Source organism: Melanotaenia boesemani, chromosome 15 (assembly GCF_017639745.1).
Source record: "Melanotaenia boesemani isolate fMelBoe1 chromosome 15, fMelBoe1.pri, whole genome shotgun sequence".
NCBI classification, from domain to species: Eukaryota; Metazoa; Chordata; class Actinopteri; order Atheriniformes; family Melanotaeniidae; genus Melanotaenia; species Melanotaenia boesemani.
This window is the reverse complement of record NC_055696.1, coordinates 32,070,348-32,213,887: the sequence shown is the minus strand read 5'-3', so window position 1 is coordinate 32,213,887 and position 143,540 is coordinate 32,070,348. Positions and strand designations below refer to the sequence as shown.

At 40.5% G+C, this 143,540-nt stretch overlaps 7 protein-coding genes across 11 annotated transcripts in view; 4 read left to right on the top strand and 3 right to left on the bottom strand.

The window, feature by feature from the left end:
- ppm1e (protein phosphatase, Mg2+/Mn2+ dependent, 1E) overlaps positions 1–45,304 on the bottom strand; it is a 64,876-nt gene extending 19,572 nt beyond the window's left edge. Inside the window, exons 1-2 of one of the 3 annotated variants that reach the window (XM_042008937.1) lie at positions 45,173–45,304; positions 44,866–45,059 (exon numbers count right to left, since the gene is read on the bottom strand). In XM_042008937.1, the coding sequence (XP_041864871.1) occupies positions 44,866–45,050 (185 nt within the window). In that variant the 5' untranslated portion in view covers positions 45,051–45,059; positions 45,173–45,304. Of the gene's footprint in view, positions 1–44,865; positions 45,060–45,136 lie in introns of all 3 variants that reach the window. The other 2 variants (XM_042008938.1, XM_042008936.1) reach the window with 2 other exon arrangements.
- Positions 45,305–51,192: 5,888 nt separating this feature from the next.
- smg8 (SMG8 nonsense mediated mRNA decay factor) lies at positions 51,193–58,008 on the top strand. The gene is made up of 5 exons (XM_042008960.1): positions 51,193–51,870; positions 53,439–54,339; positions 54,434–54,579; positions 54,805–55,683; positions 56,895–58,008. The coding sequence occupies exons 1-5, from the start codon at positions 51,247–51,249 to the stop codon at positions 57,105–57,107; spliced, it is 2,763 nt and encodes a 920-aa protein (XP_041864894.1). The 5' UTR covers positions 51,193–51,246; the 3' UTR covers positions 57,108–58,008.
- A 6,247-nt stretch (positions 58,009–64,255) lies between these two features.
- Positions 64,256–69,747, top strand: kcnj15 (potassium inwardly rectifying channel subfamily J member 15). Its single transcript, XM_042007865.1, has 2 exons — positions 64,256–64,436; positions 68,181–69,747. Exon 2 carries the CDS (start codon positions 68,249–68,251, stop codon positions 69,269–69,271), a length of 1,023 nt encoding a protein of 340 aa, XP_041863799.1. The 5' UTR covers positions 64,256–64,436; positions 68,181–68,248; the 3' UTR covers positions 69,272–69,747.
- Positions 69,748–77,152: 7,405 nt separating this feature from the next.
- vps26c (VPS26 endosomal protein sorting factor C) lies at positions 77,153–81,367 on the top strand. Its single transcript, XM_042007866.1, has 8 exons — positions 77,153–77,341; positions 78,384–78,527; positions 78,668–78,817; positions 79,993–80,073; positions 80,221–80,295; positions 80,368–80,518; positions 80,596–80,748; positions 80,847–81,367. Exons 1-8 carry the CDS (start codon positions 77,285–77,287, stop codon positions 80,927–80,929), a joined length of 894 nt encoding a protein of 297 aa, XP_041863800.1. The 5' UTR covers positions 77,153–77,284; the 3' UTR covers positions 80,930–81,367.
- Positions 81,368–81,712: 345 nt separating this feature from the next.
- On the bottom strand, positions 81,713–118,823 carry ttc3 (tetratricopeptide repeat domain 3). 2 transcript variants are annotated; one of them, XM_042007863.1, is made up of 46 exons: positions 118,714–118,823; positions 111,301–111,371; positions 111,173–111,206; positions 110,146–110,302; positions 109,980–110,061; positions 109,756–109,809; positions 109,128–109,260; positions 108,852–108,937; positions 106,407–106,501; positions 106,211–106,273; positions 105,999–106,053; positions 104,116–104,278; positions 103,841–103,865; positions 103,595–103,679; positions 101,520–101,550; positions 100,731–100,791; positions 100,381–100,450; positions 100,153–100,302; positions 99,910–99,990; positions 98,994–99,103; positions 98,775–98,901; positions 95,898–96,020; positions 95,722–95,823; positions 95,509–95,601; positions 95,364–95,428; positions 93,888–94,024; positions 93,482–93,802; positions 93,116–93,391; positions 92,997–93,040; positions 91,355–91,411; positions 91,188–91,267; positions 90,955–91,110; positions 88,546–89,122; positions 87,736–87,804; positions 86,593–86,742; positions 86,351–86,490; positions 86,196–86,264; positions 86,019–86,115; positions 85,816–85,919; positions 85,123–85,207; positions 83,861–83,971; positions 83,390–83,610; positions 83,127–83,241; positions 82,873–83,004; positions 82,039–82,131; positions 81,713–81,962 (listed from the first exon to the last, which is right to left on the bottom strand). In XM_042007863.1, the coding sequence occupies exons 2-46, from the start codon at positions 111,358–111,360 to the stop codon at positions 81,852–81,854; spliced, it is 5,250 nt and encodes a 1,749-aa protein (XP_041863797.1). In that variant the 5' UTR covers positions 111,361–111,371; positions 118,714–118,823; the 3' UTR covers positions 81,713–81,851. The 2 variants fall into 2 exon arrangements, with proteins under 2 accessions (XP_041863797.1, XP_041863798.1); XM_042007864.1 differs by having other exon boundaries at positions 83,870–83,971.
- A 1,553-nt stretch (positions 118,824–120,376) lies between these two features.
- Positions 120,377–125,366, bottom strand: LOC121654773. Its single transcript, XM_042009051.1, has 3 exons — positions 124,827–125,366; positions 123,506–123,808; positions 120,377–121,071 (listed from the first exon to the last, which is right to left on the bottom strand). The coding sequence occupies exons 1-3, from the start codon at positions 125,136–125,138 to the stop codon at positions 120,478–120,480; spliced, it is 1,209 nt and encodes a 402-aa protein (XP_041864985.1). The 5' UTR covers positions 125,139–125,366; the 3' UTR covers positions 120,377–120,477.
- A 3,056-nt stretch (positions 125,367–128,422) lies between these two features.
- rabgef1 (RAB guanine nucleotide exchange factor (GEF) 1) lies at positions 128,423–139,915 on the top strand. Of its 2 annotated transcripts, none has more exons than XM_042008464.1 (9): positions 128,423–128,541; positions 130,409–130,600; positions 131,012–131,211; positions 132,190–132,356; positions 132,443–132,524; positions 132,960–133,092; positions 133,459–133,550; positions 133,819–134,075; positions 137,365–139,915. In XM_042008464.1, exons 2-9 carry the CDS (start codon positions 130,422–130,424, stop codon positions 137,782–137,784), a joined length of 1,530 nt encoding a protein of 509 aa, XP_041864398.1. In that variant the 5' UTR covers positions 128,423–128,541; positions 130,409–130,421; the 3' UTR covers positions 137,785–139,915. The 2 variants fall into 2 exon arrangements, with proteins under 2 accessions (XP_041864398.1, XP_041864397.1); XM_042008463.1 differs by having other exon boundaries at positions 128,424–128,541; positions 132,440–132,524.
- Positions 139,916–143,540: the final 3,625 nt, after the last annotated feature.

Below are 143,540 nucleotides of genomic sequence, written 5' to 3'. Positions count from 1 at the left end.
CTACAGATGCAGGTAACCAATGGTAACAAAAAGTCTCAGTTGCTCCACATCACACCTAACAATTAAGTAGAAAATTGAACTGAGCTTAACAACCACTTAATTAAGGGACAAAGGGTTCCACTAGCCGCAGCCCTGTTAAACAGCAATTACAAGAACTGTTAGATTATTTACTGTATTTCTGATGTCTGTTGAGGACAAATATAATATAATCTGCAACTGATCATATAGCTAATCCCATCTACTTGATGCAAGTGCAAAAGAGCAAACTTCAGGCTCATTATGGCAGAGGACGTGCAAAAAATAAGATAATCTAGCCAACATTTCAGTCTGGATATCAGTACTAGTCAACTGATACTGCTGACCACTTCCATAACTAACTAGAATAATTGAAAAGAATGTTAAATGCTTCTTGTCTCTTATTAACTGTTCAAAATGCTCAATGATGATTTAAAAATGTAGATGTTTGCCCACATTTTTCCTGGCAATTATGCTCATTTTCTCCTGTTTTCTTAATCAGTAAACGTCTTTCGTCCATACTGCCTCAAATTAATTTAAAGTGTAGCAGCAGACCAGCTGAATTCCCAGAGGCTGCATTGCATTTAATTTCCCCCTACTAAGTGAGCTGGGGGCTGGCTGAGTACAACACTGGGACATGGTGTACAATTAAATACTGCGTTCAGTGTGACAGGGCCTCTGTGGCTCGTGTATCAAACAACATGGGTTTAATCAATGAAACCCAGACAGCCTCAACATCTTTAATAGATTCCGGCCAGCATGCTTTTTACGAGACGATTAAATGAGTTCATTTTCATGTAGAATCTAACAGCTGGTACCAGTGTGGGGAAGACTGAAGACTTTTACAGTATATGATAGAAGGTTTTGCTTTACATTAAAAAATGTATGAACTAAAGACACCATGTTTGCCATGAGGTGATAAATGAGGAAGCAGGTGAATTCATGACAAAGCAAATTTAGTTTCAAAAGGAGGATGTTACTTGTTTACAACCAAACAGCCAATTTGATCTTATTTTCTAGATGTTTGACAGTTTTATCTTTCTCAAAATAAAGAAAATGACCTCTATTATATTAATCTCTTTATCCATCTTTTAGGGCGTGATTGATAAATGGGGACAAAATGGAAACAGCTGCAGTGTTTCTAAATGGTGACGTCGTATCCGCCGTATTTAGCGCTGTTTCCCTGGTCAGGTTTAGGTATAATAATGTAAACGTGTGCACGTGCGGTGATCCTCTTATTTATCTCAGAAAAAAAGTCCATTGTGTTGTCATTGTTTTTGGCTGTTCCATTCGTTAACACGTGAAACTGACCGAGTTTATTTGGGCTTCTTTGTGCTGCCATACAGAAAGTGAGCCAAAGAATTTACAAAAAGATGTCGAGTAAATAAAGGCTTGCAAACTTTTCGTTGGGATCAAAAGGAGCTGAGTCACTGGAGCTGGACCCTGATAACTCTGTTAAAGGTTCGTAAACCTCTTTATTTTGTTTGTAGGAGTCTGTTAGTTTCTGCTGTCCCAACCAGACAGTAATGCAGCTCACCTTGTACACTTTTCAGGTATTAAGCAAACACCCATTCGAAGAATAGAGATCCCGAAGTTAGCTTCTGATTGGAATAGGCAAAAAGGGTGATTCCGCTGCTTTTTTGGGGTCCTTTGATCATTTTAAACCGTGTCCTGCCTGTTACAAAACTGCAACACTTTAGACAGTGGTTCTCAATCCAGGTCCTCGGGACCCACTGCCCTGCATGTCTAAAGCCTGGTACACATAACGATTTTTTGGCTGTTTTTGTCCTGATTTTGCCTCTTCCCGACCTCGGACGGCAAACGCCGATCATCGTGAGATTTCCCTGTACAATTATCATTTGGTCTGCGGTGTGTTACAAGCCGATTTGTCCGAATAATCCACTCTGAAACAGGTCGTAACCATTTTTTAAAACCGATACGATAACTAATAACCGATAACAAACACACTTAAGATCAGCGAAAAACTTTTAGAATAGAATAGAATAGAATAGAATAGAAATACTTTATTAATCCCTTCAGAGAGCCCTCAGGGAAATTTGGAAATTTTAACATGCCTCTCAAACAGTTTCTAAAGATATCAAACAGAACTATTTGATATAATGTGTGAATACATTTGGCGATAGCTTCATACTTGGATGGAAGGCACACATCAGCAAAGTAGCGGCGGCTCAGCATCGTAAACCGTGGCTCCAAGTGATGAATCAGACGAGAAAAGCTTCTGTCATCAACGAGGGTAAATGGCTGGTCGTCAGGCGCCATCATTTCCATGATTAGATCTTCAGTAGCGTTAGCCCGTGGTCATGTCTGGGAAATTTCTTGATATATCTCAAACACCTCACGGATGCCTGTATGTCCCGGTGGCTTCTTTGTGGTTGGCTTTAAGTTTTTTGCGTCTTTAGCAGCCGGGCGTCCTCATACGCTTTCAAAACTGTTGAAATGATGGTTATGTTTCAGGTGACTGATCAGGTTTGTAGTAGTGAAGCTCGTTCTACTTTTCCCTCCTTGTGGAACTTGTTTAAAACCGTTATTACAAATAACCAGCGAACTGTCTTCTTCGGAAACTTTGAAGAATTCCCACGCTACCGACGCCATGTTCTCCGTTGTCAAACGTAAGCACGCTGTGCTGCATGTTTATGATGGAAGATTACAACAACAAAGCAAGAGAGGACTCAGCTATGATGCTGTGATGCAGCTGGTCAACACAAAACTTCTGGGCTCTGGATATAAACCGTTTTTAGAAGATTTTTACACAAGTCCAACACTTTTCTGTGACCTGCTTCAGCAAGAGATCTGGGCTTGTGGGACCATCCGACCCAGCCATAGTGGCTTTCCCAGAGTGAAAATAAACAGCCTGAACTTCAAATCACCACGGCGGAGTGTAGGATCATAGGGGTCTTCAAATGGCACAGTTTTGGCATGCCTGGTCCTATCTTTAGAAAAGGCCGTGTAAAACACTAATTTTCTGTTGAATTGTAGTCAAATTTGAAGTAGGCATATGTGAGTGGTTTCCCCTAACCAAAACTGTGGTACCATTATGTTTTCCAGTGTATAACTCCAAGCTACAGTCATTTTGAAGGCAGTCTCAATGTGGCAAGTCATCTTGATTATGCTAGTTATTTCTAAATGGACTAAGAGACAAGGGGCTCAGAGTAAATTGCTAATTTGGGAGATATTGTGAAATGTTTCTAAGCGTAGACTCTAGTTCTAACCCCAGATTATTTTAAAAGCGTAAAATTTGCATCATACGTTTTGTGAGAACGTGACACATTCAAGTTCAAGTTTATTTATATAGCGAATTTTCTGCAGTTGCTCAAAGTGCTGAACAATAGAACAACAAACATTCTGCTGCTACTTTATGGGGCTGTGATCATGCTGATGTTGGACACTTAAACTGGACATGTTGGTAACTTTATTTTACTGTGGTTCATATCAATATTTTATTCTAGTTTTTAGAGGACAGCCATGAAATTGGCGTCACCCCTGGTACACGCTCGAGTAATACCCGCATGCATGAACTGTTTCACTGTGTGCAGGCAGGCAGGGGACTTAATGAGTTACTCATTTCTGTCCCACATTGCTGCAGCATTTACAACAATCAATCAAATTTATTAGGATTATTGGTCTGCGATGATTGACCAAAAATAAATTATCTAGATAGTACAGTAACGTATTACAGTACCGCAATGGAGATTATTGTGGAGTGAACTTTCTTTCCCCGTTTGTCCTTTCTTTCTTCTAGTTATTGCCTAACTAACAAAAACTAAATAACAAGATTCATTTAATTTTCTACACCACTTAGTTCAATTCTGGTCACAGGGAAGCTGAAATAAGCTCCATGTAATAAATTACATGGGGAGAACATGCAAACTCCACAAAGAAAGGCCACTGTTCAAACCTCCCCCCCCAACCGAGGCTTGTACCAGTAAACATCTTGCTGAGAGGCCGCAGTGCTAACCACCACACCGCCATACACACCAACTTCAAGAACGACTGATAAAATACCTTTATCAGTAACTGTGGGCCACTGCTTAACGTCATCAGTCCAGATATTCATTCTGCTGTCTGTGTCGGCAGACGGCAGCAGATACTAGGTTTCCACCGCAACAATGGCTCCACTGCAAGATGGCACAACACACAAACTGGCTGTTGGATTTGTCTTTATATTCCAAATGGTTCAAGAACCAAATTTACTTTGGATAAATCTTTTATAGGATTTTTAGGCAATTATTACAGGAATTTTTAAGGGTTAATTATTTTGTTTTGTTCACCAGGATGTCCTCATAATCTGTAAGATGTTGACTGGGCTCCTGCAAGAATCTAGGCCATGACAGTGAAACAGCTGGTCGTGGTTTGTTTATGTCATGTAGCAGTAATGCTATAAATAAAGCAGCAATATGCATAAAAGAACAAGTAAAAACAATACAGGCTTTGTCTTGAAGGATCTTAATCCAAACTGTTTTTAGTCAACCACACACTGAGAGGTTACAGGCTTCGGAGCTTTTCCAGATCCAGATATCAGGCAACTGAACTGACGGCTTCTTCTTTAGTCATAGAGCCCCCTGGTGGTGAAGGACTACAGATTTATATACAGTACCCAGTATAGAAGTACATCACTGGAATTAAAGTGTCTATAAATGCAACAAATGTATTTTATAACAACATGGCTGATCAATAATGACATTTAAATGCAGGCTGAGTTGGTTGGTGAAAGCAGATTTAAAAATAACACTGCCAGAAAAAAATGTCTGCAGACAAAGAAAAAGATTTTTCCTCAGCTTCACCTTCATGTTAGCCGCCTCTGCTTCTGCTGCCTGCAGGGTTCATCAATCAATACTCCAAAAAGCCAAACTCACATAAAAACGCAGGAATTTTTCTTCCTCTTATCAATGTGCGACTGCAAATTTGCAGCATTACACCATTTTCCTTTCAGGTTAATATTGGTGTTTAAAAAAACAAACAAAAAAAAAAACTATATATACATATATATATATATATATATATATATATATATATACTCCCAATGGCAGGGTAATACCACATGCACTAACCCACCAAGGCTGGAGACTGAACAATACTGGAAAAACATATGGGAGACGGAGGCATCACATAACAGTGAAGCACAGTGATTAAAAAAACTAAGAGTGGACCACAGCACCCTCCCTCCCTCCCTAATCGAGGCCCAGTTACCATTACAGTGGCAGATATCTAGCAAAGAATCTCAAGTATGAAGAATTGGTCAGCACCTGGCCCGGACATGATCCATGCCGGTTAAAGACACTAACTTCATTCCATGAGCGCCTAGTGGCACAAATGAACCACTTGCTGAGGGATGGGACCCAGCCTGAATGGCTGACACGGGATGGACAGTCCTGATACTGAAAGATCCCTAAAAGGGAACAGCTGCATCCAACTATTGGGCGATAAACTGTCTCACCACAACATGGAAGCTCATGTCAGGCATCATAGGGCCTGAGAAAAGTGGTCACGTGGACCAATACATGACAGAAACACAGAAAGTCATTGGTAAAGGTACCAGCGGAGCCAAACACCAGCTGCTGGTTGATAGAACTGCTGCAGAGACTGCAAAACCAGACACAGACCTGTGCACTGCCTGGATTGATTACCAGAAAGCCGATGACTCAATGCCAAATACATGGATCCTGGAATGCCTGAACCTGTACAAGATCAACAACACTGTAATAGCCTTCAATACAAACTCAATGAGGCTGTGGCAGATCACCCTTAAAGCCAACGTAGCGCCAATTGCACAAGTCTCCATCAAATGTGGTATATACCAAGCAGATGTTCTGTCCTCGCTGCTGTTCTGCATTGAACCCCCTCAGCCAATTAGTCAACAAGACTGGCTATAGGTACGACTCAGGAATGGGGCCACCATTGCCTCCTACTCTACATGGATGACATCAAGCTGTACGCTAAAGCCGGATTTATGCTTGCGCGACGTCTGAGTGCGGTCGTTTACACCGTAACTGATGCTGGTGAGTTTGCTTTCGCACTCGAGTGTAGGGGGTGTCATTGCAGTTTCACCTCCTAACCTGAAGGTGGCAGCAGGGGTGGTATCGGCAGGCAAACTCACCAAGTCCTTTTGATGGCCCACTTCAGTTCGGTAGGTATTTTCTGTTTTAAAACAACAGTGAAGTCCAGTATGGGTCAGTGTCTTTATTAGCTTGTGGAAGAAAATGAAGAAATAATTCGATCAGCCTCTCATCAACTTGATCCACTGGTTATTGTTTTTAAAAACGGTGTTACCACACAAATTCAGTGAGAAGATCCAGATATCCTGCAACACGTGATCCCAAACTGACCAATCACAAGGGAGAACCTCCGCGTAACCGTCTGCGAAGCAGGGGTGCATGTCAGGTCTGGGAGAGGTGCGCGGCGAGCCTCTGCAGAGCTACGCCGAGCCTACGCCGGTTACGCAGTCGCAAACGCCGCACAACTATAAATCCGCCTTAAGAGTGAGTGAGATATTGACCCACCGATTCACACCAGGATCTACAGCAGGGACATCAGAATGTCATTAGGACTGGAGAAATAGGGCCAAATGGTAACAAAGAAAGGAGGAAGTAGTCCACAGAGAGGGCATTAAATACACACACACACACACACACACACACACACACACACACACACAAAATCTAATAAATTTGATAAATTTTATGTATTAATGCAAAGACATTGTGGAATTAACACGTCACAGTTGAGGACCGAATCTACGAAAAACCGCTTAATCCTCCTTATTTATCTAGATTCTTACAGTTTTCAAGCCGGTCTGAGTAATACAAACACCAACGTATGCTATCTTGGGGTTTGTGGCTGAAAATGGTTGAGAATCACTGGCCTAAACCAACCTTCGCCTGGAGTCAGACTGGGCTCTGCAGAGTCTTCATAATAATACAACCCACTCAAAATCCCGGTGAAGCAGCTCAATACTTTCTGATGCACCCTGACATATCGAGGCCTTGGTTGGTGTGGTCACCAGGGCCGGCTCGAGCCTTAATGGGACCCTATGCAGAATTTGATTTGGGCCCCTCCAGATGAGTGATGTTTGTGTGTGGCATACTGCAATTACCAATGCACTGCATGGCAGAGGCAGCAGCCTGGAGAAGGAATTGATTTAACCAGTATTATATTTTCATGGCTGGCACACAAGCATGTAAATAGTATAAAGAGAAAACTGTTTTTCTGTATATTACAAATTTTAATATTTTATTCAATAATATTTTTGTCTTTTTAATAATTTTTTTTTTTTAAAATTAAGATATCAGCATTTCAGTCTCTCTTGTGGGCTGCCTGGTAGTTTGGGGGCTCAAAGAAGCTGCTTGCCTTGATCCGGCTCTGGTGGTCACATGATTTTTGTTATGTTGAAGCATTGTATAGAAACAGTGCTCTGAACCCTTCCGATTTATAAAATCAATACAGAGTCAGTCCAACGAGCTTGAACAGAACATTGTTACTCATGTCACGCAATTATTTCTTTCCTTACATTATTGGTTTTTTTGGCATCCTATTTAGTGAATGTTTTTCAGTTTATTTAGATATTAAGCTGACACACATTCAAGTTGAGCTAAAGATTTTACAGCTTTTCTCTTTCAAAGCCTGAAGTCAGAGAAACAGTTTTTCCTTGTTCACATTCCTGAAGTTATTTAATGGTTTTATTTCCTTTTTTAATTTTTTTAAGTCATGCCTGCAGTGATGTTCTGCCTCCCCTTATGTCTTCCATGTGCATTATTCTCTAAACATATCAAAGTGTTTGAAAAAGTTTGACAACAAAGCTGAAACGCAACAGGAAACATTCTTCTCTATGGTAACCACAGCAACTACAAAAAACCTTGCTGATGATCATCTCACAGAAATAGTTACATGTATTAATAACCATGTTAGACACTTCTGGCCTGACAATGAACAGAATATATAATAATCTACTTTAAATATGTCTTTACGTGACAGTGGTCTTCATCACTCAACAAGAAGCACGACTCATACCTGTAATTATCACGAAAGCCCAGCATCCATCAGCACAGCAGCTAAAGTGACTTTTATGGCCAAGTGGATGTTTGGGTTTATGAGCATGTGGTTGATTTAATTGTAGGAGACCACAGTTTGCTCCTTGTCACAGATATGCTATTAACACTTGCTTTTAAATTAATTCATTAAAAAATTGATCTTCCCCAAACCTCAGCTAGCTGCTCTAGGAGCTTAATCCAAATCATAATTAATTCCCCAAACATTTACAGCAGAACATAAATCTGTGTGCAGGTATCTTCTGGGGGTTTGAATCAGTTAGACCTCAGATTTATTTCACCATTTCCTTTACAGATTAACTTTGACATGTTTTAAAATCAAATAGCATTCATATAAACTTTGCACAAGCAAGTCAGAGTCCTGCAGACCTTAAAAAAAGGTGCTGTGCTGTATGGAACTGTAGAGCTGTCACCCAAATTAAAAAAATATTGTGACCTATTCACATTATAACATGATACTTGTACTGCAAAAACGCGAAACATATCGCGTTATAATGTGATTAGTTTTACTGTAAGAAGGTAAGCCAAGTTTAGACAAGTTTATTTGTAAAGCACATTTGATATACAAGACAATTCAAAGTTCTATACATAAAACATTAAAGGCATCACAGTGAGGTGCTGAAAGCAATAAAAGTGCATTAAAAACAAATTATAACTTTTTTTAGTTAAATAAAAACAGAAAAAAATGCTAAAAATAAAATAGATAAAATGCAAGAAATAAAAGTTCCAGGGTGAGACATTAACAGTTGTTTTGATTAAAGGCAACAAATAGAAAAGTTTTGACCCTGATGTAAAACTGCTGAGTCACCAGACCTGCAGTTTTCTGGGTGTTTGTTCCAAAAGTGAGGAGCATTAAAGCTGAACACTGCCTCTCCACGTTTAGTTCTGACTCTGGGAACAGAAAGTAGACCTGACCCTGATGACCTGAGGGATCTGGTTGCTTCATAACCAACCAGAAGATCCTGAATGGATTCTGGTCCTAAACCATTCAGGTCTTTGTAAACTAACAGCAAGATTTTGAAGTCAGTTCTTTTACAGACAGGAAGCCAGTGTAAAGATCTGAGGACTGGAGGTCTAGGATCTACTTTCTTGGTCTTAGTGAGGACTAGAGTTCTAGGATTTACTTTTTTGGTCTTAGTGGGGACTGGAGTTCTAGGATCTACTTTCCTGGTCTTAGTGAGGACTGGAGTTCTAGGATCTACTTTCCTGGTCTTAGTGAGGACTGGAGTTCTAGGATCTACTTTCTTGGTCTTAATGATAACTGGAGTTCTAGGATCTACTTTCTTGGTCTTAGTGAGAACTCGAGCGGAAGCATTCTGGACTAACTGCAGCTGTCTGTTTTCAGTTGCAACTTTTTAGGGAGATCTGTGAGGACAGCATTACAGTAGTCCAGTCTACTAAAGAGAAATGGATGGACAGGTTTTTCTAAATCCTGCTTTAATCCTTGATATGTTCTTTAAGTGATAATAGGCCGACTTAAAAACTATCTAAATATAACTGCGAAAATCCAGGTCTGAGTCCAAGACTTCTCCTAGATTTCTGGCTTGGTTGTTAGTTTTGAACTTTGCTGTTTGAAGCTGAGAACTGACTTTTAATCTTTCTTCCTTTGGCTCCAACAACTATTATTTCAGTTTTGTCTTCATTTAACTGAAGTTCTGGCCCATCCAATCTTTAATCTGATCGATGCAGTTGATCAGACTCTGGATCGGATTGTAGTGTCCTGGTGAGATGGTTATGTAGATGTGGGTGTCATCAGCATAACTGTGGTAACATGTTTAGTTGTTTCAATAATGTGAGCGAGTGGCAGCATGTAGATGTTGAACAGCAGTGGCCCCAGGACGGAGCCTTGGGGAACTCCACTGGTTATTTTAGTTTACTCAGATTTATAGTTACCTATAGACACAAAGTAGTTCCTGTCTTTTAAATAGGACTCAAACCAATTAATTGTGGTACCAGAAAGTCCCACCCAGTTTTCCAGCCGGTCTAGTAAGATGTTCTGGTCGACCGCATCAAATGCAGCACTGAGATCCAGCAGTACCAGGACTGAAATGTTCCCGCTATCTGTGCTCAGGAGGATGTCATTAAAGACCTGAACTAGAGCATCTCAGTGCTGTGGTGTGGCCCAAAAACCTGACTGGTAGACATCGGAACAGGTATTTAGTGTCAGGACGTTGTGTAGCTGCTGAAAGACAGGTTTTTCTAGAACCTGACTAAGAAAGGGGAGGTTTGATATCAGCCTGTAGCTGCTCATGAATGACGAGTCTAAGGTTTTTCTTTTTCAGTAGTGGCTTTATGACAGCTGTTTTTAGGGTCTGAGGGAAGACACCTGGTAGTTGGGGGCTCAAAGCAGCTTTCTTTGAGCTTTCTTTGATATTGCCCATCCCTACTGGTTATATCCCCCACTTGGAGAATTAAGTTGCCAACACAACACAAAGAAGATAATTCCCAAAGACCCGTCTGGATAAAGGGTGCAACATCAATGACAAGTGGAAAGTCCCAGTGTCCTCCAAGCTTCACCATTTTCCAATCTCTCCTTGTCTCAGCCAAGTATGAAGTACAACTTAATCCCATTTGGTAAATTAGACATTTCTCTAATCTACTACATGCACAGTTTCCTTATTAAAAGACAGACATGGTTTATCCTCCAAACATGTTTTCACCACAAAACACATAACGTTATAATATGATATGGTCCTAACTTTTTTTTTTTTTGGGGGGGGGGGGGGTGACAGCTCTACACTTCCGCACTGTTGAAAAGGCTTGTTATACTACACAACTGCCTCATATTTGCTGTTATCTACGTTCAGCCTAATAGTTATACAGAAACATCTCTTTTGTCAGGTCATTGATTTCAGCCTCAAACTGGGTCAAGGACTAGAAGCATGAGGAACAGAGGAGTTAAAATATTCCTTCATAAAGCAGTAACCATAGTAACCTCCTGGGTAAACTTCTCCTTGAACATGTGAATGTAAAATATCTAGTCCTTATTCTTAAAGTAAACATCAGAGAATATAACGAGGCCATCAAAACGAGTCATGACAAGAATGACGTGATTATCTAAGACTGGTATCAACAATAAAGGCAACATTTTTACACAAGGAGACCAAAATGTGCCTGGTTTGGCTTTGACACATTCAGGACCAGTGGGCTTGTTTAATGCTAAACAAATACAGTTATTCTGAACAAGAGTGACATCAGAGAAGTCACAATCATACAAAATCTGAATTATACAAAAACATCAAAGCTATTTGGTGCTTAGATTTGCCCAAAAAAGGATAGCTTTTCATCACCCTTCTCTTCTTTACTGTCCCAAGTTGCACCACGTCTACAAACTGTACGGAGGATCTCCTCTGCATCCACTGTTTCAACCATTTGTTAGCTTTAAAGATATATTTATTTGGCATTTTTTGGTCAGTGTGATTTTAGCCCTCAGCTCACCATTATTACATTTTACTGTTTAAAAAAGAAAACATTTTGGGGAGACATTTTTTTACCATTAGACATCAGAGAATTAATGTGTAACACATCTGCTGGTTTTATATTGCCTTAAAGTTCAGATGTCGGATATTCTAAATCTTAACAGCTAACATCTATTTCCTGCTCATGAGTCTGGCGTTGCCATCATTCGTGCACATTAGTGGATGTTAATCTTAGTGGATGTTAATAAGTTCCCTAAATAAAGGCATATTAAACAGAGCTGGAGTCATAATACATATTTTATTAACCGTTTCTCCAGCAAAACTCTTACTCTTTGAGGCTTTACACTGCATACTGTCTAAAATAAACAGAAAATAGGATGGAGGTGAAGACCTGAGGGGTGGAGTTGCTTGAACTGTCGCTATTTGTGTTCCTTCATCACCAGCATCTTCTCCTTGTTTCCATTCATAGAAACTCACTACATTTCCCTCCCTGTCCCTCTGCTCTCCTGTCCTCCCTCGCTCCACCACTGGCAGCCCAGTGGGGGTGGATGCTGAGAAGACGAGCTCTGATTGGATGCAGGTCACACAGGAGAAGACACGACGCACCAATGACGCTTCCCAGTGGCTCATGCATCACAGTGAGGTCATGTGGAGCGGAGGAGGATTAAAGGAGAGCTTAATCTCAGTTCACACTATCACACTGCAGCAGCACGACGACGAATCCATGATGCATGACAAACACTGGTTCAACGGGAAAATAACATTCCATACAATATTATTAGTGATGCTTTTTCTTTATAATGTTCATTGTAAGCCATATTTCAGTGGGAATATTTCACAATAACAGATATGCAGAGGGCACGTTCACACACACACACACATACACAACTCATCAGCCAGTTCAATTTCAGCAATACAGTCTTGATTACAAGATTAGGATAAATTATATATATACTGGTGTATCTGTGTTCCTGTCTTTACTGGTGAATTCAAGGCTACACCTGAACACATGAATCTGTACATATTATGTTGCAAAAGCAGTAAGACATGTAGTTTGTGCGTACATTTTGTGGACTAGAAAAGTGTATTATCTTTTGCAGAGGGCTTGTGCGTCACTGTGTCCTCTGAGCAGGGGCCTCTTAAACAAATTTAGGTTTCTCAAATAAACTGCTGGGCTTTAAAAGCAAAGGCCAAAAGAAAACAACAGTGGAAGCAGCAGTTTTGTGCTCTCTGTAAAATATCAGTGAGCTCTGAAAGATGCTTTTATAGCTCTAAGCGGAGCTACAGTTAAATGTGAGAGGCGAGCCATTAACTACTTTTCTACATCTGAAATCAAACAGAACACAGCAATGGGAAATATAACTCTAATGTGAAGGCAACAGTATCTGAACAGAGGTCAGACTTTGACACCACACTGGTTAACCTTTGGTTTACTGATAGTCTGAGACGTATGGGCACTGTGTGTTCGGATAATGGTGATATCCAGAGATGCTGGATGGTTAGAGTAGTAAAATAAACAGACATAATGCAGCTTTGATTAAAGTTGTCATGTCATGTCAAATTCAACAGATAAAGATGCTTGGGCTTTTCCATCTGCTTTCAATGCGTATGGTACCCAGAACTCTGCTCTGCTGTGGAAAAAAAAAACAGCAGTCAAAGTGAAAAAAGTGGCATAGTGATGAAATTAAATTGAGTGCCAAAAATAATAAAAATTGGTTAGTTTACTCCTGCTTCTTTGTTAGCTAGCTGACTTTAGCCCCTTTTGGCTTGAGCTAACTTTCAACTGATCAATATTTGACTTAGAGTCATCTCTGTTGGCAACATACTTTTACGTTTTTGGAGGAAGGAAAAATAATGAAAATCTTTCGCTCTGTAGGGGCTGAGAAAGACACCTACATGCTACCATAAACAACCTCTTATCCTTCTGTAGTGACAATAAATGCAATGGCTGCACCAATAAATGCTGACAGGAAAACGTCATCCTACACTGCTGGCTCATCAACAAGTTAGACTGTTGCAGAGATCAGTGGGGATAGATATTCAACTTTTTGGTCTTTCTTTGGTCTTCTTTCAGTCTGACACTGTACTTCATCCCATTATGGATTAAACATACTTGTTTAAGTTTAGGAAAACATCATAGCTAGGCACTAAAATACACAATGAAATACTTTTTATTTCACTAAGCTTTACCCACATTTTTGTGTATCAGAGGAAACCCTGCACTTCTAAAAATGACAGTCTGATGGTATTCTGTATATTTAAAACGGATGCAGTGGGCTCCTGACCAAGCAAGAGTATGAGATCAGTGAAAAGACAAACACGCTGGTTGAGGTTAGAAAGTACACTCATGTTAAACTTGTGTGGCTTCTTGCTTAGAAGCTGCAATCTGGACAAGTAAAAGAAGAAAGCAGCTATGACTTTACCTGCTCAATGAGCTTTAATTAACCCACAAATAGCAGAAGCTAACAGAGAGGGACCCTAACCAGATTTACAAACCTTTAACTAAATAATCAGTGCAAACTGCAGCATGGTTTGACTCCTTTTGATCACGAGAGATTCTCAAGACGTTTTTCTCTTGAAGAGAGACGAGTTCACTCTCCCATTTTTATGACTTCACAAGACACCCTGAAGTAACCTTGACCAGTTTCATGATTTAAACGATTGGATCACCCAAAAACATTGCAAACATTATGGCATGTTCCAGTGACTGAGAACATGTCACATCCCATTATGGGATTTCTGCAATACTGGAGGTGTTACTGGAGGTGTTTTTTTTTTTTTTTTCCGTGTGCCGAGTTTATACCTTTTTAACTTGAGTCGTGCCATTTCATGTGGTTAAGCCTTGCATATAAGTAAAGGGCCGGTCTGTACATACCATGAGCTCTTTATTATTTTGAGGCCATAATTTTTTTTTTTCTGATGTGATCTCTGACCTGATCAAAATAATTATCTCTCTGGTGCGTTTTCAACTTTCCAGCCTTGTTATACTGACTATGTTATTTACACCTCATCTTTTCAGGCCCAGTTTTAACTCTCTGTCACCCTAATACATCTATCTTCATATTTCTAATCCTAATCAACAAATATTCAGTTTACAGTGAAATACTGTAAAACAGCAACACCGACTGGGGAACATGTTATCATTTTCTCGCTTCACATCTCCATCCTCATGACTTCTGGTGGACCTCAATTAGAACTCAGAGGAATTTACTGTTGGCAAAAATTAGCAGCTAGATATGGCGGTACGCTTGCCTTCACCCGTTGTTCTCACCAGAGTCTGCGTTTGCTTTTGCTTCCTCAAGTGGTCTCTGCGGTGGCTGTTAAGCTACAGTAACACGGGGAGCTATGGCAGGCTGCTTGTAGAGATAAATCTGGAGCTCTGGATGTATGTGTTAGCAGATGACTCATGCATGCAGCCATCTTTTTTTCTTCTTCTTCTTCTTCATCGCATTCTACAAGCTTTTCTCTTCTACAGAATTAGCTTCTGAGTGGTGCAACAAGGTTGTTACCATAGCAACACAGAAGCAAGTGACTGACAGTCAGGATTGTCAGTCGTTCTGCTGCCAAACCAACAGAACAAGCTCCCACTTCATTATTCCAAATATTGAGTTTTGTCAGTGTGAAGTGGAGGTGAGAGTGGATCTCCACGGGAACTCATTCGGCTCCATCGACATCTTCTGTTTGGGAAGCATTCCCTGTTAGCAGACATTCCTCACATCAAACCTAGAAGACTGCAGAGCCTATTCAATCATCATAGAGAAAGGCCTCAGGCTATTACCACTCACTCTGGCTTCTTTTTTTCATCCACATTTCAAATGAAATGTTGAATTAGTGTGTTCCTAACGACACTGTTATGTGAACACAGTATTCTCAAGAGGGCATAAAAGGATTATGTAACAGTAAGTGTGCCAGGAACCCTTAAATCATGGTATTTTACTGCTGCTTCTCCCATAAGATGGCTCTCAACTGACTTTGATGAATTAATTTGTGTCCTTGGTTCACACACACACCATGTGGCGCGCTAGGCTGTTACTGGGTTTTCTGGCATTTTTAATGGTGAGCAGCAGGAATCAAGTGATGCTGAAACCGAAAGGCCGGAAACCAATAAATAAGCCTGTGTTACATTTCTTCCTACTCAACTGAGGGTAAAACCCCTTGTTTTTCCATTCAGGGCTGCACACACATTCAAATAAACCATAGTAGATATAAAAAAAAACAAAAAAAACACAACTATATTAGATGTCAGTCATGTTGATCATCTTCATTTTTTACCCAAATATTCAGCTTGAGCTGTCTGTAAATCATGAGCAAAAATTGGTCAAAAATCTTAATTTTTTTGTTTAGAAATGCAAGATAATATGCTTTTAAAAAAGTAGGTGCTCTAGTTTTGATCAAACAATACTATACAAATTACAATCCACATTTGCTGTGGAATACATTCATGAATTCAGGAGCATTTGGTTATTGGGTGGGAATTTACTGTAAAGCAGAGATCAGATCTATGAAAGCGACGTTTCCCTCGCATGCAGTACAAAAATCACACATACATCAGAGCAGGTGATATGAAGTATTGCCTGAACAAGTTCCTGTTGTTTGGGTTTGGGTCCAGTTTTGTTTCCATGGGTACAAGAATAAGCATGTGGTTAATGTCCAGTCGGTTAGAGGTGGACTCACTCAGTTAGCTGATTGATTGTAGCTTAATGCTAGCATTAGCTCCAGTGCTAACAGGGACCTACAGTTTAGCTGCTAAATGCTTGGCACTGAGGTGATATTTCAGACTAGAGGTACTTTGATAGTACAAAACTTCCTTACTATAGAACTTGCAAAGAACAACACACCTGTTCAAAGCTTCATCTGGGTGTTAACTGCACAGGAACAAGATGATTAAGTCATGAACACGTGAAAGCGATGCGTGGGAAGTGATAACAAAACTGTGGTCAGAAGATAACAAGCAAGCTCCTTAATGGCTAAATGTAATTTGGATGATTTTGAATTAATTTAATTTCATTTCAACCTTAGAATGAAATACAGTAATATACTGCAATCTCTTGAGATTAGTATCATTCATAGTAAGAAACATTTAATTCGGGTCAAAGTTTGAATAACGCAGTGTTAATGCACGGCCTAATTTGACTTAAGTGAGAATATACTTAAGGATATACTTTAATCATGTGTACAGGTGTGTATCATGGCTGCTTTGCACATTTTGCATTGAAAGTGTTTTTGTGAATGTTCTCAGAAATAATGCAAGTTGCAAAATGCAAATAACTGGTGACTTAACTATGTTATTCCCACTCATTAGTAACTCATGGCCATACCATTACATATTGTTCCCACGCATAAGTAATCTGTGGCCACACAATAAATATGTTTTCTTCCTATGACAGGTGGGCTCTGTAGGTTTGAGACGACAGGCTGCCTCTGGTTTTTAAAGTGTCATTTGTGTCTGCTATATTTTGACCTTCATCCTTATTAATCTAATGGAAACTTGCAGCAGCAGTGTGTTAATTGATATGGGTTCAATTAAAAATTAACTACAATTCATGTAATCAAAGAAGATGCCAACAACAGGGGCGCTCTCAATCAGAGACGCACCAGAAAGTCCTCGTTAGACCATCAACTGTTATCAGCACAAATCATTTTTTATAATTACAGTGCATCCACCAACAAATAAAGACTAAAACATCACACATGGGGATAAAATTAATCACAACCATGATGGCTTAAAGAGCATCACTGTGGAGGGGAAGTGGCGTTTTCTGTCATTCTGTGGTAAACAGCCTAACCTGAGCAGCGTGACTTGCTGATGCCTCACGACAAGCAGATGCCTACAAAGAGTGCGTGCAGTGGCGTCTTACAACCTGAGCTCCCACCTCTGGATGTTTTCAGAGCTCTGCTGATGTAACACTGCGCATGAAGCAGCATGGAAATGATGGAGCAACTGTAACTGCAGACGTCAGAGTGCTGCTGCACGCATTTGCAACCGTGTTCCACTTACAATGAAGTGCACAATGTTGGCTGCAGAGAGGCGTGTCTAATCCGTCATAAATTTAGAAAAACCTTAAGAGACACAAAACTCCTCTAACAGCCTGCAGAACATCCAGGGACTGCTGTGTAGGCAGAGGGTTTCCCATTTCATCAAGACAGTCAGTGAAGGCTTAAAGGTGACACTCTGCAACGGAACATGAGGCACACAGCTCTGCTTGTGTTGTGTATTTGAAATGGTTGTAGTTAGTCAGTTCCCTGATAAGCCTCCAGCTTCTGCTCAGTCTCCACAAGTCTGAGGAGAATACATGTAATTCCCAGTGAGGTTTTCAAACAGCCAGCCTTGTGCTGCACAAAGCCTTGAGGCAGTATTATGTAATCTACCAGCTGGATCATTGGTGGATTGGTGGGAGCCTGGAGGCGAGGGTACATCATGCCCCGACCTGAACCATCTCTGGAAACTCCTTTAAATTAACCAGTTTCTCAAGAACAATGTCTGTGTGAGTAAAGAGAAGAATCAAGTGTAACAAAAAGTCAAATGTCATTTAATTTTCCAAATTAAGGTTTCACAGTTCCAGGGAAACTCCCATGATGACGTCATTGCAATAACAAGATCAAAACAAATTTTCTTTTGTGTTCTTCTTGTGTAGCTAATTAAAGCCTGCACGGTAAATTAGTTTAGTTGAGGAAAAAAAGAGAGAAAAAAAAGCTTGGCTCAGGAGGAAACATCTGGCCCAGCTGTGTCCTCCTCTGTGATAACAACGTGAAAACTAAGGGCTAAAGGTTGCTGCCATTTTGTTTTGTTTTTTTATTTAATTTGGCCCTGAGAATAACATCACCATTGTTACGTAGCACAGAAACACGGGAATTCTTGCACATAATGCAATAATCGTAAAGGTTTATGTAATAAACACTAATGTGCTTTATTGCCTCCATCAAGAAGGTTGTTGGCAAGTTTAGTTTTATTAGCAGGATTTCCCAAAAGGTTACAGCTTATCTACATGATAATTCACCAATAGTTGGGGCATTTTTAGAGGTAGAGTGTTTGGCCCAGGTCTGATCCCTACCCCTCCTTTTGCTGAGTTAATCTACCTTATTTTCTTTCAGGAATTAAGGTGTAGTGGTTATCAGCTGCCAGACGGCACCTTAGAGTGCTGCTAGTACTACTTAATCCCTAAAAGGAGCTCCTTACTTTAGCAAAACAGATGGTTGGTGATTTAACTTTATTTCTGAAAGTTCATGATCTGAATCTGCATTTTAAACTGCTGCTAAAGAGAAATGAGTAAAAACAAAGAGTAAAAACATTTGTGAACTGACAGCTGCATCATGAGGTTTTTATTGTTGTGATGTTTAGCTTTGAGCTTACGATCGGTTGATGCTTTTCGCTGTAAAATCTAGAAGGTTTCACAGTGCAGTAGTCTCCGTTCAGGAGGTCTATCCCGTTCGTCTTAATTTAAGTCCTTATTTGTTTCGTAAACAGACCTGAACATATTTTAGATTTTCAATTTAATTTACATAACATGAAATGCACATACTGGCATCTTTAACCCGCACCAGTATGGCCCAGGTGCTCATCCATATTCACGTGATGAACTTATCAACGTGATCTTCAGCTTCCAGGCATCAGCAGCTCCATAACTAATTTTTTACTTTTCTAAGCTCTGTAATCCCATTACATAATGAAGTATACCACTACCTCAGCCTTTTCTGTTCAAATACATAGATCTTTATCAAGCAATATGTTTGCTTTGGCAACTGAATTGATCATTGTCACCCAGCTCATGCCACTTCATGAACCATGAGCAAAATTCATATAGGAGGTCTCAGACAAGCTTAAAATAATTTTTTATTTTCCAATTAAAGTCATACAAGCCAGATTCTAGCAGAAGGCCTTTCATACCTTTTTAACACACAAAAATCTGTCTTGAAATGTGTTGAAAAGCAGGAAAAGACATGTAGTAGACATTTGGATTATTCTTATATTTTCACTGTGGGACGTATTTTGTGAAAATGTCATTTTTAATGCAGAAACATGGAAAAATCTTTGTTTATCTAAATACCTGTGTATGTCTGGACGTGAAGAGACTTCTGCAAAGTCAAACCTTTTGGATTTTACAACTGATGCTGAACTCAATAACAATTATTTTTCTCCTGTTTATAAATGTGAACTATGAAACACGTTTTGTTTTTGAATCCGTCATCTTTTTTTTTCCTGCTTCTATTACGTTTACTTAGATGTTGTCATTTTCTTGTCTGCAGACCAGTGAGCTTATACTTTATTTTACTTATTCTTTAGAAGTTTAAGTTTAATTTATTGTGTTTGTTGACAACCTCTGACATTTTCTGCAACCTAATGAGACCAAAATATCCAGCTCAACCCAAGATGCATCAATCTGCCCTGAAACACACACACACTAAATTAAATTAATCTAAAATGTTTTATACATCTACGTACGTTAGACATTCTGGTCCAGATAAGCTGTGATAGAAATTAATTAATTTCTTTATGACATTTTAAAAGACTGATTAATTATAATATTGTGTGGCCTCACAACATTTCTGATCGGTGTGTAACTGATGTTTTTGGTCCAGCTTAACACCTCAGAATGATCCCTCAATAGAGGGAAAAACATCCAGTTAGATAATAAAACCTTTAGGGTGCATTTGTAGTTTCTGTCAGCAGGTACTCATTCAGAAGTTTTGTGTGTATGTGAGACATTTTTCAAGGTCAGACCGGCAGGGATCCTGGCCTATAGCGTGAGCTGAACTGCTTTGCATTCAGTTCATCTGCCACAGACATATGACTCATCATTTGAATTATGGGCACCAAGCGTGAACAAAGATGACCGGCGCTGTGGAGTCGCAGCAGACTGGAGCAGCTTCTGCAAAAGTGTCTGTTAATGCTGCAAAAGAGAAAAGAGGCCACTGCACACTTTGAAGGTCAATGCACTTCCAAAAATGGGGCCTCTCTCCAGAGCTGAAATTAATTAAGGCGCCTGTTTTAGGGACATCAATGTGAGCCACTGCTGGAAAGACTATATTCCACACAGTCCAGCTTTGTGGAGTTACAAAGCATCAACTTCACACGCTGTGAAAGTGGCCTGTAAGTAACGTCACCTCTGCTGCTACAGCTGGCTGATACGGTCACCTTAGAGTCCTTTTAATTCTCAGGTTTTTAAGAAATAGAATAAACTTCATTGTAGTAATTTGTGGAAATTCACATGCTGCTCCAGAGCTATAAATCTGATGTACTGTAAAATAAAACCTGTCATTTCCTCTTACTTACGTGTACATTTTCAAACAATGGCTTGGATTTGTTTTTCTAATACTTTTTAAATAAAAAAAACATTTAAAGCTTCTTGAAATAATGCCAAAATCTGTCAGTAAATCTATTAGTAAAATACAGCTAAACACTGTATTTAATACCAATTATTCTGAACCATGTGACCCAAAAACCACAATTTACTGAGGAAAAATTTAGATTTACTCCTTTAAAAAACAAGTTTAATTCATAAGTTTAATGTTTTTTCATTTAGGCTTTGTATAATATTTAATCTGTTTTGTGATTGGTTAACTAATTAGTAAATCTCTAAAGGCCGTACTACACAAAGCAGCATATATGTATGTATTTACATACTGACTCCAAAGCTTTCGTCTGTTTACCATCAATAAAATGACTTGAGACTTGTTTGACTGGGAACCACAGTTCACAACATATCATAATAAAATAATAACACTTTATTTGTACAACAGAAATCGGTCTTTTTAACGGACGGTTCCTGAAGTGCAGTAGCAAACAAACGTCACTGAAATATAAGATAAACAATCTGAATAATTCCTGTTCCAGATGGTGAAAATGCTCCTTACTTTTGACAGCAGATATCTGGTAGTAATTGGATAGCAAATAAAAAGTATGAAAAAATGACATTTTATTTATATTTTAAGATGCCCAGAGGTTAACCCTGTAAAATCAGCAGAGTATCCCTTTGCTAAATGAAACAAATTGAAGCAGCATACTGGCTTGTAGAAAATGACAAGAGAGCATTGGGTCCTGTCGGTGAGGATTTTGCATGTTCTCTGTATATTTGCATGCTTTGCCCCTGGGTGTTCTTCTTTCCTCCCACAGCTCCAGTCAGCAGGACATCACTGAGCTTCATGTTGAGCGTCACATCTAAATGACCTGATCATGAACCCAGCAAGTTTTAATATCATGTTAACATTTTAATTAACACAGCTGAAACTCATAGTAACGATTTCTTGGCTTGTACTTGACCACAGTGGTGCTATACTCATAAGAAAAGAAAGAAAAATGGCATATTTAAGGAAACCGTCAGTTTGCATTGAATCTTCCTACATGCCATTTAATTTAAATTTTGCTCCTCATTGAGCTGCACTGTACAGGCAGTGGATGTATGAGACATCATGGAATAGTCCTCATGGGAAACTGTAGTGAAAGAACTACCAGGACACAGTGCTTCAACCACCACCTGCCAAACTAGCTTGGATGTTTTCATATACAATAATCAAATTTTGTGCAATTTTTAAGCCGCCTTTGACAAGTTGGCCGGTGTTAATTTAGTTTAAAATCTCTAGGAATGTGTCACTAATCTGAAGAAAGAAATTAACAAAGACTCCTAAAAACGATAATGCAGACACTCCAGTTTAAATCCTCTGATTCATTATGGTTGTTTCCCTTTAAACTTTTTCAAGAGAAAACGGAGACATCAGTCATGACTACCTTTGTTATGTTCAACTTAAATAAAAATTGCATTTGTTGTTGACCTCCTCTGAGCTATCAGCTGTTCTCGAGTTGGATTCTGCCGTTTATCATGCCTCCACTGCTTCTAATCACAGCAGAAAAGCAGATTATTTTAACATGTCTGTGATGTAAGTTTTCAGTGCTAAAATATTTGCCTGGGCAGAGCTAATTTATGCTGAGGGAGCTGAAGAATATTACCTATTAGCAACATTAGCACTTACACAAGAATGTGTTAAGCTAAAATTAAAATGAATGTGATACAAATGGAAAATATATTTTCCTCCATTGAAGTTGACAGCTACAGTTAACACAGTGATTATTAAATAAAATTAACACAGTCCTGTTACATTAAGGGTTTTCTCTGAGTGAAACAAAGACTCGTTGCAGAAGATAAGGTAGCATTTGTGCCCACTGTTCATTGCTCCTTCGTGGTCGTGCTAAATGTGGACTATTGTGTAAATCAGAAACTGCCAGTGATGGTGCAGGGCAGTAACAAGGCCTCTGCCCTCTGTGGTAATCCCAGCAAGACTCTCTGATTAAAGGATTACTCCTAAAACTAATTTCAAGGCTGCGATAGACTAGAACTTCAAGGCAAAAGAGTAGGAAGTTAGATGATGAGCTGAGGATGTTTAAGACAGGGACTCTCACAATGCTTCCAGCTCTATGTGTACGCATTACACAGGCTGACATTTTTCGAAGGCAGGATGCCTCAAAGTCACAGAAAAACCCTCTTAATGGAGGCTGACGAAACAGCCCGACTTTTTAGAGCTGCTCTAGAAAGCCATACAGTTACTTCCCAGAGGCCTCTGAGGATGCACATCCCCAGCGGGATCAAATCTCCTGGCTTCGTGTTGCTCTGATTAAAGAGTGAAAAACCAGCGGACAGACAGATGGCAGCATGAAAAGTAGGACTTCCAAACATTCCATGTAAACTCACTTTCAGGGCTCCGGGCCGTGTTGACTGTCTTTTAAAGCTCAGCCAGATCGCCACAATGGCTTTTCACATGGAGCAGTAGCTATCACGTACATGTTGAATGTGCTCAATGTTGCTTTATTCCGTGTATAACGTATGTGATGAGCACTGTTTTCATTGTCTTTGAAACTAGTTCAGCTAAAAAGAGGTCATTTCATTCTGAGACAGTGCATTTGGGACTTCGGTGGATGGTCTGATTTTTCTGCTGGAAAGTGAGAAAATCGTCTTGAATTGGTTCCCTGCAAATCCACTTTGAGCTCTGGACTGCAGCTTTATTTTGGATCATTACTATGGTGATACATTTCTCTGTGACATTGCTATTGAAGCATCTACTGTGTGTCTGACCTTTGATGTTCTAATTAACGCAGAAAGAGGAACAAACTGCCAGATATGCTGAGGAGCCTGCACCATAAATGCAGCTTCATCCTGCTCTCTGAAGGCTAATGGACATCTTTTATTAAATGGAAAGCTTAGTTTGCCCTACTGTGAACCGTAGTGTCCTCCAACAATGTCAGAGATCTTTGCTGTATCCCTCTACACTTCCTGCCATGTTCTTACATCAACTCTCTAACTAAAACCATGAAATGTCCTAGAAAAACAGTTAAAAAATTAAACCATCATTTTCCTGGTTTACTGCATCCACAATCCTGCAGGTTTTCCATGCATCCCTGCACCACCACACCTGACTCAAAAGATGGAAAGATGTGGGAAAACACTTCTTGCCAGTACTTCTGGAAAGTAGAACATCAATATAAACCTCATGTCTAAAATCAAATACGAAATCACAGCCAGGAAAAATGAATGACATGTCTATACCAAAAACAGGTAAATAAGTAATGTGGGCGCACGCAGTAAACATCCTTTCCTTTTGCTAGTTTTTCCATGTTTATCCTCTGCTCTCTGAGGGATATAGGGAATTTGGTACTGGTCCAATAACTACCACTACCTCCAAGGAGAAAAGCTTATAGCTAAGACAACATGAAGGCATGGCATTACACTGTGTCCTACAGGTTCTGATAATTACGGCTTATTTAATTTGGTTAGCTTATTAGACTGGACTGTGGACGTCATATACCAGTCGCTGCTATCAGTTTCAGAGCTTACACTGGAGACTTGACTGTCAGTAAATGTGTGTTTTTGTAAAGTAAAAGTCAAATGTGCTCATTCTTGTAGCCCTAAGAGCAATGAAAATGAACATGTGCGCCTTGGTGTTGTTTTCCCATCAGTGGTGATGCAGTTGGAGCTGACAAATAAGCAACTACTGCAGGGTCATTTAATATGGGATTGAATCACATTTAGATAATTATTTATTTTCACTCAAAAGCCAGATATTTACAGGCCAGTGAGAAAAGGGCTCAAGATTAGCTTAAAAATTCAACAGTTAGCATGGTTTTCATAAAAGACTAAATTTAAGTGTTATGTTTTCACTTATTTAATAAAAAAAATAAATATGAGATCATTACTTTCTATTCTGAAGAGCATTATTTGTTTTATTTATTTCTTTATTTCCATTCGTTATAACTGAGACAAACCAGTCAGCGATGACATTAGTTTGTTACCAGTAATTGTAAATATACCAACTGACTCCACAACACTGATTTTTTTAAATATTTTTATGCCTTGTTCTACAAGTCCTTCAAAGCCACTTTATTTACTTTTTTAAAATAAATCCAAAACTTGCCCTGTTGTTAAGTAAGGGATAATGCCCCGATGAGGTGTCCATTAATTTATGATAATGGACACCTCGAAGGACATTCTCCCGCTTATCCCCCATCGTCACTTACGAAATAAATACTAAATAAATTATTAATGCGTTAATGTTGTTTTTTTTTTACCATTAAAATCATACATTTTTCACAAGAAGCAGCTGAGTGGACAATTCGTTGTGACGCGTTACCAAGGTAACTGGCTCTGACACAGAACCTGCAGCTCGGTCGGCCGCAGTTATGTTACGTGACACACACATTTCAGAGGACGGGTGCAGCTCTTACAGCTTGTGTGTGTGTTGTTTCAAACAGTTAAAGTCCACAGATAGTTTCCTACATTGTTTTTATAGGAAGAAATATTATCCACCATTCACTCTGATCATTAAGTGTGTATCAAGTAAGTCTAAATCGTTTTTATAATGTTATCCACCATTCACTCTGTATCAAGTATGTAAGTAAGGTAAGACAGAAAGAAAGGCGGCGACCTGTTTAAAATTAAATACAACATTGCCGTTGATCGTGACATCTCATAAAGATACTGGCATGTCCATAGTGGCGTTTGAAGGACGTAGATTTAACGTTTGTGGACCCTGACCACGGCTGGTTTAACATTCCAGGACGACAAAATGTTGCTCCATTCTCACCCTACAGCCAATCAGAATCGAGTATTACCCAGACCATGGTATAAAACTTGCTAATCAATTTCCTCTAATGAAAATGATGTTTTTCAACATGTTAAAAGGATTTTTATTTTTACAAGTAAAAAGTTGTCTATTTAACATGATCACAGGATGCTAACCATGAAAATCTGAAAAGCACTGGTAGTATATCTTGTTGTAAGAAGCATTATACCTCACTTGATGTGATGTTTTACTTGTTGTATGAATGGGATTTACAACCTTGAAATTACTTAGCAATGATCATTTTATGTTACATACGTCATGATTTAAAAAGGACTGTAGAGTCTGTTGAGGTTCTAATTAAAGTGAACTAGTTTAGTTAGTCTCATATCTATTAAGATTACATCTAATTCTATCTTAACAGATATGAGATCAACACATTTTTTAAAGAAAATTAGATACCAGCAGTTACAGTAGATGGACAAGACAATTGGTCAGGTTCGTCTCCTACATACATCTACCTACATCTTTTGTCACGACTGAATTATAAGTGACACGTCTGAGATTGTTATATTGTTGAGATTAAACACAGGGACATACCGCCAGCTCCAAATGAAACAAGATGGTTTATGGGAAAAAATCTCATAAAACCATGATATATATTTTTTCATTATTCTGCTCTAGGGCTGCAATGTTTAGTCAACATTGTCGACAATGAAAATAGTCAACAAGGAATTTACCTGTCTACGGAAGAGTATTAGAGCCACTGAAGAAAAAAACAGAATTCTGAGAAAAAAAAAGTCAGAATCCTGACTTTAATGTCAGAATTGACTTTTTACCAAGACTGCTGCTAACAAGGAACATCCAGTGGTGTCTGTGTCATCGTGGGAGAGCAGGAGAGAAATGACAAAGTTGGATATTAATGATTTTCTTCGAGACAGAGGCGTCTCAGAAGACCAGATATCCTTGTTGGAGGAGCAAAAGGTGGGTAAAACATATTTACTGGTTAGTTTGTGATTTCTGTACATTAAAAAGTGTAAAGCGATGTCTTCGATTAGGCTATCTCGCATGCTATCATAAGCTAAAAATTAGCTAATGTAATGTTAACCCTATGTGCGGACGGCAGACCCGTTTATCGGCTAATTGCAATATATTACAACTACATTGTTATGCCGTCACTGTTTATCTTCATACAACACGAGCTCCGCTGGTGACTGTTAATGGTTTATTTCTGCTTACACCGAATGTACTCAACTCATTGTTTACATACATAACTCACATCAGCCAACCTGAAGTGCATGACATCACATTGCTGTAGCGGTCTGTGGTTAAGGTACGTGAGACAAATCCCGGTGAAAATGGCTGCTGTTACGTTTATGTGTACTGACTTTATTGCACACACTCCATAATGAAAAAAAGTGAATGAACGAGCGCACCAGAAACTGATTATTCATAACCTAACGTGGCGTAAAACTGCTGGTGGTCTTTTTCTGATGTGTCAGATCAGTTCAGTGTAATATTAAATGAGATTATTTAGATTTGCAACACTGAGCAGGTCATTATGTATTAAGGTGCTCTAGACTTCATTCATTTTAGATTTGTGCATCACGTAGTAGGAAAATTACAAAGAAATCATTTTAGAATAGTTCCTATTGTGGTGAAAGTATAATCAAGACAAAATATCAGCCTAGTGCTTTTCTTTGTATATTTCTGGAATTTTATATCTTAATTACTATTATGGCACACCAGAGGAGTTTTCTTTTCTTTTATTTGTTTGGCGGGGGCAGGGCACTACCACGTTCACAAGTTTGTATGTGGAAATATAAGGATACAGATTAAGTCACTTTAAGGTTTAACTAATTCATAGATCAAGTTATACAACCATATGCGCTTTGAGAAATCTTTCAAAAGGAAAACAAAAGTACGTAAAAAACTCGAAGCCAATTAAAAATGCTCATTAATCTCTTTATAAGTTTATAACTTGCCAATTTTGTGATAAATTTAATGTTTAAAGATGTCCAACTTATTAATATTAAGGTCACAAAGAAGTGGACGTTTTTCTTATCCACCAGCAAGCCAACCACCTCCTGAAATGAGGGGATTTTCTGGGAGTAACACTGATCTATTTTTGTAAATGCTTATCTTCTTTTAAGTGAACAGTTTAATTTGAGTCTGTATAACAAATATGTGCTTTACTGAAAATCATAGTCTTTGTTTTCTTTGTGCAGATCCACAGCAGTGTTTACTGCTGATGGATGAAGCAACTTTTGGCAAACTATATCCCCTCCTATGGAGACCGGATCACCCTCTTCAGCTTGTGCAGGAGTTAAAAAACCTGTGTCAAAACGAAAGCAAGGGCTTTTAGATAAACTTCGTGAGCTAATGAAACTCAGAAAGGACAGTTCCACAGAAGAGACATCAAACGGAGACACAAGTAAGGCATTCAAAAAAGCTAAAGTCGGTAAGAAATCTGGAGATAGGTTGGATTCACAATGATGGAAAATTGACCAAACAGGTCAGGGCAAAGCAGGGTGGTGGCACCAGAAAAATAAAACTGTCAACTGATGCTGGAACAGAAGATATACTTCAAGAGGGGAAGCAGCTGTTTTTTCCTAATGGAACTTCTACCAAAGGACCAGTATTAGATTTTGAGTTTGAGGTGTGGGACTTTAAACAGAGCTGCCTTACAGAGGACACATGCCTGACCATAGGCATCATGTATGAGGCTGCGAGGATGACAATGTTCTGATTTTACATGGCAACCAAGCAAAAAGAAATTGATGAAAATGCCAGTGATGTATCTGATGTGATCCTTGTTTCAGCAACCAGTGGCAGTGAAGTCAGTGTAGCAGAACGACAACCAGGAGATCTCATGAATGACACAGATCAGCCCCAGCCTTCTCCAGAAACATCCATTTCTTCTGGAATTATTACCTTCGGCCCGAATTACAGCATAGAAGAGGACACACTTCTCTTTGAGGGTTTTATTATTCCTGCCAGTCCAGCTGATGAGATAACAACAACTGTTCATCATAGAAACATTTCCAAGACATGATAACGGCCTTCTCTGATGCAGAGATTTTGTACAAAACACTGCATGTGAAACGCATACTTCCAGACAACACAGAAGAGGCAGCACTGGATCTGGGGTATGAAGAGATGTTCTCAGCTGCTTCTGGCAGGGATTCTATGAGAGATGCACACTTGGTACAACAGTCAAAGTACCTTTCATTCGCCATGATTTTTCTGCAGAAAAGTGGAAGGCAGAGTCGTTTTGAAAGGTTACCTCGACTGTCAGTATTTGCCAAACAAACTTGCTCTGCCCTTCCTTGAGCAGGTGCTTTTCAACTGTATCTACAGTGATCTTAAAGCACATTTCCTGCAGTTTGTGAGCAGCCAGGAACGTGAAGCAAGCAATGAGTGATTTCTCCAAAGTTGATCATGACGATCTGATGGAAAGTCTTGATGGCTTCAGCTGTAGAAAGAAAATCACAGCTGAGAGTCTTACAACAATCCTGGATGAAATCGCACACAAAGAGCTTGTCCAAAAACCGATGTTCGTTATTAACTCCTGGAGGGAAATTACCATGCATCATCTCTGCATCACTCCAGATCAGCTGACAAAGTTGCTGTCTGACCTGCAACCAACCACAAAGAAGGTCTGCCAACTGCTCAAGTTTGGTGAGGATATAACTCCAAAACAAAAGGAAGTTGGGAATCACTTGAAAAGATTCACCAGAGAGCTGGATGACATCAAACTTCAGAAGTTTTTGAGGTTCTGCACAGGATCTGATCTCATGGTGACAGACAGCATCTGTGTGGAGTTTAAACAAATGACAGAGTTCACAAAAAGACCAGTAGGGCTCACATGTGGGAAGATTCTGCACATCGCTGAAAGTTAGGAAAACTTCCCAGATTTCCGTTCAGAATTCAGTGCTGTTCTTGAAAGTAATGTCTGGGTAATGGACATTGTTTAGACAACCACAACCCATCCCACAACAGTCTTCCACAAAGAGTATGTTAAATCATATGAAGTCATTTAGCCGGATTATAGAGGATGTTTAGGAACACGTTCAATAGATTCCACTTATCCAGCTGCACAAACTTAACCTTTGTGAATATTATTTTAATTAGCAAAACTGGGCAGCATCAATACAAAAAGTTGTTCAAAATGACTTCTGTTACCTAAAAGTGTAGCAAATCCTGCATTCATGCAGTAACTTGAATCTGTTGGCAGATAAATTAGAGCCTTGAACAGTCGGCTTCCTTCTTTGTAAAGCAAAACATGTTGGTGTGATGAAGGGAGCATGAAATGATTGTTTTTTGTGTCCCCTCATTTTAGAAAACGTATACTCAATGAAAAACTAGCCGTACTTTAAATACATGTCTGACTGATTTCAGAGTGATTTGAAAGATTTTTACCTGAACGAGATTTAGAAAACAGAACTGAACAAGACTTTTGTCCAAAAAGTCTCCTGTAAAGTGACCATCATCCTGGAATGTTTGGAACATGTTCATCCAGAACGGTGCACTCTGTTTGTGCAGGGTGCTCCACCTTCCCTCAATTCGCAGGCTGGCTGTGCTTCTGCCATAAAGAAAACTTCTCTCGCCTGCAAAACTGTCTGGGTGGTTCCTCTGTAAAAGGTCTGCATGTCTCTTTCACAGACATTTTCTGTCCCCCTGTCTGCTCGAATCCTCTCAGGGCATCCACCTGTGTTAGATATTGTTCTGATGAAATACCCAGCAACAAGTCTGGGGTCACTGTTTGTGGTGAAAGCCTCCATCCATAACACATATCGGCTATAGCCGTCTATACATCCATTAATGGCAATGCCATAGGTTTTAACTTATCATAGCCATCCATGTGCCAGAGTCCATTTGGTCCTCAGCAGCTGAACTGACGTCTCCTCAAGCTCCTTGCTCTTCCTAATTCCACACCTTGGAAGCTTAATGATGGGTTATGGTTTCTTGTGATACAACAAATCCATGTTGAACCGCACAAAGATGTAGCCAACGATAACCTTGCATCTGTCCATTTGTCTCATCTCATTCTGGACAAAGGCCAGAACTTCATTCAAGTCTTTTACAGATTCTCTTTAAGGTCCGGATGCTTATTACTATCTGATTGTTTTGTGCTAAAATGGCATCTAAAAGAAAGTCTAAAGTAAAGTTTGAGTAAGTCATCCAACTCTGGCACGGAAGGCATTGTTGAAAGGCAAAACTAACGTCACCAATCAAATGAATTTGAAAGAACAACCGTGCACAAGCTGAAGAGGGTGATCCGGTCTCCATAGGAGGGGATATAGTTTGCCAAAAGTTGCTTCATCCATCAGCAGTAAACACTGCTGTGGATCTGCACAAAGAAAACAAAGACTATGATTTTCAGTAAAGCACATATTTGTTATACAGACTCAAATTAAACTGTTCACTTAAAAGAAGATAAGCATTTACAAAAATAGATCAGTGTTACTCCCAGAAAATCCCCTCATTTCAGGAGGTGGTTGGCTTGCTGGTGGATAAGAAAAACGTCCACTTCTTTGTGACCTTAATATTAATAAGTTGGACATCTTTAAACATTAAATTTATCACAAAATTGGCAAGTTATAAACTTATAAAGAGATTAATGAGCATTTTTAATTGGCTTCGAGTTTTTTACGTACTTTTGTTTTCCTTTTGAAAGATTTCTCAAAGCGCATATGGTTGTATAACTTGATCTATGAATTAGTTAAACCTTAAAGTGACTTAATCTGTATCCTTATATTTCCACATACAAACTTGTGAACGTGGTAGTGCCCTGCCCCCGCCAAACAAATAAAAGAAAAGAAAACTCCTCTGGTGTGCCATAATAGTAATTAAGATATAAAATTCCAGAAATATACAAAGAAAAGCACTAGGCTGATATTTTGTCTTGATTATACTTTCACCACAATAGGAACTATTCTAAAATGATTTCTTTGTAATTTTCCTACTACGTGATGCACAAATCTAAAATGAATGAAGTCTAGAGCACCTTAATACATAATGACCTGCTCAGTGTTGCAAATCTAAATAATCTCATTTAATATTACACTGAACTGATCTGACACATCAGAAAAAGACCACCAGCAGTTTTTACGCCACGTTAGGTTATGAATAATCAGTTTCTGGTGCGCTCGTTCATTCACTTTTTTTCATTATGGAGTGTGTGCAATAAAGTCAGTACACATAAACGTAACAGCAGCCATTTTCACCGGGATTTGTCTCACGTACCTTAACCACAGACCGCTACAGCAATGTGATGTCATGCACTTCAGGTTGGCTGATGTGAGTTATGTATGTAAACAATGAGTTGAGTACATTCGGTGTAAGCAGAAATAAACCATTAACAGTCACCAGCGGAGCTCGTGTTGTATGAAGATAAACAGTGACGGCATAACAATGTAGTTGTAATATATTGCAATTAGCCGATAAACGGGTCTGCCGTCCGCACATAGGGTTAACATTACATTAGCTAATTTTTAGCTTATGATAGCATGCGAGATAGCCTAATCGAAGACATCGCTTTACACTTTTTAATGTACAGAAATCACAAACTAACCAGTAAATATGTTTTACCCACCTTTTGCTCCTCCAACAAGGATATCTGGTCTTCTGAGACGCCTCTGTCTCGAAGAAAATCATTAATATCCAACTTTGTCATTTCTCTCCTGCTCTCCCACGATGACACACACACCACTGGATGTTCCTTGTTAGCAGCAGTCTTGGGAAAAAGTCAATCCTGACATTAAAGTCAGGATTCTGACTTTTTTTTTCTCAGAATTCTATTTTTTTTCTTTCAGTGGCTCTAATACTCTTCCGTACCATCAACTATTGTTGGCAAAAAAAAGAAAAAAGAAAAAAACTACAGAGTGAGACATGGTCTTCTTTTCTTATCTCTGCTGATAGTTGCACATGTGCAATAAAGTCCGCCATGCAAGATTTCAAAGCTGAAAGTGAAATAAGATCCATTTATAATAATCATGAGATACATAATCCGATTGGTCGTTTTTATAGCCGGTGACTAATCGACCATCAGAATAGTCATTAGTTGCAGCCCTATTCTACTCAGAAGTCACCTTTGTGCAAAATATATTAATAAACAAAACTAAAACCAGTTAAAATATAAATAAATACATAAAATAATTAAAAAATATATATAATAATAAATGAAAATAAAATCAGGTAAAAACATGAATAAATAAATAAAAGCGGGTAGGTCTGCTTCTTTTCACGCAAACACAGATTAAATTAAATGAAAATGGAGGATCAACAAGGGTAATAAGATAAGTTGATATTTCTGGCTGTATTTATGAGATTTGAGGACTTTTTTTTTATTATTATTAAAAACACTTGACAGCACACAAATATTAAACCACCACATTGTCCAACTGATTATCATCACTTATCCCAAAAACATGGTGTTCTGTCATTAAAACCATCTATTTTCAGACTGAATGCTGCTTTATTGATAAATAAATGAACCGTATTCGGCACAGTCACTTCTGTGCTACTAAGATTAAGAGGTCATAATCTAATTTTTGAGTTGCAGCAGTTAATGTGTGTGTGAGCGCCGGCGGTAGATGTGTGGGCAGGTGGGTATCAGTGCTGCTGTGCAGTCATGTATTAGCAGCACAGCCTTTCTCCCGTGCAGCATCCTACTTCTGCACAATATGGCCTGAGGGAAGTCCTCATTAATAAAACCCTTGGGGGTTTGCTTGTTCCAAACAAAGCGAGCACGTCCTTGAACCAGAGGACGTGACTCTTAGTGGTTGAGGTTTGCTCTGCCAGCAGCAAGAAGGTTGTTGGGAGGTGAAGACGTTAATGTAGCTGATCTGAAGAAAGAAATGTCCAGTATACCAGTATAAATCTATAATCAGCTGATTCACTTCTTTTCCAAAGTATCAGGGTAGTTTTACAATGTTCTGCTGTTCAGTTATTACATCAGTTGTTATTAAATTAGTTTGGACCACAAACCTGTTTTCATAATCCTTAAAGCTGTTGGTAGAAGTTTGTTTGCCTCTTTTGTAATCACCAGACAGCAAAAGAAGTGGGAAATAGAGGCTGGAGGAAAAGGAGCACTAATTGTTTTTGTTTTTTTTTTTGTAAAATTCCTAATAAAAACGATAGTTAATAAAATTACATTAAGTCATTGTTCAATTAAAAATGGCTAAATATAATATCCACCTTAATTATTAGTTATTTTATATCTTATTTATTATTAACTGTGAGCAATCACCAGGTCATATGGTATCACCAAGTTAAGTTATTTATTATTTTTCCCCTCAGGCAGTCCAAACACCAGCGTATCTATCAAATTTAAAGTATTTAAACGCTGCTTTGTGAGGTGTTTGACGGTACACAGAAAAATGAAAATGAGACGTATAGATCTTAAAGACACACTACAGAACTTTTGCCATTTTCTGAGTGAAAAAATGGCCCCCTGACGGCTAATTCGGCATCCACCTTGCATCCAGCCGGTACTGTGGGATCTCTCCAGATGGTAAACGACGGTCTTATCTTGAATCTGGTCTTATCTCTTGCTGTGTCTCTTTCTCTCTGTCCTTTCCTCTCTTCCTCCGCTAATGTCTTCTCTGTGTCCTTGAGTGAAATCAACATTAAATCTGACTTGAACTGGTAATTAAGCTTCTACTGTAGTGCATTTAGAGTTTAACACTGACTGTTTAACAAGAACATTTAGAAATGTGTTATTTTTACCTCCTTTCATTGTGCCACTGCGAGTTTGGCACAGTAACAACAAGAAATATATCAGCAAAATATACTTGTGATGTTAGAAAACTGTGACTGTACAAAGATTGTTGTATTATTTCTCACTTTGTGTACATATGAACGCACCATAGCTCTTTAAATCACTTTCTAATGTATGACTCAATCTCTACGGAGGCATTAGGGACAACATAGCTGAGAGACAACATGTCCATGCTTTATAAGATTTAATACATTAATGTTAGCACATGTTCTATCTAAAAAAAGACTTTAATGTGAATTAAAGTAAACTTGTGCTTTCAGAAATTCAGCCACTTGTAAAATTTATTGGCGCACGCTCGATGTCGAGCAACATGTTGTGTTTGCTCGAGATACTGTTTATGAGAAAAAAAGCAAACAGTAGATGAAGACAACCAACACCATCACAATCCATACAGCCAAAGGCCTGGTTCTGATATGTTCTGTGGAGAAAGATGGATTTAGGATGATGAGCAACATATGATCAACACTGACATTAAAATGTTTTGGGGAGGTGGGCAGGTCTTAGCTAATCTACAGCAGTAATTAATCAGTCGGTGGAAAATGTGGTTAACACCTAGTCATGTTAAATATAATGAATCAGCATAGTTTTAAAAACTATGATGATATGAAACTATAGTCATACTGCCCAGGACTACACTGAGGAGGAGCAAGGAGACCTAACCTGCTGAGATTTTAGGACAGCTTTTGTCTCTGTAGCATTTCCACAGCGTGTCACAAACAACCCATAAAACTTCAGGATACTGTGTCAGCTTGTAGGAAAAAAAAGAATAATATGTCTTTATCAAAGAAATGAGACACAGGAACAAAAGTGTCTGTCGTGTGAGGCGTGTGATTTAGTGTGAAGGCGATGTCATGACCCTGTACTGCACACCCACAGCAGCTCTGTCAGACAATCACCACAGCCTCTGGTTTATCCTTTAATAAACCCGTCACCAGAAGCTCCTCCAACACAACCCACGCTTCTAACTGTGTGTGTGTGTGTGTGTGTGTGTGTGTGTGTGTGTACACACACTGGAGTGTGTCATGTGTGTGGTAGGAAGCCGGATCTACCCCGTAGTTCTCTACAGCTGTGGAAGACGTTTCTGTTTAATGAGATCAAGAAAGGCTCTCCCCTCAATTACTATCTATCAGCTCTGCATGCCTGTTTGTTTGTGCATGTGCACAGAGGGGTCATTAACTCCCCACTCTTCTTCCTCTTCAAGTCATCATCAATTCATCAGCAGTCAGCAGAAACAGGCAGCAATGTCAGAGACGGTGAACTCAGCCCACTTTTTATTCCTGGATAAACTACATTGTGCCTAAGATGCAAGTTTTATTTTAAACTGATCGGTCCCTGAGGTCAAAGATCTAAAATCCAACATGTTAAATCTAAAATTTACTATTTAAATGATCATTAAACAGGAAGTGTTATTTGATCTGTAATCAGGAATATTCACCTTTTAATAAATCCTAAAAACATTTCTTCAAAGACAACATCAGCAGCAGCTCATCATCAGCATCGTGGAGACAGATTGTACTTCACTCTTCAGTGGCCCAACGTCGGCCCTCTGCCAGCAAGCTGCTCAGACTGTGATAAAAACATGTACGTATTTTTTACATTTAGGAGAGTAAAACTAATTTCATGAAGCATCAGCTTATGATTTTTACTTTTCTGTTGAGGTAACATGTTATAACTCAGCCAAAATTTGCCATTAACTCAAGTTTGAATTGGTTTAAACCTTCGGTTTCTTTTAATAACATGAGTTTATATTTTACTATGGTGGAAAATAAATTATTTCATGAATCTGCATATATATATATATATATATATATATATATATATATATATATATATATATATATATATATATATGGTTTAAATAAAATAAGGTGTTATGGTGTTTCTCGCTCATTTCTGATGACAAACAGTCAAAAATATGATTCGGTGATTAATCCATACTGATAATAATCAGTAATACAATGGTTTCATGTGGATGTGTAAGTCGCATTAATTTAATCATTATAATCTCTAATGGTACACCATCAGTTACACCAGTACATATATCTGCATCACTACTTCTCACTGAGGGGCTGATATTGTGTCAGATGCAGCAGACTTCTCCTTGTCAGGATTTTACAGGCTCCCATCTTCATCATTCATATCTGTTCATTCAAGGACGTTACAGCCACCATGTTTCAATCATTCACCTGTCAGAGTTTTATCCTCTCTTCTTCCATTTTCAGCTCTAGTCTTAAAAACAAAAGCACTCATCTGTCCTTGGAGTTTAGAGGGATGGTTGGAGGGGAATACAACATCTTACATTGTTCAGTCTCTGTCACCGCTTGATTCCATTGAGCTGGCAAATGTTTACACAGCAAAACAAATCAGAAAGCTCAAAAACCATGAAGTTAGATTTGGACAAAACAACCCCTTTCTTTGGTGTTGGAAAACTTCAGGATGTGGCCTTCACCAGGTGCTTTCAACCCAAACAGTACAAAGTGTGATGGGGATTGTTGAGTTTCTGAGGGTACAGGTCTTAGAAAAATACCCCATGAGGTAGAGGAAGAGTCCCTCATGTAAATCTCATATATCACTGATGCATAGCTGGTACATAAATCTACCTTCAACAGCTTTAAGGGGAAAATCAAAAGATGGGCTAAAGTCAGATTAAAACCTGTCAGCTGTGTGGTTGTGTGTTGGTTTGCACTTTCATCTTGCATTTTCCCGGTTAGAACAGGTCTTCTGTGTGTAACCACCATCTTTAAGCGTCAACATGGATCATCCCCATCCTCCTTCCCAGTCCACAACAGTTGACCTGAGATGCTGGTTTTCATTAGACACATTTTTCACCACAACTTAAAGGGAGGTTTTTGACTCTAGGTGTGCAGAATTGTTCTTTCAAAGGTTCAGACATTTGTTTATGACAAGGGTTGGATAGATCCATCCTTCTTGAATCTTTGGATCATTTAAGATATTTTATTTTGACAAATTAATAACAATATTTTTATCTTCTTGTGTCCTTCCACTCTTCCTGTTCTTGACCCTTCTCTCCAGCATCACTCCATCTGGGAGTGGTGATGAGTTAGTATCAGTCCTAATTGAAGCTGAATTAGTTAAACTAGTTGTAAGCTTCAGAGTAAAAACATTTCAGGGTTATGTTGGATACTGTATGTTGGATAGCTTCAATCACACACCAGCATTGAACTGTGCACACATACACCAAAGGGAAGGGTGTCAGCTTCTCCTCAGATGTTTCCCCCAGCTGCCTGGAGGAAAAGGACTAGCTAACATCATTTTAACGTGCACACGCAAACACACACACACAAGCTGCTTCCACACCTCCAGACTCACTCTAGCACACCAAGTGCTTCACCCGCCCCCTATTAACACACACTCACACACACAGAGGGGATCTCTCACTTCTTGCAGAAGTCTATTATTAGATGTTCAACCCAGAGACAAACTAATGACACACTGGGATGAATCACCATAGCTGCTGCCTCCGACTGTCATTACACTCCCAGCACAGCTACAGTAGACAGAGGATGCTGGCCACCACGCAAATATAAACACTCTCATACCATCGGTCTGCTTCAACGACTGCAGAAAACGAAGCCTAATTTGTACCTGACTGCAGGTTTTCAGTCAAATAAATCCAGATTCAGCTCATATCTAACTCATTGTTCCATTTTACATCATTTCCTACCAAAGTATTTAACCTAAATACGTCTCTTGTGGGCGGAGAGCAGGGGGTGCATCAGAATCAACAAACATCTAAAGCTGTCAGATCCTGTCTTTTGTATTCGTGCTTTAATGAAACAGGATTTTTTTCTTTTAGATCAGTCATAGTGATGAATCCTAGTGGACCCACAAAGATCCAGTCTGGCCTTAAAGCTTTCACCAGCCACTTTTTTATCCTTCAAATACTGTGCATGAAACAGGTCAAAGAAGGTTTGACCCCTCTCATTAGGACTTGCATACTCCCATAAGACAGTTACTGTTATTTACTCCGTTTTGCCTGCTAAAGATTCAAGTATTTAGCTCTAAAGTGGTAGAAACCAAAAATAAAGAATTTTGTAGACAGAAGTATGACTACAAATGAATAATTATGTTGCTTTGAATGTGTAATAAGCTTCTATATGACGCCACAGTTGCAGTGCTACCACAAGCATCCCAAACCAACAGGTGCCGTCCTCTTTTTTTTTTTTTTTGTGCTTTGTATGTGATGACACAGATATGGAAACGGGGCCAAAACCCACATAAAAAACTTAACTTTGAACCTGCCTGCATACACACTCACTGGCCACTTTATTAGGTCCATCTATTCAACTGCTTGTTAACACAAATATCTAATTAGCCAATCACATGGCAGCAACATGGATCATTTAGTTATGTAGACGTGGTCAAGACGACTCGTTCACTTGTTCAAACTGAGCATCAGAAGGAGGAAGAAATTGGATTAGGTGACTTTAAACGTGGCATGTTGGTCTGAGTATTTCAGAAACTGCTGATCTACTGGCGTTTTCACACACTACCATCTCTAGGGTTCACAGAGAATGGTCAGAGAAGAAGAGATGTCCAGTTATCCAGCTGGACCATCAGAAAAGAAGGGCAGAAATCCAACCTTGAAGACCACACTGAGTGCCACTTCCGTCTTCTCAGAACAGGAAACTGAGGCTACAATTTACACAGACTCACCAAAACTGGACAATAAAAGAAACGTTGCTTGATCTGATAAGTCTCTATTTCAGGTGCAATATTCAGATGGTAAGGTCAGAATTTGGTTTAAACAACATAAAAATATGGGTTCATCTTGGCTTGGATCAACGCTTCAGGCTGCTGCTGGTGTAATGGTGGGGGGATATTTTCTTGACCCACTTTGGGCCCCTTAGTACCAACATGGCCTGGTTTAACCAGCACAGCCTACCTGAGTATTGTTACTGACCATGTCCATCCCTTTATGACCACAGTGGAGCATCTTCTGATGCTACTTCCAGCAGGATAATGCACCATGTCACAAAGCTCAGATCATCTCCACCTGCTTTCTAGAACATGACCATGGGTTCACTGGACTCCAACGGCCTCCACAGCCACCAGATCTCAGTCCAGTAGAGCAGCTTTGGGATGTGGTGGAACGGGAGATTCTCATCATGGATGCAGCCGACAAACCTGCAGCAACTGTGTGATGCTGTCATGTCAATATGGAGCAAAACCTCTGAGGGAGGTTTCCACCACCTAATTAATTCTATGCCACCCAGAATAAAAGCAGTTCTGAAGGAAACCCGGGTCCAGCCTGGTACTAGCAAGGTGGACCTAATAAAGTAGCTGGTGAGTGCTTGTGAATTATGACTTAGTTTAGCTAACTGTTATGTTTTATTGTGACCTGCTACTCTGCCGTTTTGTTCTTATCAGCTGTAAACCACAACAGCAGTAAACATATGATCTGTAATTCTAACATGGAAGTATTCACAGTGTTAATAAAATCCTATGTTTATACCAACATAGTGGTTTTGACTATAAAGTCCCTCTTTTTATTGATTTGCTGCATCATAAATGAGCACACGTTACAGATGACTTTCTCACTGTATAGAACAAAGTGTAAATATAAAAGAAGCTGTTCTTATGATTGGCTCCGTTGTTGTCTGAAGCCTCACCTGCATCTCTTTGCTTGACTGAAACATGTATAAGCTTCTGCTGCTGCCCTATGTATTCAGACTGGCCATAATTACAAGAATGTCTGGGTTGTTGCCGTGACAACTGCTGTAATGAAGTGTCAAACAAACACAGTAGACACCTCGTCATGTCTGCATTTTTACTTCCGAGTCCAAATGCATGCAGAACGCAGCTTTAAAAGGCTGCGGGCAGTGTTAATGGGAGTTTAAGTGATACATTAGATCGAATGTCAGCTCTGAATGAAGCTTGATATATGATCTATGTGCCTTGTAACCCCTGCACGTAGGAAGGAGTATGCAGGGCTGGCTCTAAACCAACACTTAAACAGTGAAACCTGCAAGAAAAGAGCCAATGTGATTAAATAAAACACATAAATCCAAGTAGTGAAATTGCCTGGTTAGGTTTAGGAAATATTATGGTTTGATGTTAAATATTTACATGGTTAAACCTGCTGTTACTGACCTTTTGGAAACATAAAGGACTACAGATGCAGGAGCAGAAACATCTGTCTCATGCAGCCTTACAGTTGCCTGTAGGGCTGCATTAAGCTGGAGGGAGCAGGAGATTCAGATGATGAATTACTGCCGAGTCATTAACGAGATCAGCCTGACATTTGATATGTTGTTATTGGTAAGGCCAAGCCGAAGCAGAGTAATGTCTTTTACTCTTTTACATGTTCTGTCTTTGTCAACAAGATGGCATGAAAAGTACTGGGACTTGTAGGGGAAAGATTTTTATACAACAAGAAATAAAAGACTCCCTCTTAAGTGTCTTTAGTCTCGAGTTTTTGGTATTTTTTCGCACCAACCATCAACTTGGAGCTTTTCACACATCTGAAATTGTGCAGACTTTGTGGCTCGGTTACAAACGTTGTCCTCTTCTGTTTACTTATGGACTATCATTTCTGAATGTTTATCTTTTGTCCATCATCTGAAGAACTTATTCGTTCCTGGAAAGACATAAGGGTTCCTCGTGATTTTGATGAATCTACATCCTTTCCCTTTAGGGTGTTGTTTTTTTTTCCACTGGAATATTCTGCTTTGAGGACATAAAACACACAAAACATTAGTTCCTGCCTTGACCTTCATTTCTCTTCTTGGGGTTTCCTATGATAAACTGCATTGTGGAAAGTAGCCAGTGAGTGATTCATTGACTCTAACAAGCCAAGTGTATAAGAAACGATATCTGCCAGAATAGAGACAGGGAGATATTTCACAAAGCAGGCTGACTCAGTGGGCTGCAGTTATTTTGGTAAATATGGATAATGCATGCTTCATGAGTACAGATTGGATGCACTTCATTTATACGAGTTTAAAACTAAAGATGGTCAGCGGCAACACTTGCACTGTTCTGAGGCAGGACTTATATTCTACAAAGAGATCACACAGCCTGACATTTACCTCCCCAAAGATGCAACCACACTTCAACAACTGTGGCCGGCTGTGTTGAAGGCCGCATTTCATGATGTGATCAGTTTATCTTTATTATTTAGTTATGATTAATTTCTTAAAATGTTAGCATCACTTACAGTCACATGAAAAACCAAATGAATCCTAACTGCTTGCATTGGAATTAGAAGGATAAGCAACTGCCGAGTGCTGCTACTGAAATGCACTTAAATAATTAATCCTCCAGTACCTTTACATAATCAGATGTTTTATCAGTTTGCTGGTCAAAGAGGAAAAATATCAGCAATAATCTTAGAAAATCAGTTGTTGCTACTAGGGGTGGGAATCTTTAGGGGCATCCCAAATGGATTTGTTTACCATTCAGAAGGCTGGGATGTGGTTATAAAATGGTTATTGATGCATCTTTCTCCTCCAGGTGACTATTTGACTACTACTACTTTCTGAGTGGAAATGTTTTATATTTGTTGTGACAAACAACAAAGAAGTAAACTGGCTCATCCATTGGTTAATGCAGGACAACTTGTGTTTCTGCCACATCAGAACAAAACATGGAGCTGCATCAGATCTGGTCTTGGGTTGACCATATTTCTATCAGAGTCCTTTCCCCCACCCAGATCCACCTATTTAAACAGTTAAAAGATTTTTTGTTTGTTGTTTTACATGTATGCACCGATTCCAAATCGTCCACATCTACATCGCGATGCATTCAAAAGACGACTTTTTCCCCCACCCCTAGTTGCAACCCATTAATCTGGGAAAGGTTTGATTTCAACTAAGATCTATTCAAACTATTTGGAGTCAATTATTCTAAAGTGAGAAAGATTGTTCACAAATGGAAAACATTCACAATGGTTGCAATTCTTCCCAGGATTGGACATCTCAGCAGGTTTAGCCCTAAATCAGAGAAACAGTAAAAAAAACCCAAGAGCTACATCTCAGACTCTCCAGACTCCAGTGAGCATGTTAACTGTTAAAGTCCATGACAGAACAGTTAGAATAAGACTAGCATGACAAGTTTAAAAGGGTTGAAGGAAAATTACTGTTTTCTCTAAAAAATGATAATAATAAAAAAAAAACATGGCAGCACAGTTTAGATTTGCAAAGTTTCATCTGAACAAACCATAAGACTTCTGGAACAACGTTGTTTGGACACACCAGTCCAAAGTGGAGATGTTTGGTCGTAATGAACGGAGAAAACCAAACATCCCATCAGTACAAACACCTCATACCAACTGTCAAGTACGGTGGTGGGGGCTGATCATCTGGGCTTGTTTTGCAGCCACAGGACCTGGACATCTTCCAGTCACTGAGTTGACCATGAACTCCTCTTTATTCTAAAGTATTCTGTCTGTTAGATTGGCTGGAACTGGGCAATTATTCCAAACACAGAAGCAAATCTACAACAGTGTCTGAACAAGAAAATAATCAAGGTGTTGAAATGGTCCGAAAGTCCAGACCTCCACCAGATTGAAATGCTGTGACTATCCTTAAGAGAGCTGTGGCTAAACGTTGTAAAAAACAAAGGACCAAAATTACTCCACAACAATTAACATTTATAACATTATGCAAAAACTAGTGAGTCAGCTTATTGTTGTTAAAGGTGTTTTTTTACAAGTTACTCAATCTGAAAGTGTACTCAGTTTATTGCCAAAATGTTGTGTTGTGTGTAGTTCATTTCAATTCACTTCAGCTTAATTTGTATAGAGCTAATTCCCAATAAAGACATCTCAAAGCACTTTACAGACATTGTCAATTTAAACCAGTTCAATGAGATCCCATCAGTACTGATACAAGCCAGTTCATTAAAAAAATAGTGTAGCTAAAGTTTTAAGACCTGGTAAGACTTTTTATAATATCCTGTCAGAAGACAGGACTAAACAACGTCTTCTTTTTCACATGACATGCTAAAAGCACTTACTGACTTTTTTTTTACATTTTTTCTTTGTGCATGCATTAAATAGACAAGACAAAACATGCGAGCTATGTTGACCACGTCCCGCCTCCATCTCTGAACTGCAAGATCTAACTTGAATGCCTTTGAAAGAAGAGCAACATGACGTGCTCCTTGAAGCTAAATGTACCTGCTACCATGTGAGCACATTGCTTTAAATATTTCAAAACTACAGCTCCCATGAGTCTTAGACGCAGGCCTATAATCTGAAAGTCATGGGAGCTGCGGTTCTTGCTGAAGCATTTAGAGATCTGAATTTCAGTACAAAACTATACATTTTATCTAACATTACAACTCACACTACTCTCTGTCCTCACACTTGTATGTGTGAAGACAGGGGGGTGTTGGATTGCTGTGCATGTACACCATGAAGGAGATTGCACATCATTCAGACATTGATCTGAACTCCAGCAGGTTCATTATGCACACTCTCTCCAGAGAGCGATCTGACAGCTCTATTGGCTGCTCAATCCCCTCCACCAAACTTATGCTTTCCACCACTCCGGGAGCGACCCGAGACATGCTTATGTGAATGCAAGGCGTGCATGCAAACTAGTGGGTAAAGTCATTTTCAGACACACATGCAGGCAGCAGTCCCCCTGCCACTTTGTGCCCTAGATGAGTCCTTCCAGTTTGCTCTGCCCAGCACAGTTTCTGCACCTATTTTGGATTCAAAACCAGGCCAGGCAGCAGCGCTCAGGGCAGCGCTCCCTCTTCTGTTTTTACTGTTTCTGCCAAGTCTGTGTACATTTCAAACAGAAGAATTTGCTCAGGGGGCTGACAGTTTAAAAGCATGTATTTTAAAGAGGAGCTCCCTCCTCTACACAAATGAATCTGGAGTTTCCTCTTTGGATAAAAGGCTCAGGTGAACGCGCGGACCTGCAAATTGTCACTGTGACACAATATATTCTGTCTTCAGCAGACTGCGTTTGATTATACACTCAGTCTGAGTGTCGGATTTTATTGTGTAACGATCGAGTCTAATAACATAACCGGGGAGGTTATTTTTAGCTCGCGTGAAGAGGTGCTCAGCAGTGATGGCAATGGCTTCCTCCCCCTCCTACACAATAATGACACTGTGCTGTTACGCAAAACCAGGGGTTCACCTTTTTGAACGTCAAGTTCTGACACTGCTGTGCTCCATTTGTGGCACTAAGAAGCAAACGAACAGAAACACGGCTAGATCACGCATCAGCCTGTAACGCATCACCAGAAAGAGAAGAGGCGGCTTAACTTCTGCTTCGGGCTCAGTTTGATTCCTCATAACGCTTCTGTAAAGACACTTCTCAGAACTTGGTCCTGGACACACCCTGCATCCTCTAAAGGCAGGTAGCAGGCAGTTTGCGGGAAACCAGCGGGCATCTCTGCGCACCCGATGGGGACCCCAGCCAGGGTCGCATCCCGCTCACCTCACACACCTCCCCGCGGCGACACGACCTTCACAGCCTTCAAAATACAACCACTCACACTCGTGATGTAGTGACACGAACACAACACCACACACCAAAACTGAAAGTGCACACTTAACTATTTGTAGAGGTGTTGGAGACAGAGGTCGAGGCACTCCCCTTCCACTTCGTCCTCAGTCACCAGGTCCGACAAGGGGCGCATCGGCACCGGGTCGCTCTCCTGCAGCGGCATCCTCATCTCCCGAATAAAGAGCTCCAGGAACCGTCGGAAGGTTTTCTCCTCTGCTGCAGAGCCGGCCATCATTTCTCATTCCTGGACAGACAGAGACAGCTCCGCCCGTCAGTAACACTAACTTGCTGGGCTAAGAAGACAAGAGTCAGAACACTAACCGAACTAGTAGGACAGTCAGTGCGCTTCCATACTACCTGAATAAATGTGTACTACCGGAGGAGCAGGGCCGTGGGGTTACCGGTGTGTCTGAAAACGGCTGGCCTGGTGGGAGGAGCGGACCGTGGCGTCTACGGTTACACCACTGAACGAGCTGTCACCGGCTTGACTGAGCCCCCATTCAGAGCCGAGCGGGAGCGCGCGCCGCGTTATCAGGGATTTCGGCTGATCACTGGGAGTTGACGTCAGAGAGATGACGATACAGACGAACGCGCACGCAGCGCTGTCTCCTGACGTCTTAGGCCTTTTTGTAGACATGCCATCACTAAGATGCCCCATATGTTCATTGTGAGGAGGAAGTGTGTATTAACATATAATATGAAGCAAAAGTCCTGCATTCAAAACTTTACTTTCATATATATATATATATATATATATACATATATATATAGTATCTGGACTGTGGCAGGAAGCAGGAGAATCATGCATACGGGGAGAACATGCAAACTCCACACAGAAGGGCCCAGCTTGAACCCCTCCCCCCCAGCTGAGGCTTGAACCCTCTTGCTGTGAAGCAACGATGCTGACCATCACACCGTGAAGCACACATCAGAAAATGGTTTTCAAAGAGACAGATTAATGTGGGCTTATAAGGTTTGATTCTAAACCTTTTCTTAAAAACTTAAAAAAAAAAACAACAAAAAAACTAAACTAAATAAAAAACAAACAAAAAAAGAGTTGCTTTTGGTCATTTAAGTAAATAACTCACAGAACTGGAAACTCAAGTGTCCAATGAAGGAAGATTTGAGTGTTTAAGACTTAGATTTTATGTACTTTCACTCATAAAAAGCTATTCTAAGCAACATGTCATCAATAAAAACAAAAAGATATATATACACATGTCAGAAGAAGTATGAGGAGCGGAAGTAATGAACACTGTGTGTTTACTGTCAGATTAACCAAGACTTCAAAACATTTGACTGGAGAAGCTGGTAAAACGGCTCTTTTTTCTTTGTATTCGCTTTTATTTTATTTTCTTTTTTCTTTTTTTTACATTGTTCTGCAGAGAAAACCCTCATCCTGGCATTCACACTTTGACACTCCCCACCTACCTAATTATTATTGCATGTTGTTTATACCCATATAACAACATTACTCTCCTACAGTAGCAACAGGACATCAGTGGGCTGTAAAGGTGCTTTATCATTTTTTTGCATTTTATCCTTTTTGTTATAAGTTTTTATTTGCCTCAGTCAACTCCTTGAGGTAACGTAAACCCTTTTAGTAAGTCAGCAATCAACCAACACACAGTCATCTCCAAGGGCTTTGCACTGTAATTTTTTTATTTTATTTTTTGGAGGGCTGCACATACTGTATGTCTGTCACCAGAGTTCACCAGACCAACAGCCCAGATGCATTTCTGGTGGAGTCTGTGGGAAGGTAATGCAAGCCCTGAGATAGGGGTCTTGTGATTTGGTCAGCCTCCTTCCAACGGTCTGATGTACAGCCACATCAGGATCAGCCTAGTAGATTTGGAAGAATGCATAAAAATATCAAACCAAACTCTTTCTGTTGTCAAAGGGACAGACGAGGTCCAGCTAATAGCTTGTGTTGACTGCCCCAGCTTCCCTCTGCTTCTCCCAACTCTAAATAAGTTCATTATTTTTTTACACATCATTCAATAACACTGTATGTCACAGTGCTTTGATTTAAAGTCGCTCAGGCTTTAAACATAGATTGGTGCTTCTGTTCTCCACACAATAAAATAGAGTATATTACTGATATTAATCCCCGTGTGGGGAGAAAATTTATCCAGTCCATTAAAGGCTGAATGAGGAGCTTAACTCCTTATGGTGCATCATATGATTTAACAACTGAATATACCATACATTACTAATAATAATAATAATAATAATAATAAATAATAATTTGTATATATGCTCCAAATTTTCCTTCATTGCCAGTTCAGTGTGTGTGTTAGTTGTCAGACAGTTCATAAGTCATCTCCATAGTCTTCGTTGATCAGTTATTTCAGTCAGTCTTCCAGTTCAGTCGTGACTTTTGTTTCATTAAATCACCGGTGTCCCCGTGAGTCCTGCCTTTGGGTCCAACTTCATTGTTTCTTGATGCCACGATCTATGACACATGTTGTAGAAAAATTAATTATCAAGAGTCTGGATGAGTGAAGTTTAACAAAGCTTACAAAAAAAAATAAAGCTAACAAGGAGAACGTCACTTTCAGACTCATGAAAAGTCTCAGGAGGCTCTGAAGAGCCAAGACAAAGGAAAGCTGTTTTCTACTGAGTTGTCAGGGTGGCCTGAATGACCAGATAAGACAGTCTGCTTCTCTCTCATAACAATCAGTCTCATCCTGCAGATGTCCTGTCTTCATACAACCCAGAGTCTCCTATGAGAACCACACTGTTCCCAGTCCAGAGTCAGAGTCTCTCACTTGTACTCGAAAAATACACAAGTGTATATTCAGCAGAAGATAACGCATAAGGATGGATAAAAATGGTTAAAGATTAGGATTTTAATAGAAAATGTGTAATAAAGATTAATAAAGTATTAATAAAAATGATTATTAATGAATAATAAAGACATTTCTTCCACATACATAAATCCTAAAAAGCAAATATATGTTTGCCAATGAGTTGATGCTCTTTGAGGCACACAGTTTAAACTTCAGTGGCCTATTTGAGATGAATCTATTCATGGTATGCCACAGGGAGGTTTATACTGATGATTTTTTACTATAACAAAGGGGAAGCCCTTGTAGGGGAGGGGAGAACGGCGAGGGGCATGTCATTTCCAGAACAGCTCTTCTGTCATCATTCCTCACCTGGCACACAACTCTCCCTATTTATTTAACCTGAAGAGAGGAACTACTCAGTGCAATACTTTGTGATTGTGCACAGATTGTCTGTTATGCAAGTTATCCAGTTGCATTCCAACTATGCAGCAGGTGGCGATGACCCCTGCAGATTAAAGTCAGGTGCCCTGCGTGGGATCGCTGCTTGTTCTTTTCCTGAACCCAAGGCAACAAAGTGGTCCAGAAAATCCAAAGTAACTGTCCACCAAAAACTGGACCTCAGAGCATCTGGACATCAAAAACCAAATGGCAGACTCATCTCTTAGAAGTTTAATAAACCAAAGACACTACACGACTCAAGACAAGGAAACAGTTTGTTCACATCCACAGTTACGTCAGACAGGTCATTTAACTGGCTACTGTCCTTGTTAGAACTGCACAGTAAGTGGTGATGTGTTAGCTCAATTTTGAGAAATGAAACTTTAATTTCAGTTGGGGTGATGTGCTAACATGTGTTGTTACAGGCTAGTTTTAGTCAGACTTACTCAATGATTAGACTTTTTCCTAACATCATGTAAACAAGCAGGAACCTGCAGCAATTACCCACAATTACTGCACCTAGTGAGACACGGTGAGGTGATAATGGTTTATTAAAGGAAGAAGGAAGCTTATGGATTTTTTCTGGAAGGGAAATACCCAAGCTTTTTTATTTGGTATCAAGACTAACCTGCTAGAAAACATACCAGTGTTCCCAACCTGAATAAACAAAGGCTTCTTCCTCAGCAAGTATGGACACCCCCACAATGAGAGTACCGGTACACCCACATGCACCTGTTGTGTGGGCGTCAACTGTCACTTTTCAGAGGAACTTGACTGAGTCATCAAAATAAATGACAAGCTTGTCATTCTCTGTGAATTTAAAGCAAGGAGAGACCACAGCAGCAGGTAAGGAGTGCCAGGGATGCAGTGAGTAAGCAAGGTCGACGTCAAGTTCAATAAATCTGTCTTCTAAAGAGATTCAGGCAGAGCATCAGGAAATGAGGCCATTTCCTCCTGGGATATACAAGGCAGCAATCCTCAATGGCTTCAAGGCTTTATATCATGTCTGGAGAGGAAGAGGAGATGCTGGATGACTTCCCCAGAGCCCTAACTCATTTTCTCTAGAGGACTGAAAGCATAGTATGGAAACTAAGGCATCCCTTCTCTGTAAGGTCTTCGCTCAACTCATCTGCAGCAGGGTCCTCACTGTTTCTGAGCTGACTGCTCAGATGCAACTACAACAAAGATGCAACTAGCTGGAAAAGGTGCTCATAGACCTAAGAAGAAAAAAACATTTAATATGCCAACAGTACGCCCTTCTGGACATTTCTTAAGCATGTTGGATACCCAGATTAATTAGAAAGTTCATCCTGTACTGTCTGGAATTTTTCCTGTTTTACCTTTCTTGTCTAAGCAGTCACAATCTCTCACAATAAGCTATATTGGATGATGATTTGATGGCCCATGAGGACTCTGACTTGCAGGTGATGGTTGATCCCCTGTTTAAGCCTCCAAAGCTGTTTGAAATTGCAATTTTATCTAGACTAAAGTGCTCTACCAATCTGCAACAAAAAGAGAGGGAAAAAAAGAGTGTAAAGTATTTTACTGATGATAATCCCCATGGTGAATGGAGGGTTTATCCCGTCCATAGAGGGAGAATGAGAAGCTTAGTCCTTTATGGTCCCGCATGTGATTTAACAGCTGACCTTTCTGTACATATAAAGGGAATAAAAAGGTAAGTGAGACAGGTCGAAGAGGCACAAAAATATAACTGAAAAACAAATAACTGAAAAACAATTGTACACATCAAACAAGCACATCCATCCCTTTGTATTAATCACCATTACAACTATTGTTCCTTTGAGCCTCATGGTTTGATATTAATGTTAGCCAACATCATCTCTCCACACCTTTAAAAGGCATCTCAGGAATGAAGCGGTCTTTAAAATTTTACAAAAATCTATCTCTACCTTCAGATGAGTTGCCAATCCCACCCCCTTAACATGATGTTTCCTGGTTTTCAAAAAAGCTCATTTGAACATTTTCTTTACATTGTGTTGTGGGCCAAATGGGAAGAGACCAAATAAAAGTAAGTATTGAATGTTTTTCTTGTTGTTGTTTCTTGCTGTAAACACAGGGACGACTGTCCCCCGGGAGACCAGGAAAAACATCTCCATCTCTGTTCATCTCCAGTACACTCAATTACTGTAATGATCTTAACAGGACTTCCTAAAAAGAGCATTAAACATCTGCAGCTCATCCAGATGCTGCTGCTAGAGTTTTAACCAGGACTAAGAGATCTGAACACATCACACCAGTTTTAAAATCTTTACACTGGTTTCCAGTCAGTCACAGAATAGATTTTAAAACCCTTCTGATTGTTTATAAATCCCAGAATGGTTTAGGCTCAGAATACATCTCTGATGTGTTCAGAGAATATAAACCTAGCAGAGCTCTTAGATCCAAAGACTCGGGTTAGTTAGTCCAGACCAGAGTCCAGACCAGAGTCCAGACTAAACATGGAGAAGCAGCATTTAGCTGTTATGCTGCAAACAGGTTCCACAGAAAATGAAAGAAGGAGCGACGTTGCCTCCCGTGTGTCGAGCCCATTAACTACCATGACAGAGAGGCGTCTTCTCCAACTCCTGAAAACATCCTAGTTTTGGGGTTTTTAAAGAAAGTAGGATGATGCCATCCTACTAGATAGGAAAAGAAAAACATAATTGTGTTCATCATCCCATTGCTCAGGCAGAGGATGATTATCAGTAAACACTAAGAGATTCCGACAAGAAAACAAACCGAGTCCACCAGCCTGGCAGGTGTTGGGTTAACTGGTCCCTCTAAATTCTCCCTAGGAATGAGTGTGAGCATGAATGGTTGTTTGTGTCCCTATGTTGGCCCTGCGATGGACTGGTGACCTATTCCAGGTGTACCCCGCCTCTGGCCTGGTGGGATAGGCTCCGGCTTCCCAGCGACCCTTAATTGGACTAAGCGGTACAGAAAAATTAATGACTGAGTATTTTTTATTATTACTGTAATAACGGAATAAGATCATACTATCTATAATATAATTTATAGCAGTTTTGGAATAGATACGTGCTGTTAACTACTCGATAAATTTCTTCACCGGAAATTAATGCATGACAATGGCAGAGTAACACAAGAGCGGAACGTTAAAAGCAACTCTGTATTTACTCGGATGTTTTAGTCTCAGAACCCGGAAATAGGTGCGTCGCCGTTTATCTTCCCTAGCTTGTAAAGATGAAGGAAGAAAACATGGCTTTCCCTGTGAGTGTGGGGGATCTGCTGCGGGCGGAGCTCCAGGAGGACGCCGCTTACCAGGACGACGGCCTGTGTGTTGTCGGCATTTTCGGTAAAAGCAACATGCAGCCCGGACCCCTGAAGGAGTCTCTCATCGACACGCTGGCAGACAAACACATCTTTTCGCTGTTCGGCGGACCGGAGGACGGCGGCACGGCGGACAGCCTGATCCAGGCTTTCTACAACCAGGAAAACCGGGTTCTGTACCTGCTGCTGTCCTCCGTCTGCGACAGCCGGCAGCTGCTGCGGGCCTGTCATTCTCTAAGCGCCGGTACCAGCCACTCCGACGCACACGAATTCTGGAAAGGCCTGGACCGACAGCACTGCCTCCACCTACTCTACATGTTCTCGGTGTGCCACGTCCTCCTGCTGGTACACCCAAACCAGACTTTCGACGTGACCTACGACCGCCTCTTCAGAGCCTTGGACGCCCAGCGGCAGAAGGTCCTGCCTCTGATTCGGGCTGCTATCAAAGACTGTCCGGTTTCTAAGGAGTGGAAGCTGAACTGCAGGCCCTGTCCTCCACGGCTGCTCTTTGTTTTCCAGATCAATGGCACTCTGAAGGTCTGCATCTGATAAAGTCTTAGACTATTTAAGAGCGGGAAAAATCAACTCTTTTGTAGAGATTATTGCATGAATAAATAAAAGTAAATTACAAACTAAGGGTAAGACCAGTGTTTCTCAATCATGGGCCTCAGGACCCGCTGCCCTGCATGTTTTAGAGGTAGCCCTGCTTCAGGGGTGCCCAAGTCCAGTCCTTGAGATCTACTATATGGCAACTTTTAGATGCACCCCTTCTCCAATTTACCAGAGTCAAATGGCTCAATTCCCTAATCCGCATGTCATTCGGCTCTGCAGAGGTCTGGTATTGAGCCACTCATTTGATGCAGGTGTGTTGGAAAAAGGATGCATCTAAAAGTTGCAGGATAGTAGACTTCGAGGACCGAACTCGGGCACCCCGGCTCTACTTTAATACACCTGAATGAAATGAATGGCTCGTTAACAGGCTTGTAAAGAACTTGATGAGGAAGTTCATTAATCTGAATCAGGTGTGTTGGAGTAGGAACATGTCTAAGGCATGCAGGGCAGTGGTTCCTGAGAACCTGGGTTGAGAAACACTGGTAATACGGTCTAAGTATGAACTACTGATGTGAGTCTATGTCGATGCTGTTCGATTCATCCCAGTTTGCAATGTGATTCATTAATATTTGACAACTATTTGACTTTATACGATGCGATTTGGTTCGATACAATTCAAAACTATTTAACACAGTACAACCCAACATCTGGTTTCCAAACATTTTTGTCCTCTCTGTTGACTGTTGTTGGCTTTGCATTTAAAACTGTAACTCAGAGGTCAATATAAGGTCATCAAGATGGAGTTTATCAAATGCTTAAAATGAAATGCCTCCAGTTGTCTGAAACACAGCAGAAGAGCCAGGACATTACAGCACCAACATAAAAACACTGACCAGAAATTTTAATAAGAGCTAATAAGAAAAGGACAGGATCACATTGATCAAGCAGTTATAAAGTAAATGTGACAATCTCAAAACATGTCAGCTTTGCTTCTGAGACAGCACAACACAGATGTGGTAAACACACGGGCCACAAAAACCACTCCAGCTACTTGCATGGAAAACAACTATTCAGTGTTTTAAACTGTAGTGTGGAGAGTTTTCAGTCCAAATTTTCAAACGGTTGCTGTAATAGCTAGGACATACTTTTGCACATTTGTTCTTCTTATTAGTATTTATCTATGTAAAAAAGTTATAACACAAGTTAAAGTAAAAAAAACAGAAAAAAGGTGCTTCTTTTTGGTTGATAAGTGAACAAACAGAACCTTCAAGGTGCTCTTTGGTACAGGGGTAATAATGTGGCAAAGAAAGAAAAAGGTCACTAAGGCCCTCTTAAAGGTCAAAAATGAAAAAGCCTTTATTAAAAGTGTCTAATAATTGTGGTTATTAGCTACTTTTAATAAAAGCTTTTTCATTTTTGACCTCAAGAGTGCCTTGGTGACCTTTTTCTTTCTTTGCCACATGTTAAAGTACATATGAAGCTGGACATAACACCCCGACAGTCTAGCGATGTTATGAATGGAAATGACCCCTCATGTGTTTGTTATCCACAAGGTTCCTGCTAACGGTTCAGAGTCTGGGGCAAACCCCGACAAGCCCAAAAAGCACTCTCCCAGGAGGCGGCTGCAGCATGCCCTGGAGGACCAGATATATCGGATTTTTCGCAAAAGCAGAGTTCTGACCAACCAAAGCAGCAACTGCTTGTTCACCGTGCCCGCCAACCAGGCCTTTGTGTATGTGATCCCGGCAGCAGAAGAGGACCCGGTGGGCACCTTGCTTGGCCAGCTGCGCTCCAACTGCACCCTGTCTGATCAGGACTCGACCGTGTCGCTGTCAGGACCGAGGCGCTACCAGCAGATGCGGCGTTCTGCTCGGCAGCCCAGCTGCGGAGACTTGAGCGGCTTGTCTATGGTTGGTCAGCTGGTGGACTGCAGCTTGAAAGAGTTCCTCTGGCAACACGTAGAGCTGGTGCTGACCAAGAAAGGTTTTGATGATAGCGTCGGCCGCAATCCGCAGCCTTCACACTTCGAGCTACCAACCTACACCAAATGGGTCCAGGTCGCTTCCAGACTCCACCAAGTCCTGATCAGCAACGCAGATGAAGAAATAGCTGAGCTGGCTGCTAAAGTGCAGAACCAGGTGAAGGTTTTGGAGGGTTTTCTTGATGCAGACACAAAGTTTTCAGAGAACCGGTGCCAGAAAGCGTTGCCACTGGCTCACAGCACCTATCAGTCTAATCTCCCACACAACTACACCACTACAGTACACAAAAACCAGCTGGCACAGGCCCTGCGCGTGTACAGCCAGCACGCTCGCGGCGTTGCTTTCCAGCGCTACGCACTGCAGCTTCATGAGGACTGCTACAAGTTCTGGAGCAATGGCCACCAGCTGTGTGAGGAGCGAAGCCTGACGGATCAACACTGCGTTCACAAGTTCCACCTCCTCCCTCAGCCCGGTGAGCGCCTCAATCCTTCATCCCTCTCTTCAGAAAAAATGTAAGTCTGTTATATACTTTTATAAAAGTGTCTTGTTTTGTCGGATTTCTGCAGGGGAGAAGCCAGACATGGATCACAACCCACCCATTCTGAACCACAACAGCAGGGGGCGCTCCACCAGCTCCTGCAACTGTGGCAGGAAACAGGCTCCTCGTGAGGACCCATTTGACATCCAGGCTGCTAATTATGACTTCTACCAGGTCAGCATTCACACTGACGCTGAGCAGCTCTTCTCCACTGCCTGACAAATATCAGTCATGCAGCTTGAACTTATCAGATGCAGAGTTTTTGCCTCAGCTTCTAGATCTATGCAGCAATATTGGCCACCTGATGGTGACGTGATGCTGCAGCTGCTCAGGCCTTCATTCTTTACACCATCTGTGTGTGTATTACACGTGTTCTGTAACAGTATTTTTCCCGAACAGATGCAGGAAGAGAAATGCTGCGGGAAGTTGGAGAGAATTGAGTTTCCGGTGTTCCAGCCCAGCACTCCTGACCCGGCCCCAGCCTGTAACCAGGCTCAGCGGCTCCCGTGTGAGGGCTCTGGTGAGGCTGAGAGGCTGAAGGAGCCTAGCACTGCCCAGAGCCACACCCCCGGAGACACCAGCCTCAGCCTCGCTCTCAGTCTAGGCCAGTCCACAGACAGCTTGGGGCCCTACGGGGATGGAGACGGATCCGAAACCCAAGTCCAGCAGAAGAGGCCGAGCCTTATCGATCGACAGCCGTCCACTGTGGAGTATCTTCCTGGTATGACGCACTCAGGTTGCCCCAAAGGCCTGCTCCCCAAGTTCTCCAGCTGGTCACTGGTCAAACTGGGCCCTGCTAAGGCGTACAACTGCCACACCGGACTGGAACAGCCGGGCTTCCTCCCCAGCTCCTCCTTTCTTTTACCGTGGGACTTAGTGATTCGGTCTAGATCGGAGGAGGATTCAGGACTGACAGAGACTTTGGACGGAGGCACATCCTCGTGGCCAGCTCCCAACAAGAGCCTGATCGGAAAGCGAGGGAGCACCGGAGGGCTCGGCAGGAGTCGCAGGAGGGATGACATGGCTCGGGTCTTTGTGGGGTTTGAGTATGAAGACAGCCGGGGGAGACGCTTCATTAGCTGTGGGCCTGAAAAAATAGTGAAGGTGCTGGGGCCAGGGGGCGCTAAAGATCCCGCCACCAGGGTTCTAAACACAGACATGCCTCTGTACATCCCGTCTCCATCACAGGGTCGAGGCCTGAAGCCACACTTTGCCCAACTGTCTCGGCTTTTTATTGTTGTGCCTGACGCACCGCTGGAGGTTACTCTGAACCCACAGGTAAACACCTGAGTGCTCCACTTCATCTGTCCGGTTTATAAAAAGCCAAAAGGGACCTTTTCCTGTCAATTTCCATAGGATTTACATAAAAATGCTGCTTTCACACCACAAAAATAATTCAAATACTTAGAAATTGACACATTCTGCTGCCATCTAATTTAATTAAATTCTAACTTTTATACTGCAGAACACACACAGTGTCCCATAGTTCTAGCTCAGGGGTGTCAAACTCATTTTAGTTCAGTTTGCCATGTACAGCACAATTTGATTTTAAGTGGGCCGGACCTGTAAGATAACCTGAAGTTTAAAAAATGTTCCCTTTTGTTAAAGTCCAAAGAAATGTAAGTACATAATCAAGATGTTTGCATCTCATGAACAATTCTTCTAAACAAATTATAAACAAACCGAAATTTCTTGAGGAAATTAAGTTTCAACAATATTTAGCCACAGTTTATCGTCTACATGCAGAATACAACTTACAGTCACAAGGGATGTCACAGTGTGATTCTGAACTTTTCAAGATCTAGAAGTTATTTTAAGTGCACATACATGTACATTTCCATGTGTGTAGTAACCCTGACAACCTGAGCTGACTCTCCTTATAATAAAGTAGGAAAGACAGAACAGGTTATTCCCCTTCCTTGAAAGTGTGTGTTTTTGTTTAAGATTTTGGCCTCCAGTGGATTTTATTCAACAGTAGCTTGACAGGAAGGAGGGTCAGAGAGGGCGAGGACTGACCTGCAGCGAGGGGTTTCAGGCCGGGACTCGAACCTGGACCAGCTCTGTGTGGGGCAGCTGTTCAAGCACTCGAGCTACACACCGCCCCAACCTTGGAAATGTTTTACAATTAAACATTAATAAATTTAATCTTCACATGGAGACATTAAAACACTTTAGTTTTCACATTAACCAGGATCATCCCGCTGGTCAGACTGGACCCTCTGGCGTGCCGGTTTTGGCCCCAGGCCGTATGTTTGACACCCTTGTTCTAGCTGGGCTCCTGCAGAATATTGTCCATCAGGTCGTGTCTGACTGTCTGGCTGCTGGTTGACAGTTAACAACTATAACTGTAGTAAATATCTTGGTGCTATAGAAAGCATCATATCACATTAAGAGAAGAGTGGTTTGCCTGATATTGTCTTTACGTGTTCTTTTCTAACTGGAATAAAAATTCAGCCCTCTTACTAGATTTTGTTCTGAAATGTTTGCAGGTGCAGCCTGGTCCACCTCCCTGTCCGGTTTTCCATCCAGAGCAGACGGAGGTGGTGTTGCCTCCTGACGGCCTCTGGGTGCTGCGGTTCCCTTATTCCTACGCGACAGAGCGCGGCCCCTGTTACCCCCCCAAAGAGAACCAGCCCCTTAACAACTACAAGGTGCTGCGAGGCATCCTGAGGGCCACCACAGCTAACCCCCCACCACAATAAACATCACACTTCACCTTCCTGCAGTCAGTCTGAGGCTTGTTTCTCTGTTCTGATGACTGGAAGGAGAAAGGAGAGCTCCGCTACGGGCGAACTGAGCAGGAAGTAAAGTCTGGACCAGATTTAGAAGTTTTTCACTGAATGTCTTCACAGGAGAAATTCAGCTGTTTGTTCCACTTCAGCTAGTTTATTTCTGATGGTTAGTTTTATTTTTCTGAACATTACATCAGTGAACTGTGAAGATCCTTGTTCTCACTGTGCTGTCAGACCTCTGGGCTGTGGTTTGTCCATGGTCAGGAAGGAGATTCGGTTTTACTCTTCGTGACCCATAAAAAGATCATTTTTATGGTTTAATGATTTGAAACTCCTTCAAGTTCTTTACCTTTTTTTAAAGAAAAAAACTGCTGTAATGAGAGCGTGGAACGGTCCTCAGGAAGCTGACCAAGGATAAATGAGCTTTTACTCTGGACTGTTTTATCCCTCTAAAGTGGCTGCTGCTCAGCTGCTCCTGCAGTGGAAATGTTAAATTGCTTTCTGAAACTGTGTTCAGCAGCTAATATTTGAAGAACTGTGTGTTTACAGGTGATGACTTGTAAAGGAATTTAAGACTGGCACACTTCTGATGCAGCAGCACTTTTTCTTTGGCTCATTTGTGCAAACATGAACACAAATTACACAATGCTGGAAAGGTTTCTGGATGAGGCTCTTTATTCGGTGAGAGGCGTCAGTGTGTTGACTTCAGTCATGTGTTTGAACATATCTTTATTTGCTTCGTGTACATTTTATAACAAAGATCTGACTGTAGCTCAACATTGAGTCCTGAAATGCACGATGTTTTTCTGTAAATAAAAAAAAAACTTCATTGTTGTCACAATTTTTTTGTTTTCTTACTAAAATGAACAAAGTTGGAATAAAAAAAAATACAGGAGTTCCATTTACATGTATCTAGAAGCATCATCACTGAGACTAACAGCAGTGTAGTAGAAGTGGAAGTAGAAGTGCAGGATCCATTTTTCAGGTGGGTGTAAACGTATGTGCTTTACAACCACCAGGGGGAGCTAGTTCTCTGATCTCTGCATAGTTACTGTCTGTGGTCTTTTTTCCCTCCAGAGCAAACAGTCATTTTCAGGCTGTGTAGTTGGTTAAGAGTATAAGAATTTAAGCTTAACTGAAGACTAATTCTGTCATTTTTCAGATGGTTTTTAGTTTTTAGCTGCCTTTTTTCCCTCTCAGTATTTTGCATGTTTTGTCAGTTTGAAGGCAAGTGAGATCAAATAATAAACATTTTACAAAAAAAAAGGTTTTCTTTTATCTCTATTAATCAGCTCGAGGCCCATCACATCAGCCTGTCAGGGATCACCATCTCCGGTCCTTGAAGGGCTGTGTCCTGCAGGTATTGGATGTTTCCCTACTGCAACACACCTGATCAAAATGGATTTTCTACAGCTTGCTGTCAAGCTCTGCACAAGTCTGATAATGACGTGTTCATTTGAAACAGGTGTGTTACTGCAGGGAAACATTCAATACCTGCAGGACACCAGCCCTTCCAGGGCCAGAGTCTGGTCTGTGACTAGACTACCTCACTGTATGTAAACTCACTGGCCACTTTAAGTCCACCTTGCTGGTACTGGGTAGGACCGCTTTCCCCTTCAGAACTGCCCTAATTCTTGGCATCATAGACTCAACAAAGTGTTGGAGACATTTTGCTCCATATCAACATGATGGCATCAAACTGTTGCTGCAAATCCATGATGAGAATCTCCTGTTCCACTAAATCCCAAAGAGATCTGACTGTAGAGGCCATATAATGGATAACCCTGGGGATCCAGAAATTCAGCACACACACACACCCACACACAGGTTAATAAGAGGATGGTGGTTTGTTAAATAATGCTGGGAAGGCAGTCAGGTCATGTGGGGCAGAAGCATACTCACGGCTTGGCTTTGGGGTCTGAAAATGCTTCAATAGTCAAAGCAAAAGCCAATATCTAGATGAGGGTCCAAGAGAACAGGCAATCATCATGCACGGTGAGAAAGAAGTCACGATTCTTATCCAAGAAGGTAGGCATGAATCAGTGGTCATAGATCAGAGCAGGGGTCAGTGTCAAGATAATCACAAGGTGAGGAAGATCTGTCATAGGCAAGGTAAGGTAAGGTAAGGTAAGGTAAGGCAAGGTAAGGTAAGGTAAGGTAAGGTAATGTACGGTAAGGCAAGGTAAGGCAAGGTAAGGTAAGGTAAGGTAAGGTAATGTACGGTAAGGCAAGGTAAGGCAAGGTAAGGTAAGGTAAGGTAAGGTAAGGTAATGTACGGCAAGGCAAGGTAAGGTAAGGTACGGTAAGGCAAGGCAAGGCAAGGTAAGGTAAGGTAAGGTAAGGTACGGTAAGGCAAGGCAAGGCAAGGTAAGGTAAGGTAAGGTAATGTACGGTAAGGCAAGGTAAGGTAAGGTAAGGTAATGTACGGTAAGGCAAGGTAAGGTAAGGTAAGGTAAGGTACGGTAAGGCAAGTTTAGGTAAGGTAAGGTAAGGTGAGGTAAGTTAAGTTAAGGTAAGGTGAGGTAAGGTGAGGTGAGGTAAGTTTAGGTAAGGTAAGGTAAGGTGAGGTAAGGTGAGGTAAGGGTAATCCTGAGACGGGGCGAGGATAGGGTGGAAGGAATGATCCTGACTGAGGAAGCAATCATTAGAGGCCTGGCAGAACATGAACCATGACAGCCCACTGGAGCTCAATCAGCTCAGTGTCATGTTCAAGAAACCACCTGCAGATGATTTTAGCTGGTCCTAACCAGGCCACATTGGTACTGAGGGGCCAAAATTGGTCAAGAAAATATCCCCCACACCATTACACCACCAGTAGCCTGAAGTGTTGGTAAGATGACCCAACACGTGGCAGCTGGAAAGAAGAATCAGCAGACAACATGTTCAGGCAACATTTTTCCAGTCTTGTATAGTCAGGTTTTGGTGAGTGTGTGTGAATTGTAGCTTCAGTTTCCTGTTCTTAGCTGACAGGAGGAACCCGGTGTGTCTTCTGCTGCTGTAGCCCATCTGCTTCCAGGCTGGATGTGTTGTGTGTTCAGAGAGGCTGTTTTGCAGACCTTGGTAGGAACCAGAGTTCTGTTGCTTTCTATCATCTCCAACCAGTCTGCCCATTCTCCTCTCACCTCTGACATCAAGGTATTTTAGTCCAGACAGCTGCTGCTCACTGGATATTTTCTCTTCTTCATCTCTGTAAACCATCTCTGTAAACCCTAGAGATGGTTTCTGAAATACTCAGACCAACAACCATGACACGTTCCAAGTCACTTAAACCCTCTTTCTTCCTCATTCTGAAGCTCAGTTTGAACTTTAGAAAGTCGTCTTCACCACGTCTTCATGACTAAAAGCGTTGAGTTGCTGCCATGTGATTAGCTGGTTAGATATTTATGTTAACAAGATATTGAACAGGTGGAACTAATAAAGTGATGATGAGTGTATATTATACTGTATAGAAATGTTGATAGCTCAATAATAGATCACATTGGACTTTATATATGTTTTTGAGGATTCTTTCATGGTTTCTCTTTATAGAAAAACATCAAGGGGCTGTGGAGCCTCATCTCATTCCCTTGTAGCTTCTACAGCTCTTTTCACTTCTAATCCACATATGACAAGTTTAAGCACTATCACAAAAAAAAGTGTGAAAAGGTTTATAGGTGTAGATTTCTTTTTACATCTACGACCTTCATCTGTGTTACCTACCGAGCGCAGCGTGCTTCTGTGAATTTTGCTAAGACACTTGGCCTTCAGGAATGTGCATAATAAGAATGAAGTTAATAACAAAACTCAGGAGATTCAAGGTCAATAAGTTCCTGAAGGAGGTTTAAACATGTGATGCCATACTTAAATCTCATGTTTACAGAATGTACTTAAACTGATTCTTGCATGATGCTTCCACAGCTTCAGCTGATATCATGTTTATTTTGTTTGCATGTGACCACATCTTAAAGACTTGTTCAATATTCATATTTGAGTTGATGCTTCAGTCAGTTTTACAACATATTAAACTTTACTGACACTAACCCCTCTAGGACTTCACATCAGCTGAGTTTAATCTGGCCCTTTTTTTTTTTTACCAAACACTTCAAGTCCCTCCAGTGTGTGATCGTTGACTGACTCCCCATATGCACCACTTTCATGCCATCTGCATGCCAGGCTTTGTTTAGACTATTGATGCATCAGGACAACTGTAAACTCACTGCCTTTTTTGGTAATAAAGATCTTGAATCTTGAGCTGAATATTTTGACAGGAAGGCTGAGTGACAGCCATTCTGGTTGCCATTTCTGAAAAATGAAAAGCTTTTTACCTTGTGGCCACGAAATGAGCAATTTTCATTCATTTCTGAGTTCATTACCACGTTAGCCTTAATAATAACAATGAATTAGATTTACTCTTCCATCCTGTCCAGGCACTCAAAGCGCTTACACTGAATCCATTATTCATTCACCCTACAGTCACACTCTGGTGGTGGTAAACTGCATGTTTAATGACGGAAATGCTGTTTAAAATTAATGGATAACCTGCTCTTCCACCTGAGCTGCTGCAAATTGATTCAACCCTGGTTCAGGCTGACATTAGATTAAAGAAGCAACCCTTTAATGAAATGACATAAACTGAGGTCCAAAAGCAGAATACTGCAGTAGAAACATGTAAGACTGCCCTGCAAAAGGTTGAACCAGTCCCGACACCTGCAGGGCGTCAGGTCAGCATAGCAGAGAAGTAACTATGGGATACAACTGTGCCCTGAATGCGTTTTATTATTATTATTATTTAACTTCCAAATGCTGAGACAAACATCAAAAACGTATGGTGCAATAAGCTAACAAGGATTATTTAGACTGTTTTCAGTCTTACATTACACATACGGGTAAGTTTTTTAGTGTCATGAAAATGTTTTAGCTAGTTTGACATGACAACTCCTAACAGTGCCACTGTCTGAGCTCCTTAACTTCTGTGTAACATGTCTGCTGCCATCTCAACTTCTCTCGTCAATTTTTCTCCTTTTATTCATGATTTTTTTACCATATATTTATGCTGAACTCAACAGGCAACTGCAACACAAGTTCTCTGGAGGGATTATTTCCAGGTGCTTGAGAATTTCTGAGTTTTTCATAAATCTCTGACATTTTATTGTATTAGCTGATGCTTTATATCCAAAGCAACTTAGAAGTGAGGAAGAAACCAGGGGGCAACGTTGGGGTTCAATGTCTTGCTTGATGATACTTCAAGTTCTGAACTGGGAATTTTGGGATTGAATTCTCTGTTTGTGTGACAAGCAGTCTACCTACTGAACCCATTAACACAGCATCATGTTAATGGAAAAAACTTAAAGGTTATGTCACATGGACTAACATTCATGTTCATGAAACCAGTTCATGACTAATTATAATTCAATGCAATTTACTTCCAATTATAATCTAATCATTTGAATATATAATCTACTTTTATAATAATTGTGTCCATTAAAACTATCATTTCCTAGCTAGTGTAGTAGTACCAGCTTGTCAGGTTGGCCTCTTGGGCCTGCCTGGCACTTATAACTGAATGACTGTCCTCACCTGGTAGTCTGGTATAAATAAGAAGGTTAGGGCCATAACCGGAGACGACCAAGCCCTCAGCACATACTGGCTGACTCGTCTCCATCGAGCAGATTTCCTGGAAAGGTGATTAGGAGAGGGCTGGAACTGGTCTTCCTGATATATATTTTTAAAATGAGTTTTGGCTTTCCCTTTCTGAGGTACTACCTCTAGTGAACTGTTAATTAATAGTTTTGATAACCTGTGGGCCATTGCTGGGGATCTGGCCCTCCATTTATTTGTTTTCACTTTTTTTTCATTACTTTGGGGTTTGTCTCTGTGTGGCGGGCATGTGGTGCTTTTCTGTTGGTTTTTAGTTACAACAGGGCTGGCTCCCCACCAGTAGGCCTGGTTTTGCTATCTTTTTAACCTTTTTGTTCCTTTCTTTCAGAGAGATGGCACCTGGTTTAGTGCACTTTAAGGATTTTAACTTGTTTTACAAAAGGAAGAAAGTAATTTCTGTCCAAATAAAAATAGTTTAATTGCATGCTACACCTCTGCTCGTATTTAAACATTTACTTGTTGAACTACCTCGTGTTGCACTAAGGAAATCAATGGATTGGGTTGAATCTTTTTAATTTAACCATCCTAAGCAGGGATGGTGCTGTGGGTGACAGTGGAGAGGAAAAACTTCCTTTTACCAGGAAGGCAAACCTCCCAGCAGACTCAGACTTGGAAAGGATGGCCATCGACCTCGACGGGTTGGAGGTGGAGAAGACAGGAAAGGGGGGTCAGCAAACACCATACGCCAAGGATACCTGCTGAGAAAGGAAAAAAACAAATGAGTGATGCCAGTAATGTTGTATATTTATGTATGGAGATTAAGAGAGCAGACAGGAAGCTTTAACTATAAACTCTAGCTTTATACATAATCTTAAAGATGGATAAGGTGTCTGCTTCCTGAAGCCAAACTGGGAGCTGGTTCCCCAGAAGGGTCTAATAACTGAAAGTTCTGTATCTTATTTCTACTTTTAGAAACCCTTACAGCCTCTTACAACGCTCTGTTGGGGAAATACGAGATCTGTAAGATACATGCTGTCATGCAGCAACTTTAATGTTTAGTTCCTCACAAAGCTGTTTGACCAGAAACTGAAAGGCTCACATACAGTACTTTTACCATTTGAAGATGAATTGAAGTTGAACATTTCCCTCAAACTCAGACTCATGGATCATATTATTCTCTTATCTGTCCATGATTTGTATGCTGCTTTAGGTTCCATAATTACAGAATGACAACAAAACTTTGAAAGGGTTCACAAACTTTCCAGCACAACTTCATACAGTTTGTAAGTTCCTTTAAGTCTGACCTTTATTTAGACAACATTTTTATTTGCAGTGACACCAGGAGTGCCCCAAGGGAGTCCACAATGTCCTTCAAGCACTGACAACAGTAAATCCGGGTGTGTGTCTAAAGCAACAACAACCAGCAAAAGGAGCTAAACAAAGCTGAAGTATTCATGGGTGTTGCTCCCACCTGTGAACAGGTGGAGGAGGGGGAGGAATAAAAAACCTACCCACATGCATATCAGAGTTTACAGCTCAGCTTTGTCTCATCTTTGTTGTGCCTGGAACGCCACGGTGGCCAAAGTTCAGAGCTCAGAACAAAAGCAGAAAGAAGACACGGAGCTGGCTGTTCTCAGGCAGCTTCATTTACAGGCTGTTTGTGATGCTGGAATAAGTGAAGACAAACATCTAAGACTGTTCAACACTAAACTACAGCTGGATGTGAGTATAATTTACATTTCAAAGGAAATCAATGACTATAAAAAATCATGACAAACGTTCACAAGCGCCTGCAGTTGAACTCTGTCAAACAGTGAAGTATGGTATTATTTACACTTCAGTTCAGGGATGTTTGAAATTCAGGTTTTTCTTTATTCTCTTTCTTTTTTTAGTGTCTGTGTAAACTAGAAAGGCTACATTTACTCACACTTGTATTTATTTGATACTCTTCCACTATGTTTAAATTTTGTGAGGATGTGAATGTAATCCACCACTAGTACTTGTCAATGTGAAAATGTTGGTGCAACATTTGGAAAACGGGTTGATGTAACCTCATTAATATGACAAAGTCCCTTTGCATCATAAAGTCATTGAACAGCTTTTAAGACTTGTGTTTTTTGACAGAGTCCAGCCTTCTATTCATATTTAGCTGTTTTTAAACACACACTGAAGGTTTCCTTCATTGTGAAATTGTGTGATTTATGACTTGGATATTTCCTCCACCATTGAGTTTTCCTATGTTCCAGTTACCCAGGCTTTCTGTTTCTTCCTTGTAACGAAAAAGGTCTTGTTGAGGTTTAGAATATGGATCCTATCTGTCTCCATAAACATTATATGCCAATTATTTGCTAAATCTTAATGCATCTGTTCCCTGTTTTTATGTATTTTCTTCTTCTTCTTCTTCTTATTTCTGTAGTTCCTGTTACCACTGTGTGTAGATTTATAAATCAGAATATTTATGTCTGCATGTCCTAATGAGCTATATCTAAGAGGAAATTTAAAAATATTCAAATTTGTGAAAGAAAGAAAGAAAGAAAGAAAGAAAGAAAGAAAGAAAGAAAGAAAGAAAGAAAGAAAGAAAGAAAGAAAGAAAGAGAAAGAAAGAAAGAAAGAAAGAAAGAAAGAAAGAAAGAAAGAGAAAGAAAGAAAAAAGAAAGAAAGAAAGAAAGAAAGAAAGAGAAAGAAAGAAAGAAAGAAAGAAAGAGAAAGAAAGAAAGAAAGAAAGAGAAAGAAAGAGAAAGAAAGAAAGAAAGAAAGAGAAAGAAAGAAAGAGAAAGAAAGAAAGAAAGAAAGAGAAAGAAAGAAAGAGAAAGAAAGAAAGGATAAAAGTGCTCAGGTTTTTGGAGAAGAGAAGAAATAAAGTGAGATGGGGAAGCTGTACCTTAAGGGTTAGCGTAAAAATTAGTAAATGAATTTGCTTTAGCACATTAACAAGCTGGCACTATGTCAAAATCTGATCCCTTGCTAAATCAATCCACTGTTTTTAGACAAATCTATTTAAATAAACGAATTATAACACTTTTTTTTAGATTAAGTGGTGCATTTACTTCATGGAGTCCTGTGAAGTGGATTTTTTTAGTCACTATATTGATAATAATGATGTGTTTAACTTATTAGAATTGTGTTTGTATCATGACAGATATGTTTAACATTTTGTTGTGAGAATTAAAAATAATTTGAGAATTTCAGAAGCTGGGGAACCATGATTCAGGGCCAGTGCACACAAAGACAGTCTTGGAGCAAACAAGGACACATATGACATTTAAATGAAATTATGTGTGATGTCAAATTTATTATGCTAGAAACTATCAGGTATTTAATATTACCAAAAATTAGAAAAGTTTTTCTTTCAGGAAAAATGAAATTATTGTAAAATATTGATCCCTTGAATATATAATTCATCAGCCAGCATCTGTTGGTTAAAAGAGAGGCTAGTTTAACTGAGCGTAGACACAAAGAGGGTTTGTCTAGTGGCAAAAAACACGTGTGTATTAAAGTACATCTAATATCATTCACACAAATTCCACCACCTCCAATTTACCCCGAACAGCTAATGTAGCACCAGTGTTTTAGCTGGTAAACAAGCACAGAGCTGAAAACAGTTTTAAAGGCTTTGTTCAGACTCACAAAGCAGACAAATCTTCTGTTAATGTCACTGGTGTGTTCACGTATGAACAGCTATACATTTGAGAAGTACTGACAACATCATCAGCTAGCATCTGTTGGTGGTGGCGTGGCTCAGCAAGGCAGAGCGGTCGTCTCATGACCCCTACGGTTGCCGGTTCGATCCCAGGCCAAGTCCAGTTCATGTCGAGGTGTCGTTGGGCAGGACACCGAACCCCTAATTACTCCTGATGGGTCGTGGTTGAGCGCCTTGCATGGCAGCTTCTGCCATAAGTGTGTGAATGTGATGTATGATGTAAAGCGCTTTGGGTATCGTTCCAGGTACAGTAAAGCTCCGTATAAATACGGACCATTTACCATATAAATCATTTTCATGATATGCTCACTGACTTGATAAAAAGTTGTGAGAATGACCACAACAAAAAAAGAAAAGTTGATTAAAACATTTAGGAAAGAAGCTCAAAATTAAATACTAAGCGAAGTCAAAATAACTATTTAGTTTTTACATCTCAGCCTTTATTTATTGATTTATTGTTGAATGGTTGTAACTAACCTTTGTTTTTGGAACCATTACAGGCTACAATCATAATGTAGATTCAGTAAAGACTTCAGATCAGTTGCAGTTTATCTTTGAATCCATACTGTTCTCCAGTAGCAGATGATACCGCAACAAAAATGCTTACAAGAGCAGAAGGGAAATAGTTGATCCACAATCAGTCTTTTATCCAAAATAAAAAGTTTTAGGTGAAAACTGAAGGATTTTAAGGGGTTAAAGGTATTTGTAGGTTCACACTGCAGTCAGACCAGACTTTTTTCCTCTTTGTGTGGCCCATCTGATTCTTTGTGGTATAAATCAGATTATCTTAAAAATCCAACTAAAGCCATTTTCATTTATGGTAATAAATCTGATGATGATCAAAGTAACCGTAGTCTGAACACTCCTACACAACAGCCACTTTTCATCCACCCTTCACAGTGTTGAAGTGAGACAGATATCAGAAATCCTAGCTGGAGGAGGGATGTGGAAATCAAATTTCTTAAACAGATTCAGATTTTCAGGTGAATCATACAAAAAAAAAATCAGATCTCAGCAAAACGGAGACTTGAACTCCAAACCTGCAGAGTGAACAAGAGGTAGATCGCCCCAAACCCATTTCATCTGAGTTTATTTAAGCTTCAATGTGGAGGTGTGTTTTTACTCATGGTCCTGCTAAATAACCAAATATCTTCATTAAGCTCAAACCAGACAGTTCTTTGTGGACCAAGCAGCTTTCTTCTTATTCTAGTATTCTCCAGTTCATTCAGATGTTTCTGCTGGTGTGGCCTCTGTGCTACATCAGCGTGTTGCTATGCTGTTAACTGATGACTTTGGAGGCAGCAATTAACTTCTATTCAGCAGAAGGAACGCATGGTCCTCATGAAAGCCATTTCCATCACACCACAAATGAGCTCAAACCACAACAGCTCGACTATAATTACCTTCCATGGTTAAACTGTAATGGCTGAATAGGACTATTTACCGGATGCCAAAACATCAGCACATCACGGCTAATAGTCTAATGCAATTCTAACAGTTAATTTTTAACAAGGTGAAGCTGTTAATTGAAAACTTTTACAGGTTACGACCTCATGAGAGTCAGCTGGTTAACATATTGACAAAGGAGTGCAAAGCAGCTGTCAAAGCAAACAATGACAACTTCTAAAGTACTTTTTTCTTGTTCAACCATTTAAATATCTACAATATTATTATAAACTTATAGTAGCAAAAATCAGTTGTACAAACATCTGATGTTGGATCCAGTTGAGATATTAACCATATAGTTTTTTTTTTGTCTTTTTCAGACCTTCCTCCTCCAATGCCAAACTAAAACCTCAGAGGTCGTTATTAGTTTTCACTCAACCAGAGCAACATGACCAACAGGAAGTCAGAAGTCCTACGAAGGATTGTGTCAAAGGACGGTCATAACAATGTGCGGATTGACAATGTGGAGGGCATGGTCAAACTCTACCTGCATGATATCTGGACCACAGTGGTGGACATAAAGTGGCGTTACAAACTCACTCTGTTTGCCTCCACTTTTGTCATGACCTGGTTGATCTTTGGGGTCTTCTATTACGTCATCAGCATGGGGAACGGAGACTTTGAAGCTGGGCATAATTCTAACCACACACCCTGCGTGGTTAATGTGGACTCCTTCACCGGAGCCTTCCTGTTCTCTTTGGAGTCTCAGACTACCATTGGCTATGGCTTTCGTTTCATATCTGAAGAATGTCCTCTGGCCATCTTCACTTTGGTGGTTCAGCTCGTCATCACCGGGCTGGCTGAGATCTTCGTCACTGGGGCCTTCCTGGCCAAACTAGCTCGACCCAAGAAGCGAGCAGAAACCATCAAGTTCAGCCAGGTGGCGGTAATCTGCTGGCACCAAGGAAAGCTGTGTCTGATGGTCAGGGTGGCAAACATGAGGAAAAGCCTCCTGATCCAGTGCCAACTGACAGGAAAGCTCTTTCAATCCAACATGACAGAGGAAGGCGAAAAGACACAAATACACCAGAGCTCTGTAGATTTCTGTATGGACTCCAGCGGAGAATGCCCCTTCCTCATCCTCCCCCTCACCTTCTACCACGTTCTGGATGAGCAAAGCCCGCTGGCAGGACTGACGGCAGAAAACCTGCACACACGAAACTTTGAGCTGCTCATAACCCTCAACGCCACCATGGAGTCCACGGCAGCCACGTGCCAGAGCCGCACCTCCTACGTACCACAGGAAATTCTGTGGGGTCACGAGTTCAAGCCGGTGCTGTTCCGCACCAGCAGTGGTCGCTATGTGGCAGATTTCAACTTTTTGGATAAAGTACAAGAGAGCAGTGATACAGCTCTCCATGGCAACAACATGGAAAAGCTGAAAATGGAGATGGATTATAAGAAGGATTAGTGGAGGCAACCACTAATTATATGTCATTTCTATAACATCAAGTACAATGAGTCATCAGCATGTTTTTACAGTGCGTTCAAATTGTCTTCCAACATCATTTTCCAGGGGAAATTTTTGCATTTTAACAAAGTGAGCTTGATTTTCCGAACGCAGAACTGGTAGCAGATAACCATGAGATTACAAGTTTCTATGGCTGCGCCCTGTACCACCAGTAGTCCACTGTAGTCTTTATATAATTTAAATAAATACTTAGATGCATTGTTTTAATAAGGATTTATAGTTTTTAGTCTTAAGGTAACTTTACCAGAATGGTTTTCCGTGGAGGGCTGGTAACCCTCTCATAGTTTATTGTCTCTTTTGGGGTTTCCTAATTGTTTAAATGCTGTTAAAGGCCTAGTTCAGATTTTTGTTATTTTCTCCCACTAAATAAATGTTGAGACACTTCTCTGACTAAGATACAAAAAATGATCAGAACGTAAAACACATTTTTGGTTGTTCCAAAACAAATTGCAGGGTGTGAGCTGTAGTGCTGCATCACGGCTGGACGAAGAGGATCTCAATATTTCTGGTGGAGATATATGAATCTGTACTGAGTACACTGTATATTCATACAATTATACATCTAAAGGTGCTGGTGCTTTATACATTTACATGGCTATTCTACTTTTTTTTATGATAAATTACTTTTTTATTTTACATGATGAATTACATTAAAACTAGAAAGTGGAGGATGTTAGAAATTTAACAAATAATCTGTTTTAATAATGTTTTGATTTATTTTAGCTGAGATCAAATCATAATATCGTCATGTGTGTATTATGTTACAATATTAATATGAACTTTTTTAATCTCACTAATATTTTCACTGGTCTATAACAACACCACCAATAGACATGTAGATTATGATGATACACAGGGATGTGTTATGTAATGCAAAATAAAAGAAATGACTTTTTCTTAGAAAAGAAATGTTTCTTTATTCCTTTTAAAGGACGTTATTTTAACTTTCTAATTTGAGACATTCAGATGCTGGTTTCTAGCCAGTCCCATGCTGTGCTGATGGATGGTGGCTACTGTGGCTGTGGACATATTGCATTGAGAGTATGCAGTTTGGGTGTATAAAAAAGGCGAAAGTACATCACAGCAGCATCACGTTGTCTGAAAAACTGAATGCATCAGACCCCTAAATTAGTAGATAAACTATCTACTATTATTTTTTTAAATGAGTAAAATAAAACGGGAGTAAAATTCTCAAACTTTAAGACCACAATAAATGATGAATAAGTCAGTCTGATTATTATGACCCCTACTGTTGCTGTTTCTGAGTCAGATTTAATGCCTTATAGAGTATCTAACCTGGAAAAAGGGAAAAGGGGCTTCTTATAATTATTGCTTTATAACCTTATTCAGTGCTTTAACTAGAAAATAAGGCAGTCACATGAATCAGAAAGCTGCGTATTATAAGATACAGAGTAAAATATGTTTACAATCAGGCAGAACGTACAATACAAAACATGGCTCATGTTTGTTGGTGTAGCCTAGCGAATGGTTCGCAGGACTGCATAACAATCATGTATACTGAGCCTTTCAGTAGCACCTTTAAGATTGTTAGCATCAGTACTGGCTGAGCTTAACATCATGAACCACATGGTTCCGGCTTCAGCAGCAGGTCCATCATCATTCCACATGAGGTTGTGAGACAAGCTCATGTACGTAGAAGATGCAAGTGAAGAAATGGGAGGTGAAAGCTGCTCTGAAGGCAGTGGAGGGAAAGAAGAGGACCAGGAAGACAGTGATAGATGGAGCAAAGCAAAACAGTGTCTGCAGATGAACCAGGAATATATGGCCAAAGAAGCCTTTTTGCTATTTAGAGGGTAAATTAACATCATATATTACCTTTGTCCCATACTGTAGGAAAAGTTTGTGTGAGAACTTTTGATCTACATAGGGACTCACCACGAGGGTTTGTACATAGGGCCCAGAAGTTCATACTACGACCCTGCACAGACTACAGCTGGATGCTGCTGCAAATTTTAGTATTGATCTGATACCAAGTGAAGTATCGTCAATACCGATATGATACAGATTTTTGTTTGAAAATCTAACAATCATTTAATGATTTACCTTCAATTATTGATCATGATTATAACAAAAACAGTTTTTATCAACAAACTGAGAAATGTAAGCTTTTGTTTGTAAACAATAGAAAACATAAACAATGTAACAAAACAGTAAAAATAACTCTGTTATTACCTTTTATCGCACAATTTTTTAAGAAAAATAAAGTTAAAGCAAAACCTACTATAGTTTGGCTCTCATTCACATTCTTTGGCTTTTTGCCCCCAAAGCCCCCTGCAAGAAAAATATCAATCTCATCGCGCTGGTATGGATTAAACTAGCCTTGCTGTCCATACTATCAGGATTTCATCCGCCAGCCCTAGCATGGAATTACACTGCTGCAAAAGGAGAAGATTATAATTATGAATGTTGGTATCTTTGAAAGGACAAACAGGTCTAACCAGCGGCTCTGCTGTCTCAGCTGCTGTTAACTGTTAGCTTCTGTTGTGGCAACACTGTGCAGCAGCCGGTGTGCTCACGCTGGCTGGTGGTAGCTGTATGTGGTCCAAACAATCCAAAGCAGTTTGATCTTTTACTGTCAGAGACAAAGATGTCACACGTTGATCAACAGGAACTTTAAACAATCCACGATGCACGAGGGTCGGTTTGTTTGGTATCTTTTGTTCACTGGAGTTTCTGTTCAGAGGGGAGTAATAGAAAAAATGAGCAGTTATTTCATTTTCATTTTAAAATGAAAAAACTAACAAATTTGATAAAAAGGCATTTTTCTTTTTAAAATTTTTTTAGTGATTTTATTTTTTGTTCTAAAAACTATGAAGTGAAAATCTAGCAATTTTATGTATATATATATATATATATATATATATATATATATATATATATATATATATATATATATATATTTGTTAATTCCAATCTAACAGCTAAAAAAAAGCCTTGTATTTCATTTTGCTTTTGTTTGTTGTTTTTATTTTTAATCAAAAGCTTCTGAGAGGAAGCGATGGTTTATGTGGGCGAATCACAGAGAGGCTCTGTGGTCAACAGGTTTGGGTCAAAGAGAGTAAACCCCCATTTCCACCAACAGGTCTGGCTTGGTACGGTACGATTGACGCACTGCAATTAGTTGATTGGCCTAAGCCACCATGTTCAAATATACAGTGGATTTTTTGTTGTTTAAAGCCACAAAAGCCACAAACTGCTGGATGTCCACCATCCTCATCCATAGTTTGTGGGTCACTTTGTTTTTTGTAGGAGTTCGAGGCACGCTTTGTGCAGCTATGACATTGTACTATAACGTCAGAGCTGACGAATCGGTCAGTATGGCTGATACCCCGCCTACATAATGAGGGTACGGCTGCTGTAGAAAAGCAGAGATCAGGGTTTAGTAAAGCAAACCATCATGTCCAGAGCCAGACCCCCTTGGTGCAAACATGGTTTTTGGTTCTGGCAGAGCAGAGCGTAGAATGTTAACTAGAACTAATTTTTTCATTCATTCATGAATGAATAATTTTACATAGTAAAATCTTTTGAATGAATTTTAAACCTGTCCTGTCCAGCATGGTAGCAAACAGAATGACGGTCTGGCTGCTGTGTTGTGCCGAACAAATTTGCTTTGCCAAGGGGAGTCTTATGGGTATAAGGCTCCTCTTGATAATCTGATTCATTTATTTATTTACTTACTGTTGAATTGAATCATGGAATCTATATAATCTTGCTGGACCTGACTGGAGGGGACAGAAAAAGAAGGAAGACAGCAAAAAGAAGCAAAAAGGAAAGAAAAAAGAAGAAAGAAGAGACAAAAACACCACAGACAAAAGGACACGACCCGTCAAGCCACACTATTACCAAACTGTTACACCTGCACATGAACACACTAGAAAGTTTCCAACGATTTTCCTGAAAAACAGAGCTGCCAGTGGTTAAGAGTTCTTAAAATCAAATCAAAAGTACGTATCACAACAACAACTGAAGTACCAGATACACACTCACAGAGAAATAACAAAATTATCTCAGAGTTTAAACCCGCTGGACAACTCAGTGACTGTCAGCATGCAGAGGATGAGGAATGAGGGGTGATCAGTGATGAAGAGTGGTGAGTGAGATCGTGCAAATGCGACCACGCCTCTACAGAGGCCAGATGCAGACCAGGGCAGTCCAGAGAACTGGGCCATCAGCAGCAACCACAGAGCACGAACCCAAGCCACCCCAGCCCAAAGACGACCCAGCCCCACCTGGAAGGTGGCAGAGGAGACACCCAGCCAGCGCCCCCCGTGGTCTTGGGCCACAGGCCCCAGTGGGCTAAGTTCGGCAGCTGCCGGCCCTGCCAGGGACCGGCCATCCAGTGCGGCCCGAGTGAAGGGCCCAGGGTCCCAAGAGCCCAGAGGCAACCCCCTATCCCCCAAGACAGAGGGCCCGCACCATGCTCAGGAGAACCAGGCCCCCCCCAGACAACCACCCGGCATGGGCCAACACCCAACCCAATGTTCCAGCTTCACACCTCGGGAACCAAGGCACCATCGACCCCCCCTCCCCCAACCTCCACCCACTCCAGCCTTCACTCTATATAACCCTTCACACTAACACAAATCTGGTACCCACCACCACCACCCATCACATCCTACTTAGATGCGACAGACCGGACATCCCCCAGGGCCAGCAGCCCATCAGTGTGGTCAGTCTGGGTCCTGGCTCCCTGCATGACGTGCACGCCTCCTAAGTCCCTGCGTGTGTGTGAGAGAAAGCAGGAAAGAAGAGGGGTCTGGGGATGAACCATCCAGAGGGGATGGACTTCACTCTGGATGGTGAATTTCTGGTTGCACTAGGCACCCCTGCTCCCCAGGATATCCCCCAGGGCAAGACAAGCCGAGAGCAGCATTCCCCCACGACCGGGCCACACAGCGACCGCAGCCAATGACCCACCACCACACACACATGCCTAGGGAGGAAGGAGAGGAGGGGGAGGAGGATAGCAGGAGGGCCCAGACCCACGGCACACCACCCCCGGCCCAACCAGGCCTCCCCCCACAAGTGCATGCCTTTTGAGTGCCATGTGCCTGGGATTATATACATTTGGCACAAAAATTCAGGAGATTTTCGTTAGGTGGATTAATTCTTAGTTGTAAGAAGGCTTCATGGCAAAAAATCTTACATTGTTAGAGAGACTATTTATTTCCCTTTTACATGGTGCAACATTTGTAAAGGAAATGCTCTAAACCTCTTGTGTTAGTTTTCTGTTACCATTAGGGGAGGCAGCAGCTCAGGTGTTAGAACGGATCATTCAATAACCGGAAGGTCGGTGGTTTGATTCCTACTCCCCCTGGCCTTGGGCAAGACACTTCACCCTGTGTGCATCGCTGGTGTATGAATATGGATGAATGTTCGGTGGTGGTCGGAGAGGCCGTAGGTGCGGATTGGCAGCCACGTTTCTGTCAGTCTGGCTCAGAGCAGCTGTGGCTACACAAGTAGCTTATCAATGGATACGATGTAAGAAGCGTTTCGGGTGCCCTGAAAAGAGCTATATAAATATAATCCATTCTCATTATCTGTTATGTTAATGGCTCGGTATTGACATGTGTCTTAAATCAGCAGTAAAATATAAAAATAAAATAAAATAAAATAAAATAAAATAAAATAAAATAAAATAAAATAAAATAAAATAAAATAAAAATTATCTGTCATCTAATTTCTTTTTTGTCTATTGGTTACCTTGTTGGGCTTCCTTATCTGGGAAAATATTGATTTTAATGTTTTTGGTGTGGGCTTTATTGTCAGTTCGCTTCTCAGTTTCTACGAAAAAAAGATGGTAAAATGAACCTCAAGAGAAACATGTAAAAACATAAAAGGTTGTTGTGTCGCCTGATTATTACTGAGCGGTATTAGAACACATTTCTTAAATAAATTTGTTTATTTACTTTTTCTTTTTAATATTAACTGTTTTAATATTCAGTGTTACAGGTCAGTTTGAACCCATTTACATATGCTTTAAAAAAAGGGATAAAATGTGGGTTTTTTCAGCCCTTTTTATCCTTTCAGTTTCTCAAAGCAAGGATGCCTTTTTTTTTTTACTGACATTGGCATAAAAAGCTCAAAACATGTCTTTATGTCATTGAATCCAGGAATAACAAACCTTGTGATTCCAGGAGTCATTTTGAAGACAAGTGCAGCTGCTGACACACCATGTGCATCATAACCTCCAACAGATTTTACTGTCTTTGGATTCCAATCATTTACGGGGAGCAACTTCACTAACAGTAACTTTCTCTTCACACTTATCAGATGTGTCTTGATTCTCCTCATTGTCTTCCTCCTCAGAAAGCCACTCATCCATACAGCTTTTTTACTTATTTTCACCAATAAATATTATCCAGAACGTGGCTCACTGAAAATGTTCTTCTCATTTTTGCATAATGCAAAGTGGAGATGTCCACTCTGCAAGTCACCATTTCTAAACTGAATGCTGGACATGCCCAGCTTTGTGTGTTTTGTTTGTGTGCAGTTATGCAGGAAAAAACATGTAAAAAGAGAATCCTTTAAAGCTCCAATGATTGGGAGCAGAGCAGGCTACCAATGTACTGGATGCAATTATTGCTTTATAATCATATTTTTACAACTGGGTCAAAACTGACCCTAACAACACAAAGGTTATAATTTCAAGAAGAGTGTTTTATCATTTAGAGAAAAAACTTTTTATTTATTTATTTTTTGCTTTTATTTTGATGAAATAGAGGTTTCTAACAAAGTCAAAAGCCTTGGTGCAGTTCATGTGGTTCTTTTATTCCTTTAAACCCTAAAAATGGGTCGGCACCTACTTTTAACACAAGAAGAAAGTTAAGTTGAGAATGTGGATTGCATCAATGAAAAACTTGCCAAATTCTCTTCTGCGAATGCCAAACTGCTTATATTGCTGTTGTTATGAGCTCCTGGTACCAAAGCTGCTGACAATCGGGGGCTTAACTAGCAGCACCTGAGAGCTTGGTCCCTACATGGACTGTATAAATACAATCCATTACTGCAGCCAGCTGAGATCGTAGGGTCAAAGCATGGAGAAAACACAGAGAACACTATGCTGATTGCTGCACTGATACTGTAACAACGTTTGGTGGAGTTGTGAGGCACCATCTCCCTTAGTGGAAAAGAAAGGCTTGTCATCCACAATGCAGAGACATATGAAATTCTGCAACCAGCTGCAATCCCATTTCTCCACAGTCTGGGCCCAAACTATCCTCAGAGACTACTTCCAGAATTTGGGAGTGGAGATGATGGAACTGCCTGTCTACGGTCCTGAACCTAACTCCACTTAACAGTTTGTTTATGCCAACTGTACACTGAGTGATCAACACAACCACACTGGCGGACTTTTTATTGTGCTGGTTGAGGAATGGTGTGCCATCCCAACTCAAAATGTATCCAAAGTGGTAACAAAGGGAGCTAAGTCAAGATAGCCCAACCTTTTAGACGAGCTGGAACGAACGTCTCTAGATTTACATGGGGGCGGCATGGCTCAGTGGGTAGAGTGGTCGTCCTGTAGTCCAAGGTTTGATCCCGGCCAGGAGAGTTCATGTCGAGGTGTCCCTGAGCAAGACACCGAGCAAATAATTGCTCCTGATGGTTGTGGTTGAGCGCCTTGCATGGCAGCTTCCGCCATCAGTGTGTGTGTGTGTGTGAGAGAGAGAATGTGACGTACATGTACAGCGCTTTGGATAAAAGCGCTACATAAGTACAGACCGTTTACCATTTATTTTGAAGGAAGTGAAACAGGCGGAAGTTTCTTTTATTTTGAAGGTTATGAACGGATACTAGTTTTTTGTTTCTATCATACGGAACACAGGCTGTTTGATGTAAAAACCCACTCTGGTTTGTTTGTGTATTTATTGTATTAAGAAAAAGCAGCCTGTAAGGGAAGAGAAGCCATCAAACGGTCTGATCTGCGCAGACATGAGCGTCACTCTGGATATTAGACTGAAAAGAGCAAACAAAGTGTATCATGAGGGGGTAAGTTTACTCATAGTCACCAAGTAACCAGCTTGTGTAGCCTGTTCAGCTAACGCTACCCATTCTCTTAGGATCTAGTCAGAAAACCAGTTTAGTATAATCACACTAGCAGCTTGGTACTTAGCTGCTCGCGCTCACATGACCAGCAGCTGGTTGGTGGGTGTTTCGGTAAATTCTGTCACCCGTCAGATTCCGTGCCGTCAGTGGACCACAATCAATATTTTAAGGCATTATTTGTCATTATACATCAGAGGATTGTTGTACCTCCATTCACAAAATGAAAAACACTGAAGCAAAAAGGCATGAGAGCAAGCTGGTTGGAGAAGTTGTCATCTTCAAACTGTTTGCTAAAAATGCTAAACACGTCAACTCACCATGTTCAAAACACCATGCATATGAAGCGCATCTTTGTTTATGTAAAGTCAAATCTGTACTATTAGATATTAATAGTACAGATATTAATAATAAAATCTAGAATCAGACTGGATGTAGTATGAATGTTACCCCCTCTTATGCATCCATGAGCCAGTTCAAGAAGCGAAACAAACACTTGATTTTCACACGGTGCAGGACGAAGAAGGTTTTCACAGTTATTAGGTTTATAAACTTACTGCTATATGTTTAAGATTTATGTGTATTATGTAAATATTATCATTAGTTGTACCTGTGAACATGTTAAAACAGGAAGTGAACTGGGACTTTGGCTGTAAAATGGATTAAGGGGGAGGATTAAACAAGCTCTTGCTTCTTCCTACTCCCTTTTGACTATGTTTAGTATTATTCCATGTAATATGTAATAATTCCAGGTATGCTAACATTTTCAAAATTAAGTTGCATTCATTCATTCCAAGTTATGCAGCCCACTGATGGGTTACTTATTCCTGCACGTATTTGGATGCATATTGCAAATAAAATAAGATGCTGAGTATTGCTGAAAGTCCAAAGATGAGCTGTTGGAAGCAGAGTTCAGGGTAATACAGGTGGTGCTGGCTGTGGTTTGGACTGAGACAGTGGGCAGGACCTCACAGTGTTGTGTGTGCAGGAAACTGTGGCTGGTGTGGTCATGCTGTTGTGTAAGGAACCCATGCAGCATCATGGCATCTCTCTCAGCATGGAGGGGCTAGTCAACCTGCAGCTGAGCTCCAAGAGTGTCGGGGTCTTTGAAGCTTTCTATAACTCTGTGAAGGTGAGCAGCGAGCTCTCTGGTGCTGAATCACTTCCACTCTTTGTGCCCATATGTGACTCATTGTCACATCTTTAAGTTAAGTCTGTATCTTTGAAATAAATGTACTGTTTTGGAGTATGAATCAGTGTGATGTGTTGCAGCCCATCCAGCTGATCAGCAGCAACATTGAAGTAGCCAAAGCAGGAAAAATCCCAGGAGGCAAAACCGAAATCCCGTTTGAGTTCCCTTTGCACACAAAAGGCAACAAAGTGCTGTACGAGACTTACCACGGCGTGTTTGTCAACGTCCAGGTGAGTTTGCATCCACGACCGGACCTGCAGGTAGACACACGTTCTGGTGTGAGACTGTGGCGACTTTCATACCTGCAGTTCAGCTTGTTTGGTCTCAACAAGGAAACAAAAATGATAAGATTAGGATGAGATTTTTATTAACAGGTGAACCAAATGGATGAGTAAAAAAAATGTCTAAAAATAGTTAAAAGACAACATTTAAAAGGTTTAACCTCAGAATTTGTTTCATTCTTTAGAAGTCTAGTATGATTTTTTTTTTTGTAGAAATTGTTTAATGAGACACAAATCTGGATTTTAAAAGCCTGTGATCACCATCTCAGTTACAGATGTCAGTCTGTGGTGGAAATCACAACTTGGCTCAGGAACACTTATAAAAACCTCAATTTTAAATCCGTTCTAGAAATTGTGGATTTGGATGAAGAAGAGGGAGACCATCCACTATTACCAACACACCGTGTAAAACCCAGAGTTTGGGCTGGTACGAGGCCACGTTAATGCACATGGCTTCCATAAAGGGTGGGAGACAGGCCTCAAGAGCTCAGGGAGTAACATTCAGAAGTCAATAGTAACACAAGATACATATCAATTATATTTTCCACCTCTCCCAATAATAAAAATTAAATTAAATTAAACTTTAATCTCGCTCACCTAGCTGAGATGCTCAGGGTCCAAAATAAGATTTGTCTTACTTGCAGATGGTGAATGGAAGGAAACCCAATGAAGCATCATTAATATGAAAATTAACAACGTGCATATTTGGACGGGCCAAAATAAAAGAAAATGATTGGTTATCTGAGAACCACAATCTCACCGGCTTGTAGAGAAGTCTGACTTTTACGGTTTCTGGAGGGATTAAAAAGATCTGCACTCTTCAGCCAAATGTTCTTCAAGAGCCTAAAGTTGTGATTTTTTCCCCACTGACATTTACATTATCTTATCCATTCTTCCTACATCTGTGCCTTATATGTACTTATTTAGTTTTAAGGAGGCTCTTATCAAGAAATTAAACTAGTTGTTTTCTAATTCCATCTGATTTTCTTTTATTAAACTTGATATGTGGCGACATTCTTGAATGTTTAAAAACTTGTAATCTCAGTTAAATTCTGGGTTTAAATGATCATCAAACTGTTTTATTCTAGTTTTATTTAACACCTGTTCCCGGGTTTTCTCTCCAGTACACGCTTCGCTGTGACCTGAGGCGCTCGCTGCTCGCCAAAGACCTGAGCAGAAACTGTGAGTTCATCGTTCACTGCCAGGTGAGCAAACATCTGCCCCATAGCTGAACTTTACTGATAAGATGAACTTTTCTGATCTTAAGCTTAAACTTTTTTGCTGCACTTTTAACTTTTCACTCTTTTCTGGAATAAAATGTCAGATTTAGTTAGATCCTCTTTGATTTTCAGCCACAGAAAGCTAAAATTGTTCCCACTCCGGTCAACTTCACCATCACTCCCGACACCCTGCAGAACATCCGTGAGGTGAGTTTATCTTTTTTAAAAGCTTAATTTAAATCAGACCTGAGGGGATGAACATCTTTTTTCAATCTCCAGAGGGGTTCACTGCCCAAGTTTCTGATCAGAGGTCATTTAGATGCCACCAACTGTGTGATCAGCCAGCCGCTGACCGGAGAGGTGGTGGTGGAGAACTCAGACGTCCCCATCAAGAGTATAGAGCTGCAGCTGGTTCGAGTGGAGACCTGTGGTGAGTTCATACTGTCGGAGGACTGCCGTTAGCGCAGCTGCAGAGACGCAGCTTTCCTCAGTGTCAGCTGTGTTCAGGTTGCGCTGAAGGATACGCCAGAGATGCCACAGAGATCCAGAACATCCAGATAGCTGAAGGCGACGTCTGTCATGGCCTCCCGATTCCCATCTACATGGTCTTCCCCAGATTGTTCACCTGCCCAACACTGGAGACCACCAACTTCAAAGTGGGTCAGTAAAACCTTCCTGTGTGAGATGACGTTTCATTCCCTGGTGTAATACACACTCCCACAGCTGCAGGACGTCAGTATCTTGTGTTTGTCTTTCAGAGTTTGAAATCAACGTCGTCATCGTGCTTCATGACGACCACCTGATCACAGAGAACTTCCCTCTGAAGCTCTGCAGAGTCTAAACATGTAATCAGCTCACTGCAGGCCTGCCAACAAACTCCACACAGGGATGGGACCAGGTCCAGGTCTGCTCCACTACGGCGATCTGGAGCCGTTTACCATGCACCAGCTCCTAGGAAGCTTCTCAAGTGGACCAAGGAGACAGAAATACACGAAACAAGGCAGCGGAAGATGTTAAAACCCGAGTAAAGATCACAATGACAAATTATTTACAGCTCTTTTTTCCTCTGCTCCCGGGAAGCCATCGAACCCTGCAGGCGAATCTTCACCAGACCAGTTCGACCTGCTCCTGTCTCCCGTTTTCAGGAACGCTTTCAAGTCAACAGATCAAGTTTGTAAATGTTCCTTAATTTAGAGAAGTTTTGTATTAATGATATTTTGAAGGCGTGGACTGAAGGACGTATTTACTTTTGTATGGGTGGATTAAATGAGATCAGTCAGAAGTGCTTTTACTTCTTTAATTGAACCTTTTTCAGCAAAGCCAATGACGACAAGCTACTGCAGGAAGGCAGTTAACAGTTTAAAATAAAGCATAATAAAACATTAAAATGATCCAACTGGCTAGCCTGAAGTTTGGTTATTACCAATTTTTATCTTAATCTTCATTTTAAAAGTATAAAATCCAATATGTGGAGTTCTACATTTGAACTTTTAACCACACTTAAATCTGATGGTTCCTTTACTTCGCAGCAACATTTGGACAGAAGAGTGTCTGTAACCTGCTGCTATGGCAGAGACGAGCATACAGGACATGAGCGCCAACACACTTTTATTTCTTCAGGGTATAAACTGCTGCCTCCCTGCACACACACACACACACACACACACAGATGAAGCCAAAGCATCACATTTGAGCGAAGATCAGTAAAAAGAAAAACAAAGCAGACATGCTGGCTGTGACGGGGTGGGTGGGGGGGTAAGACATCATGGAGCTTGGCGTCTCCTTCCAGAGAGGGCGGGGAACTCTTCAGGCAGCAGTGCATGATTTCTGCAGGTGGGACAGGTGTTCTGCTCCCTCAGCCAAGACCTGATACACTGAACACAAGCAAAACTCCACATTAAAGCTGGAAACAAGCATCCATGTTGCAGCTGCACTGCTGTTCCTTCTCACCTCATGATGGAAGCCGTGTCTGCACTCCAGAACGCAGGTTTCATCTGGACTCATGTCTTCATGACAGATGATGCACGGGTCCTCCACATTGAGCTGCAACACCACTCCGTTAGATCCAACCACAACACCACACACCTGAACAATGATTGAACCGTGTGCTGCTGGAATTACTCGCAGCACCGAAGGTGTGCAAGTCCGCTGCTGAAAACGGCTTCTTGTGTTTTAGTAACATTTACCAAAAACAGCGGAGCATATTTTAAATAGAGTTTAAAGGCAGTGTTGAATATGAAATTATAGGAAAGTTTTACAACCCTACTTCATGAACTGAATTTGGAAACTGCGTATAAACCTTAAATACATCTGGACTACAGGAAGTTTAAGTAAAAGGACTTTCAGAGGATCTTTTCTCTGACGAAGTTCATTTCCACGGCAGGAATCTGCAGACACGTTTTCCTCTAAATCGCCTCTGAAAGTGAGTTCCCACTTTTGAGATGACCAGAGGGCTCAGAACGTTTCTGATTGGTTCAGTTGTCCTAGTTTCATGTCTTCATGTTCAATCCTCACTAGAACTTGTGAAAAAAAAAAGTTCATATCAGCTTAACTAGATGGTGACGGAGCAGCCGTTGTGAGGAGAGAATCTAGAGTAACTGAGTTTTCCTGGTTGCTGTTACACATCATTTTTCTTGCTGTCCTGACTGTAATTCAGCTCAGTCCTGCAGTGAAACAATCGTTTAACTGAAATTCATCTCGTTTCTGTTCTTAAACAGGTGTTCAGTCTGTCCATTAAGAGATTAGAAGTACTCCAGTTAATGTGCCTGAAGATGTTTGACTTACTGCGTTGGGATTTCTGGCTCTCTGGGGTCCAAGTGGCTGCCAGACTGGAGCAGAGTTTACCAAAGGAGGGGTAGCGCGCTGAGCTGGACTCCTGTGACCCGCGACCTTGGCTCTGGCGGAACTAAGCCTCTCCTGAATGGACAGAAAAACGGCCAGAGTGATTATTTCCAGAGAAAAAGTTTGACTTCCACTTTTTTAAAAAGAAAAAAAGTTTAGCTGTGTATAAGTTTAGACTAATAAAAACCTCCACCTACCTGATGGTCCAAGATCAGCTGGGTCACACCACCAACCACATCCTGCAGCGCCATGCTGCTGAGGCTTCCACCTTTGGATGATCGCAGCTCCTGAACGTACTTCATCAAATCCGATCTGAACAAACGAAGCGAACAGATTTCTTCATTTTGAAATAAAATGTAACCTCCGTTTGGTTTGTAGTTTAATAACCTCGAACATGGCCGACCCCTCAGAGGGGGGAGGCTTTGCGTGTGTTGGTGGACAGTTAACAGGTCGGTGTTACCTGGTGTAGTCGGGGAACATGGAGGTCAGAGCCTCCATGGCTTTTTCAAACACGGTGCTGTGTGCAGGCTCCTGCTTCCTGACGGCAGGTCGATGCTGCATCTGAGGCGGAGCAGCTGAAGCCTCGGCTGCAGGTGGAGCAGAGTGCTGGACGGGTGGAGGAGGGCTGGGAGTTGCCCGAGCTGCAGGCTGAGGCATAAACTCTTTGGCTGCGACTGAGAGCTGCAACATCCACACACAAGGAAAGAGCTCAGGTTTCTGTAGGTTTACTTTTAATTAGACTTTGCCAAATATGATGAGTGAATCAGCTGCACAGCTGACTGAAGAGACTTCCACTCGTATTCACATCTTAAAAACAGGAAGACTCCTGACATGAAATGTTGGTGCAGTTAAGAGAAACAGGCCTATTGCAAAGGAGGAGCTGCCATTCATTACATTCATGGGTCTCATGATTGTTGAAACAGACACATACTGGTCTTAATGCTGGAGCTGCAGGCTCAGACTGGCTGCTGCTACTGGCTGGAGGAAGCTCACACACTCTGCTGCCGTTCTTCACTTGATCAGCCTGCTCCTTGTAGTGTTTCTGTGGATCAAGATGCATCTTAAGATTCAGCAAAGGTTTAAATTAGCTAAAATACATTTAACTGACATCACTTACATTTTAATGTCTGAATATTAACATTAAGCATAAAACTGAAGAATGTTTCAAGCACAGAAATTTGACTTTTTCTCTCCATTATGACAAGTTTAAGAAAAAGATTGACTGCTGCAGTTTTAGTTCTCTGTGAAACACGGGGAAAAAAAACAAACCCTAAAATAATAAAAAATTATTTGTGTGCAAAACCTCAAATATAAATGACCTCCTAATAAAAGAAAAGATGTGATTTTCCTTAAAAAAGTCCATGTTCAACAACACGCTTCATCTGGCTTTTCCCACCTTGAACCTCCAACTGAAAAGCAAGCTAATGTGTAACAGGATTCTTTTCCAGAATCTAAAAAACACACACGGTTCGGGTCATTGTGTTGAAGAGTGAAATCGCAGCTTCTGAGCAGAAACCTGAAGCTTTTCAGCCAAATGTGAATCTGGTATTTGGAACTGTTCACAATTTCCTCCGCCTTGACATAAGCCAAGCAATCCCAAAGCATGACACTGCCGCCACCGTGCTTCACCATATTATTTAGATGATTAAAAGTGTTTGTCCATCTGTGTTGTCTAACCTTTCCCTCAAGCTTTTGGCAGACTGGGTGTATTTTTATTTTAAATTGTAGCAGGGCTTTCATGTTTTTTTAAAGCCTCTCTCTGGCGACCCTTCCCCGTAGTCCACATGAGAATACATGAGATTTCCACGTGTAGAAAACAATCAGTACTTGACAGAAAGGGTGTCCACACTTACGCAACCAGCTCATTGTACGTTGTTTTTTATCTTATTACATTTTCTCCCTTAAGATCTGTTTTTCAGTAAAATTGTATATAGATCACATTAAATGTGGATAAAATTAGGAAATTTTTTATTATGCTCTCATCTTTTAACATAATAAAGGCCTGTTATTTTAACAGGGTGTCAGCACTTTTATACCCCATCTCAAAAAACACACATACGCAGTTTTACATATAACTGTGTGTATTGACGTGATAATGTGTCCTCTTGTTTATGAAGCTGCTCATTTGATCTTATTCCACAAAATCATTGCAAGCACACATCTGAAACCCAGCACAAACGTTTATTTATCTACCTCGGCTGCTGAAATGTTCCTTTCAAGTTCTTCAACTTTGGCTTTACAGCTGCTTCTTCTAATTTCCAGGTCTGGATTTGGGAATCTGCAAAGACAAATGACATCCAAATTACACATCCACTTCATCCCATTAGGCACATTTTAGGTGTAACATACAGGAGGAGGAACAAAGATGAACAGAGAAAATGAGAGGAAGATGGTTAATCTCACCGTAAGGATCAACTATTAAGCAGTTGAGCCTGCAGTTGGTTGGAATAGTCATATTTGTTTCTTTAAAAAAAGATCAAATAAATAAAATCCAGCTTCAAATGTAACAGAAAATATTTGCCTGCACACAGAAACACCCCTCTGCTTGCTCAGGAATGTGGTTAAATTATAACATAAAAAAAAAAACTAATAAATGGTTTAAATTCTGATTTGAACTAAATTTAAAAACAACAAATGGAAAACAAAGTGGAAATATGATGTTTTTACACAGATGGATAAAGACAGTTATGAAACATAATCCCGATCAGTGTATGCGGTCGTAGGAGCCCCGCAGCTTCCTGCACTTTTATCAAGGCTTTGCCAACTGTCTAGTGCAAGATGTTCTTCAGCTAGGAGGAACTTTAACCCACACGAAAGAGTTCCTCCTCCTGTAGGCTGTTAGGAGATACAGTTAGCTCGATGTAGGAGGGATGCCACTCCTCTTACCTGTGTACTACTTCATCCAGTTTAGTCAGCAAAGCCTTGGTGTCTGCCAGCTCTCTGTAGAGTCCGTACAATCCCTGATCCCGGCTGCTTTCTACAACGGACAGCTGCAAGGTGCGAAACAAGTAGTTTTTAAACAAGTCTTATAAAAGTTTTACGACTGAAGGGCTTGTTTTAAATGTGAGTGATGAAGATGTGTGAGCAACCTGAGCTGTGTGAGACCTCCTGGTGGCTGATGTTAAGAGGGATTTGCAGCGCTTGATCTCGTCCTCCAGACTCATTTTCTCTGCTGCTGACTGATTGCTAAAGAAACAATGTGAACGAGGTAAGAAGTCAGCAGCTGGTTTAATCACACATTCATTTGTTTCCTGACCACAGCTTACCTCAGCTCCAAAAAATCCCTCAACTTGACTTCATAGCTGGTCTTCTTCTCTCGGATGTTCCGGGTCAGGCTACGTAAAGAAAAATATCCAGGAACGAACCCTTAGTGTTCCAGCTTTTCACTCGAAGCGCAGATGCACTGTTAGCTCAGCCTTACCTTGCCTGTTCGTCAAGCAGCTGCTCGATCTCAGTCTTCAGGGACTTTAGTACCTCCTGGTTGGCCTTCTTCTCCTTCTGGTCCTTCTTTACCTCCTCCTCCAGCTTCTGCTGGAACATCATCAGCTCTTTATTGGTCACCTAGACAGAAAAGCAGAAATAAAGGACACTTGGTCATTTAATTCAGGTTTATACACAGATACATTAAACCAATTCAGCATCCTTAAACAGTTTTAAGCTTACCTGTATATTTGTAGTTATCTTCTTTATGTCATCCTCAAGTAAAATGATGTCTTCTCTGCTATTTAGAGTCACTTTGTCACAGCCTTTTGCCATTTTCTTGATCTGCTGATCCAACTTCTTGATGCTCCTCTCCATTTTGTTAATGTCACCCTGAAGAGAAGGTGATTGTAAGACAGTCCATAACTTATTACCTTGTCGAGTGACAGATGGAGAAAAACATGGAGGTATTTAAGTTACATGTATTTGTTTTCCAGATGTTGGAATAAGATGTGATTGTAGTCACATCCTCTCCCATATAAAACGCTACCTAGTCTGCTCTGTTTTATAAGAACCAGAGAATCAGCCGCACAAACATAAGCATAACAAACACATTAATAAAACCAGGTGTGCTCCTTTACAGGTTCATAAGTTCATTTTAGGATCTTTGGTTACTGAGCTGACAGAAAACACCTGCTTTGTTTCTTTATTGGCACGTTTTTAGGTCGTTCTTTTCAGTTTACTGCAGATCTGTGTACAGTCACAAGTCTGTCAATAACACGATAAACATGCTTATGCAACTCACGGCAGAAAAATCTGACTGCTTGACATCAGTCCCGTGTTTTATTCCTCGTTATGTCTCATCTTCAAGTTTAAAACAAGAGTATTATTAAACTGATGCTCTATTTGCTCATGCTTAAAGGGAACCTAATGTTTGTTTTTATGAAACAAAGTGAAAGACAATAATCAAACTGGTTTAAGATTCTTTAAAAACGGATAAAAAAAATTATTAGATAAATACAGCAAACACTGATCACAAAAACCCGATGTAAAAACAAGTGTTCATCCAAAATATTTAATTAGTTTAATCATTTACATACTCATAAGATTTCTCATTTGAGAGATTTTGACATCTCAGAGTAACTCGGAGTATCTGAAATCTCTGGATGTACCGGTTTCGCCAGCTCTAAATTCAGGTAGTGGAATCGGGTCAGAACCCAAACACACGAATCAGTGTACTTAAGAGTTTAAGTATTTTTAACTCAATACTGTTTTCATTTCTCTGTAATGTTTATTGTTTATGCATTTGTCCCATTTCAATAAACTTGTAAATAAATAAGTAAATACCTCCAGCGGCTGTGAAAGCACGATGGCAGATTCACTCACCTGACATTTCTCAAAACGCTCATGAAGCTCAGAATTTACTGCCACGCTCCTCAGGGTCTCTTTAAACGTCTGGAAGGAGGAGGAAAAACTAATAAATCCATTTTAAACCGACAACCTTCAACAAGATGATACCGTCTGTCTGACTCTTTAGTTTCATACGTGTAACTAAATCCAGGCTTATTGAACAGGATGCAAGTCCCCACATTAAAATCAGCTCTGCTGAATCATGTTTATGAGCTCTGTAGCAGGTAACCGATCCGTTACAGCTTCACAGTGGAACTACCACATGCGACAATGACAAAATAGCCTGACATGAAAGCTAGACATGCTCCGTCTGCTCCTCGCTGGAGTGCGACTGTTTCCATCATTATCTCGCTGGTAGAATTAAAAAAAAAAAAAAGACGGAAATTTTGTCTGATTTTCAGCTGGTTGGCGCATTTTCAGATGCATGCTCTCTATCCACTAGCAGAGCTGTTGTGTGTGTGTGTGTGTGTGTGTGTGTGTGTGCGTGTCTATATGCGCAGCATCTGACTGGAACCCCCCCGTACACAGAGAATGTAAAACAGATAAACAACAGACTATAAGAAAAATAAATCTGTCCTAGTTTAATAGTTTGGTAAGTATAAAAACCCCAAACAGAGGGAACCTTAAATTAATTCTGTTGTGATTTGGGGCTGAATAGAAAACCAGATCAAAATAAATGAACTTGACCTTCTAGTCGAGGCAGTGTGTGTCATTCGTGTAACAGCAGGGGAAACACTGATGTTCCAGTGAGTTTAACTCAAGCTTTGGTGAGATGCTGATGTTTACCTGCATGGATACGTTTCTTCTCAAAACTATTTCTTCAGGCGTCCCAGAGGCAACTCTGCTTGAAGCTGAATCAGTTTCCAAAACTCCATCGTCAACCTCAAAGTTATCAAGATCCAGTTCCTCATAACCATTAGGGAGAAAGTGAGCAGCTTGGTCCATGAAGCCATTAGTCCAATGGAGGAGGATGTCGTCATTTCCTGATGACCAGAATGGATTTGGGAGGATGGGATTGATTTCAGTCTGAGCAGATGGATAATTCTCCAGGCAGCTTGTGAGATCAGCTGGGAAGTCTCCATGTAAATTTGGAGATGAAAAATAATGTTCAGGATCAGCTATTTCGTCCAGGTCGTCCAGGCTTGTTCCATGTGCAGCCTGTTGCATGCAGACGGCATGTTTAGCCAAACCAATACGTCTCCCCATCTTTATGAAGCGAAGAGACTCCAGCAGGAAGACCTCAAAGCCACCTGCTTCTTCAAACTTCTGCCGAGCCACAGCAGGGAAATGTTCCAGTTCACCCACCAGCAGAGGGTCGCTTGCCATCAGGGGACCATGCTCCTCCAAGATCTGAGCAAAGTAGCTGCAGACAGACAATCAGTGTTCATCTCATACAGAAGCAAAGTGTTTAGACTGTATACCTGATTTGAACAATGTGATCACTTCGCAACATCCAGCAAAAACTAAGTGTGTCATCCCGACGTCTCAGAGAAGTGTCCTCATCTGAGGATTGATTAAAAACTCGCCATTCTGTTTCTGGCTGATCGAGTCTTACACACTGGCGTTTTTTGGTGGGTGAGCTTATTATTTCTATCTGACATAATAGGCAAACAGAGCTCCATGCTGGCCACACAGCTCTGCATGCCCATAAAAGTCCCCAAAATTCAGTCCCTTCACTTTGTTTCTAGATAAAAGTCACCCAAGCTGCTCGAGGTCTGAAAATATGTTTGATTCTAAACTCAGTCAAACATGGAATGTTTTTCTTTTAGTTTAAGACAACTGGTAGAAATCAGATAATTTCTTTAAACTAACATAAATTCAAAATGCTCCAACAAATTTCATTACTCACACAAAGAAAGTGCCATGCCAACTCTTTCCTGATCAGTGTTAACAAATGGAGAGTGGGCTTTTTCCACTGGAGCTTCCTCCTTATGGAGCTCACACAACATCTCAATCCTTTTAAAACTTTTCTTTTTCCATACAGCCCATGTGAATTTCTTCATTTATTCACTGAAAGGAATTCTGTCCCAGATCTTTGTATTATATCTTGTTCATGTCTAAAGTTCTTTTATTTATCTTTTGTGCTTCTCTGTTCAGAACTTCAAACTTTCTTTAAACAGCGATAAAATGTAAATCCACCTCCCTGGAACCAAATCTACACTATCTAAACTGACAGTCTTTCCCTCTCTACTGACAGCTCCTGCTCCCCCTTCCCTCAGGGTCGGAGTCAGGGTGTCATCCTTGATAGGTCATTATCATTTAATGCTCACATCAGTAATGTTACTTGCTCTGCATAATTTCATCGATGCAACACCTCTCATCTCCACAGCTCCCTCTCCCCATGTACTGCCTCCGTTCACAGCCTCGTCACCTCCTGTATCGAATACAGCAACTCTCTTCTTGTCGGTCTCCCTCAGAAATATCTCCATAAACTTCAGATGGTTCAGAATTCAGCCCTTCACGTCATCACCGAAACCCCCTCCTTTTACCGCGTGACGACAGTCCTACAGCAGCTGCAGCGGCTGTAGCTATCCACAACCTCCCCCCATCTGCACTTCAGCTCTGGAATTCACTCCCACCAGACATTCGTATCATCAACCTTCTCCATCTGTTTAAATCCACACTCCAAACTTACTGGTTAAACATAGCATTCCCTCTCTGTAGTTACACTGTCCCGTGTTTTATACCTGTATTTTTATTTATTCCTTGCTGTTGTTTTTAATTTAACACAAACGTGTAAATAAACACTTCGGCCTGTCACGACAACAAATTTTGCTGTGTGATAAATTTTCTCAGAAATTATCGCGATAAACGATAATATTGCACAAAGCGATAATGTTGTCATTTTGTGACCATTTTCAACCAATATAATGACAATGCCATAATAATGCAAGTACACCCTTTCAAAGATAAATAAACTTTCATTTCTAAAGAACATTTTACACTGGAACTGGAAGAAATTTTAAATAACAAAACCAATAATTAGAACGGACTCTCAGTCTCATTAACGAATGAAAACCAAACACAGCCAAAAACAATAAGTATGATGGATAATAAAAACTAAATTGCCTTTCAAAAAAATATATTTAAAAAAATATAAAACATGAGGCTCAGAAAGGGAAAACCAGCAAAACTGCCAGTTAGTATCATTGTATTAAAATATATATACATATATATATATATATATGCACTTACTCATACAACGTCTCTTTTGTTGGGTCTGGGTTGTTGTCCAAAATCTTTTTATAGTGAGTTCTTTGTCTTGTGCTGCTGTACTGGTCCTCAAAATCAGCCACTTGATCTCGAAGGTGACTGGGTACAGTGAACGGGTCAACAGGATGAAGGAATGATCTGCCAACAGAAAGCTCCACGTTAATCTTTGATTACAGGCACAATCTCAGCGTTCAGAAGGATTTAAAAGAACTTACAAAGAGTCATCTTCAAAAAAGTCTTGGTCCCACTCCTCTCTTGTAGTTACTGCTCTCATCCCCGAGAAAACAATAGGACCCTGTGAGAAAGCAAACAGGAGAAAGATCGGAATGACGGCACAAGGATGTCCTCATTAGGAGGAAAAACAGTGATAATCAGATCTAACCTTTTGCTCTCTGTGTCTCTTTTTCCGACCTCGAGTCTTACCCCTTATAGGAGAATTCTGAAATGAAAACAAAAACATAAAATAGCAAAAAAAATAGAAACATATCTCGTTGTAAGCAGGATAAAATCACCTAAAGTAGCTTGAACTTTGGAGAAATCCACTTCTGAAAGACCTTTATATCAACACCAATGTCGTTATGTTTAGTACAGAAAGGCCTACATTTAATTAAGTAGAAGAAAGTATTGACATTCACGTATAATTTCTGGCATTAACTTCAATATGAATAGAAGAATTTATTACAGCCCCAAAGCCATTTTAGTCTACACCAAAATGTGGGAGAGAAAATTTTTTCTCCAAAAAATCATCAACTACATTACACGACGGGTCAATGAGTGGACAACAAACTTAAGAAAAGTTCTGCCTCGAACGTCCTGCAGTCCACTCTCACCTCATCAATCTGCCAGCAGGAAAGCTGCGTCCAGCTTAGGTTTGAACCTGGCAGTAATCTTCAGACTAGAAGGTGAAGCTGTGCAGCTCTCAGTACTGGATAATAATGGATATCTAAAACTAAGAAGTGTGTAAAGAAACTGTGAAAGTTCAGAGACACCCATCTACACTACTGAAACCTCCTGAACAAGTCATTTAGAAAGTTCAACAAAAAGTGATTTACACACTGGAAACAAAAAGGAGCACACAGCATGAGGTTCTGAACTTATTTCAAATGGTTCTGGTCACATATGTCATCTCTGATCAGAGATGACACAGTGAATAAAATGATATGGGGCCTCCAGGAGCATCCATGTTAAAATTTTCACAGAAGACAGAAGAAACTGGTTAAAATGGTGATTATTGTTTTTTCTTTTTCCAGTCCAAGTGGAATTAAAGCTACTGAAGCAAATTCAGCCAATCATCACAAAGCCACGGTGCAAACATGTCCAGTCACTGCAACTGTAATGTGACTTCTACTATTCTCTGTTCCTCTGCACTATTTGATGTTTACACGCTATCGACTTTACTTCCGTGTTTCTGGTTACTAACGTGTGAGGACAAAAAAGTGTCCCATATAAAATCCCCAGGTCTGAGTGGGGCCCACAGCTGCAGAAATAAAACCAGGGATCTTTGGAGAAGCAGAGCATCACAAGGCTGCAGAGACGCTGCCCGGCCGGCCTGGGCCGCAAACAGCCACTTCGCTTTCGCAACGCAGCGAGGAACCAAGGCTGAGCTCCCATGATGAGCTTCATTTTTCATGGGTTAAGTGTGAATTCTAGTTTTTCTTGGTCGTTAAAGAGATCCCCTCATCTCCAAACCAAAGACAAAACTTAGAGTTAAAATATTATGAGCGTGAACCGGAGTTAAGGTGAAAAATTCCTCATTTTTGATGTTTAAAATCATCACCTCAATCTTGCCATGACCCAATCAACTTGTTCAGTTGTTTTCTTTTAAAAAGAAAACATGTTGTCGACACTACAATTAATTATTGCTGATAGTCGTCACACAGCATCTCCTGCCGAGCTGTTCGTTTGTAGCTGTGGGATGACTTTTTAGACTTTAGCTAAACAGCAGTTTTCAGCTCAGTTAAACTGTGGTTAGTTAAGCTCATGTTGTAGGAAACATCAGCCTAAGAAAACTTTAAAAGACTTACATTTTCATTTTCATCAGACTTTTTTAACACTGAACAATGTCCATCTGAAAAACAAAACACAACGTCACATCGTAAAGAGAAAACCATTTTAAACCGTTTGTCCATTTTAAAATACCTACCCATCATATCAAAATATTCATCCAGTATAGAGTGGCAGGACACATAGTCATCTCTATGCTCCTCTAGAGTCCAGATAAAAAGTCTCATGTCATGTGGAGGAGCTTGTTTTAGGTACTCTGTCACAGTCAGGCCAATGCTTGCAAAAACCTCCGGTCTAGTGTCAAGTTTCTCTATAATCATCTCTTGAAGTGGTTCAAAGTTTAGCAGAACGGCCAGATCCAGCTGCTCCAAGTGTCCTGCATAGCGTTCAATGAAGGTCTGAGCTGCATTCAAACCTGAAAGCAGGAAGCAAATGAGATGCAGCTGAGTTTAAGTGTCACATAAAGCTGACACGTTCATCATGAGGAACATGTGGTGAGGCTGACCTGCATTGTTGAGCTGGCCCGCCCAACTGCTGAGCTTCGGATTTACATCCACACGACTACTAAGAAGCTGGATAAAGACTCTAGCCCAAACCCGGTTCTTCCTCTCCAGCAGCAGCTCGACAGCTTGACCAAATGACTCCAATGGTTCCTCCTGCCAGTTCAACAGCCTCCCAGCAAGCTGGTTCCCCTTCAATAAGTCCAGCTGCAGCCAGGGCTTCAGACTGCTGGTCAGAGCAGAAATGTGGAGGGTCTTCTCCTCCTTTAGAAGATTCATGTTCTGACTGATCTGCAGGAGAACTCGATCTCTGTACACCAACCAGGCTGACAACACAGTGGACACATGACAGGTTTAAACATTGGTAGCTCTGCTACAGAAGGTATTTTTGATATTCCCATGAAACCGTACCTTTATGTTGACTCTGAGATCCTGAGCTGTCCTTCAGCTGCACGATCTCATCACTGATAATCTGCTCGTCCTGAAATGACTGTTTATGATGCTTTCTCTGGAGTTTGCGCTCCTCCTTTGATTTTAACTTCTTTACACTTAAAACAAACAAAAAAGAAAACTTATTTATAAACCCAGTCGTTGTTATTTTAGATTTAAGCCTCGGTGGATTGGATCAAGTACAGAGATACTTTTCTTTACTGACAAGCAAAAACCATTCAAAACACAAAAAAGAAAGTTTTCTTAACAGGAACGAGTCTGGTTTCTACTACAAAACGCAGCAAATTCTTATTACTGACCCCAAATGAGGGGCAGTCGGTGACATTAAAACAGTTTTTTAAAGTAAATATTTTCTTTTTGGAAACATGTTTTGGTGAATATGATCGAAAAGAGGGAAACTATCTCCGTCTGTCTTCTTTGCTGGGATGAGCAGCCCTGACAGGAAAACAGACCCTACCGCACCGCTAAGTTCAGAATCCTCAAGTCAACAGTTAACAACTGTTTGATTTTCATTTTCTGCCTTTTAATGCAACTTATACCCTAATAAAGCCATTTTTAATTTAACAATGAATCAGGAACAGAAACAGGACATCTTAGCCAGCATCACTGTTGTTACCATGGTAACACCGCCTGACGAAATCACCTTCAGTTGCGCCTGTGTTTTGAACTTTCATGTAAAAGGAGAATTTCAGTTCACATTAACATCTTACAGGCTGCGGCTGCTTTGACTGGCAGACAGAAACGAGGAAAATGAGAGCTTGTGCTACCAGAAAATCCAGAGACGTTTCAGTTTATGAACCATTTTGTCAAACATAAACAAGTTAGTTAAAGAAGCAGTTAAACTATTTTATTCTGGAAAGATTTTTGCTGATGGTTATTATTTATTTTATGAAATTACGTTGTTTTATTGCACTCATTTTATGTGCAGCACTTTTTTCATCCGTAAAAAGCGCTTTATAAATAAACTTTACTTAATAAAAATATAAAAAGAAAAAAGTTTTACCACCCAGCTCACTTCCTTACTGGTGCCCATCCCAACGAACAAGTAACTGATTTCTAATAAAGCTGAAGCATTCAAGTTGTGGTGACAGTATTTCTTTCTTTCAAACCAACCTGCTACAGACATGAAGTGACAGCAGCCTCTGAGCAGAGGAAGTTTGTGTTGGATAAAGTCAAGCATCAAAGTAAATATCTTTCATAAAAACTAAATCATGTCGTTTCAGTTACTCCAGACATCATTTAAGCCACATGCTAATTTCAAGCATATCAGCAAATGTCAGAGAAGTCCATAACAATTCGTCTCTGGCTGCTTTAATCTGCATCTATGGACAAGAAATGAGCTGCAATTTGTTCACTTCATGAAAAAGCTGCAAGCACCATGAAGCAAACCAAGTGTCCACACGTTTGAAGAACAGCTTGAGATGTACTTCGCCTCACCTTGTACATTTCTGATTCACTTTTGGCTTCTTTGGAGTCTGTGGTTTCGTGATCTCTGTTTCAAACTAAAAAGAGAAAAATTCAAGTGAACACTAAACATGAGATTCATCTGAAAGTTCAGTTAAACCCAAGAGATTTACCGTACCTTACATTTTACCAAGCCTGTTGGACCAAAGATTTTGATGCAACAGATTTGGCCGACACAGTCTGGAGTCAAACAAGCCTCTCGAAGAATATCCTGCAACAGAAAAGACGTCCGAGTTGAACTGTAGGCAAAGCAATCACACACTGTATGTCCATGACTGTCAGTTCTACACATTTAGACTTTTACATATTAAAAGTCATTTCAGAAGTGCACCTTTTCGCTCTTTTCACAGAAAGTTGTGGCCTTCAGGGTTTTCCAGCAGCTGACGTGGAATTCAACCCTGCAGCTCTGACAGCAGCTAACCTGAACGTAGCCCTGCATGAACAAGCACACACGGTCAGGGCTTCAGGCATCTCAACACCCAACGCTGCAAACTGGCTGCCATTTACCTTAAAATCCGGATCAGTGAAGTAGATTTCCGCTTTCAAAGGGCACAGGCATATCTCAAGACGACAAACTGCATCAGGAACAGGAGGAAACCTGCACAACTCTACGTAACTCTCCAGGATTTCCTAAAAAGATCAGACATATTAAAACTCCATGACTTTATTTTGTAAGTCAGATTCTGGTTTTTAAAGGGATTCATTTTTAAATGTGTTTAACATGTTTTAACTCTACATAGAAAAAAAGCAGTTAGAATAAAGATCTAAATGAAGGCTGATTGTAGCTCACAGCTATAGGCTGAACAGAAAGTCTGCGTTGTGCAGCGATGCGCCTGAACGCAGAGTCTGTCCACCAACAGTTTATCAAAGTTCCAGACAGCTTAGGTTACAGCCTGCCTTAAATATGCATTACGTAACGTTCTGACTTTAAAACTCCGCGTTCTGGGCTCGTTTGATGGTACAGTAACACCTAATATGTGTGTTTCTGGAGCCGTCACTGGCCAGCAGCATCCTGAGGTCGAGAAACCACATCATAGAAGCAGAGTACTGTTTCACACATCGCGCCACATGCTCGTGCCAGATTCAGCAAAGAAACGCAAAAGGACTTCATCAGAGGAAGAGAGGAAAAGAGAGAGAGAAAGAAGCAGAACAAAAGATAAGACAAGAGTGAAGATATGACCGTCTTTTACTGGTTGGAGAGCTCACAGTACAGGTAGGATGCAAGATGGATGCCGAATTAGCCGTCAAGCTAACATCTAGAGCTCTTTTCACACAGCAGCTGCATCCTCTTTTCAGATTTGTTAAATCCTGTTTTGTAATTTATTTTCGCTCAGTGCTGCGCGAGTGAGAACACACACAGGAAGCTGGCGTAGCTGGATCAGCTGAGTGGTTACACCACCGTTGGTATAAATGGTGTGCTAGGTCTCACACACACGCCAGTGTGGCTCTATCACCATCACATCAACTTCAACCCCAAATTCTGTCTCAGACAGCAAACCGATGTAGTTAAGGTGCATCCTGTATTTAAATCGGCTCAGACGGTAGTGGTAGTAAGATTTTACAGTACTTAAAAACATTTTGAATAAATTTAATGTATGGCAATAAATTCAAAGCACCTTTCATTTGTAGATTATCTCTTCTTAAGAGTTGTCACTGTTAATAAAAAGCAGCTTGGAAACCACAACCGAGAAAACAGAAAACCACAAAATATTTTTAGAATATATGTAGAAGATGTAATAAAATATAAACATGCAAGTGTGTGATATTGTCTATAATTGTTATTACATGTAGGCCTGCGCCCACACAGCTTGCTTGTCTGGTCAGACATTAATGTTAACATTTCTAAGACAACATCTCAGAACTTTAAATGCTGTTAAACAAGGTTATTCATTTGTTTTCTTTGTGCCAGCCTGCCATTTGTTTGAGATGTTTCCTCTGAGAGCGCCAGATGCTCATGTCAGTGGCTTTGATGGATCCATCAAAGACAACAAAACAAGTAGAAGTTATGTTTAAGTGACGCTGTCACAGGAAGCCCAGCTCCAGGTCTGTTTATGGTTTAACAAGAGCTGGTGTGTGGCAGGACACCAGAGGTTCCAGGAGGCAAACAGCCCAGCAAAGCCCAGCTTGTAATCCACCACACACTGTGGCTCATTTTTATTGTAGACAAACTGGTTGAGTTTTGTCTCTGTCACATTATTAACACAATTTCTATCAATATTTCGTGACCATCTAACTTTTCTGATAAATTCTGCCTGTTCTGTTAACTTCCCTGGTTACCATGGTGACCGTTTCTGCCCTTATGATTGGCTATCTGAAGAAAAGCCATGATTACAGCAGCTGCAGCTTCATAAGAAATTCAAAGATTTTTTAACTTTGGGCACACAGTGGTTGCTCAAAAAAAGAGAAGCAGAAGCAGCCAATTATTTTTTTTAGTTAGAAGCTCTAATGGCAAAATTATCCCTATCGCCCCATCATAAAGAACCCTTAAAAAGATCACTGGATCCAGGAGCTGATCCGGATCACCCACAAAAAACTAATCACTTGCTCCTTATTCCATTTTAAGATTTCCTGAAAATTTAATCAAAATCCATTCATTACTTTTTGAGTTATGTTGCTAACAGACACGACCGAAAACAAAACCTCCACCTTGGCTTTGTCATTATTTACATAAACTCTTAGATTACGCTCACACTGCAGGCTGAAGTGACCCAAATCCGATTTTTTAGCCGCTATGCGACCTGTATCTGAACAACACAGATCCGTGTGGTCCTACATCCGATATGCATCTGATCTTTTGCCATGCGACTTTAGTCTGAACGGCCAGGTCGCATTAATCCGACCTACGCGTCATACATGACTTGGTTTATAAACTCTTACCTGTAAAGGATCACATGACTCTCCACCACTCCTGGCTGCGACTCCGTACCACGTTTCTCTGTACAGACGTTGCTGCCGCTGCTCCACAAATCTGCCTCTCCTTATAATCTCCTTAAAACGAGGCCACTGAAAAGGTGCTGGCCACGGTTGGACAATAACTTTAAAACTGCAACATGCGCTCAGCTGTTACCGCAAACACCAAGACGTCACACGCTCTCTGTCACGTCGTCGCATGCGGGCGACTTTCGGTGCGCATAAGGTTCACACAGGAGATCACATACAAGTCGCATTTAACTGGAAATGTGAACGGACTCTCAAAAAAATCGGATTTCATAAAAAAAATAATGAATTGAGCATTAAGCCCTGCAGTGTGGACGTAGCCTTATTCACAGGAGTGGAAATTCTTCATTCAGCCATGTACCAAGAAACAACATTGTAAATGATGGATGTACATGAAGGACCGACACACTGTCCAACAGCAAGAATCCACCACAAACACAAACCTACCTTGAAATATTCCGGCTCCGTTTCTTTGACGATGTGTTTTGTTAAAGGCCAGGTGAGTTTACCCGGTGTTATTTGATTCTTCACCATCTGCTGGGAGTCTGAGAACTGCTGCAGAGCAACTGCAAACCTGCCCCAAAGAAAAGAATGCAAACACTGTGTAATCTGAAATGACCAAAGTGAGAGAATAAAAAACAAACCTAGGAGTTGACACCTCCGTACCTGTTCTCCCTAAAATACACCCGGCCGATGGCGTAATAAACCAGACACTGAAACGTCCTCTCCTCATACGACTTCATCTTATCCAGGACTTTCTGAGCTTCTGCGAGTTCCTATGTTTAAATAAAAATGCCAAAAATGTAGTGACAGCAACAAGGGAAACTTACACACGTCTGAAATGTCTCCTACCATAAATACTAAGCTGTGAACATACTAGGACTAAGGCTCACTATTTCAGTCATCATATTGGACACAGAGTTTATGACTAACATTTTTTAACCAGCATCTGAACTGTGTGCCAACCACTCCTCCTGCAGAAAGGCTTCAGTAGTGTCAGCAGTGCTTTAGACTCAAATACCAATGATGTACAAAAAGTGGAAAAATCAAAACAAAGCATAGCTGTCACGTGCTCTTTAATGCGTGCCTAAATGACTTAAAAATGCTTGATTAATTCCCAGTGTATGCAGTTTTACCTCTCTCTCTCTCTCGTTGTCCAACAGCGTAAATAAGGGTTAAAATCTGCCCAGTAACCAAAGTATCTTACTGAGTTTTCATCTTAAAGTTATTGCTATTATTAAATTGTATTACCCCATATATAACTAGAGAAGAGTCTTTAGAAAGGTTTTATTTCCCCTTTTTAACCAAAGGAAGTGGGAGTCAAACTTTCACCTGCTTCTTTGATACTTATCTATCTGATGTAATTTGCTTTAATATTCGATTTTATTTGTGTAAGCAAATATATAAAATAATAAAATCAGTATTAGACTGATCTATAATTTAGCAATGATTTTATGGACACCACACCCCCATATGTGACCATCATTCATTTTGCAGAGGTGTTAGAAATGCAGCTCGGGGCTGAGAAAAATTCAAGCATTTCATGGATGATGCAGCTTGATCTCCACCACCAATGAGTTACCTCAGGCTGGCCAATTTCTATCAGGGCTGATGCACGCCCAAACAACAGCATCAGCACGTCGAGTGTGGAAAGTCCGAGATCCTGAGAAAGAATTAAACAAAATGATCATTTTACTGACTTTTGTGTTTCACTGCAAACCTGCTGGCAAAAGGTTTAAACTTCTGGATCTCGAGTCTTAAAATGATGAAGCATTTAAAAAAAGCTTGAATGATTCATTAGAAAAGAATAGGAAGGTGTGATTACTTTGGGTACGACAGTTTCCAGCAGAGCCAGGGCCTGGCTGAAGGCCTGCTCTGCGTTGCGGCTGCGCAGGTCGTACAGGGCAGTGAAGGCCTCCTGAACCATGAATCGCAGCTCTTTACACACATCAGCTTTACCACTAGTCGCCCGTTTCTGAGAGCAAAGGAAAAAGAGTTGCTTCATTAACCTGAATAAGCTGCAGGTAATTACGCCTCGTGAAAACCGTCTCACCTCTTCATCAGTTTGACCATTTCTGCTCCTGGTCTTCTTCTTTGTTGAAGCGTTGGACTCTGCTTTCTCACTGGAAACACAGAGGTTTCAGTTACTTTCAGTCTGACATACAAAACAGCTGGCTCCTGCTGGTAGCCGTCATCCTGTGTTTATTGGCTGCTGGAGCCACATCACATGTATAAAACACACAGATGTTAAATAGCTGCTCAACACAGACTGCTGTAAGACAGATTTGTATCAAAGTAGAATAAAGTTATGTAATCACTGAATGAAATTATAAACAATGAGCTGAGGTAGAAGTCTTTAAAATGATTAGTAAAAACCTGAGTGAAAACAGAACTTCTGCCCACCTTTTTGATGGTTTTGTGTCCTTAGCGTTGACTTCTGCCTGTGCAGCCTTTTCATTTTTTCCTGGGGAGAACATTTTTTTAAAGTCTTTCATATTTGATGTACACAACCTGTGCACACACTTATTTCTTCAGGATAAATTGAGTAGATATCTCATGCTTTATGGTTAGATTTGTTTCCAAGGCTAAAACATTCAGTCCATGAAGATCCATTAACAGCATCTAAACTTGTTTTTATCAGGATATTTTTAATGAAAACTAAAATCCTGATGTTGAAAAGTTATCAGAGCAGATGAAAAGCAACAAAAAAAAACTCACTAAACTCTTTCTTGCTTAACTCTGATGCACATAAAAACTTAAACATCCAAACATATTTCCTCCCAATAACTGAACTAACGTTAAATTCAACAACCAAACTTTATTCACACTAAAAGATTTAGGTAAACTGCCCTTTTACTGCCACACTGACTGTTGCAGAGCTAAGGTGTCCACAACCGACTCCACCAGCAAAAACAGACTGCTCACACTTCAATGTAAACAGTCATGCTCTCAAACATTCAAAACTTTACTCCATCCCTCAGTGTGTATTTATGATATGAAGATACTGAGCGAACCAACACCAACACACCAGCTGCTTAGAGCTCATAGTTGTTTTATGCTGCACATATGACAAAAAATTTGAATCTTGAAAGTAAAATTAAGTCATAAAGAGCAGCTCAAAGAGCTGCACAACTATAACTACCAGAGGGAGGAGATTCACCGGAGCGTCAGCAGGAGTAAACTCACACTCACCTGACTTTTTGTCCATTTTATTTTCTGTGTTCTGTCAACACAAGAGTTAAATGCCAAGTTAAACAAACAGGCACGGATACAAATGAGTGAAGACTATCTACAGATTTACCACGTTTATATTTACATGCCAAATTAATATGGTTCAAAGATGCTGAGATAAACAAATGGTTTAAATGTATTAAAAAAGCACTTTAATAATCTAAAAGGATCACGTTGACAGAAAAAAGCAAAAAAAGTCATCAAAACAGGAATTAATCATCATTAGGTTATTTTTCTCTAACTACATGTACAAGTCATGTATAACCATAACCGCTGGTTTTATAAATAAAACCTGTGAATCCTGTCGGCCTGTGACTAACCTTCGCTGGTTTTATGAATAAAACCAGTGAATCCTGTCGGCCTGTGACTAACCTTCGCTGGTTTTATGAATAAAACCTGTGAATCCTGTCGGCCTGTGACCAACCTTCGCTGGTTTTATGAATAAAACCAGTGAATCCTGTCGGCCTGTGACTAACCTTCGCTGGTTTTATGAATAAAACCAGTGAATCCTGTCGGCCTGTGACTAACCTTCGCTGGTTCTATGAATAAAACCAGTGAATCCTTTCGGCCTGTGACCAACCTTCGCTGGTTTTATGAATAAAACCTGTGAATCCTGTCGGCCTGTGACTAACCTTCGCTGGTTTTATGAATAAAACCAGTGAATCCTGTCGGCCTGTGACTAACCTTCGCTGGTTCTATGAATAAAACCAGTGAATCCTTTCGGCCTGTGACCAACCTTCGCTGGTTTTATGAATAAAACCAGTGAATCCTGTCGGCCTGTGACTAACCTTCGCTGGTTTTATGAATAAAACCAGTGAATCCTGTCGGCCTGTGACTAACCTTCGCTGGTTCTATGAATAAAACCAGTGAATCCTGTCGGCCTGTGACTAACCTTCGCTGGTTTTATGAATAAAACCAGTGAATCCTGTCGGCCTGTGACTAACCTTCGCTGGTTTTATGAATAAAACCAGTGAATCCTGTCGGCCTGTGACTAACCTTCGCTGGTTCTATGAATAAAACCAGTGAATCCTTTCGGCCTGTGACCAACCTTCGCTGGTTTTATGAATAAAACCTGTGAATCCTGTCGGCCTGTGACCAACCTTCGCTGGTTTTATGAATAAAACCAGTGAATCCTGTCGGCCTGTGACTAACCTTCGCTGGTTTTATGAATAAAACCAGTGAATCCTGTCGGCCTGTGACTAACCTTCGCTGGTTTTATGAATAAAACCAGTGAATCCTGTCGGCCTGTGACTAACCTTCGCTGGTTTTATGAATAAAACCAGTGAATCCTGTCGGCCTGTGACTAACCTTCGCTGGTTTTATGAATAAAACCAGTGAATCCTGTCGGCCTGTGACTAACCTTTGCTGGTTCTATGAATAAAACCAGTGAATCCTTTCAGCCTGTGACTAACCTTCGCTGGTTTTATGAATAAAACCAGTGAATCCTGTCGGCCTGTGACTAACCTTCGCTGGTTTTATGAATAAAACCAGTGAATCCTGTCGGCCTGTGACTAACCTTCGCTGGTTCTATGAATAAAACCCGTGAATCCTGTCGGCCTGTGACTAACCTTCGCTGGTTTTATGAATAAAACCTGTGAATCCTGTCGGCCTGTGACTAACCTTCGCTGGTTTTATGAATAAAACCAGTGAATCCTGTCGGCCTGTGACTAACCTTCGCTGGTTTTATGAATAAAACCAGTGAATCCTGTCGGCCTGTGACTAACCTTCGCTGGTTTTATGAATAAAACCAGTGAATCCTGTCGGCCTGTGACTAACCTTCGCTGGTTTTATGAATAAAACCTGTGAATCCTGTCGGCCTGTGACTAACCTTCGCTGGTTTTATGAATAAAACCTGTGAATCCTGTCGGCCTGTGACTAACCTTCGCTGGTTTTATGAATAAAACCAGTGAATCCTGTCGGCCTGTGACTAACCTTCGCTGGTTTTATGAATAAAACCTGTGAATCCTGTCGGCCTGTGACTAACCTTCGCTGGTTTTATGAATAAAACCAGTGAATCCTGTCGGCCTGTGACTAACCTTCGTGGTGGCGCTGGCTGCTGACTCCGTCTTAGCAGCAGCTTTTGAAGACTGCGGTCGTTTTCTCACCATACCTGCGTTAAAACTGCCGTCATGGGAAAAAAGTAAATATGTAAATTTTTATTGACAAACAACAGTTTACATATATATATATATATATATATATATATATATATATATATATATATATATATATATATATTTATAAACATATATGCAAGTAAGTATGAAGTTATGAAGACATACCTGTGCATTTTCTTTGACTGTTCAGCTGAAACACACAGACATGAGTTTCACTCTTAATATACAGGAAATGAAAGCTAAGCCGGAAAAGAGGTTGTTTTTCTTCTTTATGACAAGCAGCTATCAGCTCATTGGATATTTAAAGAAACAGATACACTCAGTTAAAAAAGCAATAATGAAACTGAACTTAAGTATATTTACACATTTTTTAAAATCTTTTTTTAAATACTACTCTACTACCAATTCAATTCATTGTTTCACCTGGATAAAAAAAATACCTTTGCTGCTTGAAAGAATCCCAAGGAATTTTTGGTATTGCTGGTCCAGGACTTTGAGTCCATCCTGGTCATCTCTACACAGGGACTTGGCGGAGCAGTTGGCTTTAAAAGCTAATGGGATCTCTCCAAGAGAGAACAAGGCCTCACAGAAACGGTAGTGACCCTGCAAACAAACCGAGACATTAGTTTAAAAAAATGTACCAGTTGCTTATGTCAGGGGTTCCCAAACTTTTCCAGACCAAGGCCCCCCAAACAGCATTAGTTTCTGGCCTGGGACCCCCAAACCCACAGACAACGTTACATATGTATAGAAACAAGCTTTTATAATGTATTTTCTTACTTTTATTCACCATTTAATAATGATGACATTTGTTTAGCATAAGAAAATGATTAATGAACATCTTTTATCAGCACCGTATATTCTCAGTAAATAATAAACTTTCCAACAAACTGTTGACAGATAACAGAAGAAATCAAACTTTTCTCACGTGTGCGTGAGCAGGCGTGACTGGGAGTGACAGCATTTCAGGCAATCATATGGCTATAAAGCCACACCCTGATGTCATATTTGGCCGCGAGTTCTTGGTTTTTCTTTTTGCAGCAGAGCCCTGCATGGCGGGCTGCTGCTCTGCTCTATGTCTTGACAAAAACCTGTTCATTTTGCGCTAGCTTGCAGAGCAGAGCTGCCTGATAACCTCCAGGTCTACACAGATATTGAGGTCATCAGCCGAACTTACTAAACTTTTTTTTTGGCTTCCCTCTAATTTCTGAGCCCCCCTTGTGGCCCCCCACTTTGAAAAGCACTGGATTAATGTGACAGTGAGCACTACATAAAATATTGAACAAACACGTTCCCAGGATACTTTACTAGGAACACCTGTTCTGCTGCTTGTTAACACAAACACCTAAATCAGCCAATCACATGGCAGCAACTCGATGCATTTACTCATGCAGACGTGGTCAAGACGACTTGTTGAAGTTCAAACTGGGCATCAGAATGAGGAAGAACGAGGATTTAAGTGACTTTGAATGTGGCATGCTTGTATTTCAGTCTACTGCTGAGCTACTGGGATTTTCACATACAACCATCTCTGGGGGAAAAAAAGAAAAAATCCAGTGAGCAGAAGTCGTCTGGACCAAAATGTGTGTGTGATATTGTTGTGTTGCTGGGCAGACTGGTCGGAGGTGAAAGAAAGACAACACTAAGTCAAATAACCACTGATTGCAACAAAGGTATGCACAATGGAATCTCTGAACACACAACGCGTCCAACCTTGAAGTAGATGAACTACAGCAGCAGAAGGCCACACCGGGAGCCTCCTGTCAGCTAAGAACAACAGGAAACTGAGGCTAAAAGTCACACACACTCACCAGGACTGGACAACTGCAAAATGTTGGTCCGATGTTTCTCCAGCTGCTACATTCAGATGGCAGGGTCCAAATTTAGTGGAAACATCATGAAATGTCACAAAGCTCAGATCATCTCCACTTGCTTTCTTTAAAAATTACCACTCTACTCCACTGGTCTTCACAGTCACCAGATCCTAATCCAATAAAGCCCCTTTGGGACATGGTGGAACGGCAGATTCTCATCATGGATGTGCAGTCGATAAATCTGTCATGTCAATATGTGAGTGACATGACAGCACCTCTGCAACATCTGAGGAATGTTTCCAACACCTTGTTCAATCTATAAAAGGGGGTCCAACCCAGAACTAGCACAGTGTTCCTATTAAAGTGGCTAGCGAGTGTTTAGTGCAGGAGAAAAGTCTGTGTTATTATCGGTCTTAAAGCTACTGATTTGCACCGTAACATTTAAAACACACCAGGTCAGGCATCACATTACAGATGGATGTAGCCATGTTACTTGTAGAGATGAATACCTTTGCCCAGAACGGATCGATGAGGATGGCACGTTTTCCATCACCAACCGCTTTTCTGTAAAAACACACAGAAATGTAATAATCTCATTCTGTTTAAAATAATTAAAAACAAGAGTACATTTTGTGGGAAAGTTGGTTATACACACGGCTACCGGTCATCTGCTCTTTACATTATCTCACTTATTCATACATGCATGACATGTAATACTTACAGATACTTTTCACAGCGCAGATAACATTGTGCTCTGTTTCCATAAAGAATGTGGTTGTCAGGGCTGGAAAGGGATGGAAACAAGTATCAACTGTACAAGTACACAGAATCATCAGATTATTGTGTAAAACTGATGTATATTGTATGTGGTATGTACACCATGAGACCATTAAAGGTTAGAATAAATAAATACTTACTAATGTTTGATGGCCTCAGAATAAAACCTCACAGCTTCATCATACTTCTCTTTCTGGAAGTACTCATTTCCCTTCTTCTTCATTTCCTCACTTTTCTGCATTAGGAAGGAATAAAGACTTAATTTGAAAGCTGACAAATTTTAATCCAAATATGATCAGCTCAGTTTTGCTTAGCTCCAACTAATTCTCTATTTTTTTAACAATAAACATTACAAATAATCAATATTCAATACACATATCGTAGAAATGTAAAAGTAATTGTTTTAGTTAAAATTGATATCAAATCCTACTAAATGGTGCAGCTACACCACCTGCTGTCTTAAACTGGAAGCTACCGGCATGATTCTTACTGATAATGTCCGACATGTTAGGATAATATAGTAAGTTTCTCTGTGTGGTCAGAAAACACCCTGGTGTGCTGCGCTGGCTCCTCTGCTGCTTTTAACACATAAAAACATGCATTTTCCACTTTGTTGGTTTGGGGGAGAAAAAAAGGCCAAAACTTTGGGGAACTTCACTAAGTCATTGTCTGCAGGGTCAGACGTGGCTTAATAATTTGGTGCAGGTGCTTGACGTGTGTCATTAGACGCACTGGTGTGTCTTCATTTTAGCCCACAGTGCTGTCATCTGCAAGGCCAGCGTGATGTGTGGAAGCACAAAGAGAAGTTGGGCTAACACGCCTCTGACATGTGAATTACAAGCTGGAATAGCAACAGTCTAACTACGTCTTTTTAGTGTTTTAGAGGCCAAATAAAAGTGTTGTCATTTTCTTTAGTTTTTGCCTGTAAGGGTATAACTAATATGTGAAAGAGGCCTTTGACTTCCTTTTTTGGAAAAGAGTGCTAATACTTCTTGGAGATGAGTCTTTTAATGTGCGCAAAGGTTTGACAGGTCACATGAGAAGGAAACTTCTGGGAACAAGTATTAGCTGTTCTTGATTTGCTTGTACAAAATGTGAATGGGGAAAGGCAAATGGAAGATCTTTACTCTGTCTCGTGGGAAATTTATCAGTAGTTAAAAAGATTAACTAGCAGATTTACCAGAACTAGGTGCAAGATGAAATTAAAATACCTGAGTAGACCAGAAAGTGCAAATCTGATCCATGACTAATGTAAATTCAAGAAATTATTACCTGAGGAATCAGTAGTAAAACTTCTGGACTGGGTTACAATCTAAATCTGGCATGGTTCATGAACTACTAAATAATATTAAGTAAAATGAGATAATCAGGTGGAGCCATTTGCTCATCAATATATTAAATATGATCAGTCTAAGATGCTAGGAATATAGTTTAGTTGAAGCATAAAGCAGTATATGACAAAAAACAATTAAAGAAGAAAACTAGTGTTTCAACTGTATTAACAAAGTAGTTAAGTCCATTTAGTGATGTCACCTACAGGGTGCATTCACACCAGCCTTTTTAATTCGAACCCTAGCGCGTTAGTTTGGAAAGTCTTCTTCGTTTGGGGTATTCTGATAACAAACCGACTCGGACCAAAGAAGCAGACTCGGGCCATCTACAAACGCAGGTCTTAGTCCGCTTCAAGCGGACCAAATACAGAAAGCAGACTACAAAGCAAAGTGCATTGTGGGTTCAGTGCACGGCATCGTGGGTAAACACAACCAAACATAAGCTTGTGTGGGATGATGGACGGCTCTGGATGGGAGAAATGGCTCATGACCAGACATGGAAGAATTCAGCAAAAGTTCTGAAACATGATCAACCCAAGGCCGCCGGGATCTGGGGCAGCTCCATATTTAGCTGTTATTAGAAACCGAAGTTGTTCAGCATTAACCAATCGATGAATGACTTTTCTTCATGGTTGTGTTTCTGATCTTCTCCTTCAGTCATTGTGGCACACGACTAAATGAGCTGCTATTTTACTGGCATACAGGGAACTGACACTGGTTCAAACCAAGCAGCAACCTCCACCTGTAAAATGTGAAGCCTACGCGAAGAAACAAAAAATTGCAGTTCCCCCCTCATCCACTAGGGGCTGACTCCAAAACAGAGCAAATCCCCATAGACTCCCATGTTAAAAAGACCAACTTTACAACAGAAATAAACATGTTTAAAGCCTGGTACAAAAAACATTTTAGGATTAATAGGTCAAGTCGACCTTCATGACAACTGTGAGGGGGGTGAATTTTATTCTAATTCCTCTGTTTGGATGATATTTAATCTAAAAATTTGGCATAATTAGGGGCGTGTCCTTTTGATTGACAGGTATCCAATATCCGCGGCAAGAAGGGAGAGTGCAGCACAACCACCGTTTTACAGAAGATGACTTCCCAGTTTCTCAACATCTGAGCTCAATCATTTTTAAACAAACACATAGTGTCTGATCAAACTTTTTAAGACAGAAAACACCAAATGCTGGACATCCAAGTCAAATCTCAAATTAATGTGTCCACACATCCACCTGCAAACCATTTGAGTCTTACCTCTATAAGATAGTCATCTGGAAGCGCATACAAGGCCTTCATCGTCCTCTTCATGTTGGCACCCATATCCTGAATAAACTTGGCAACTGCACACAAAGATAAAGCAAGTGTAACTTTAATGATTTCTCAACTTATTGCTGCTTTTATCAGTCAAAAAACAGAATGCCACTTTTGTGTGAAACAGCTCAAACAGCTCAACTTCTAAAAGAGAAAGAGCTGCTCCTCATCAGAACAATGTGTGACTGAATAAATCAGAGCGGTGTGATGGTGTCTCACACTCTGTGAAGATCAGGTGAAGGGCTGTGAAGCAGGCAGGAATGGTGCCAAAGTTTCGCAGGTGATCGCGTACGTTGTGATCCCCTGATCCCTCCAACCAACGCAGTGCGTTATCAAAAACCTCTGGAGAACGCTGTTGGAACAAAATACCACAGCGTTATTTATACCCTCCATTACACACAGGCACTGGAAACAAGGACAGCCAACACAACAAAAACGCAATATGATCCAACAGAAAAACAGGATTTACACGGATTAGCTGAACAGTTTAAACTTAATCTTCGTGTCTCTACTCAGAAAACAAGACAAATAAAAGCTGAATTCCAACATATTATCACAGCTCATCAGAATTACTTCAGTTATCTTTGATTTTCTCAAAGCCAGATGATGATCAACTTTCTTTCACAGCGAAGGATTTTACTCTCGTTTGCTATTAGCCACATAAAAACACTGAAGTAAAGAACTCTGAGGTGGGTTTCATCAAAACGGTCTCCAGTAACGTTTATTATTCCATCATTGACAAAATATTACAAAAACCATATTGGAAGGAGTAGATTGTGTCCTTAAGCTTGTGTTTATATTAACAGCTGACTAACATGTTTATGCTCATGACGGATTGTTGACTTACCAGATTAAACATGTTGCTTATGGCGATTACATGTCGCGTACGATCCTTATTCAACTGGAATAGAAACACAAAAGCAGAATGTAGTAAACTAAAGCAAAACATGAGACAAGATCGATACTGACACAGAACGGGAGTAAACAGAAACAGCTGTAACCAGGTGACCCTGCAAGCGTTCGTATGGACAGAAACAACCCCGCTTTAAGCTAGCTGGGTGTGGAACTTACAGTTCCTTGCTCCAAGTCATAGAGAATTGCTTCCACGATTTCAATCCTGTGCAGATGTTTTATCTTTAGCTCTTCGCTGTTCCTACAAGGAGACAAACACACACTGACTTCAGCAGTCTAAACAGAGAAGATTCCCCATCTTATTAATGCTAATAACTGTTCTTACCTGGAGCTGATTAAACCTATTTCCATTGCCCAGTCAGCAGTGCAGGATTCCTCCTGCTGCAGAAGAATGGGAATCCAGAAAGCACAAATCTTCATCCTCTGTGCAGCTTCTGTTTTGGTAGCAATGGGGATGCAGTCCCAGCGTTCAAAAATCTCCTCTGAAAAGCAAAAACATGCAGCATCTTGATTAAAACATTTATTCGCAAACACAAATACGACCAAGAACAGCATCCCCACAGCGAGGCATGGTGGTGGTGGCATCATGCTATGGGGACGTTTTTCCATCAAACTGGGAAACTGGTCAGAACTAAACAAATGATGGATGGTGCTAAAAAAAAAAGAAAAAAAAAAGGGGAAGCTGTTGAGAAAAATCTGTTTTTAGACGGGGGACGTTCCAGCATGACCTTAAGCGTGCTGCTCAATCAACACTCATGTCGTTTACAGACAAATGTAAAAAAAAACACACACCATTAATCACTCCTCTGCAATTTGCTTATTACAACGTTTTCAATTTAAAAGCTGTCAATCAGTCGTACCAGCACCCACGTGGATTACTTGTGAATAAACCAGCTGATGTTAATTTGCACCGACAGGGGGGTGGGATAGCTTTCTAATCACTGCTGGATTTCAGCTTGTCTCGCCTAAACATTCCTACATTCACTTGTGTTTCTTGTGTTCAGCACTTTTTCCCCGTCTTGCTCCATTCTGTCACAGATCACTTCATTCTGAACTTATTTGTTTCGGTTTCTTTAACTTCTCGGTTTGTTACCAACATCTGGTGGAAACGTCATCACAATAACCTCATCAGAAATCTGAAAATGTTTAAGCGTTAAATATTTATTTTACCCGCTGTATTTAGTCTTCTTCTGAGATTCTTATAACCAGGTTATTTTGTTCACTCTGCAAATAATTAAATTCTAATGTTTACTTTCATTTAAAGGAGTTCTGACGCCCAAGTTTGCTGAAGAAATGTTCAAAACATATTTCACTACTTTATTTTAGCAATAAAGGGCTTAAATCTTCCTCACCTGATGGACGAAAGGTGATAAGTCTTTCTTTAGTCTGAATTGCCAAAGCAAAAGAGAAAAAAGGTCGTTAGTGACGGGATCAAATGCAATCAAACAAGTTCCAGCTGATCTACTGGTTTTCAACTTACACGTTTGCGACGTTTTCTGTTCTCCCGGTCGCCTCCACAGTCAGAGTCTGAATCTGACATTTTGTAGATCTCTTAAAAAAAAGAAGGAAAAAAGGCCATTTTACATGTTTTACATGTTAAGTACATTTTTTTCTACTGGGATTGATGCAAATTTCATTTCACCACATAAAAATCAACTTGCAGAAGCTCCTCTGTGTTTTACCAAACATCATTTTATTGCTGTTAAGAGTTAAATGACTGCTGATTAATATATTAGAAAACAGGATAAATAATAATGGTTGACATCGATTCACTCCAATTCACACTGGGCTGCCGAGGTTACATGTCTCTGCAAATTTACACCAATCACTGCTCATCACTGGCCACGTTTACATGAGTTTTAACTCCCCTTTAATACAGAATACAACTTAAATCCTCTGTAAAATGACCTTGTAAACATCTAATTCCAAATGAAAATGTGAAGTGTCAGGTTTATTCTGATTTTAAATCCGAATTTAATAATTCTTTAATCATTTGTACGCTCATTCCTCTTTAACTCTGGTTGATCTGCGCATGCTCGTTCTCGTCCTGTTACCTCCCTTCTCCTCAGCCGACGAGGGTGAGGTAGTATGATCGTGTCTGCTGATTCAAAACTATAATCAAAATACAGCGAGTAACTGGAGTTTGTTTTTTCCCGGTAGACATGAATGCATCACGTCTGCCCTCTGTCCAATCAGAATCCTTCTCAATCCGCAGATCTTAAGCGGAATGGAAGGTGATTAAACGTGTTTTCCACGTAAGCCTCAATTCGGAATCACTATTTCCATATGAACGTGTAGAATACTTTAATTCCAAGTTATTTAAGTCTAAATAATTCCTTTTGAATTAAAAGACATCATGTAACCATGACCACTGCGATAACTAGTAGAGAAGTGCTATTGTTATGCAGCTCCTGAGATTATATCAGTTAATTTGTTGACACAAGCAGCGATGTGGAGCAGCTTTCTCCTGCTGTACAAAGCTGCAAGCTGTTTCTACGTTTCTTACAGACTGACGGATTGACCACTATGAAGTTGAAGGCACTGTCACATCTGGATGTTCAGACATGGCAAGCAGACCAAGTTAAAATTTATGTCCTCTGTATTTCATTTGTAAAAGCAGCACACCTCTCTCTAAAGGTCTCTGAAGTCTACTTCCTGCATTTGATCCACTTGAAGTGGACTTAGACCTGTGTTTGTAAGCAGACCAAATGCTTCATTAATCTGAATCAGAGTACATTTGCAATTTCACAATTCCCCAAACGAAGCAGACTTTCTGAGCAATCTGACTAGGACTGGAATCAAAAAGACTGTGAGAGCTGAACCGTAGCAGCCCGAACTTCGTGCATATGTTTGAATATGAGAATGAGCAAACTGGGCAGACCAGCAGCCATGTTTACATGGACACAGAAATTCAGATTAAAAACCTCATCAAAATAAAAATCAGAATCATAAAGGCTTTATTACCAGGTGCAGTAAAGGGGATTTACAGAACGAGTTGTTAAGTCAGCTGCAAACACAGAGCGGAGTGCAGACAGAAGAAGTTGGCAGCTGGGACACTGGTTAAGAGGCCAACAGCTGCAGGGAAAAACGTTCTGGTGGCGTGAGGTCCTGGTCCTGATGGATGCCTTTGCCAGAGTGGAGGGATTGAAAAAGTCTGTGTACAGGATAAGCGGGATCGGCTGCAAATCTGTGTCCTGGAGGTGTACAGTTTCTGGTAAGATGGGCGGTTGCAGCCGATCACCTTCTCAGCAGAGTGGATGACACATGCAGCTTGGCCTTGACCCTGGCTGTGGCAAAACCAGACTTATTAAGGACTGATTTAATGACGGCCATGTACAGGTTCGCCATTAGCTCAACTAGGAGATGAAACTTCTTCAGCTGCCAAAAGAAAAGTACAGCCTCTGTTGAGCCTTCTTGGTGAGGGAGCTGTTTTCTGCTCCCATTTGAGCTCTTGGGTGATGGTGGTGCCCAGGAATCGGAAGGACTCGGAGGTCACCGGAGCGTTGCAGATGATGACGGAGCAGAAGGGGGCTGGGTCCTTCCTGAAGTCCACTATCATCTCCACTGTCGAGTGTTGAGCTTCAGGTTGTTCATGCTACACCAAGTCTCCGGACTGTCCGTCTCACTCCTGTACATCCAGTACTACAGGTCCAGTACTGATAGTCTGGGAGTCGGACACATGGTGATCCAGCCACATAAACTGTCTGGATGTGCAGACAAATGCCACAACACTAATGGAAAACAATCTTTATTTAAAAAATAAAAATCAACTGAACATTCAGTTGCGTCACATAAGACGTATTACACATAGGCCTAAGCTTGTCTCCACCTTTGTGTGTCTAGAATATCTCCATGTTGAGTGTGACTGCCACGCCTGTCATTCTTATATATGGACACAAGTCATCATATACCAGAAATGCCCAAAAGTTCTCAGACTGAGTCTCCAGAACTACTCTAACAACTCAGTAAGTATTTTAATTTTCTGAGCAACTCATCTATGAAAAGGCATTATGTCATGGCAATACTCCAAACAATAGGTGTGAAATCTGATGAATCAAGTGTGAAAAGGGGTGTGACAGGTAAGGCAAACCACAGGAGTATACAAGCAGAATGCAGAAGTGGGTCAAAACCTTTTAACTTTGACTCAGGGGCCGTCCTCACGATGCCAGATTGCAGCAAAACTGCAAACCACCCTTTCATCCCCAGGAAGCCAGGGACTAGCCTCCATGAAACCGACCATGTCTGAAGCCAGGTACCAAAGCAGATCGGTTTGAGTCCTCTACCGTCTTTTCTTTTAGAAGCTGCTCAACTTTATTAGTCCAAAGAAATGTTTCTCTTTTGCTTCGCAGTGAATTCTCAGCCATCTTCTCTTCTCTGCTTCCGATGTGAACTTCCTGCAACAAGCAGTGAGTTTTTATCTGTGCATGTGTTGTTCTGTTCTAGCTTTGGAGTGTTACTCTTTAGCGCCCCCACAGCCTGTAGTATGTACTACAGCGGTGTTGTGGGGATGTTGAAGCCTTTCTACTAGTTTTCGCTGCCTTTCTACTAGTTTTCGCCACCGTTTTCACACCTGAACCGGCTTTGGTGCCATGTGGACACAGCCTAAGTTCTGTGATCCTTGTTTTGTTGGGGACTGGGATAATAGCCAAGGTCTTGAAGCAGACTGGCACATGGCAGGTCTCCAGTGAGGTGTTAAAAATGTCTGAACACCGGAGACAGCTGACTGGTGCAGTGCTTCAGGGTGGGAGGGGTAACAGAATCCAGGCACTAAGCCTCACGGGGGATGAGGCTTTTTCAAAAGTTTGTTCACATCTGCCTCTTTGATGGAGAGGTGTGAGGTGTGGAGGGGAGCGCTGGGTGGTGGGGGAGTGTGGCTGATCCAGGTCCATCAGTGAGGGAGGGGCTGCTGCTTATCAAAGGCTGGAAAATGGAGTAGGGGTGTCAAGTCTGTCCCATTGCACAGGTGACATCCTATCACAAAACCACACTGGAATTAGTAAATAAATGGTAATGGTCTGTATTTATACAGCGCTTTAATGTACCTGGAATGATACCCAAAGCGCTTCACATCATACACACATTCACCCAGTTAAAAATAACACTTTAGTCTTGCAAAAATATAGCTAACTTTGAGGTATCTTGACTGATTCCGATATATTAAATGTAATATTATATATATTATAATAAAAGATACAGAATCTTTCATTCAAAAAGTCCCTTCTTCTGTTTCATACGTTGTTTCTAACTTCAGATTTTTTTATGTCACCTACATTTATCAACAGGAAACTAAAGGATGAGATAAATCCTTGCAGGTGCATTAATGTACAGAGAAAACTTCCTCTAAGAAGAAGTCATGCACTAGGATGGATATTTCTTAAAGCTGAAAATGACAACAGCTCTCACCACTGCAGGGCTCCTCCAACTTTCTTTTTATGCAACTTTTTAAGCAGGACTGTAACATTTTGTCATTCAGGGGAGACAGGACAGAAGCATGGAGTATGCAGCTAGCTAGCTAGTTTACGACGTCTACTTTAAGCAGTAATACGCCTGAGAAATGACAAAGACGAGGAGACTGATTGTTCAGCTGTGCGTATTTCCCGATTAACATAAAGTTCTTAGTAAGTTAAATAAAACCAGGCAGTTTAGCTTTTATAATAAAAGGACAACATATAAACCTGTTCTAGAAGAAAGTGGACCTTAGACGACCTCTGTTGTGATCTGGTGCAAAATGAAAATAACCTAAATAATAAAATAATATTTTAACAAAATAACGGAAAAAAAAAAAATAAAATATTGAGTAAAATAAAATAAACTTGATCTAAGGTTGGCGGGAGTTTGTCCCTCTGATAAAATGGTCCGGTAATCATTGGGTTTTAATAAATGTTTAAGTGCAGGTTCAAAATAAAAAGTTTGTTGAAAGGGGAGAAAAAAAATCACAAAGATAAATTTAGCTGCGCTTACTTAAATCCTGCTGGTGTCTTTCTAAGCATGCAAGTGTTGAATTCAATGTTTACAACATGTTTTAAAAGACATTTCAAAACTTTAGGATGTATATTGTGTGTCAGGACAAACATCGCCCGGCCCTACTTGCATGGAGGCCTCTGTGGCAGGACTGGGCGATGAATCAATTAGAATGGATATGCCATTTAAAAATCCCAATTTTCTAGGAAAGTTGGGATCTTTTCCACTTTAAAATGCATGGCTAATGCTCTCCTTGGGCTTCTGTAGTTAACAGCGAGCTCAGCCCTCCTGCACGTTATAGGCTTAATATAAAGTCCCCTATAAGAACGTACAGTGGTGCAGAAGGACAGGAAGCTGTCTGCGTTCTGGACCGTTTGATTAGTTACCCTCCAATCAGATGAAAATAAAAAGATGGACAAAATTCGTAACCACAACTTCAGAGTTTTGTGCTCTGCATCTGTGGACAGGAAGTTTGCAAAAGAACTTCTATTATTTTCCGCAAATACAATCTTTTTTTACAACAATGCAAATCCTTTTCTGCACATTTGCAAACTTTAATTTTTCAGATTTTTTTTTGTAGGATGACAAACCTGATTTACAAATAAACTATGAAATAATTTGCGAACATTAATTTACAACTGCAAAATCTTTATGACTTTATAAAGAGCCCATAGCACGTGTCCCACAGAGTCAAAATGCACGAACCAGGCGCAGCCACAAAACAGAGCACAGCGGCTAACAGGGAAAAGCTCGTTTCCAGAAAGGCGGCGCGCTTTCATTTATTTGGAACTGGTTCAGTCCTGCAACTTCGGTTTCCGAACAAGTAATGACGCGGTGCCACATCAGTTTAAAGGTTGTTTCTACCAAAGGAAAACCTACTTGTTTTTAACACCTGAAACAGAGTCATGGTGGAGAATCTGAGCCAACATTTAGGAATTTTTTTTCATCTGCACTCACTGTTTATTTTGAGAAACCGTCACAAAATTTCTATTTATGAGCTTTTTCTGCTTACTTCTGCACAGTAAAGTCCTCCTACTTCGGTTCTGGTTAAACTGGTATCAACACAGGCTGGTTCACAGGTTTAAAAAGTCCAGAACGGACTTGGAGCCTGAATGAGACGTTGGTCAGGAAGTACTAACGGATACCGGGAAGTTAACCACAGGGAGAAATGTAAATCTGTGTGAGATGAACAAGACAAAAGTTACATGCAAAAGTAATAAGTTTAATGTAGTTTTTAAATTAATATATTTTAAGAACGGGATAAATAAGATTAAAAAAAATATATATGGTTTGAAAAAATCGGACAGTTTATTTTTTGTCATCAATATCACTCAGACTACCTGGTGGTGTAATTCAGACTTCTCAGGTTTTGTAACTTGTTGTGTAAGTGTCACCTACATAAAACTAAAGACGTGCAGGTAATAGTGTGTAAGCACATCAAATACTCCGTAAAAGTATTACAGGTAAGTAAAAACTGTTTAATGTTTGTGTATGAACTATGTATTTTCTGTATGACTCTCCAATTTATTATTTTCTTTAAGTGATTTAATTTCCTCAGAAGCAATTACTTCTTCTACGGTATGCCTGCTGTTATGAATAAATGACTAATAAAATAATAGTCTAAATGCACTGATTTTTTTTCTATATAACAACAGTTCGAATAGTCTCTATATGAGACTAGCTAATTAAAGTTACTCTACACTTTGAGGAATAATAATTAACTGGTGTTTAGGCTGGACTGACTCTTACATCAACCTTAAAACTATTTTTCAATCAAACAGAAGTGTGATTGCATACACAAGTAAGATTCTCCTTAAATTCAAATGTATGCATGATACAAAAATACATTTTCAGAGCAGTCAGTCACAAAACTCCCCATGCATCAGTGTTTGTAACTTTGTGTCCAGGTTTCTTGTTCTAAAAGTCTGCAAGCACACAGCATATATGGAAAAATGTAGAACACTATATCTATAATATTTTGTACAAGTTAATGTGTAATGTCTCAGTCCTTCCATTTATCTAGTTGCCTGCCTACATACTCGAACCATGTTTAATTCTAAAACTTTTCTTAAACCCTAACCGGACTAGATCATCCTTGACTCCACAATCCTAAAAATTTTGTATATGTAGGCTGTTGCCACGTTCACAGGAAGTTCCCAGGTGTGTGTGTATGTGTGTGTGTCTCCCCCTCCCTAACTGGACCAGTTCAAAGACGGCCAACTTCGTGTATGACTTCCAGCTATAACACCGACTTCGACATCTTACTGCTGCACAACATTTCCTTTGATGCAAAAAACAAACAAACAAAAACAAAACATTTGTATAGTAGGTTATCACAGCAGTGCATGCGGAGTTCTGCATACTTGCCACCACGTTTTATAACGTATGAAAACACAGCAGGGTGTGGTTGGCTTCAAACTGGTCTGACCTCATGTCAGGACCATGAGTAGTGGTTTTGCTGGATTCAATACTAATATGAGCTATTTGCTAACGTGTATTGTTCCCATGCGCCTTTCAACCGATGCTTTACATCAAGAAGCTAGCTACAATTAGTTATTTATTAATAATGGTGGACCACACCATTTAGCTATTTTTCATAAACAACGCAACCCGTGTGGAACTTATTAAACACAGTCTGTCACAAAACTGTTAGCATTGTAGCATTCCCGCTAACCTACGCAGTCGCTTGAGGACGAAGTAATTTAAATGAGAACTAAATTAAACAATCTTGGCTTTAATGTGGCAACTTACACTCAGTTATACGCATTTTTTTCTGATACTGTTGTATGATTTAATAGCAACTAAGCACCATTAGACACCTCGTTGTACTTTGTTTAATCTCGTCTCCCCATAGATGATACTAGATTAACTACACTTCGTAGCTGGATTTAAAGTGACAAATTTATAGAAGCATAAAACCAGAACCACCTACCTCTGAATAACTCTTGCGTGAACGCTTAACTGTGGGCTTCCCTTGTCCTGTTCATTACTAGCGTGCGGAAGTTAGGCGTCGTTTACACACGCAGCGAGACGCAACATGGGTGACGAGGCAGGACTTCTTCTGTGCACGGCTAAAGTCAGAGAAGCGTCACAGCGCCCACTACAGGTTTTCTTTACGATTGCAGCACATTTCAACGGAAACGATACAATGGGATTCAAAACGATAAGAGGAAAGTTTTATAATTAACAGAACATTTCTAATAAGAAATATAAAAATGTATATATCAGTATTTGATTGACCTTTTTGGGCTAACTGATATCAGCTCTCCAGTCCTTTCAGTAATGTTATTATCACACAGTTCACTAAGTTCCAAATAGTTTCCATCCATCCATCCATCCATCCATCCATCCATCCATCCATCCATCCATCCATCCATCCATCCATTTTCTGCCGTTTATCTGGAGTCGGGTCGCGGGGGCAGCTGCCTAAGCAGGGAAACCCATACTTCCCTCTCCTCGGCCACATTCACCAGCTCATCCAGGGGGATCCCAGGCCAGCAGAGAGATGTAGTCTGTCCAGCGTGTCCTGGGTCTTCCCCAGGACCTCTTTTTGGTGGGACGTGCCCGGAACACCTCATCAGGGAGGCGTCCAGGAGACATCCTAACCAGATGCCCAAGCCACCTCATCTGGCTCCTCTCAATGTGGAGGAGCAGTGACTCTACTCTGAGCCCCTCCCGGATCACCGAGCTTCTCACCCTATCTCTAAGGGAGAGCCCGGCCACCCTACAGAGAAAACTCATTTCGGCCGCTTTTATTCACAATCTTGTTCTTCTTGTTGTTGCCGGCAGTAAATCAGAATTGTTTCCAAATAGTTTCTTGCAGTTTAATTCCCTTCTCCAGTTTTCCCATTTGTACATACTTACATCACTTACATTTAACTTCCCTAATTCCTTCTGAGTTGAAGACAAATGTCAGTATAGGGAATGGAGGACTTTGGCTATTTGAGTCCTTCAATTATTAAATTACAGCCATGTGTATAACAGGTGAAAAGTGTCAGTATGATGTATTTGAACAAGCCTATGATGCATTCAGCAAATCCAGAGGTACGTTTCCTTTTGTGTAACAGAAATGGGAATTAAACCAAGTGAAGTAAAAAAAGAAACAACAGGAGTGTTTCAAGTCTATAGTATAAGATAAATGACAGAGCTTAAAAATTGAAGTCAGCTCCCTCAAAATGATCCTTAAATCGACATTTTCATACTTCTCACACAGACATTTTGAGAAAAGTCTCTGTAAATTAATTGAAAGACAGTGTGGTCATATCTCTGGTCATTTAAAATGATAACACCCACTTTCATGCTGACTGAAGGAATAGGATAAGAACTGATGTTGTGAGATGGTAGTTTTTCTGAGATAACAGCACAATGTTTGTCTATTTTGTGTTGAACTGTTTTCAACTCTTTACTGCAGACACATGCAAGCATATGTTTCAGAATGCAAATTGTGAGGTTATTCTATTTTTCCTTTGACTTTATCTGGAAACAGAGAAAAAAATTAAATCATCATAATTTTGTTTAATTCTTTGCGTGACCTTTTTCATTAATAAAATAAAGCTGGCAATTGAAATAAGTTTTGTATCATATCTGTGATTTTATTTTGTTCTCTACATGATAAAACAGAAAAATCAACATCCTCAGAGAGTCTTAATTTATCTCTTGTGCACAGAGTTGTGCAATCAGAGGAACATGTCAAAGACTAATTTGTCTTCAGCTCAAAGTCGTCCCTCTGTCTGAGCAGGCTGTGGAGGACTCTTATGGAGTAAAGGAAAAAGTTCCTGTTGCGCTCCAGATCCTGAGAATTCATGATCCGAGTCACCAAAGCCTGTTGGATGGCTGGAGACTCACAGGGGTGGTGTTGCACACCGTGACTCACGTTTTTCTGAAACTCAATGACCAACAGACCAAACATGCTGTCTTCCTCCTCCCTGCTGTAACCAAAGCTGACTGTGTTTCTGCTCCTGAGCTCTTCAGTTGTGTCATTGCTTCCTTTCAGATTATCGTGTCCGAAGTCTTGTTTAATCTGGAATGTGGTGGATTTATTAACTTCATGAGCTGGATGAGCCAAGCCAACATTACTGGAGAAGTTCATGTTTGTCATGTTGAACATGTGGGTTTCTCTTGGACCGCTGGCTGGCTGGCTGGACTTGAGTTTTTGTGGTCCTGGAGCTTCAGTCTCCTTGATGTTTCTGTGCAGATAGGCTGTGTAGGCCTGAACCAGGTGATTCAAGGCTGTCTTATATGACAAACGCAACGATTCTGCGGATCCTAATGGAACGGATTGCAGACGAACCTGTAGGAGGAAGAATAAAAGTGCTTTGAGCTTAGTTCTCCATTCCCCATCCTCATATCCACACTGGATTGTTGAGTGCATCATGATTTGCATTAAGTGCCTGCATTACAAGTGACAGTTCATTTCAGATGTGGAGCTTGTGATGAGGAGATGAGGCTTGGTGGATGTCTGACCAGAAACCAGTGTGCTTCCATTAACCTGCTTACAGTTCAGCCAGTATTTACATTAATGGCGGATGCAGTCTTTTCCTTCAACCTGAGAAAATTCATTCTTTGGGCTATTTTTGTTTACATTTCATCACTTTTTAAATTAGTGTGGGAAACCAACTTGAAAAGTTGGACACCGAATCTTGTTCATAATATTTTCCATCTGTCATCAATAACAAGTAGAACTTTTGTGGCCAGAACGTATTTTCCCAGACCTTCCTTATGAAAGAGCCAACTATAAAAGCACTTAACATCGCAGCCTGTTGTAGGTTTTGTTCTGTTTTAAAGTTACTTCCTTTTTCTTATTTTTCATGGTTTTTCCATGTGGCTGTGTTAAGTTCATGTGTGGCTTCTCTGTTTTGCCTCGCTTGTAATGATTCAGTTTGATCTTTGGACTATAGACTTGATTGCTGCTTGTTGTTAGCTAATCACCACCGCCTGCTCTGTGTTGGTTATACTGGTTTACTTTGTTCAGCATCAGATTATCCTTGCCATTGATATTTTCTCCTCTTTTCTATTTTGCCTGAGTACTTTTTGTGCATAGTTTTGGTACCTGTTTTGCAGCTTTACTTATTTTTGTTTTTGTTTATAGAGCAGGTGATTTCCATCATCTAGTTGCTTCCTTCTTGTTCAGTCTTAGTCCCTTGTCCTCCATACATCATGTACCAACAGTATCTCACTAGAATCCAGCTGCCTCCTGAAGTAAACGTTAATGTGGATACTAAAACCTGTTTTTCTTCAAGTTCCTCCTTTTTATTCCTGGAGTTGAGCAGGTGCCATCATTGAATCCATAGATAACTATTAGCAAGCAGTTACTCATGCACAAACCCAGTAGCTTCGTAGAAATGTTCATGTAGAGTCATGTTTTTTGGCAGTTTTAAATCTCACATTCCTGTTTCTGGTCTCCACCCACTCCTGAAGGCAGTGTTGAGAGATAATTACCAAATGACATGTTAATATTTATAAATATATATTAATGGAAATAATTTATTTAAATCAGTAAAGTTAGGGGCCAAACAATTGCTAATTGAGATGAATTACCTCACAAGTGCAGAGAAACTGATTAACAGTGCTTTGTGACCTGTTTTCATTGTATTTTATCTTTTCATTGTAATATAAAAGTTTTTTTACTTTTTTTTAACCTAAATCAATGAGCGGAAAATTTCCTTTGTTAAGGGTTTGTGACTTTTTTCATTGGCGATGTAGCCAACTACATGAACTATGTGCTAATATTAAACTTAATCAGTTAGTTTTAAAATGTTGAAGAGATAAAACTAAAGCTAAAACTACGGAGTTTCACTTTAAAAGTGCAATGTGTAACACAAATCTAATATATATATAAAAAAACTGTGTTTTTATTTGTATTTTAATACTTTACTAAAAACAAACATGAAAACTTTTTACTCTCTTAGGATGAACCTTTTATATTTCCTTGCTGTGGGTCCACTTATATGGAATCTGCCATATTTGTGCTGCAATAACCATTTTACTACTACAGTGTTTCCCTGCTCCAACACACATGACTCAAATTAAAAGGATCCAGCAGCCTATCACGTTCTCCACAATTACGCATTAATTTGAGTCAGGTGTGTTGGAGCAGGGAAACATTGAACACTTGCAGATCTTCGCTCTTCGTAGGACTGAATTGAGTAGCCATGTTGTCTTCATCTGGGGACACCCCTATAAATTCAGTTGGCTAACTTAATACAACTCTCCTGTGGAAGAGGAACTAGAGTGGGTAACATTTTACATGTTAGTTTTTCCTTTTGCTCTGTTTTCTCCTTTTTTCTTTCTGTTTCTTTTACCAGCACAATGCAGAAAATCACAAAGCCTCCCATTTACAGTAAAACACCAGCTATCTTGTATTTTGGGTTTGGATATATCAAACAACAACTTCTGGCTGATGTGAAATGTTCATGTGTGCTTGGTGTTTTCAGTCTTCTTAGTGTTATGTGTTATAAACCCCTGGCATTTTCTCAGAAGGGAAGTCCACCAATTTAAGGAAGAGTTAATCAGAATGAAGACTTACCAGACCTCTCAGGACCATCACAGTTTTTATTACAGGCCTGGATTCAGATATGTCTTTTCAGAAACCAGGTGGGGAGAGGAAATGGTGGATCTTTTTGTGGCATTAATTTTATTTAAATATTTATTTATTTAAATATTTGACAAAATTTATGTTAATCAGCATGTTAATCAACTTCAGCTGTTCATCTCCTTGTCCTCACCTGGTGGATTCTCATGTGCAGATGAAATGCAGCTCCCACCAACCACTGCTGCATGGACTCTGTACTCATTCTTTTCTTTGTGGTCATCCTTTCATAATGGTCAAGCAGCTCCAGTTTCAGCCAGTTGTCATAGAGCTCTGTGGTCTCGGCCATCTGATCCTGGCTGTTGGCGATGCCAGGAATGAGGCGGAGGTAGTTGTGAATAATCCAACCAATTCTCGAAGAGGTGCTGATGCCAAAAATCATCTTAGCTTTGGAAGTCTGACTTGAAGGATGATCCTCCGTTGGTCTTTGTGCTCTGACCTGACGGGGAATTGGAGCAGATATGTTTAATTATTTATCTGTCCCAAGGGCAAGAGAGAGATCATTTTATCAAAATTACAACATTTTAATCCTTCTCAGTGAGTAAGAAATTTGGGTGTTCTTTTCGATTCTGAGCTGGATTTTACCACACATCAGAAATAGAACAAAAACTGGATTTTATCATCTTAAAAACATCGAGTCCGTCCATTTCTCTCTCTTGCCAGCACGGAGGTGCTGATGTTTTTATTTCTAGTAGATTAGATTACTGTAATGTCCTGATCTCTGGTCTTCCTAAAAAGTCCATCTCAAACCTACAGCTACTTCTGAACTCTGCGGCACGTGTTCTGACGAGGACCAGAGGACGGGAACACGTGACACCAGTTCTAAAATCGCTGCATTGGCTCCCCGTGTGATTCAGGATTGATTTTAAGGTTCTTTTAGTAGTTTATAAATGTCTTAATGGTCTTACACTCTTATTTATCCGACCTTCTTTTAAATTCTGAAACCTTGTGGACCCTGAGGTCTTCCAGTACCGGCCTTTTAGTTGTTCCAAGGGTGACGACCAAGACATACGGCGAGGAACAGTCTGCCAGAGAGACCGTTGATGTTTTTAAAAAGAGGCTTAAGACCTACCATTTTAGCTTAGCTTTTAATTTTGCATGCTCGGTCTGGGGGTTGTTGCCACGGTGATCGCTCTTGCCTGGGGGCCCTGCACTGCAGCCTTATTGCTATGGTGTGGGTCCCGGTCTGCCCTGATCGGGGTGGTTGCTGCAGTGGCGGCCACTGTACGACATGGGTGGACTGGCTCCTGGTGTGGATGCATCCCCATGATATTGATATTGTTTCCTCACAGCAGAACATGAACTGAAATATGCCGTTTTTTTTGTTTTGTTTTTATCATGTAAAGCACTTTGTGTTGACCTGGGCATGAAAAGTGCTTTATGACGTTTGAAGTTTCAGCATCATGCTTTTTAAATGACTTGATCCAACTTCTACAAAACAAAATAGTTGTACCTACTTGTTGAGAAACTTGATCAAGTAGCATGGACAGAGCCAGAGCGACAATCCCTACTCCTCCATATGTGACCCTGCTGGCCCCCACCTCTCCGGTCAGGTTGAGGTTGAATGCTGTCTGCTCCTCCATGCTCATGCTCCGCTGTAAGAAGGCATAATGGTGCTGCAGCGCTGCATTGGAGTCCAGTGAGAGGAAGGTGGTGAGGACAGGATCTAGAGAGATATCAGGGATGATGCTGGCATCCCGAGCCACAGAAAACAGCTCCTGGATGGTGGCTGGAGAAGGCAGACACAAACTGCGACCCATCAGGATCATAGCTGTATCTGACTAATTAGTGCAAGCTTAGTTTTATCTGTGTTTATTTCCCTTAGTCAGAATGATGTTATCAATATGCTAAGATCCCTGTAAGGCTCATGCATGAAGGGAAGGCAGGAATTATAATCCTCTGCAAAGAAGAGCAAAAACAGTTGTTCTGCAGTTTAAGTCCATATGCGTGTCCTCTGTACTTGTGTGTGGTTGTTTTCCTGTTTCCTGCAGTGATTGTGCTCATTCTGGAAAGAAACTGTGTTTGCATTTCCACAAACACAAGTTGACCTTTGCACCTTTCAATAGGTCATAATCTGCATGTGGTTCCTAGTCTTCTCTTCTCTGTGTTACGCAGCTTTTTTGTGTAAACAGTCTGTAAACTTACAAAGTACAAAGTCCACACCAAAGGCCTTTATTCATAGTCCAAACTGTTCTTCATTTACTTATCTGTAGCACCATTTATATAATCTGTTTAGTTGGTTTGTTAAGCTTCTCTTTTCCCAAATCAGCTGATCACTAAGACCAGATAAATCAGAATATTTCACACATTAAACATTAATGCAAACAAAAGTGTTTTAGTGAAAGAGCAAATAAATACATAAATGAAACAGGCTCTCTAAAAATGAACTCCAAAGGCTGAAGCAAAATATTCTCACTTCTCTCATGAAAGTTTCATAAGTGTGCTCTGTGTTAGAGCTCTTCACGAGTCAAATGTATTTTGAGGAACTGGGGAGGTGGGGTGGCCGATTCGCTCAGGATCAAATTCTGCTCATATCAATATTCTTTTTTTATCACAGACTAGACCACGTTCTTTAAAATCCATGTAAACAGTTACATTTAAATCTAAAATCTAAATGATTTCAAGAAATATTTCTCCATGTAAACGTAACTAATGTGTTATATCACATTATACAAATAGCTTTTAGAGCATCTAGAGATATCATGCACAATAAAAAATTAACAATAAAAAATTATGTATGTAACATAGTACAGCTTTGTATTGCTGTTTGTAATGTTTCCTTCTTACGTTTACACATATGCTATAAGAAAATCATGAACATGAAGGTAAAACTTAAATTAATCCATTAAAACATTTTCAACACCTGTTTAATCCTCAAAATTTCTGGTCTACCATTTAGAAGAGCAGAATTTTCAGTGACTGCGACGAATCTTATTAATAAGTGTGTGAAAATAAACCTGCCTGAGCCTTCTCTACCACTTGGTTAGGGTGTATAATGCCAAAAGTAAAGCATATTCCATTACTCTTTCAGATTTTGATAATTTAAGCATTGTAACCATGTCACTAACTCATTTATCAGCCATATGTTTATTAAAACAAACTTTGGTTATTATCATCATTGTTGCAAGAAAACAAAAACACATTAAATAAATAAATAAATGTTTTAATTGTTTTCTTTCATAGTGAGATTTGTAAGGGTTGAGTCTTATGTCTAAAACTAATTTGAATTTTTTACTTTATTGTTACTATCATTTAAATGCCTCCAAAACAATTTATTTTTTGATAAATCCTCTTTCTTTAGAAAGATCATTTTATTCTATCACCTACTTCTAAGTAACATAAAGGTTTCTGTATATTCTTTATACAGAGTTTAGCAATTATACATGGATTATATATGGATGTAATATTTTTTCTCCTTCTTAATTATTATTATTAGGGTCCGAGCCATACAAAGTATGGCAAGGCCCTATTGTTCCTGAAATGTTTATTATTTTTCTAAGCATTTCAACGCCAAATTTGACCCCCTAAACACCCATGAAAAGTTGTGAAACTTGGCACAGACGTCACGTCCGGCGTAACTCGGATATTATAAGGTCCGCATACACTTCAATGCAAAATTGGCTCAACAGCGCCACCTAGAGTCACCAAAAATCACCACATGAATGGGGCCCCGGAAGTCTACTTCAACGTAGGAAGACGAAACTCGGCACACACGTGCACCACCCCGAGTTGACCAAAAAACTCAAAGTAACACCTGTCGCCATGGCAACAGGGCGCCCGCCATCTTGGCGTGTTCGGCCATTTTTTTGCCATTTTTTGCACTTTACACACATCGTATTTTAACGAACTAGTCTGAGGGGATTCGTGCCATTAACTCCAAACTTGGTGGGAAGCTTCCTGACAAGTTGGGGACCAAAAATTGTTCAAATCTTTCTAATAGCAGGAAACGTGTTACCGTGGCAACCGACGGAAAACCGCCTTCTCGCCATGAAACACGGTTTGCTCATATCTCCATAGAAATAGATGGGAACTGCACCAAACTTGACAGGATTCATACCTGTGACACCCCAAGTCCAGCAAAGAAGTCAATAGAACACCTGTTGCCATGGCAACGGGGTGCCCGCCATCTTGGATTTAACTGCCATTTTAACAAACTAGTCTGAGGGGATTCGTGCGACTGACTTCAAACTTGGTGGGAAGCTTCCTGACAAGTTGGGGACCAAACGCTCCTCAAATCTTTCTAATAGGAAAAAGCGTGTAACCGTGGCAACCGACGGAAAAATGCCCTCGCCATGAAACACGGTTTGCTTATATCTCCATAGGAATACGTGGGATCTGCACCAAACTTGACAGGATTCATACTTGTGACACCCCAACTCCGGCATTGATGTCAATAGAACACCTGTTGCCATGGCAACGCACTGCCCGCCATCTTGGATTTCACTCCCATTTTAACGAACTAGTCTGAGGGGATTCGTGCGACTGACTCCAAACTTGGTGGGAACCTTCCTGACAAGTTGGGGACCAAACGCTCCTCAAATCTTTCTAATAGGAAAAAGCGTGTAACCGTGGCAACCGACGGAAAAATGCCCTCGCCATGAAACACGGTTTGCTAATATCTCCACAGGAATAAATGGGAACTGCACCAAACTTGACAGGATTCATACACGTTGGGTCCTTAACGCATTACACCACCTGTTGTCATGGCGACATCGGGTGGCGGGGTCCAGGCCGCTCGGACCCGATTGATGCCGCTTGCGGCTTTAATTATTATTATTATTATTATTATTATTATTATTATTATTTAGCTTTTTTCCCTTTCTTTGTTACTTCATCCTACCGAATCGGCTAACTCGGCCTTTTCTGTCAGTCACATGACTTTCACTGGGTTTTTAGGACATTTAAAATTAGTCCTCAATGCGGACACAGCAGTCAAATACTGACTCTTTTTCTCAGTCTAACAGGTATTTGCTTTTAAACGGGTTCGACTGTGAAGCAGTTTTCTTGGAGGCGTTTCAGCTGAAACTTGTTTCAGGCTTGTTCTGCAGCCGGACTTCCGCTTTCTGTCAGGCTGACGTCATTGTCTAGACCTTGAAAGTTCGGTCCTCTCAGAGCAGAAGCACCGAGGAGTAGGAGATCTGTTCCTGCTTCTGGTCGGCGAAAACATAACAGGTGAGTCCTGAGGCAGCTCTGCGAGTCCGTGGCATGTTCATAAAGACCAACAGACATGGTCAGACCGCGCGCAGATCTTTCCTGACTCCTTTATTTCTCTGTGCTAGCTAATGAAACACAGCTACATCTGTTAGCTGGTTGACCTCAGGCGACAAATGGAAGGAAAAACACAGTAAATGAGTGGATGTACATGGGCAGAGGCCGGTTTTACAGCTAGATGCGTACACACATAAGGACCTGAAGAGTTTAATAGTGTAAAACTAAATATAATCACATCATATGACCTTTACAGTGACTAAATCAAACAAGTGGAAATTTCTGCGACCACAGAGCTCCCATCACAGAAAAAAAAAAAAAATAATAAAACTCAAAATAGGGAAATATTTTTAGCATGAAGGAGGTATAACCCATTAGACACTTGACTAATAGCCTCGGGGAGCTCTGAAACTGATCTTTGAGCTGGATTGACACATTACTAACAGTTTTATTAAATCCTTCTTCAGCAGTAAAGCAGGCAGAAGTTTTCTTTAATGAATTTGATATCGATATATAATCAGGGCTGGAAACAGCCACCAAAACAACAGCTTATGAATGTGAATACAGTAAATCTGCACTGAAAAGTAGTGTTTTCCATCATTAACTTTGTCTTAAGAGAAGAAAACACATCACATATGAAGAGTTTGGTACGGCAGCACCGTCCTAACACAAAGGAGACTGCTTCAGTGTCTTCATTAGAGACAAAAAAGTGAAAGAATTTGGATATTTTAGAATACATGCGTTTATACTAGAACAATAGCCAGTAGTGTACTGTGTGTTTAATAACGGTGTAATACATCGATCTACATTAGTACATCGATTCGAGGACTAATGAGCGAAAAGCTCTGGAGATGTTGTATATAATGAGGAGAATACTGCTCTACAAAGATGTGGTGTGTAGCCATGATAAATTCAGACTATACAACCTTGGTTACTATAACTAAATCCTTAAAATGTTTGGTTTGAGACTCTAAATAGGAGTAAGATTTATACTGTTTCCTGCTTTGATGTCTATAAACTGAAATGTGTTTCTGCAGTTTACATTTAGATTGGTATGAGTTTTTTTAAAGTTTAATATCTTGCAAAAATAACTGACACGCTCTAACTCTCACTGCTAAATGAGCAGTGAGAGTAAGGGAAAAAAAGAAAACACTAAATGTGCAGCTGAACAGCTGGACAACTAACTGAAACTCTGAATGAGCTGTGAATTCAGATGATAATGCGGTTGTTACCATGAGCAACCCCTTTCACATCATTGCTTTGTTTCCACATTGTCATTTGATAGATTATCACTCCTCTTTCAGGGCGAGAGCCACCACAGAGGTGTGTGTTAGGTGTGTTTGTCAGGTGTGTTTGGACAAAAACAGATTTCATATTTTAACAACTCCAAAACCGTAAGGCCAGGAAAGTCACCCTTTGCCACACTAGGGAAAAAAGAAGAAGAAGAAAAGGGCGCTTTAACACAATGAGTCAGTGACTGGTGTTTTCAGCCTGCAGCAGAAATGAAGCCTCTGATTTTGGTTCTGATTTAGGTCATAAATGTGATGCTGCTTGTTTGTTTTGGCCCTACACAGCCAAAATAAGTAGTTAACGCAGGTTAAAATGTCAAAGGATGGTAATGAGAAATCAGAGCATGTAAAATGTGTAAATGACTGACATTTTATTGAAAGTCTATCTGCGTATCTAAGCTGTGAGATCTGCGTATGAGACAGTATGCATGTAAACTGTGTAACGATCTGAGGGTGACGGCTGTGTGGCAGCAGAGAGACGAATTTGACATGCAGCACATACAAACACACTAATAAATCAGAGGATGAATTTTTTATTTCAGGTCATTCGGCACTATGAGTCAGCGGACGGAGCGACGGGGCATACACGTGGACCAATCAGACCTACTGTGCAAAAAGGGATGTGGTTACTATGGAAACGCAGCTTGGCAAGGCCTGTGCTCCAAGTGCTGGAGAGAAGAGTACCAGCGGGTACGGCAGAAGCAGATCCAGGACGACTGGGCCTTGGCAGAAAAGTGAGATCATTTTTATTTGGCCTTCAAAATATCATCCAGCTGCCCCTGCTTCACCAAAACGTCCCACAGGAGAAAAAAACAGATAAATCAGACTGAACATTTTCTTTGCAGCTTATTTTTAGGCTTGTGAGCATCTCCTATCTGACCAATAAAAATGAATTTAGCTCTGTTTTTACCTTTCATGACTTTCTTACTATTTATCAGCACAAAGAGCTGCTAAAAGACAAATACACAACATTTTATTGAATCTATGAGAGTAAAAATACATTTCATCTCTATAATGATCCAAAATATTCATGCAGTCTATTTGTATTACAGAGATGCTCATCACAAGTTTTTTCCTCTTTTAAAAGTACAGTGTCTGCTTCTTTAAAATTTCCCACTGATTACTGTCAACCGTTTTGTGTCCAGGTTGCAGCGTGAAGAGGAGGCGGCGTACGCCAGCAGTCACGGAGCGCATTCCCAGGCAAACACACCCCAGCAGCACCCAGGACACACCTCTCTGGGACCCTTCTCCAAGTTTGAGGAAAAGAAGACCAACGAGAAGACTCGGAAAGTGACAACCGTTAAAAAATTCTTCAGCCCATCATCACGCACCGCATCCAAGAAAGGTGTTGTTGAATTTCATGTGCTAATATTAATGATGAGGTAAAAATACTGTCTGTGTTGGAGACACATCAATTACAGTGGAAAACAAAGTGAAGTAACTGGTAAAGCAAGTGAAGCTGATTAAAGTTAAGCCACAACATGCGCTGGAATCTTGCAGGATGTTGAAGGTTTAGACAACATTTGCTCTACAAATGAAGCCAAGGTTGATGAGCCATGAGTCAGCTCATTTAAACATATAACCAAAAAGCATCTGTCAAAAAATGTGATTACTGTTCAAGGAGAAGTTAGAATGCATGAGAAGAATTCATGCATGAGTTACCTCAGCTTTGCCAAATGTTAACAGTTAATTGCATCGATGCATGTAAAAAAGGCCGGTAACTTTCTCTTCTTAGCTTTAGAAACCATGTCATTTTGCACAGTATTCACATTAAAATGTGTAAATATTATTGTCATAGGTGATAATGTAGTGAAATGTGAGTTAAACACTTGAAGTAGCACTTAAAAATATAAGTGATTAGTTTTGATGCCACAGGAACATTGGTTGTGCACATCCATGAAGACGTTGTTACCAAGCAGCGTCCTGAGGCTGAGAAGCTGCACTTCACAACTTCTTTCTCTGGCCCAGAGCATGATGTTTCACTTTCAGACGCCAGCTACTGGATATCAACACACTAGCTGTTTGAAGGCACACTATGGTTGATTCAGTAAAGAAACGCAAGAGGACATAACTGAAGGAAATGAGAGAAAGAAAGAAAGACATAGAGAAAGAGATAAGACATGAGTTAATGTCAAACTAACTTTTACTGGCTGGAGAGAGCTTAGAGAAGAGACAGGATGCAATATAGCTGCCAAATTACCTGTTGCTAGGGGGTGCCTCACTGAGGAAATGTGCCAAAAGTTCAGTACTGAATACAGACACATAACGTGGAGAGTAAGGTAGCCAAAGTATAAGTTTTTCTGTTTGGTGCTTCCCTCATCAGAAACCCAGGAGGGCAAGACGACCAGTCCTTCCATTAGCCGCCATGCCAGCTTTGATACCGACCAAGTGTCCAGGGACTTTTTAGAGTTCTTAAAGAATCTTCAAAAACCTGGTCGTGAGATCCACAAGCAGTGCAGAGCTTTTCTTGTGAACATGTCAAGCAAGAAGGTTGGTTGTACTCAGGAGAGGATCATGGCAAAATAAAGGTCTGCATACGCTTAAACACTTTCTAAAGGTGGATCTTCTTTCAGCAGGACCTGAGCGCTGATGAACTCTCGGAGTGTGTTCAGGATTTTTACCAGGGCTTGGCCGATCGCTTGATGAGTCACTTTAAAGGTGATTTTTCTGTAAAGTTCAACAGTCATTTTCTAATAATACCTAAATGAATAAATCAGACAGCATGTACAGTAGGAACCAGCAGGGGGCAGCACCAGCAGCATCTCATGTACAGTAGGAACCAGCAGGGGCAGCACCAGCAGCATCTCATGTACAGTAGGAACCAGCAGGGGCAGCACCAGCAGCATCTCATGTACAGTAGGAACCAGCAGGGGGCAGCACCAGCAGCATCTCATGTACAGTAGGAACCAGCAGGGGGCAGCACCAGCAGCATCTCATGTACAGTAGGAACCAGCAGGGGGCAGCACCAGCAGCATCTCATGTACAGTAGGAACCAGCAGGGGGCAGCACCAGCAGCATCTCATGTACAGTAGGAACCAGCAGGGGGCAGCACCAGCAGCATCTCATGTGGTCTCATTAACCTTTGTTCATTAGGCTCTTCAGAATCTGTGGAGCAAGTGATGGACCAAGTGGAAAAATACATCATGACTCGTCTGTATAAGAGTGTTTTCTGCCCTGAGACAACCGATGATGAGAATAAGGACTTGGCCACACAGAACAGGATAAGGTGGGCCCACCTGGATTCACATCAAGGACGTGTGTTGTCATTATTTTGAGTTATTACTACAGAGCATATTGTAGTGAAAGAATAAAGTTTTTATGTCTAACATACGTATGAGCTCTTTGACAGTAAGCTCCATTGCACAGTGCTTGTCTTAAATCTTCAGCCGTCTGTGCAGCTGATTACACAGCAGCCATTTTTAGCCGAGTGCTTCGAGTTTTCTTTACGTGTAAATGCACAGTGGCAGCTGCTGATTGCACGTGTTAACATCTCAGGAGGAAATTGACTGTAATAAATGTGAACGTGACATCATAAGCAGAACAAAAGAAAATATTAAAGCTATGTTTACTCTGTTGATTGCTCGTGTTGCAGGGCTTTACACTGGGTGACCATCCAGATGCTCTGCGTGTCCATGGATGAAGAAATCCCTGAAGTCTCTGAGAATGTGGTCAAGGCAATAACAGGTTCAATAAATGTGACTTCACTTTATAAATTGCCACAAGTCTGTTCAGTATACATACATGAGTAAAGATGGAGGCTAAAACTTAAGAGACAGAGGGTGTCAGCCCTTAAAGTCATTTACATATTTTAGCTTAAATTATCCAAACCACACCCTGATATATGTAGCTTAGTGTCATAGAAGAGCAACAAAACCAGTAACCAGTCAGCTCTGGTGGTAAATACATGATGCTTTAAGCCATCCAACCATCACCTCTGTTGTTTTTTTTCCAGATATCATTGAGATGGACTCAAAGAGGGTTCCTCGGGACAAACTTGCGTGCATCACACGCTGCAGTAAACACATCTTCAGCGCTATTAGGATCACCAAGAACGAGCCGGCGTCCGCCGACGACTTTCTCCCCGCGCTCATTTACATCGTGCTCAAGGCTAACCCTCCACGACTTCAGTCCAACATCCAGTACATCACTCGATTCTGCAACCCCAGCAGGCTGATGACCGGAGAGGACGGATACTACTTCACCAACCTGGTGTGTTTGTCTTTTTTCTTCGTTCCTGTCCCCCTTCACTTCTCATCAAAGTCAGTTTAAACTGGAGGGCTGAAGCTGGTTAAACGAGTCGACTTGTGTCAGACTCTCCTTCATGATTTGACTCTTCTTATGTGCAAACTGACATCCGCCAACCAGTGTGTGTGGTAATATAACCTGCAGCTGTTAACAGAAACAAGACAAATGGATTCACTTCAGGCCGTTCGGCTCACTTTGACGGAAGTGACGGTATAATTTTGTGCATCAGCCGAGAAATAGTGCCATTTAGAAAAATGATGATGCAAATTTTTTATATTCCCCCCCCCCCCCCCCAAAAAAAAATATTTGCTGGTTTAAATGTTATAAAATATAAAAATGTATTATTCTTTATAATAAAATATAATTATAAACAAAAACAAGCAAGTTGCATAATTAATCTCGGACTTTGGGAAATTAGAATAAAAATCCTTTAATTATTATATATTTTTTATTTCATCAATTAATCCAGTCAGTAAAATTAAGAAGGATTAGCAGATTAAATTATAGTAAAAAATAGTTACAAGGTGAGCCTTAAGCCTGTTTTCGAAACCCCCTACTACAAATTACACACACTCGGTAGTAAATGAAATGTGGAGTACATATGGTGTACTGCATTTATTGCTGTATAACCGGTAATTTAATTTTTGGCTGGTTTTCATTTAAAACGGAAAGTAAACCATAGCTTTGTTTCTCTTGTGTAATGCTCATAGAAGTTTTAAAAACATACATCTTTGTGACACAGCTGGTATATTTACACTGATCAGTCTTAACTTTATGACCGCCTGCCTGATATTGATTAGCTCCTCTTCTTACCGACCAGGAAGTTTGCTGACAAACATCCGTGGTTGTGCTGCAGTTCTGGTACTAAGACATTAGTAGTAGATCTTTTGGGCCTTGTGGGTTGTGGGGTGGAGTTTTTGTGTTGTGATGTATCGTCTTCCACAGACCCCATCTGAAACCAGCACAATGATATCTTGGGAGTTTGAAAGTTGGATGAACATCCAACATGACAGAGTCTAACATCTGAGACGTTTTCATGGTCTTTAAGCTCTTCCCAAAAAGTCAAAGTAGCATCCGTGTAAAAAACCAGGATGCAGTTTTTCCCAGCAGAACAGTAATCAGAGTTTTTTACGTTACCTGTTGGGGGTCGCAGTCTTGTGGCTGATGGATGTACTTACCAGAGGGGGACGTCTGGCTGAACTTTTAGAAACAGTAAGTAAAAAAAAAAAGATGTAAAAAGCTGATAAACAGCTTGTGTGTCTTGTAGCTGTAATACAAAAAGAACTGAGTAAATAATCTAGTACTGATTAAATAAATTAAATTTAAAAATAAGTCTTTGAATGAACATAAAAAATAATTGAAAGGAAATTAATTCCGGACTAATTTGTTTTATTTTAACACAAAATTCCATTATTCCAACTTAATGTTCTTCAGGTCAAACTAACATAATAAAGATTTCATTTATTTACTGCCCTTAATCCAGTTTGACTTATTTTAGTTGGTCCAGTTGAAATATTCTGGTCCAGCTTAGTTGGGTAGATTCATTCAAATTATTACACATTATGTGGTTCCAGCCTAACGACGACTTTTAGGACAGCCAATAGCAACTTTTCTTACTGAGGAGTGGGAACAGTGGCTGGAGAGGAGCATCAGTCCCTGAAGCTGTTTATTACCAGGAACTACATGGACCAGTCAGACCATGTCCTGTGTGGGATGATGGGGACAACGTTGTCGCTCTGCTTCGACTACAAAGTGAAAATCAAATCAAATCTGATCTGATTTGATTAGACAAGTTCTATGTCTGCTTGTTCTGTATTAGTGTGGCCAGTAAGATGGTTCTTTCATGTTATGCTGCACAAAAAAGAAGTGAATTGTAAACATTGTAATTTCTGAATTTATTGTTTAAATATTTATCACTAATACAGTGAAAATGAGAGGAAATGTGAATATTTGCTATGAAAGGCGATTTTCTGCTTGTGCCCCTAAAAATTTAAGTTAGGGGCTGCTGTGCTCCTCGTAAAATAAGTTAGTGTGGAACCCTGCAGGATCTGACGGCAGATCGACTCTGAAACATCTGAAAAGAGTAAAATGTCCTGAGAACAGCACTGATGCTCATAATCAGAGAGCAACAATCACAGTCTGCTGCAGGAAAGTGGTCTGCACACGAGGGTTTCATCCACAACGGTACAGCTGCGTTTAAAATCATGTACTTTTTGCATCTGTAGCCAGTAAGCCTTTCTACGTGAACTCAGGTGTACCATCTCACCTGTTCTCTCATCATCCCATTCATATGCAGCCATCTTTACTTCTGCTCACATAAACCAAACTGTCCTTCATATCCAAACCAAGGTCAGCCAGAAGCACATCACCTGGAAATGTTTCTGGAGACGTCCACTGTTCTCTGGGATGTTTGTCCAACTTCACTACTCTGTACCAAGATGGAAACGGGATGAAAAAAAATGATAAGATTAAATATTGGTCAGAAATTCTGAATAAGACGGCGATTAAAAAGACGAGAGTCACTGCTGAACCGATGTAACAAGCACCCAATATGGCAAATTACTCCCACAATTCTGTGCGTTGACCTCGTTGCACATTTTCTATAGACCGTGCGTCCTTTGCTGCACTCTTCATGAGATGGTTTGCGATCTCATTAGAGGTTCTGTCTTAAAGATTCATTATGTAATTTTCAGACCTTAAAACTGCGTGCCGGACTCATCTGAATTGTAAATTCTTTTGTGGCAACATTTATAATAAGGTCTTTATCTAGAAGCTTCTTTTGTGTCTTGATGATGGACGAGACTCTTAACCTTGGTAACAAAACAACCTCTGCTTTGTAACACATGGTAGAGTCCATTTTAACTTCAATGTTAAAAGCCTAAACCTAACCAACTGTAACTAAATTTACCTCAGCAGCTAAGGAAAGAAAGGTTAACAGTGAGTGTAAACGAAGTTTAAACGAAAATGCAATTGTCCAACATGCTCAGCCCTTCTCATTGAAATCTGAATTACCTTAAAATGACAAACAAAAGAGGACACAAACTAATACAACCATGTTGTGATTGTTTCACCATCTGTTACGAGATGGTGTCTGACAGGAGTTCGGTGAGCCAGTCTCTCATCATGTACAAGTTTTGATGTGTAACTTTTTCATTAACAGGAAGACCATCTGGTTCTGTGTGACTCAGCTTAATCTACATCATCTGCCAGAATCCCAGCCATGTTTTTAATCTAGAGTGTTTATCTTTTTTAGTGCTGTGCAGCTGCCTTCATAGAGAAGTTAGATGCTCAGTCTCTCAACCTTTCCCTGGAGGAATTTGAGCGGTACATGTCGGGCCAAGCTTCCCCACGATGCAGCAGCTCAGAGGGCGAGTGGCCCCACTCTGGTCCAGAAGTCCGCGTGGCTGCCACCAACCCAGTTCTGGCACAGCTCAATCACAATCTGGAGCTGCTGTCAGGGCTAAGCAGTCGGCAGGAGGCCCTGATGGAAGCTGCTCAGAGCCTCCAGGCTGATCTCCTCCTCTGGACTCAGAGTGTGCAGCAGGAGGTGCATGACATACTGGAGAAATACCCACTGGAAGGTCTTTCCTCCACTGTTTCTGCCATTGATACAAACAACATGGACAACAACAACCTGCCATCACCCCTCAAACCCCAAGTGTTTGCTAGCTAGAGAAGCCGACACATTTCAACATTTAGACTAGAGTACACCTACTTGAAAAGGTCAGCTCACGTAACCCTGTGTACTGACTTCATTAACAGGCAAAACATCATGCACAGTATGATTATAAGTCTCCTTTTACTGAGTTCTCACTACTAAAACCCAGCTGCATTAACATTTAAACCTTAACATTTCAGTATGAAGGTTTAGTCAGTACATTTTTTCATTTTCGCATAATTTATCTACGTTATTATTTTTTATGTCACTTTCAGTTGTTGTGAACTCGTGTTGAGCAGCAGCCAGCTGTCTGGACAGCAATGACCTTTAAATCCAGAGAGCGTAAAGAGCCCAGCAGGGTTCAGGCTATAAATATGAGCTTTGCTGTATAATTTACTTTTTATTCATTCTTTAAGTATAAAATTACAAAAACTGGCACACAGAATATAAAATTTACATGAAAAAGACAGTGATGCAAAAAAAAACGATGCATACAGGAAATGCAGGTTCATCAGGAGCCAAACTGACCGAACACAAAGCAGGAAAATTTCCCTGCATTTTATTACAACTGGGAACTCAGAATTTCCGATCTCCTAATAATACCACAGAAAATAGTATCTGAGTTGGGATTCCTTCTTCGTAACTCAGGAAAGGTTTTCAGCCTTTCCCCTCTTAAATCAGTTTTAAGCTAGGAGAACATTAGTGGCTAATGCTAGCATGCTAGCTGCAGTTAGCTATAGCTAACAATGGTTAACAAACGATAAAACTGTGGAACTATAATATGGAGTGAACTTGCTGTTAAACATATTAGCTGAGAAGAGATACCACCAGCTAACATGTTGGCAAGTTATCCGCTGATTGCAGTTTAGTTAGCTCTGCTGACACTCAGAAATACAAAATAAAACCCACTGAGCATAAGTACTAATACGTAATACAGACAAAACTGAAGATAACATGTTTCATGGTATTACATTTCCTGCTGCGCTGTTTTATTGTTTACTGTTCAAGCTAACTATTTAAAATGAGCCTCTGGGGTTATCAAATATAATTTAAAGCGTCAGTTTCCACAGTGTAACATAGGTACTGTTTGTACTGTGTTTTTATGAGCTTCAGGTACCTCACTAACTGAATGGCATATCTAAAACAGCTGGTACAAACATCTGTACATGTTTACACCAGCTGGTAGTTTTTTCATCAGAGGCCAGTTCCACTTGATAATGTTAACAAAATGACCTAATTTCTAGTTGTGTCTTAATGTGCAGAGCTGTGAATTTATGCCACAGAAATCCAGCTGAAACAAGTTTCTAAGAAACAACAGAACCACTATTCTGCTTTTGTCAAGTATCAAGTTAAGTTGAAGAGATGCTGCAGATTTAATCTTTTAACACTGGACTGTTTTCAGGATGGACTTTATTTGTTTACTTTGTAAAAGCACGTTGTAAGAAAGAATCATGTATTTCAGATTGCTGTCATTTTGTAACGGACTGTGGGGCTTTATTGTAGAAATAATCTGCTGTTTGGTTGTGAAACCACTGACGTTTCTATTTTGGGGTTGTTTTAAAGGGTTAAGGATCTTTTCACTGTTGTATAATACCATATTTTTATTTCAGTAACTAACAAAGGGAAGACTGAACATATAAAAGCCTGAAAACTATTTACTTCTACTATTTCTGTATTATATTGGGTACAGAAAGCACTGCATTTGTTATGTTTATTTTAACTTTAGTCAAGAAAGATATCCACCAGCTGAAACGTACAGTTTGAGGAATTTAAAGAGCCAAACTGATGTGTCTTAAGCTTTAGACTTGCACCGGCACATGTAAGAAAAATACAGACTGTATTTCAGACATCTTTAAAATGTGACTTAAAATTGTGTTATAAAGCATAGTTTAGACTTTCACTGGCACAAAGTTAACAGATGAACAAGGAGCCTTTTCATTTCAGGCTGCTTTTTGAGTGAAAGTATTTTAAGATATAAACCAGGAGCAATCAAAATTAAGATTTTAATCTTCTCCAAACTCTTTTTTTTAAATTAGATTAATAACTTTTAGATGTTATTAAAAGTGTTTTTGATCATACTGATTGTTGAAAAATAGCATTGGTGATAAACTTGAGTGCAATAAAAACATGATAACATAAAAACAGAGTTTTTCTTCTTTTAGTTTTGTGTAGATATGAAAATCTGTCATATTTTCTGAATCTGCTGGCTCCTGATGCCATGTCCCCTGAAAAGACACGACACATGGCATCTTATGTGTGTCCAAATCACACGATTCAAAGCATTGTTTGTCTCATTGTCAGGCTCTGATCGCAAATATTAATCCTTCAAGCAGTGGCGTTTTTGAGAAAAAATGTTAAATATGAACCAGAGCTTATGATGGCAGCAAAATTACACAACACACACAGACACACACACACAGACAGACACACACACACACACACACGCACAGAGACAGACAGACAGACGAACTCTGCATGCTTTGGGAGGGCATTGTCTTTTCTGCCAAAACCAGCAGTTTCATGGCATCAGTTGTGTTTCAAGTTTAAAGTTTATATGTCTCATGTAGGATATTTTGATGATCTTCTAATAAACAAATTAGGATTAATATTTGTTTACATTCCTACACTCTGTGCTGGGTTAACAAACAACAGTAAACATTCACTCCCTGGCCACTTTTCAGGTCCACCTTGCTCGGACCAGAAAAACAATTCTTGGATTTTTCCTACAGAACTTCCTCAATTCTTGGTGGTATACATTCAGTAAGGTGGTGGAAACCTTCCTCCATGTTGACATGACAGCCTCACACAGGTGCTGCAGGTTTGTCGGCTGCATCCATGATGAGAATCTCCTGTTCCACCACATCCCAAAGCTGCTTGTCAGGTCAGTCCAGAGAGAAGCCGGACACAGACGCAGGTAAGAATAAGGAATATTTAAAAGAGTTACTAGGCAAAATAATGGCTGGTGAGAGTCAGGAGTAGGATAGAGAATACCACACAGTGCAGCAGTCTGTGCAGGGAGATTATAAAGGCAGGTGACCAGGTGCAGACTGATGATGATTATGATAGGAGGCAGATGTGTCCAAGATGTCTGAAGCAGAGGGTTCTGGGTAGTGTGGTGTTGTAACCGGTGATCAGTACTCTGGAGATGCGGAGCGCACCCGAGAGAAGGGAGTAGGCATGACACTGCTCTACTGGACTGAGATCTGGTGGCTGTGGAGGCCGTTGGAGTCCAGTGAACTCATCGTCATGTTCTAGAAAGCAGGTGGAGATGATCTGAGCTTTGTGACATGGTGCATTATCCTGCTGGAAGTAGCATCAAAAGATGCTCCACTGTGGTCATAAAGGGATGGACATGGTCAACAACAATACTCAGGTAGGCTGTGCTGGTTAAACCAGGACACGTTGGTACTAAGGGGGTCAAAGTGGGCCATGAAAATCTCCCCCCACCATTACACCAGCAGCAGCCTGAAGCGTTGATCCAAGGCAGGATGGATCCATGTTTTTTTCATGACCCCACCAGCTGAATGTAGCAGTTAAAATGGAGACTTATGAGACCAGACAACATTTTTTTTGTCTTATCTTGTCCAGTGTTGGTGAGTGTGTGTGAATTGTAACCTCAGTTTCCTGTTCTTAGCTGACAGGAGGCACCTGCTGCTGTAGCCCATCTGCTTCCAGGTTGGTTGGGTTGTGTTCAGAGATGGTGTTCGACATACCTCGGTTGGAACTGTTATCTGAGTTCCTGTTGCCTTGCTCATCATCTCCAACCAGTCTGCCCAGCAGGCCCAGCAGAGGATGTACTTCCTGAGGCAGTTGAAGAAATTCAACCTGCCAACAAAGACAATGGTGCAGTTCTACACAGCCATCATCGAGTCCATCCTCACTTCTTCCATCACCGTGTGGTACGCTGGAGCCACCACCAGGGACGTACAGAGGCTACAGCGTATCGTGCGCTCTGCTGAGAAGGTGATCGGCTGTACTCTCCCATCTCTCCAGAACCTGTACGCCTCCAGGACACTGGGCCGTGCGGGCCGGATCGCAGCCGACCCTTCTCATCCTGGTCATGGACTTTTTGAGCCACTCCCCTCAGGCAGAAGGCTACGGTCCATCCGGACCAGAACCTCTCGCCACAAGAAGAGTTTCTACCCTTCTGCTGTTGGACTCATGAACAAGAACTCTAGGCCATAAACGCTCTGTCTCAGTCACAGGACCTGTGCTTCATGCAAAAAGAGACAAACATACCAAAGCTACTTTACTGTCACTTTAGCATACTTTCTGGATTATGCTCTAATTCCATACCCATCCTGTATATTTTGTAATTTTGTGTTAAAGTGTAGAGACTTTATTTTGTTTTAAAATTTTTATTTTATATTTATTGCATGCTTAAACTTATAACTTATATTGTTTTTATGTCTGCACCAAGTACCGCAGCATTTTCCTAATGATGTGAACCTGTTCACTCATATGGCAATAAAAACCTTTCTGATTCTGATTCTGATTCTCATTCTCCTCTGACCTCTGACATCAACAAGACATTTGGTCCAGACAACTGCTGCTTGCTGGATATTTTCTTTTTTTCAGAGTGTTCCCTGTGAAACCTAGAGATGATTATGTGTGAAAATCCCAGTAGATCACCAGTTTCTGAAACACAGACCAGCCCGTCTGGCATCAACAACCAATCCACGTTCATGGTACCTCAGCAAGTCATCTTGACCATGTCTACACGACAAATGATCTAAGTTGCTGCCATGTGATTGGCTGATTAGATATTTGTATTAATGAGTGACTGAACTTGGGCACACCTTGCCTCTCGCCTGCTAGTTACTGGGACAGGCTCATGGTTACTCATGATAATCCACATTGTTTCAGCATAGGCTATTTATTAATAAACCCTGGTTTTACTATGAAGTAGATGTGATTTTTTTCACTCTTCAATGTGTTTTCCGGAAACAAATAATGAAGGTACAGACTGATAGCTGATGCCTTAATAAGTATTAATAAGGCTGAATTTCCTCCACTGAGGCAGGAGGTGGTGTCCCGATGAGAATGTACTGTGTTTTTTTAGCAGTAACACTACATAGAGGAACACATTGTGGTTTTCTGAAACATTAAGAACATGTCAGCTGTCAAGAAAACAGGTTAAATTAAGCAGGTCTATAAATCAAACACTGTAAAAACAGAAAAAAAATAGCAAAAGAAGAGTTTGATTAGAATGAAATTAGAATGTAGAGATTATAAACTCCTGATGATAATATCACATAATATTGTGAACTCAGATTAATCAGGTAAAACAAAGGAATCTAGAGGAGTCACCCCTTCATACAGGTCTGAAGTCAGACTTTGTCAGAACTTGAAGATATAGAGTGTAAAAATGACTGACATCTAATGTAAAGAAAGGCATAGAAACAGCCAACATTCCTCCAGACAAAGACGTGTCTCATCTGTTGTAGGATCCAGTGACTTCAGGTGCAGCGATGACGGCTCTACAGGTAACTACTTCAAAGTACATGCGTACTGTCTTCTTCTAAGTACATTTTAAGGTAATACTTACCCCAAACAGTGCTGACACCTATCAAACATAGCTGGTACTGCCGTCTTAAAGCTTAGAGGGTTTTCCCTGCACACACAGTGTTCGTTTATTCAGAGCCACCATAGTGCCACAAATATGAGGACCCACGGCAAGTCGATATAAATGGCTCCTTCCAGGAGTAAAAAAACATAATATATTTAGCGAAGTGATTAGATAGCAATAGAAACTCCGTTTTTAATGGTAT

What these genes read in the sequence shown, in the direction of transcription:
- smg8 (XM_042008960.1), top strand. Translation starts at nt 51,247, where the DNA reads ATGAAGGAAGAAAACATGGCTTTCCCTGTGAGTGTGGGGGATCTGCTG. An exon ending in AGATCAATGGCACTCTGAAG is followed by an intron (nt 51,871 to 53,438) that starts GTCTGCATCTGA and finishes GTTATCCACAAG; the next exon opens with GTTCCTGCTAACGGTTCAGA. An exon ending in CCACCTCCTCCCTCAGCCCG is followed by an intron (nt 54,340 to 54,433) that starts GTGAGCGCCTCA and finishes GGATTTCTGCAG; the next exon opens with GGGAGAAGCCAGACATGGAT.
- kcnj15 (XM_042007865.1), top strand. Translation starts at nt 68,249, where the DNA reads ATGACCAACAGGAAGTCAGAAGTCCTACGAAGGATTGTGTCAAAGGAC.
- vps26c (XM_042007866.1), top strand. Translation starts at nt 77,285, where the DNA reads ATGAGCGTCACTCTGGATATTAGACTGAAAAGAGCAAACAAAGTGTAT. An exon ending in ACAAAGTGTATCATGAGGGG is followed by an intron (nt 77,342 to 78,383) that starts GTAAGTTTACTC and finishes TTGTGTGTGCAG; the next exon opens with GAAACTGTGGCTGGTGTGGT. An exon ending in AGTTCATCGTTCACTGCCAG is followed by an intron (nt 80,074 to 80,220) that starts GTGAGCAAACAT and finishes TTTGATTTTCAG; the next exon opens with CCACAGAAAGCTAAAATTGT.
- ttc3 (XM_042007863.1), bottom strand. Translation starts at nt 111,360, where the DNA reads ATGTCAGATTCAGACTCTGACTGTGGAGGCGACCGGGAGAACAGAAAA. An exon ending in TGGAAACTGTCGTACCCAAA is followed by an intron (nt 99,991 to 100,152) that starts GTAATCACACCT and finishes ATTCTTTCTCAG; the next exon opens with GATCTCGGACTTTCCACACT. An exon ending in GGAGGTCTCACACAGCTCAG is followed by an intron (nt 85,920 to 86,018) that starts GTTGCTCACACA and finishes CGCACCTTGCAG; the next exon opens with CTGTCCGTTGTAGAAAGCAG.
- LOC121654773 (XM_042009051.1), bottom strand. Translation starts at nt 125,138, where the DNA reads ATGATCCTGATGGGTCGCAGTTTGTGTCTGCCTTCTCCAGCCACCATC. An exon ending in TTGATCAAGTTTCTCAACAA is followed by an intron (nt 123,809 to 124,826) that starts GTAGGTACAACT and finishes ATTCCCCGTCAG; the next exon opens with GTCAGAGCACAAAGACCAAC. An exon ending in TGCACATGAGAATCCACCAG is followed by an intron (nt 121,072 to 123,505) that starts GTGAGGACAAGG and finishes TTCCTCCTACAG; the next exon opens with GTTCGTCTGCAATCCGTTCC.
- rabgef1 (XM_042008463.1), top strand. Translation starts at nt 130,422, where the DNA reads ATGAGTCAGCGGACGGAGCGACGGGGCATACACGTGGACCAATCAGAC. An exon ending in GACTGGGCCTTGGCAGAAAA is followed by an intron (nt 130,601 to 131,011) that starts GTGAGATCATTT and finishes TTTTGTGTCCAG; the next exon opens with GTTGCAGCGTGAAGAGGAGG. An exon ending in TGAACATGTCAAGCAAGAAG is followed by an intron (nt 132,357 to 132,439) that starts GTTGGTTGTACT and finishes ATCTTCTTTCAG; the next exon opens with CAGGACCTGAGCGCTGATGA.